Source organism: Trichosurus vulpecula, chromosome 7 (genome assembly GCF_011100635.1).
Source record: "Trichosurus vulpecula isolate mTriVul1 chromosome 7, mTriVul1.pri, whole genome shotgun sequence".
Taxonomy (NCBI): Eukaryota; Metazoa; Chordata; class Mammalia; order Diprotodontia; family Phalangeridae; genus Trichosurus; species Trichosurus vulpecula.
The window spans coordinates 266,300,868-266,437,643 of NC_050579.1; the positions used below are offsets into that span (position 1 = coordinate 266,300,868).

At 45.5% G+C, this 136,776-nt stretch overlaps 11 protein-coding genes across 22 annotated transcripts in view; 5 read left to right on the forward strand and 6 right to left on the reverse strand.

Annotated features, from left to right (window-relative positions):
• ABCF1 (ATP binding cassette subfamily F member 1) overlaps positions 1-6,307 on the forward strand; it is a 13,626-nt gene extending 7,319 nt beyond the window's left edge. For both annotated transcript variants that reach the window (XM_036767803.1, XM_036767804.1), the window contains exons 16-25: positions 1-103; positions 281-393; positions 614-785; positions 1,162-1,236; positions 1,333-1,403; positions 4,540-4,572; positions 4,658-4,826; positions 4,963-5,027; positions 5,130-5,202; positions 5,353-6,307. The exon at positions 1-103 is cut by the window's left edge and continues 22 nt beyond it. In XM_036767803.1, coding sequence (XP_036623698.1) covers positions 1-103; positions 281-393; positions 614-785; positions 1,162-1,236; positions 1,333-1,403; positions 4,540-4,572; positions 4,658-4,826; positions 4,963-5,027; positions 5,130-5,202; positions 5,353-5,519 — 1,041 coding nt within the window. In that variant the 3' untranslated portion in view covers positions 5,520-6,307. The remainder of the gene's footprint in view (positions 104-280; positions 394-613; positions 786-1,161; positions 1,237-1,332; positions 1,404-4,539; positions 4,573-4,657; positions 4,827-4,962; positions 5,028-5,129; positions 5,203-5,352) is intronic.
• An 8,964-nt stretch (positions 6,308-15,271) lies between these two features.
• PPP1R10 (protein phosphatase 1 regulatory subunit 10) lies at positions 15,272-31,886 on the reverse strand. Of its 3 annotated transcripts, none has more exons than XM_036767337.1 (20): positions 31,808-31,886; positions 31,086-31,585; positions 24,248-24,365; positions 23,424-23,510; positions 23,170-23,305; positions 22,933-22,984; positions 21,615-21,692; positions 21,042-21,215; positions 20,673-20,778; positions 20,464-20,576; positions 19,831-19,931; positions 19,498-19,645; positions 19,093-19,203; positions 18,635-18,881; positions 18,456-18,531; positions 18,131-18,325; positions 17,829-17,943; positions 17,367-17,489; positions 16,808-17,260; positions 15,272-16,619 (listed from the first exon to the last, which is right to left on the reverse strand). In XM_036767337.1, exons 3-20 carry the CDS (start codon positions 24,352-24,354, stop codon positions 16,510-16,512), a joined length of 2,532 nt encoding a protein of 843 aa, XP_036623232.1. In that variant the 5' UTR covers positions 24,355-24,365; positions 31,086-31,585; positions 31,808-31,886; the 3' UTR covers positions 15,272-16,509. The 3 variants fall into 3 exon arrangements, with proteins under 3 accessions (XP_036623232.1, XP_036623231.1, XP_036623229.1); XM_036767336.1 differs by having other exon boundaries at positions 17,868-17,943; positions 19,045-19,203; positions 31,808-31,885; XM_036767334.1 differs by having other exon boundaries at positions 19,045-19,203; positions 31,808-31,885.
• Positions 31,887-32,414: 528 nt separating this feature from the next.
• MRPS18B (mitochondrial ribosomal protein S18B) lies at positions 32,415-46,517 on the forward strand. 2 transcript variants are annotated; one of them, XM_036768646.1, is made up of 7 exons: positions 32,415-32,529; positions 34,123-34,225; positions 35,420-35,517; positions 35,648-35,716; positions 44,631-44,697; positions 45,586-45,645; positions 45,959-46,517. In XM_036768646.1, the coding sequence occupies exons 1-7, from the start codon at positions 32,452-32,454 to the stop codon at positions 46,243-46,245; spliced, it is 762 nt and encodes a 253-aa protein (XP_036624541.1). In that variant the 5' UTR covers positions 32,415-32,451; the 3' UTR covers positions 46,246-46,517. The 2 variants fall into 2 exon arrangements, with proteins under 2 accessions (XP_036624541.1, XP_036624540.1); XM_036768645.1 differs by having other exon boundaries at positions 32,427-32,529; positions 34,123-34,266; positions 35,420-35,503.
• Positions 46,518-47,052: 535 nt separating this feature from the next.
• On the forward strand, positions 47,053-55,645 carry ATAT1 (alpha tubulin acetyltransferase 1). Of its 3 annotated transcripts, XM_036767167.1 has the most exons (13): positions 47,053-47,202; positions 47,669-47,729; positions 47,884-47,975; positions 48,143-48,203; positions 48,332-48,445; positions 48,630-48,731; positions 49,662-49,707; positions 49,816-49,884; positions 51,307-51,378; positions 51,562-51,805; positions 54,370-54,449; positions 54,965-55,007; positions 55,268-55,645. In XM_036767167.1, the coding sequence occupies exons 1-13, from the start codon at positions 47,096-47,098 to the stop codon at positions 55,443-55,445; spliced, it is 1,269 nt and encodes a 422-aa protein (XP_036623062.1). In that variant the 5' UTR covers positions 47,053-47,095; the 3' UTR covers positions 55,446-55,645. The 3 variants fall into 3 exon arrangements, with proteins under 3 accessions (XP_036623062.1, XP_036623063.1, XP_036623064.1); XM_036767168.1 differs by lacking the exons at positions 54,370-54,449; positions 54,965-55,007; positions 55,268-55,645 and adding an exon at positions 52,308-53,679 and having other exon boundaries at positions 47,067-47,202; XM_036767169.1 differs by lacking the exons at positions 49,816-49,884; positions 54,370-54,449; positions 54,965-55,007; positions 55,268-55,645 and adding an exon at positions 52,308-53,679 and having other exon boundaries at positions 47,073-47,202.
• Positions 55,646-55,989: 344 nt separating this feature from the next.
• On the forward strand, positions 55,990-69,205 carry C7H6orf136 (chromosome 7 C6orf136 homolog). Its single transcript, XM_036767170.1, has 6 exons — positions 55,990-56,314; positions 66,775-67,179; positions 67,491-67,579; positions 68,230-68,430; positions 68,571-68,640; positions 68,745-69,205. The coding sequence occupies exons 1-6, from the start codon at positions 55,991-55,993 to the stop codon at positions 68,862-68,864; spliced, it is 1,209 nt and encodes a 402-aa protein (XP_036623065.1). The 5' UTR covers position 55,990; the 3' UTR covers positions 68,865-69,205.
• On the reverse strand, positions 69,160-90,444 carry DHX16 (DEAH-box helicase 16). The gene is made up of 20 exons (XM_036767166.1): positions 89,947-90,444; positions 88,960-89,201; positions 88,665-88,830; positions 88,283-88,339; positions 85,112-85,366; positions 84,326-84,529; positions 84,055-84,246; positions 83,513-83,623; positions 83,221-83,336; positions 74,335-74,545; positions 74,108-74,206; positions 73,804-73,956; positions 71,596-71,736; positions 71,294-71,456; positions 71,086-71,204; positions 70,890-70,957; positions 70,387-70,549; positions 70,131-70,292; positions 69,709-69,882; positions 69,160-69,387 (listed from the first exon to the last, which is right to left on the reverse strand). The coding sequence occupies exons 1-20, from the start codon at positions 90,151-90,153 to the stop codon at positions 69,259-69,261; spliced, it is 3,132 nt and encodes a 1,043-aa protein (XP_036623061.1). The 5' UTR covers positions 90,154-90,444; the 3' UTR covers positions 69,160-69,258.
• Positions 90,445-93,968: 3,524 nt separating this feature from the next.
• On the reverse strand, positions 93,969-104,371 carry PPP1R18 (protein phosphatase 1 regulatory subunit 18). 2 transcript variants are annotated; one of them, XM_036769285.1, is made up of 4 exons: positions 104,263-104,371; positions 101,110-102,789; positions 96,139-96,324; positions 93,969-94,829 (listed from the first exon to the last, which is right to left on the reverse strand). In XM_036769285.1, exons 1-3 carry the CDS (start codon positions 104,269-104,271, stop codon positions 96,142-96,144), a joined length of 1,872 nt encoding a protein of 623 aa, XP_036625180.1. In that variant the 5' UTR covers positions 104,272-104,371; the 3' UTR covers positions 93,969-94,829; positions 96,139-96,141. The 2 variants fall into 2 exon arrangements, with proteins under 2 accessions (XP_036625180.1, XP_036625179.1); XM_036769284.1 differs by having other exon boundaries at positions 96,139-96,349.
• A 690-nt stretch (positions 104,372-105,061) lies between these two features.
• Positions 105,062-109,970, reverse strand: NRM (nurim). Its single transcript, XM_036765819.1, has 4 exons — positions 109,793-109,970; positions 108,398-108,594; positions 106,678-106,854; positions 105,062-106,236 (listed from the first exon to the last, which is right to left on the reverse strand). Exons 1-4 carry the CDS (start codon positions 109,920-109,922, stop codon positions 105,955-105,957), a joined length of 786 nt encoding a protein of 261 aa, XP_036621714.1. The 5' UTR covers positions 109,923-109,970; the 3' UTR covers positions 105,062-105,954.
• Positions 109,971-110,288: 318 nt separating this feature from the next.
• Positions 110,289-117,805, reverse strand: MDC1 (mediator of DNA damage checkpoint 1). Of its 5 annotated transcripts, none has more exons than XM_036767422.1 (16): positions 117,613-117,805; positions 117,255-117,393; positions 116,461-116,847; positions 116,309-116,378; positions 115,955-116,091; positions 115,572-115,750; positions 115,148-115,268; positions 114,974-115,039; positions 113,862-114,572; positions 113,738-113,781; positions 111,830-112,618; positions 111,630-111,752; positions 111,297-111,479; positions 110,951-111,076; positions 110,695-110,805; positions 110,289-110,523 (listed from the first exon to the last, which is right to left on the reverse strand). In XM_036767422.1, exons 2-16 carry the CDS (start codon positions 117,388-117,390, stop codon positions 110,365-110,367), a joined length of 3,342 nt encoding a protein of 1,113 aa, XP_036623317.1. In that variant the 5' UTR covers positions 117,391-117,393; positions 117,613-117,805; the 3' UTR covers positions 110,289-110,364. The 5 variants fall into 5 exon arrangements, with proteins under 5 accessions (XP_036623317.1, XP_036623321.1, XP_036623319.1 ...); XM_036767426.1 differs by having other exon boundaries at positions 114,180-114,572; positions 117,613-117,665; XM_036767424.1 differs by having other exon boundaries at positions 110,301-110,523; positions 113,862-114,491; positions 117,613-117,665.
• A 6,979-nt stretch (positions 117,806-124,784) lies between these two features.
• Positions 124,785-129,924, forward strand: TUBB (tubulin beta class I). Its single transcript, XM_036769171.1, has 4 exons — positions 124,785-125,088; positions 126,651-126,759; positions 127,044-127,154; positions 127,858-129,924. Exons 1-4 carry the CDS (start codon positions 125,032-125,034, stop codon positions 128,913-128,915), a joined length of 1,335 nt encoding a protein of 444 aa, XP_036625066.1. The 5' UTR covers positions 124,785-125,031; the 3' UTR covers positions 128,916-129,924.
• The window catches only part of FLOT1 (flotillin 1), a 7,074-nt gene continuing 215 nt past the window's right edge, over positions 129,918-136,776 (reverse strand). The window contains exons 1-13 of the mRNA XM_036769172.1: positions 136,618-136,776; positions 136,176-136,232; positions 135,672-135,747; positions 135,495-135,585; positions 134,987-135,130; positions 134,692-134,811; positions 134,476-134,571; positions 133,784-133,936; positions 132,035-132,216; positions 131,765-131,810; positions 131,521-131,658; positions 131,013-131,177; positions 129,918-130,759 (exon numbers count right to left, since the gene is read on the reverse strand). The exon at positions 136,618-136,776 is cut by the window's right edge and continues 215 nt beyond it. Of these exons, the coding sequence (XP_036625067.1) occupies positions 130,751-130,759; positions 131,013-131,177; positions 131,521-131,658; positions 131,765-131,810; positions 132,035-132,216; positions 133,784-133,936; positions 134,476-134,571; positions 134,692-134,811; positions 134,987-135,130; positions 135,495-135,585; positions 135,672-135,747; positions 136,176-136,218 (1,263 nt within the window). The 5' untranslated portion in view covers positions 136,219-136,232; positions 136,618-136,776 and the 3' untranslated portion in view covers positions 129,918-130,750. The remainder of the gene's footprint in view (positions 130,760-131,012; positions 131,178-131,520; positions 131,659-131,764; positions 131,811-132,034; positions 132,217-133,783; positions 133,937-134,475; positions 134,572-134,691; positions 134,812-134,986; positions 135,131-135,494; positions 135,586-135,671; positions 135,748-136,175; positions 136,233-136,617) is intronic.

Consider the following 136,776-nt stretch of genomic DNA (forward strand, 5'->3'; position numbering starts at 1 on the left):
ACATTGCTGATTGTATCCCATGACCAGGGCTTCTTGGATGATGTTTGTACCGATATTATCCACCTGGATGCCCAGAGGCTCCATTACTATAGAGGCAACTATAGTAAGTGGGGAATGAGGAGGGCGTTCACCCGGGGGCTTATGGCACACTGAAGGGAGTGGAGAAGTGGGCAGGAGGGCATAGTGATGACTTAAACACTGCTAGGACCCGAAGGATCTCTGCCTACCCTCAGGAGGGAAGAGGGCAACTGCTGACTACCGCCTTCCATTTCTGTCTTAGTGACCTTCAAAAAGATGTACCAGCAGAAGCAGAAAGAGCTTTTGAAGCAATATGAGAAGCAGGAAAAGAAGCTGAAAGAGCTCAAGGCTGGGGGCAAGTCCACCAAGCAGGCGGTGAGACATAGTGGCGGGGGCAGGATGGCACAAGGCTTTTGGGACTACCATGCTTTGTTGACCAACCCAACCTTTAAGGAGTCAGGACCCTTGATGATCTATCATACCCTTTCAATTCTACTCTATCTAGGGTGGGGTGAGGAGATAGAGGCCAGAGGTCCCGGGGGTCTGATCCATGCAGATTGCGAGATACCTGGGCCTCCATCCCTTACCTTCCCAGGAGAAGCAAACAAAGGAGGCCCTGACCCGGAAGCAGCAGAAATGCCGGCGGAAGAACCAGGATGAGGAGGCACAAGAGGCACCGGAGCTTTTGAAACGACCAAAGGAATACACTGTGCGATTCACTTTCCCCGACCCCCCACCACTCAGCCCCCCTGTGCTGGGATTGCATGGTTAGTGGACAGCCTGGAGCACGGGGCTTGGATATGTATACACATCCCTAAACCTTCCTGACTGCCTCCACACCCGCCTCCCAGTCCTGTTCCTTTCCCAGTGCCATTTTGCTTCTTGTTTTGTTTTTTTGTTTGTTTTGCTTTATTTGGGCTTTTGTTTTTTTTAAACCACTGTCCCTACCTGTTATTCAGCACTTCCCCCCAAGAAGGTTCTTTCCTTGTAACAAAAAAAACCAGTTAAGCAAAACTCTTCTTAGGTCTTCTTTCCTGCTCCAGAATTTGCCCCAAGACAAGGCTAATTCATTATTTGTGTAGGCCTTGGAAATTGATGAGGAACCCTGGGGCTGACCTGACCATATTACCTTTCTTCTGCTAGGTGTAACGTTTGGCTATGAGGGGCAGAAACCACTCTTCAAGAACCTGGACTTTGGAATCGACATGGACTCAAGGAGTGAGTAGAAGGACATGAGTAGTTAAGGGTTGTGGGGTAACAGAAGTGGGAAGCAAAGGAAGATTACACTAGGAATTTTTTTTTATTCTCCTCCAGTATGCATTGTAGGCCCCAATGGTGTGGGGAAGAGTACACTGCTGCTTCTGCTCACAGGAAAGCTGACTCCAGTAAGTTTGGGAATTCTCATCTCCTATTGGCCTCGTTCTTTCTCTCTACCTCCCATTTTTAGTATTTAAGGGGGAAAACTGAGGGACTTAAGTATGATTTAATGGTATGATTAGTATGTGAAATTCTAGAATTTACTCTTGAAAAAGGTAAATAAGGATGTTGGAATTGAAAAGTGGAGGGGACCTGGCATCCTGACCACCTTTTCCCAGGTGAACAAGATTCTCTGCTCCTGGATGCACAGCTCCCTAAGGGCTAGCTCCAGTCCCATATTCCTGCCCTCACCCAAGGAAGTCGTACCAGTTGTACTAATTATTCCTCTTTCCTAAGAAAATTTTTCTACTAATAGACAATATTGTTTGCTTAGGACTGACTATCCCCCCAGCTGCCACCGTCACTATAACCTCTTTCTTCCCTCCTCTCTCAATTCTCCTTAGTGGGGAGAGATGGCCTTTTTCAGGCAATGGGAAGTGCTTGGCCCTTTAATTTAAAGGCTGATAATCCTGATTTTGATGCTTGTCCCCTCTTCTCATAAAGTTTTATAAAAATGCTTGCTCTCCTCAGAAGTAGCTGCTGTACTACACATAAGCTGTTCCTAGAATATACGGTGTGTTAAACAGTGATGATTTATTCTCCCAGTTCTTGCTTGCCTTGAGCAAGGCTTGTAATAATTCTCAACTCTAGATGTTTGTAATCATCATATTTTCCCTAGAGATAAGATACAAACAAAACAAAAAAGATCATGCTTTACCTTTCTTTAATATAAGTTTTTATTAAGTTTCTTTTACATCTCCACAATGTCCCCGCAGTATCCTTTCCCTGTCCCAGAGAGCCATTCTGTAATAGTATTTTTTAAAGACAAAAAGAAAAGGGGAGAAATTAGTATAACTGAGCAGTACATTGAAAAAATCTGAAAATATGTGTCATATGCAAGACTTGTGGACCTCCCAGTTCAGCAAAGGGATGGGGTGGGAATGTCTTTTCCTGTCCCTTCTTTTTGAGCCATGCTTCTTGTTTATCATTTTGCAGTTTTCACTTTTGACTTTTTTGGGTGGTTTTGTTGGCATTGCTGTTATTGTGTATATTGTTTTCTTGACTCTTCTTCCCTCTGCATTAATTCATATAGAGCTTTCTTTGTATTCATTATATTTATCATTTCTAATAGCACAGTAGTACAGTATTTATAGACCACAATGTGTTTGGCTATTTCACAATCAATTGGCATTTACTTAGTTTCTAATTCTTTGTTTTCACAAAAAGTATTGCTGTAAATATTTTGACATATATGGGAGCTTTCTTATCAGTGACCTCTAGGGTATAAGGCCAGTAATGGAATCTCTGGGTCAAAAGATAGGAACATTTCAGTTACTTTATTTATACAATTCCAAATTACTTTCAAAATATACTGATTCACAACTCCACCAACAATGTACTAGTGTGCCTATTTCCCACAACAGTGACTAACCATAGCTTAAATCATCTTTGCTGATTTGCAGGGTGTGCAAACCTAAGGGTTATTACTGATTCACATTTATTATTAGTGGTTTGATTGTTAGTTAATTGGCGAGTCTTCTTTTTGAGAACTGTTTGTTCATGTTCTTTGACTGCTTAACTATTGAGGAAATCACTAATTTCTTATTTATTGTAGTTTTTCTCATATAACTGTGTATAATGCTGCTGAGCATTATATTCTGCTCTTTTGCCATTAAATGACCAGGTTGTCCCTTTGACCCTAATCCATTTCTCTTATCTGCTGAACCAACAAGTTTTATATCTCCTTCCCCTCTCTCCCAACAACACTTGGGTAAAGAGCTTGGAAATCCACCTGGGCTCTTTTATCACCCTCCTTTTGCTTGTCCTCTTTCCTTTTTATCACTAACTGCACGTGTGTGGCTGCTCTAGACCCCATAGCACATCCCAGTAGTAGAATATGTAACAGGAAACAAATCACAATTTATATAACCCATTACCTTGAATTACACAGGTAAGAAAGTGCAGGGAAGGTTTAGAAACATTTACAGGTGATCATAACAGGCTAATGAGGAGAACTTAGGGATGTTTAGGCAGAAATTTGAGATTAACATTGTAGACTCTGAGAGAGTCAAGAACTTTGATCAAAGCAGTGACCAACCTAATCTCCAGAGGATCCATGATGAAGTACCTCCTGACTAAGAGGGGTGAGGGATTCAAGGTTCAGAAAAAGATATTCAGGTTTGGACATGGCCTCTGTGTAGACGGTTTATTTGTTACAAAGGTTTTTTCCTTCTGTTTTTAATGGGAAGAGGAAAGTTCAGAGAGGGGGAGGAGCTAGCAGTAGTGATGACCAAAAAAAAGTGGTGTTGAAACATTTAACATGAACAGAAGAAAACAGAAGACTGTTTTGAAGGACGTACTGAAGGACTGGTTTTTGAAACTTAATGTGTGGAATTTATTCATTTTTTTGCCTAAAAAGCAAGCGAAATAGATTCATGGTTTCATACAGTCCTCTTTGTATTCTATACAACATGGAGTTGCTCATGGTTTTGTGATGTTTAAATTCATAATTTTAGAAATGTAAAAAGCAATTTTAAAAACTAGTATAGTGGATGGAGCCTGGGCTAGGGCGTAGAGGGTCTGGATTCTTTTCCCCAGCTTTGCAATCCTGGGCTGGTCACCTCACTTTTCCCAAGCCTTAGTTCTCTCTGTAAAATGAAGGGATCAGACTAAATTGTATATAAGGGGCCTTCTAGTTCTAAAATGTTTTGATTCGGTGATATCATGAAGAACAAACACATCCTCCAAATTTTCCTTTTGTGCTTTTATTGGAGAGAGAGAAAACAGAAGACTTGAAAGGTTATACTCTTAAGTCTGAACCTGGTTGGAATTTGTTACCTTCCTGTCATGGAGCCTGTCTCTTCTGACCCCTCCCCTATTGCACTCCCTTTAGCTGATCTCATCTAGCTGTATTGTCTTACTTTTTAGAGTCATCTTTGAGGATGAGTGGACTTTTGTGCTCTTCTCTCCTATCCATTCCCAGTGTGCCTCTGGTATTTGTCTGCTTTGAGGAGTTAGGATATATATATATATCCTATATATATATATATATCTCTTCTCTGTTATCTGCTCCTTCCTAATTACCTCCTCTGCTTTTCTGTGCAGACCCAAGGGGAGATGAGGAAGAACCACCGGCTGGTAAGTTGGCACTGGAGACCCAGGACTAAGAAGTCTGGTGGAGGAAATACTATTCCTTTCTGACTGTATTTTCCTCCTGTGGTAGAAAATTGGCTTCTTCAACCAGCAGTATGCAGAGCAGCTGCGAATGGAAGAGACAGCAACTGAGTACCTACAACGGGGCTTCAACTTACCTTATCAAGATGCCCGAAAGTGTCTGGGTCGATTTGGTTTAGAGAGCCACGCCCATACCATCCAGATCTGCAAGCTCTCAGGTACCTCCTAGGACGAGGGCTGAGGCAAACCTGATTTACATAACCCAGATACTGGGGAGAAACCAGGTTTTTGAGATTTCAGACAATTCTGAGGAAAATGAAGGTGTTATGCTCTCTCCCATTTCTTCTTGCCCAGGTGGACAGAAAGCCCGAGTAGTGTTTGCTGAGCTGGCCTGTCGTGAACCAGATGTCCTCATCTTGGTAAGTGAACTAAAGATGGAAGGGACCTGAGGACAGGAGGAAAAGGAACATATAGAAGTTAGGAGTGCTAAGCCGTGGGATCCTCTCCTGCTTCTCTCACAGGATGAACCAACCAACAACTTGGATATAGAGTCTATTGATGCTTTGGGAGAGGCCATCAATGAATACAAGGGTGGTAAGTCAATTTAGTTCAACCCTACTTTCCCTACTCTAGCAAGTTCCCTTCAAATGTCTTACCTTCCACTTCCTGTTTCCCACAGAGATCTAAATTCCCTTTCCCGAGTTGTCCTGATTATTTTTTTTCTTCTTTCACTTTTTTCAAAAGCTGTGATTGTCGTCAGTCATGATGCCCGGCTAATCACAGAAACCAACTGCCAGCTTTGGGTGGTAGAGGAACAGAGTGTTAGCCAAATTGATGGTGACTTTGAGGACTACAAGAGGGAGGTGCTGGAGGCCCTGGGTGAGGTCATGGTGAATCGACCTCGGGAGTGAGGTTTCCTCCTGGCTAAGTAGCCCATATGGCCTGGATGCTCCTTTCCCTCCCACTCACAGTTTGCAAGATAAGGGCTCATCATCAGCCAGTGCAAGGACCACCGAGACATCTGGAGGTGGGGATTTGCCTGTTGTGCCCAGAAGATCATCACCTTAACTGATGCACTGACCCACTAGGAACCTTCTTCAGATGGAAGTATTGTCTTTATCTTACAGTGTAGATGGAGAAACTTTTGATACCTTATGTCACTGAACTGACAATACAGATAAGGAAATGGAAACCTTTTGTTCACCAGCCTCCACCTCTGACAGATAACTCTGATTCAGATAAGCTTTGCACCACCACTTTACCTGATGGCCTGTGTAGCCCATCTGATGCAGAACAGGGGCTGTGGATTGGGAGCTTTTCTTCTCTGACTGTGTCTCTGATGTTCTGCCATTTCCCCCAGTCCCAACAGGACTTGGTCTAGTTGATACTTAGAATTTACAGGGACCCAAGTTATGGGTATAATAGCTTTGGTTCCAGCTGCCAGCACTACTTCCAGGAGTGATGCGGTTTTATTTTTTTTGGTCTGATTGATACATAGAATTCTGACAGGAGCCTCCAGCTGCACTCTAGAGATGAAGGCAAATATTCACAGGGATCATGGTCTTTAGAGGGGATGGAGCCTATTTGCTGCTGGTGTCTGCATCCTCTTGTATGTGTGGATTTGGGGGGCAGGGAAGGGATGCTGCTAAACTTTGTCCCTCAGTTTGCCGGGGAGGGAATAAAGGAGAGTGAATTGCCATCACCTGTCTTTTTTTATTGGGTTTTGGGTGTTGAGAGTATCGCTAGCCTGTTATCAGGACTGGTCACATGCTGCCCTCCTGCGGCCAGAAGATAGAATAACTCGAGCCTGAAACAAGATCACTTGACAACCAAGAAAACCTGCTCTTCTGAGCCAACAACATTTATTGATCATCTACTATGCTCATAGTAGTGGAAGATGAAAGAAACATACGATTGGTTTTTGGTCTTGTCAGGTTAATGATTCAGCTGGAAAGACAATTCAGCACATGTATACCTGTGCGCTTCACAACATGAGATGAGATGTCAAGAGAACGACAGTGTCAGGTACGGACAGTGAGAGAGAAATCTGGGCTATGCGAGGACCTGACGGGACCTCGGAGATTGGCTAGTCCAAAGCCCCTCATTTTCTCCTTGAGGAAGCAGGCCCACGACAGGTAACTTGGGCAGAGTCACATACCTAGGAAGTAGCAGAGCTGGAATTAGGACCCAGTCTGCTGCTTCCTAACTATGTGACTTCAAATCCAGTGATCTTGCCACTGTGCTGCCCAGTGTGAGGAGGTGGCCTTGGAAGGATGGGAAGAAAAAGGAAGTCGTTCTCTCTAGGAATGACTGAATACAAGGCTTAGGGAGATAACTGAGAAAACTGAATTTCATTAGAGTGAAGAGCTGCCATAAGAAGAATGTGCAGAGAAGGGTGTTCAGTGCCTGACTAAGGAGTTTGGTTTTACTTTTACCTGTAAGGCAGATTAGAGGGATAAGAAATTTGAGTGAGGAATTGGTTAGTCATGAATGTAGTGTTTTAAGGCCCTGAAGCAGGATGGTTGTCAAGGGAATAAAGAGGACATTCTCAATAATAGTAACATTTGTGTAGCTTCTAAAAGTTGAGGAGTGCTTTATGTAATTTCATCGAGCAAGGGGTAAATGAGAGACTTGAAATTAAGAATGAATGGATATAGGGGCAACGTGATGGGGTCAGCAATAGTGCTGTTGATAGGAAGTGCTGGTTTGGGGAGAAATGGGTTCTGTTTTAGACATGATAATTTTGAGGTGATGCCAAACAGCAAAATGGAAATATATCTGAAAAGTAAATGAAGCTGGAGTTACGGGACTGGATGACAACTCTAAATGAATGAGCAAAAGACCTTGGGGTGACCAAATGGGAAACACGATTTCAGAATCAGGAAGCAGTAGAGGAGTAAGGGAAGGGTAAGTGTAGCAAGAATTTGGCTTAAGACCCAACAAGAGCTGCTAGTACAGGTATCAACATCTGGGTTTACAAGCCAGGGGCTCTTAACAATGGCTGCTGAGAGTCTCCACATCAACAGTCCTCCATGAGTGACAGCCCCAGACAAAATGCTAACTTCTGAGTTTTTATGCTCTGTTCAGGTCTAATCAGCAAAAGGGTGTGAGCCTGGGGCTTTACACCTAGTAAGGCTTAATCAAAGGCACTTAATTAACTTAGCATTCTAAAACAGTAAAAAAAAGTCCCACCTTAATCATCAATACACTAAGTTAGAAGCTGGCTGAACTAAAAACACATAGAAGCCAAAGGTAAAAAGTTTTAAAAAGGGAATGGTCATGTTAGATACTGAGAAATAAAAGAATTGGGAAAATGTCATTGACTATTGATTTAGGAGGTCATTAGGTAAAGGCTGAGGAAGGGCATGAGCCAAACTGTAGGGGGAGTCAGGACTGAGTAGGTATGAACGAGTCAACCGGGTGCCAATCATTTGGTCAAGAATTTTTACAATGAAAATGAGAAAATGGATAGTAACTAGAAAAAAACAACACAGCTAAGTGAATTTTTTCAGACTAGAGTAGACCTATTTATGTTTGAAGTGCGATAAGAAAGTCAGGTTAAATGATTTGCCCAGTCTCACAATTAGTAAGTGACTAAGGCTGGATTTGAACCCAAGTCTTCCCGATTGCAGGCCCAGGGCTCTATCCATTTTGGTACCTAGCTACTTCTGGGTAAAGTAGAGACTAGTGATCCCATGAAGAAATAATTAAGGGAGCAAGAGATTCATCCAGTAAAGCTTTACAGTCAGTCTCTGAGAAAAACATAAAAGACTTGATTCAACAGGCAGTTTTGAAGTACCATATATCTGCATCTGGAGCAGATTCAAAGACATTCATAAATTATAGTCCCTGCCGTCAGCAGAGTGAGGGGCATGTACACAAATAAGAGTACAAAAGAACATAAAGAAGCCCAATATTCTCATGTCAAGGGAAAGATTGCTTGGTAGAGATGTGGGGTAAGCTATCCCAGGAAGACAGGAAATGTGTCTCAATTTCCTTGGACAAGGTTTTCACAGATCAGATAAATTATTAATGTATTGGGGAGATACAGGGAGTTAGGGAAGGGTATTGAGAGTTTATAGACACATATGAACTCGTTTTCGACTTATTGCTGGAAGGATGGAGGTCAATGATAGTCCAATGGAGAGATTGCCCTCAGTTCTGCTAAACTCATCTCCTTGTCAGTGTATAAGATGTCTGTGTTGCCTTCACCTCCACAACAAGGTGGTTCATGTCCTATATTCGCACAGAATCATGGAGTAAGGAATTCTCTACTCCATCATTTGGCTTCTCAGAGATTGAGGATCTGGAGGGAAAGGAGAGCCACCACCCCCGAAGGTGACCCATTCCTCAATTGGGCAACTCTAATTCTTAGGCAGTTTTCCTTTATATTACAGCTGAATTTGCCTATTTTCATTTATTGCTCCTGGTCCTGCCCTTTAAGGCAAAACAGAACAAATCTCATCTCTCTTCCACTGACAGACATTTGGAAACAGATCTTATGTGAGACTTTCATTCTCCAGGCTAAACCTACAAATACCTCCTTTCCCTTATACAGTATCATGATAGTGTTGCTTTGGTTCTGAAGAAATAGTTGGAAAAGGGTAGTTGCTCTTAGTTTTCTGTTCGTTTTATTTCCTAGAGTTAGCCATTGCTTTGTAAAGGAGCAATTTTGTGGCAAAGGAACCAACACAGCACTGGGGGAAAAGAAACAGCTTACTCACAGAACTTATATATCCTAATGAGGTTTATCGAATGATGTTCCCAGCACCCAGAGGTCTCAGGAGGGCTAGAGATGTGGGTCTTTGAAGCTATGACTTAAATGTGCAGCCTAGGAGAAGCTTATTAGTCTGAGAGGAGCTCATGGAAAGGATAGGGTGATAACTTCCCAGGTGGCATATTATGGGGGTTGAAACACCACCAAGATGGCTTGTAAGATGGGAAGTGCCCTAGATGGAGTGGCGACACCAAAGATACCTCACCAGCTTTTTTATACAGAAAAGGTCCCATCTCCTATATCAAAAGTTGTTACAGTTTCTCAGTTTTTCCAGGGATTCTAGAGTAGTGATTGGCTAAGTGGGATTATAGATGCAGAATTAGAATTAGGGGCGAAGATCCCTGGAGCAGGCCACCTGTAGCCAAGGTGACATCAAATCATTGACTACTCTTTGAGGCTGGCCATCCAACTGGTCCATTGCTATTGTCAATGCTCCTTCCTGCTCCAATAGAACCCTTACTTGTATCAAGTAATTACAATTAAGCAAAACAAATCAACACATTAGTTACATCTAAGAAGGTATACCTTATTTTGCATGTATTGTCTTTTGAGAGAGAAAGTGCAAGGTTCACCTTCAAGTCCTGTGAAATCAAGTTTTATAGAGATGGGAACTCAAACTTGGCACCTGCCTCAGCTACCATGATTAGAGACACCTGATAAGCACCTGATCCCCATTTCTTCTGAAGCATGGAACAATTTCCAAGAGATTAACAAATTGTTGGTGGGAGTGACATCAGAACATAGCATGTGACTTTGGAAGACATATGACCAAGGAAATGACCAAGAATACTAATCCCACCCCTCAACCCACCTTCCTGACAGGTTTTGAACTCAACCTGCAGAATATGAAGTGTCCATAGCGAATTCCACGGCAGCATGGAATAGTATTCTCCTTCCGTATGAACAGATCTGAGAAGAGAAGGTATATGGCTTGGCAGCCTTACCACAGAACCTGCACTTCCTCACAGCAAGTAGTGCCATGTAGCGGGAGAGCACATGAATAGTATGATAACAAGAAAGGCATATGTTGGGGTCAGGCTGTGGAGGGACTTAGAGGACCAGAGGCCTGCGTAGTCCTAGTTCACTGAGGTTGAAGCTGGTGGAGTGCTTGAGGTACAGAATTCTGAGCTTCAGGAGAGTTATAGCCAATCAGATGTCTGCGCTAAGTCTGCGACCAAAACAGTGAGCCTCCGGGGACCAAGAGAGACACTCAGCTTTCTAAGGATGGGGCAAATTCAGTACTGGCATCAGGCTGTAACCGACCACTGCACTCCAGCCTGAGAGATGGAGTCTCAGTCTCAAAAGAAAAGGGAGGAGGAAGTTAGACTTCCTTCTGTAGCTGAAGGGAAACCATTGAAAGGCTGGGGTTTTTTGTTTTGTTCTCTAGGAGTGTGGAATAAGATGATCAAATCTGTACATAAGGAAGGAGAGTACTCTGGTTCTATTGTGAAGGATAGATAGTGGAAGTTGTTGCAGCAAGCCAGGACAGAGGTAATGTGGGCCTAGATGAGTGGTGGTGACAAGTGGGAGTAAAAAGGATAAGATTGGAAGGGTTTGCCTTGGAAAGAAGGGACCTTCCCTAAAGTGGGGAAGACATGCAGAGATATTTTGAGATCAAGATGATAAAGGACTTTTTAGAAAGAACAAGTGAGGGGGGGCAGAGCCAAGATGGCAGCTGGAAAGCAGGGACTTGCGTGAGCTCCCCCCCAGGTCCCTCCAAAATCCTATAAAAAATGGCTCTGAACAAATTCTAGAGCTGCAGAACCCATGGAATAGCGGAGGGAAGCAAGGCTCCAGCCCAGGACAGCCTGGATGCTCAATGGGTAAGGTCTATCACATGGACCTGGGAGCAGAATGGAGCAGAGCCCAGCATGGGCTTACCTGGACCAACCAGACTGTGAGCTGGGTGGAGCAGGCCCTAGAGCGCTGAATGAGTGGGCTGTGGCAGTTGCCAGACTTCTCAACCCGTAAGCACCAAAGACAAGGAGAAGGTTAGTGGGAAAAGCTGCAGGGAGTAAAAAGAGTTTGGGGTTAGGCCACTGCCCTGGGGCAGCAGAGGTGGTGCAGCTCTGAGGACAGAACTACAGCTGCAGTTGCTTCTGGCAACAGGCCCAGCTGGTGAGAGGAATTAAGTGGTGGATCAGAGCAGCAGTGCAGAGCCTGCTTAAGATCTGAGTCGCGGTCCGGGTTGGCGGTTCTTGGGGGAGGAGAAGCGCTGGTGTGGCAGAGCTTGCTGTGTAGAAATAGCTCTGAAAACAACAGTGCAACCCCTCAAGCTTGGACCAAAGTACTCTCTATAAGCAGTCATACCCCGACAAAAAACTCAAGGGTCAAGTAGTTGGCTGGGAACATGGCCAGGCAGCGAAAATGGACTCAGATTCAGACTCAGACTTTGGAATTTTTCTTTGGTGACAAAGAACACCAAAACATACAGCCAGAGGAAGTCAACAAAGTCAAAGAGCCTACATCAAAAGCCTTCAAGAAAAACATGAACTGGCCTCAGGCCATGGAAGACTTCAAAAAGCATTTGGAAACGCAAGTTAGAGAAGTAGAGGAAAAATTGGGAAGAGAAATGAGAATGATGTGAGAAAACCATGAAAAACAAGTCAATGACTTGCTAAAGGAGACCCAAAAAAATACTGAAGAAAATAACACCTTAAAAAATAGACTAACTGAAATGTCCAAAGAGCTCCAAAAAGCCAATGAGAAGAATGCCTTGAAAGGCAGAATTGGCCTAATGGAAAAGGAGGTCCAAAAGACCACTGAAGCAAATACTACCTTAAAAATTAGACTGGAGCAAGTGGAAGCTAGTGACTATATGAGAAATCACGATATTATAAAACAGAACCAAAGGAATGAAAAAATGGAAGACAATGTGAAATATCTCATTGGAAAAACCACTGACCTGGAAAATAGATCCAGGAGAGATAATTTAAGAATTATTGGACTACCTGAAAGCCATGATCAAAAAAAGAGCCTAGATATTATCTTTCAAGAAATTACCAAGGAGAACTGCCCTGATATTCTAGAGCCAGAGGGTAAAATAGAAATTGAAAGAATCCACTGATCGTCTCCTAAAAAACAATCCCAAAAAGAAAACTCCTAGGAATATTGTTGCCAAATTCCAGAGCTCCCAGGTCAAGGAGAAAATACTGCAAGCAGCCAGAAAGAAACAATTTGAGTATTGTGGAAACACAGTCAGGATAATACAAGATCTAGCAGCTTCTACATTAAGGGATCGAAGGACTTGGAATATGATATGACAGAGGTCAATGGAGCTAGAATTAAAACCAAGAATCACCTACCTAGCAAAACTGAGTATCATGCTCCAAGGCAAAATATGGATTTTCAATAAAATAGAGGACTTTCAAACTTTCTCAGTGAAAAGACCAGAGCTTAATAGAAAATTTGACTTTCAAACACAAGAATCAAGAGAAGCATGAAAAGGTAGTCAAGAAAGAGAAATCATAAGGGACATACTAAAGTGGAGCTGTTTTGTTTACATTCCTACATGGAAAGATGATGTGTATAATTCATGAGACCTCAGTATTGAGGTAGCTGAAAGGAATATACATATATATATATATATATATATATATATATATATATATATATATATATATATATAGATAGATAGATAGATAGATAGACAGAGGGCCCAGGGTGAGTTGAATATGAAGGGATGTTATCTAAAAAAATATAAAATCAAATTAAGGGATGAGAGAGGAATATATTGAGAGAGGAAGAAAGAGATAGAATGGGGTAAATTATCTCACAAAAAAGTGGCAAGAAAAAGCAATTCTGTTGGGAGGGTAGAGAGGGCAGGTGAGGGGGAATGAGTGAATCTTGCTTTCATCAGATTTGACCTGAGGAGGGAATAACATACACACTCAATTGGGTATCTTACCTCACAGGAAAGGAGGAAGGGGATAAAAAAAGGGGGACGACAGAAGAGAGGGCAGATGGGGGAGGAGGTAATCAAAAGCAAACACTTTTGAAAAGGGACAGGGTCAAGGGAGAAAATTGGATAAAGGGGGATAGGCTAGGAGGGACCAAAATACAGTTAGTCTTTCACAACATGAGTATTGTGGAAGGGTTTTGCATAATGATACACATGTGGCCCATGTTGAATTGCTTGCCTTCTTAGGGAGCATGGGTGGAAAGGGAAAAGGGGAGAGAATTTGGAACTCAAAGTTTTAAAAGCAGATGTTAAAAAAAAAAAGTTTTTGCATGCAACTAGGAAATAAGATATACAGGCAATGGGGCATAAAAATCTATCTTGCCCTACAAGAAAGTAAGGGAAAAGGGGATGAAGGGGCAGTGGGGTGACAAAAAGGAGGGTTGACTGGGGAACGGGGCAATCAGAATATATGCCATCTTGGAGTGGGGGGAGGGTAGAAATGGGGAGAAAATTTGTAATTCAAATTCTTGTGAAAATTAATGCTGAAAACTAAAAATATTAAATAAATAACAAGAAAAAAAGAAAATAATTCAAGCATGAAAAAAAAAAGTGAGATTATCTCTTGAGACTGATGAGGTTGGTGGTGGGACCACAACTTCTGTGGGAGACTATACTAAGGAATTAACAAAAAAAAGAGAAATAAAAAGATTGCTGTACATCAGTGAGAGACTAGTTGAAGTTAGCGTTAATTTGAGGTGGACCAGTGCCATGATTTACTCCAGTAACACTGCAGCCTAGGAAGCAGTAACAAGGAGATTGCATAAGGAAGATTGGGCATTATTATGATGGGCATGGCAAAGGCTTGCATTGTCCAGTCTAGGGTCACCCTAGGCCAGACAGTGATCAGAGTCCTACTATGCAGGTAGTCATGTAGGCATAATGAGGCAAATGGCCAGGGTAAAGTGGGAAGGGTCAAAAAGTGGGATAGATCCTGGTGAAAACCAAATATGTGGTCAGTGGGGAAGACCTTTTGGTTTTGGTATAGCAAGCTACATATATACAACCAAAAGTTTCTGAAAACAAAAGATTAAAAATTAAAACAAGGAATATACCACTTCATTTAATAAACATCTTCAAATTTATTATTTAAAATTTATTATAGGGGCTTCTGCAGAGAAGGGATAAAAGGAAAAACACATCAGGAAATTGGTAGAGATACTTTAAAAATACAATACTCTCATTAAAGGAGAAAATGATCTGAATGTACAAAAATGTAATTCTGTGGTGGCAACTGGAAACTAAGGGGGTGCCCATCTATTTGAGAAATGGCTAAACAAGTTATAAGAAATCACTAAAGGGATAGTTTTGGAGAAACTTGTGTGATCTGAGCAGGAGTGAACAGAACCACAACAATTTACATAAAATCATGAAAAATCATAAAATCAACAAACAATTTGGAAAAACTGAAGAACTGTGACTGATGCAGTGACCAACAACCAGCCAGGGAATGCCCCAAAATGCAACCCCACCCCCACCCCCACCCCCACCCTGAGAGGTTTTAGACTCAACCTACAGAATATGAGGTGACCATAACCAATTACATTACAGCTTGGACAAAAGTTTGCTGAGGCCTTCTTTTTCATGGCTGTATTCTGCTTCCTCAGTCCTTTCCAAACTCACGAAGAGTTTAATTAGCTTCGGCCTGTGGCTATGGGAATGTATAGATATAAGAGCTAACGCACCGTTTTCCGGAACCACTCCTATTGGGGTTCCAGCTCTACATACTCCATTTTTTCCTTTACTATCTCATATGGTGCTTTAGTTACCCAAATCTATTACATAAATGCTCGCACTAACTTATCAAATTTGCAGTTTTTCCTATTTTACAATGGGAAAACATGGAAGCCCAGGACCTTCCTAAGTTGTCACCTCCTTTTTTCCTTGTTTGTCCTCCATCCTTACAAAGGAATCAAAGCACGCAAGAGTTTAAATAAGCTTCTCTTTCCACTGTTTATTATTAATGTACAAAATATACAAAACAAAAAGAAAATCATCCTCAATCCATTGTGGCTCTAAAGTGGGGCCCTGCACAAAACCCGATCCACCCACTGCCGTTTTCACAGAAAACAACTGACACCGGGATGGGGCAAAGGAGAAAATTGGGAACGGGCGGCAATACTGTCCAGGATCCGCCCTGCAAAGAGCCGGCGGGGAGTTACAGAAGTGACTGATGGGGTTGGCCTGGAGAGGCCTCACATGGACATGGTTTGGGCTAAGAGGGACTGGAGCTGAAGAACTCTCAAAAGGCAGTGCGTGTAGTGTGACTATGTCAGACTTAGGGTCACTGACATACTGACAGAGTGGTCTTGCTTAAGAGTGTTTCACAGATCTCCCAGTTAGCAGAAAGGTAGGGAGCACTGACACCAGGGATCTCACCTACACCAGCTGAAAAAACATTGGGTTCAAAGAATATGGATGACTCTCATCAAAAGGTATAAAGGACTGATAAAGCTGGTCTGGGTGCTCATACAAGGCTGCAGTGTCATACTGTTAAAAAATATTCAGAGTGCAAAGGACAGGTCCTGATGTATATATTATAGAGGAAAAGAAGGGAGGGAAGGCAGGGCATAGAGTGTGTTGGATAATTCACACCTAGCCTCTCAGTTCCCTACAGGGAACCCTCTTGGTGCAATGAAATAAGAGGGCACTCCTCATCACATCCCCACCCCCACAAGGAATGAATCAACCTGCTTGGTTATAGGACGATTTCACAATAAGTGCAATAGACACCATGTCAGGGGATTGTTCACGTGGGTGACCAAAGATAGAAAAGGTCCACCTTTTCTATCTTGGTCGTAGAGGGGTCTTCCCCTTCCTTCAGGATAACCAGTCATAGGTATATGCAGGGTCCAGGATAATACTGGAAGGAGGTTAGGGCTAAGTAATAGCCCCTCATGGGGCAGAGCCCACTAGGTCTCCTCTTCAGCAGTCCAGGGGTACAAGGCTGTATCAGTCTTTCTCCTCCCCTGACTGGAGGAAAATATGTACAACAATGCGCACCAGTGATTAGAAAATCCCCCAAACCCCAAACCGGGGTGAGGAAGGGAGTCCAGCTCATCAGCTGGGGAAAGGGGGAGGTGGGCCTCACAGAAGCCATAACAGGACAAAAGGGCCAAGAAGGGAGGGAGGCTGTAGTCCATAGGGTACCACAGATGGGTAGCCCCTAGGGCAAAGGCGGCCCATTGACACCTGGGTGGTAGAAGGCACAGTTGTTCTCATAGCGGCAGCTGCCCTTCATCATGAAGTGTCGGCACACAGGGCGGCTTGACATATCTGTTGGAATAGTAGTGTGGTGGTTAGATGGACAGCAGAAAAAAGGAATGACCCTGTACCCTCCCCTGGTCACTACCATTAGACTCAAGCAAGACAATTCAGGGGATAATATGCAGATTATATGACATTCTAAATGATATAAAAGGAGGATAACTGTGTAGCTAAGTAGCTACATAGAAACTACTCACCTCCTCCATGACCATGGGGGTCATGTCCTCTGTGGCCTCCATGACCAGGCCCATCATGGCCACGATGCTCATGTGGGGGTGGGCCCCGGTGGTCATGGCCTCGATGGCCAGGGCCATCATGAGGCCGATGACCATGAGGTCCACCATGACCAGGGCCATCATGGGGACGGTGGCCACCACCTCCACCCATTCCTCCACCAGGGCCTCCTCGTCCATTAGGAGGGCCTCCCCCAGAGCGGCCTCCGCGGCCTCCTCGAAATGGAGGAGGTTCATTCCCGCCTCGACCCCCTCGGCCTCGATGGTATGGCCCAGGACCAGGTCCTGGCCCTCCTCGCATTGGACCACCTCGCATGGGATCTCCTGGACCATCCCAGAAGGGGTCACCCCCACGGGGAGGGGGAGGTGGGCCCAAAAGTCGTGGACCCACTGGACCACCAGGACCTCCATGGGGACCTACAGAGAAAGAAATATTCAGCTATTAGCCAGGCTCATGACCATGTTCTAGTTTACACTTCCTATATTCTCATACTCCTCACCAAGAAGCATCAATCCTATTTACCTGGCATAGGCCCTCCAGGGCCAGGAGGGAAATGCTGCATGCCTTTGGGGCCACTGGGGCCCCCTGGGCCTCCAGGTGGGAAACCATTGGCCATGGGGGCAGGTCCCAAAATCCCATGGGGCACTGAATTATGAGGAAGAAAAAAATGTCAGTAAGATAGATTCTAGGATCAGTATCACCACCCCCACCCCACCCCACGAGGGTCTGCCTCCCATTAACACTCCCAGTTAAAACAGTGAGAACTAGTCTATCCAATTTGATCAAAATTAAAATAAAGCCTATTCTTCCTATTTTAGGGACTGTTCCATTCTCTCTTTACTCCTTTCTTACTGGCTTTTTTCCTGGTTCTTTATAAACTCCCTTCTAAGATCATTCCCCCGTGGTGCCCCTCCTACCCCATTTTAATTGAGGCATATCTACCTGGCTGTGCTTCACCTCTAAACCTAAGGTGGGCTTCCTCACCTCCTCCCCCAGGCCCCTGGGGCTGGCCCTGCAGGTTACCCAGCAACTGCTTGATTTTATCCGAGTAGTCTGGCTGTTTCAGCAGCTCCTCTGAAGGGTGACTATTGGGGCTTCCCTGTGGAAAGGAGTAGAGTGGTTGGAAAAGGCCAATCAGGAGACATAGGGATAGCAGAAGCAAAAAGCATAACTAGAAAAGGGAAGAATGGATGCCAGAGAGAGAAAAATGTTGTAGGAGGGATAAAACAAGAAAAAGTTACAAAGGCGGCAAAGAAGGAGGGCCTGGTGAAAGGTTTGCATCTCACCATTATTGAGGTCAGGATCTCCTGGACGTTGATGCCACCTCCTCCTGGGCCCTGGGGGCTCTTTCCAGCTCCCATACTTCCCATAAGGTTGGCCAAGACAGGAGGCAGCTTGGAGCCACCTGTCCCATCAGGGGAACCACCTGGTCCACCAGTCTCTAATGACTCAGAATATGGGGTCTCATCTAGGGAGCATTCCTAAAAGTTATAAAAAGTCAGAATAATAATGAGTCAAGCATTTATATATGAGAGAGACATGAAGACATTCACCCTTCCCTCCTCCCCCAACAGACACTTAGATAAAAACTGAAAGACAGAGATGCCTTACCTCGTCCAGAGGAATGAGTTTTGGAGGAACAGGTTCGTACGACTCAGGGTCAGGCTCATGGGGACTGTCGGGGACACTGCGCAGGGAGACAAGATTACTTTTCTATTGAGTCCAGATGCCCAACAATCATCTCTCACTTTACCCGCTCCGTCCCACTGCGAGTTTTGTTCCCTACTCACCTCTCCTTGGATAGAAAGAGCTCCTGCAGAATCCCTTTCACACGCTCAGCCTGGACGTAGCGCTCTTGGCTATTGCCCCCCGGGGACACGAGGGGCGAAGGTAAGGCCAGGGGCCGGGGGCACGTCCACGCCACCTTCTCTTCCATGTTGTCATTGCTCAGACGCCGAGCTGTCTCAAAGGCGTGACGGTCCGACAGTATCTCTCTCTTGGCTGCCTCGCCAAAGTCCTTGATCTTGTTCACGTTCACTGGTTTTGTTTGTTTTGTTGGGAGGCAGGGGATGGGAGGAAGGAAGAGAAGGAAAAGAAGAGCACATGGAGGAGTTAGGCCACACGGATCCTTCCCAAGGTCCCATCACCCTCCGTCTTCCATAGCTCCAAGATGCCCCTGTGTATCAATCTACCCTCTTACCTCGCTCAGTCTCATCCAGTTCAAAGTAAAAGTATTCTCTCAGTTTACCTTCTTCAGGCCATGTCACAGTCTTTCTCTTCCGGCCCTTCCTTGTCAACTGGCTTGGATCCCCAGGGCTCTCCACAGGTTTTGCATCCAGCACTCCTGTGTCCAAGGAGGCTGTAAAAGAAACGAGTGTAGGATCATGCAAATATTTTAATGCAAATTTAGTCTAACCACTAATTTTACAGATGAGGAAACTGAGGCCTCAAAAGGTTAAGTGATATGCCTAAGGTCACATGAATAGGAAAACAGCAGAGCCACAAGCTGAACTGAGTCAGCAGAACTAACAGCTGAGCTGGTATGGAGTCCTGGCTTCGAATCAAAGGTTCCCCATGCCCAGTTTTCCAGCTCTAGTCCTTTTTCTCAGGATTCAGACACCTGGAACCCTAGACTTCCAGTCTCTAATCTTACCTGTGTCCATAAGCTCTGGAATTTCAACAGGAGGGACAGGGGTTCCAGGACGCTCTACGTCCATGGCCTCAGCAGGAGCTGCTGGCTCTGGTGAAGAAGGTTTGGCTGTGTTCGGCTCTGTGCTTTGTCTCCCCTCAAAGGGGCTTGGCTACAGGAGAGAAAGAGATCATTAGGATAGGGAAGCCTCAGCCAGCAAAGGGGTCTTTAGGAATCCAGTCCCCCAATGGCTTCTAGAGAGACTGAAGGCTACTTTCTAATCTCACATACATTTCTTCTCTCTACCCAAGGATTTTCTCCTCCATCACCCCATCCTGTACTACCCAGGATACATACCTTGGAAGCTGTGGGTGACAAAACCTTTTTCTTTTTCTTGATTTTGATGCCTGGAACAGGGGCTGAGTTAAGGGCATCTAGGAAACCCAGACCCTCCATAGCTAAAGAGAAGGAAAGAAAAAGTGTTAGTACAGCAGATAGATGGCATACTTCACAGCTACAGAAAAAGTCTTGGCCAAACGGCAGGGTAATGAGATCTCTTTCCAACCAAGATAAGATGATGATAATGTCAGAGAGCACATACGGCATGGGAATTCACGTAAGAAATTCTTAATGTTACTAGGCTTATCTTTCAACAATCTATAGTTTTGGAGACTAAATATAGCCAAATATTGGTGAGCTGACAGTGGGAGAGGGAAAGCATAGGGAAAGTGAAGAAGAAGGAAAGGGTATAACAATGAATGAATCAACAAGGGACTGAAGACTGAAAAAAGAGATAGAAGGGCACACATAAGGAGAGGGAAGGAAAGGCTAGGAATCTGGTAAATTAAAAAGACAAGAAAATTTAGAGACTTCATTAAGAAGACTTAGAAAACTGAAATAGACTAAATGGAAAAACAGAAAAAAAATCAAATTCCATTCCCCTAGCTACAGAGTCTACTGTCCTTGTCCCTTGTCCCTGGCCCTACTCACGCTGTGGGGGTATAATCTTCACTTTAATCTCTTTGGTGGTGTTAGGTGTTGTATTGAGTGGTTTGTATTTCTTTTCAGCTGGGGGAGCCACATCACCAGGTGCAGCTGCAGAGCTGTAAGAAAAAACAAGAGTTAAAAGCATGCAGCAGTCCTCCCCACCAATCCTTTTACAATCTCAGGCAATAACTGCTACCAGTCCTAATACGTACCTCTGACGCTTAAGGGGGATGGGCTTAAGGTTGTACTTGTCAGAAACAACCACAGTACTGGCATTCTTCTTCACAGGCACGAGGGATGGTGTCTCTAGCTCCAAGCCTGAAAAAGGTAGACATCGTATGAATTCTTGACACTGTTTTCTCTTCTGCTTTCCTTTCTCTCAATGCTAAACTGCCAATGTACCTTGTGCCACCATTCCTAGACCGCTTTCCCCTTACCCTTTTAAGTAGATCACAAATCAATACCTTCCACCCCTCCAAGGACAATGTCTGTTCAAATCTAAGATGTATGTATGTTGCATGCATATATAACTCTGTGTACAAGTGTCTGTGTATCCTCCCAAGACCAGGACTCAACCTTACCAGTAGAACGGAACTTGGCATGGCTAGGAGCTGTGGTTCGCAATGATTTAGGTTTCTCCTTTTTCTTCTCTGGTGCCTCCTCAGCTCTTGTTTCTGCCTTCACTTCAGGCAGGGGTCGTTCAAGAGGAGCAGTTCGTCCCTTCCCCTCTTCCTTCTTTTTCTTCTTATCTTTCTCTATAGGAAGACAGCCAAAGGGGAAAAGATTTTATGTAGAGAAGCATGGCATAAGAGACAGAGTGCTGGGCTCGGAGACTATGAGACCTGGGTTCAAAACCTGTCTCTTGACACTAGCTGTGTGACTACAGGCAAATCACTTATCCTCTGCCTCAGTTTTCCCATCTGCAAAATGTGTAGAATGCTATCTGTAGTATTCACCTTACAGGATTGTTTGTGAGGATAAATGATAATGTATGTAAATTGTTTTGCAACCTCTAGACTACTAAACACTGAATAAATGTCAGCTGCTGTTGTACGGTGAGAAGGATAATCTCACCCGGGAAACAGAGTGAGATGAAATTCCTCCCAGAACCTCTGGAGGCTAATTATGCCAGGATGAAGACCGAAGGAACTCACCAGCGGGCTGGGTGCTACTCTGAGATCGTATGACAGCCATCCAGTCGCTGACAAGGACTGAAGCTAGTTTCCGGAGTTCTTGAAGAAAAAGAGAATTAATTTTAGAAACAAGAGAGCAAGAGAGAGCTAAGACAGAGCCGGACACTGTCAAATCATGGGATGGGACCCCTTCCTACTGTTCCACCCTCTACCTATTTCTAGGCCCTATCCTCTTGTCCTCATGACTCCTTTGTAATAACCCTAATAAGCAACTTGAAACAAATACCCCATAAAAGAGTGCTTGAGGTGGGGAAAAAGCTGGAACTGGCTTCCTATCTTTATATAAGGCCATGACCACTGTGGAAGGATGAGCTTCCCTGACCTTATAAACTCAGTATGATCTGTATCCCAAACTGAAGTGCAGCCTCTATGGATCACCAACTTGAAGTCAATTATCCTGAAGATGACTGACTCAATTGCATCATTATCTCTGGGTCCTCTCCCCTTTTCTCCCTTTTCTTTTGTCTTTCCCCTCCCCCCATATGTCTCTGGGTACTCTATTTTACTACAATGTAGTTTTCTTTCTTTGTGAAAATCTTTTAGTTCTTATGGAAATTTGGGCAGTGAAGTAGACAGGAAAGGGTAGAAGATGAGAAGGGGGAACATCAACTTAGGCTGGGGTTTAAGGAAAATCTATTGAATAAAGACAATGGGAGGAGACACGGCTACAAAATAGTATGACAAAGTACTGCACTAATACAAGTGTCCAGAACGAAGGACAGGATGATCCTTGTGCACTTGGTCCTAAGGTGACCACACGTCTGGAAGGACTGTATAAAATTCTGGGTGTATCATATTTTAGAAGCATGGAGTGAGTCAGAAGAAGGAGACCGGGATAATAACAAGACTTGAATTCACGTCATATAACAATTCAATGAAAACTAGAAGAGCTGTCCTAGGGGTCATATGGAAGTTTTCAAAACATTTTAAGATGTTGTATGGATGCAAAGTGAAATGAGCAGAACCAGAAGAAAAATTTATGCAATAATATTACTGTAAATACAAACAACTTTGAAAGTCTTGAGAACTCTGGTCAAATACAATGACCAACCACAATTCCAGAGGACTCATGATAAAACAGGACTAGATTCCACAGACTATTTACAACTGAAGGGGTGAAGTTAGGTATGAGACAGGGGAAACAGAAGACCAAAAAGGGAAGGAGACAAGTAGAAAAGGAAAAGGATAGAAAGATGGGTGTCAGGTGGTGAGAAGGAGGAGAAGGTAAAATCGAAACAAAAGAAAATGCAGACAAGAAGAGAACAAAGAATAAGCCCACCTTCATCCTCACTTGACTTGCTCAGCTGCTTCACAAGTTTGGCTGTGTTGTTCTAAGAGATGGGAAAGAGCAAAGAAGTAAGCATAAGTAGAAAGAACATTCCATCTACACCTCCCTACCACTTACCCATCTACTTTATGGACCCATAAGCCCTAGAAATGTGATTGGTTTACAGATAAAATGCAATTTTCTTAGCAACTATGTGAAATACTCAGCTGAAAAAGCCTAAGGAGATACCTGTTTGAGATGGTCCACAGTAAGGGGTAGGTGCTGTAGGGTGAGCAGAATCTGCTGCAAGAGAGGTACATTGTTGGTTGTCTTTGAGTAAGTCAGCCAGTTATTAAGGAGCTTGTAGCCACCAACTCGGATAAACCTGCAGACAGACAGGAAGGTGTATCAGAATTCAGGAGTTCTATGTTCCCATTCCTTCAATGCCCTGATTCCCTATTCCTCTCCACCTCTACTTCCTGGGTATCTAGTTCCCCACTCACTTGGCCAATACATCTGGTGAACGGGTCTGCAGGAGGATGTTTAGGTATGTACAGCGGCTCACCATCTTTCGAGCTTCCTTCATCAGGCTATAAGGGAAATGGAGTTGAGGTTAGACAGAGCTAGGACTGAGATACACATCTTCCATCCACAGTGGAAGATGGGTCTCTCAGGACTTGGGGCCTCAATCTAGGAAACAAGAAAGGAACAGTACTTTCTAGGAGAATGGATATTTTTAGGACAATACAGGGAACTCAGATAGGAGAAAAATGTACAACTGATCTTGGAGTATTTGGCATTACGAAAGACCACTCTTTCATCTTCCTTCTAAATAACCAGTAGCCACAGCCTCACACACACCATCACTAGTCGTTGTGTTGGTTATTAATATTACCTAGCTGATCTGTTTTTAGTAAGGGCCATAGGTGCTTTCGAATATCCTTTTTTAAAACTAAGGGCAACTATGTCGGTAAAACTGAGGCTGCGAAAAGATACAATACAATAATAAAAAATAGCATCAGACTTCCTATCAGTCAACTAGCTTCTAGGATTTGGGGATCTGGATCACCAGCTGCAGGGAAGAAAGCCTATATATAGATTCCATAAACAGGCCTTGATGGGAAATCAGGAAAGGTAGTTGGAGTTATCTGTCAGGTTACTGCCACTGCTACTGAAACTCCATGTTGATCATAAACTTACCACCTTGTTTTCTAATATTATAGTTCTCGAGACCTCCTACTACCACCTTAGTCATGTGTTACAGATTCATGCTTCTTTTTTTGGTCATCTAATCCTAGAATTCATTCCAATGACAACTTATACATACCTAAAGATTTTGGCAATTCCCTCCGCACTTTTGACCTCTCCATCCCTACCAAGGAAGCTGTCTAGGCCCTTAAGGAGTTCTTTAGGGTCAATGGGGCCTGAGCCCATGATGATAATACCTGGGTGGGGGAGAAGATTGAATAAATGTGTCAAAGATTGTACCAGGATTATTTCCAGTAACACACCATTCTTCTTAATCACTCACATGATAATTAACAAATCACACAACACTTGTAATTCTTTAATTTCTACCAATCGTCAGAGGTTATTTAACCACTACCTCAATGATCCAGAAATGCAGAGACTCAAGATACTACCACTACTAAAAAATAGAAGTGAGGGCAAAAGATAGAACACTTATAAGATGTGAAGACAATATTGTTGGAAAAATCTTTGCTTTTTCTTCCAAATTCATCCCATTAGAAATGTTGAACTCCCTCAGGCTGCAAATAAGGAACCAAGACTCTATTGTAAGAAAATATGCCATAAAAAGGCCAGTTAATTTTAACATGGCAGATAAATCTGATTGTTCCCAAAACATCTTCAGTGTACTAGATATTTGGTTCAATATTCCTAGATCTGAAATAATATGGTTTAATTATTCCTAGACTGTTACCTATACAAACAAGACTTAAGAACTGGGAGCTATCAGTACCAGGCCTGAACACATTTCTGTTCTAAATTGTTCTTCTAAGTTTAGTTTTAGGGGATGGGAAACAAAGTGAAGATCTTAAAAAGCTGTCCTCCAAAGGATTCAGGCACTGTCACAATGGGCAAGTAGAATATGACAGATTATACTGAAGGACCGGTGATACTGGGAAAAGTAAGCAAATGTAAAATTGGGAAAAGAGCACAGGAAAGGGATAGAAACAGAGATAGAGACAACATTGAAGAGGCTATAGAGCGGAGATGTTTGCTCTTTTATGTCCCACATGGAACAAAGGTTTGGGCTGTGTATGGATTTGTTAAAAACTAACTTCAATCATTTTTATTAAAAATTTTTGGTCAGCTTGGAATTTCTTAAGTAATGTTGGTAATCTGACAAAGAATTTCATCAGCTTCGATTCCCAAGAAGGCCTATGTATGATAACTCATGGGCTGAATATAAAATGAGGGAGCCAGGATAGTCAAAAAAAAAAAGTGGCTCCCTTAAATTTCTGAATCACAAGGCAGGATCAGAAAAGGAACCATTGCTATGAGACAAAGATTAGGGTACAAATAGTTTCCACGGAAAATTCTACAAATTACATAGGGCCGGATAGGATATAAGCTTAAGACAGGGTTTTCATGCGGTATTTCTCCAAACACGGGCCCCTTGGAAGCAGAGAAATGTCTGTGCATTGGACCTAAGGCTGACATAAACTTGATTGTTTATAAGGGGTAATTTTTCTATGACTGCCCAGGGCCTACCCCCAACATTTGTAAAGGCAGTGCAGGACATGCATGTCTCTGGAGAAAGCTTGGTGGTTTTCCTTCTTGACCCTTGAGGAAACCTTTTTCCAATTTTAGTAAACTGAGTCAGAGAGGCAAAAAGGCTGCTTCCTTGAAAAAAAGAAATGTGCTTTAAGGGCAGCATCCTTAAGGTTCAGAGTATTAACAGACTCAAAGATCTCTATCTTCCAGTTCTCCCAAGTGCGTAACTGATGAGAGTTAACACTGCAGATGCAGAAGGGGCATGAGAATCAAAGAACAAGATATGGGGAAGACAGTTGTAGAGAACAGTTTCTTAGGCTTAGCAATTTGATGCACTGAATTTAATAAGATACGGAAAGGAGGGGGAAAAATCTTGAAATTGTGTGGGATTTTAAAAGATCCTGTTGAATTACCATATTTGCCTGTTTCTCCGGAGAGGGAAGGGAATAAGCTGGGCCAAAGGTTGGAGGAAAGAAAGCTTTAAATACAATTTTCCTAGTAGAATGAAATCCTGATGAAACGGATGGATTTGCGAGTTCGGCACACTCAGATCTATTAATCTCTATATAAACTTAAATGGACAAAGAGAAAGGGTTTTTTCTCAATTAGTGTGGGCCAGAAGCTTTTTGATGAATCAAGTGTGAAGTTGCAAAAGCAGGAAGTCTGAATACCACAAACACTATCAATAACCAAGAGACAGTTAAGAAAGCAGAATGCATACGCTCCATGCCAGAGCACCTGTCGAGGACACAGAACCTCAGGGAAACAACTCCCAGGCTAGGAATACTGTTTCCATCTTACTCCAATACATACTTGATTCTGACTTATCTACCGAAGAACCAGGTACAGTAACCTGAAAGCCCTTACATTTATTCTTTCCATCCCCAAATCACTGACTCACCAAAAACTAGGCCTACTACCCCACTAGACCCCCGACTCTAATCTTCAAGGACCTGAGGGAAACCCCAAATAGCACCTTTTTACTGAATAGAAAGCAAAGTAAATCATTAGTCTCCTCAAGCCATGAGATTAAGGGTCATCCAGGTCAACTCTTTCAACTGGAACAGAAAATAACCGTCATCCCTCACTCAAGCCAAAAGCTAAACCATGAAGGCAGCAGAAAATAGATGGAGCCATCACAGCCGGAAAGAGGCTACACGATCACCTTCATCGCAGCTTGTCCAACTGCTGAGTAGTTTTAAACAATCAACCACAAAAAGAGCTCTCAAGAGAACCTGTCTAGATACAAGTTACCACTCTGATCTCTGGAGATAGGAGATAACTTCCCAGGAAAACTCTAGCTTTCACCCAGTTAAAGTTCAGGATTCAGTTAACCTACAAACTTCCACCTTCAGGTACTGTAAATGACATGTGATCTCGTGTGGGGAACTAGTGCGTCACCTAACCAGAGACAGCAAGGTAAGAGTTAAGTGTTCCTGTTACAGGGCTATAGCAGAAATGCTAGGCATAATGAAGTGACATGTCTTAATGATAAAAAATCTAGTTATTAAAAATAATAAATGTTCTTGCCTTAGAGCTTGGCATATAAAAATCAGGAGCAAGTAAGTCTGAGGTCAGATTTCTGGAATAAGAAGTAAAGGCCCAAAGATGAAACCATGTGAGCTCATTTCCTTAAAGAATGAGAGAACTTAAAAAAATATGAGGTGGAGATGAGAGGAAAATGGGGAAACGTAAATGCTTTACTCCTCTGGGAGTGAAGCCAGATTCATACAGCCCAGTGACCAGGTCAAGTTTTTGGGGGGAGCAGGAATGGAGTCCCTAACCAAGGATGTAAACAAAGCAAAAGTCCATCAACAAATCCCAACTCTCTCAGGGCCTTTGCTCTCATTTAGCCAGGCTTTTCCTCCAGCTGTTTGCTGCCAGATCCTCATTGTGCTGATCTGGGCGCTTTATCCTCGGCCATAGCTTTGACACAGAAATGAGCAGTTTAGGGGTCCACAAAGGATCCAGGCTAGAAAGCCTTCCCCTACAAGAGTCCTTCTGTGGGCTTCACTAATGAGCGAAAAACCTTGTCAATTAACGGGTTGGAATAAAATGAAATTCTAAATGTCATTATTACTGGGAGTAGAATGAGTGGGTTTAGGGTTAATGTTATATGATATTCAAAGTAATCTCTCTTAAAATTGCCTATCTCAAACATAAAATTATTTCTTCTTTTCAACAAAAGTGGGGAGGGAATGAAGGCATGTTTATCATGAGCCATATTCTGCTACAGCACTTCTGGATGGTTACATTCTGTGACTGGCTTAAAATTCACATTCCTTTCCCTCTTGGGACCTTAAAGGCACCTGTTATTTGGAAGTCAAATCATTTTGAGTTGTGCCTTTCTCTGGCATCAGAGAAACTTAGAATTATATAGGAAAAAAATATGAATTGTGGCCTACTATCATGCAATAAACTTCTGGATTCAGTGTCTCTTTTACATTTGTATCCCTGCCAAGACTCTACATACCAGGTGCACTTGGGTAATGGGGGGATTCCAGCCTGCTTGCCTTTTAAGAGACAAATGCCAGGATCATGAGCTTTATACAGCAGGAAAGGTGCCAAGGTACAACTCGAGCTAATTAGATTGGCACTCCCAAGTTAGTTCCTTAAGATTCCTTTATTCCTCAACTTTCAGACTGCAGAGAGACTCTCATAATTACTTCCCTAGTCTAGTTCAGGAACTCAAGGGGGTATTATGTTCACATCCCCAGGTATATGGCAGAGACACAACAATTTCTCCACCATCTAGAGTGCTGGGGGGTAAACTACAACCTCTGGAAAATTGGTAGTGTAGGTAGATTGAACTTAGGGCACAAATCTCTTGGGACCTCCTCAAACTAGATGCTAAGGAATTCTTTAGCGGTACTACACATCCAGCAGATAATTTGCTGGGGAGGGGAATGATCAAGTTCAGGCCTTTCAATTTTGCATTGAACCTGAGGATCTTAAAACTTGTAAAAGATTTTCGAAAAATATTTGATAATTGAAAAAAAAAAAAAGAGGAAGGAAAGGACAGGACACAAACACCAGCCTTGAGTACTGCCAGGCTTGGACATGCACTGGTTGCTACAGCACTGCATGAGTTGAAAATGGAGAACAGAACATTATGTTTCCATTATTAGCCAGAAGTTTGGGCGGGAGAAAAAAAAAAAGATTAAAAAAATGATTATTTGGAAAACAGAAATGAAGGTTGTGAAATGTAATACCAGAAAGGTTTTGCTTACCAGAAAACGAAGCTTGACTCCCCCTGCCTTGAGTTTACAACTGCCGCCTTTTTCCTAAAGATTCACTCCTCATCCTAGTACCAATGTACAGGAGGCTAAGCAACTGGAGGTGGTACAGCACGGAACACAAAAGAGTTTACCCCAAAAACCAGAAAAGATGGGAAGGAGGAAGATAGGAAATTTAGAGGAAAGCCTTCCAGCACCCACCCTTCAAAAGGTGAAAATGTCCCTAGACTAAAGACTAGCTCCAGTAAGAACCTAACAGTGGAAATTCATATTTAGACCAGAGATTTATTTAATTCTTCCTATTCAAGACTGTTAAACTCAGCCAGATTAATTCTATCCTTTGGGCTCAGAGAATGGGAAAGAAATGGGTAAATTCCATTTATTCTGTTTCCCAGGTTGTGTATATGTGGGAATTCCTAGAACATTGTAATACAGATGAAAAATGGTTGCTAAGCCTCAAACCTACCCACAGGCACCACTGGAGAAGAGAAGCAACCCCTAGAGACCTAATAATTCCTACTGTCTTGTTGGAGCAAATGGGGTGCTTTGTGAAAGAAAAAGAACCGAAACAAACTAAGACCAAATACGTAGAGATAGAAAAAGAAGGTATTCAAATCCCAGGCTCCACTCCCCCCAAGTTTGATCATGGCTCAAAAGGCAAAACTCAGGGGGTGGAGCTTCAGGAGAGTGGAGGGGAGTGAAGGAAAGCCGATTACATCACCTTTTCAGACTGCTCCTCCCCCTTGACTAACCTAAGCCAGCCCCTAAGCTCCGGCTGGCAAGAGGGAACAGGAAGGAGAAAAACAACAAAGCAGGGACGCCATCTTGCAATGGAGAAGAGACTCAAGGAGGAAAAAACATCTACGGTTTGCCTTAAAGGTTACAGTACAAACAGCCCACTAAAACCCGTCCCCGGTTTAAAAAAAAGCAAAAAACAAAAAAAGCCCACCCCAAATTCTGTTTAACTTATTATATTTCACTTGATTTGGCAAAAACAAAGGCAATTAAAAATGTTACTTAAAAGTTGTTTCTCCTGCTTGGGATAGAGGAAGAATTTGCAGTTGGGGGTCAAACTGCTAATACAGCCCACCCCCGAATCTATACTACAAATAAAGGGGGAGGGGAGTTGGGCCCCTCCCAACAAAGGAGGTCAAGGTGGGAAAAGGACAGGAGAAAAATGGGTAAAGACACAACCTGCAACGCCGCTCAGAAGAGAAAAGGACAAGGAAAAGTCGCCATATTGAAGCAGGGAAGAAAAAAAAAATTCCTTTTAACGACACAAATTTTTTAGAAAGCTAGCATTCAATTGCACTAAATGGCCTTTAAAAATTACACGCCTTAATTCCCCACATTGCCCACCTCCCACTTTCCTCCCCTCCCGTAACTGCACCCATTTAAAAAATCAAGTTAAAAGGTTATAACCATTTTTCTTTCTTAAAAACTGCAAACTGCAACAATTACAAGACATTCTTTACCTTCCCAACTAACACTTTGGATGTATTGGCACTATATTTTACTTTGGCTCGTGTCTTGCAATCTTTATTTGTAGATTGCCACCTACGTAAAGCACACAAATATATATACCTCAAGCAAATTACATTAAAATATAACGAGAGGATTTAACCATTAAGTCGTAGCCAGCTACCTGCTAATATTTTTCTGCTCATCTCCTTACCCTGCAATCTTTATGTACAGATTGCTTATTCATCTGGCCAATTGAAAGGCGCCCCTGCTTGTCTCACACACAAAGAAGTGGGACTTTTAGGCCACAAGATCCACGTCTTTTGTATGTGAGCTCATTAACCCTTCCGATAGACTGCTGGCATCCAGAGGAAGGGATCCCATTCCTCTTTATAAAAATATATCGAACTCTTATGGCTTTGGCAGTCTGGAAAATTGGCTGGATTACCAAGGGTTAACCATTAAGAAAATCCTCACTTGTCGGCCCCCCCCACCCTCTCCGTGCCTGCACTAGGGCAGGGAAGAGGGAGGTGGTAGGGGGAGATAGAACAAGACTTTTAAAGACCTAATGTATTTTTTTAATGGAGACTCAAGCGACCGGATTGGTCGTTCTCCAGCTCAATTACTTTTTGTCTACGATCTCATTTCTTCCTCTCATTTTTTTTTTGTTTCACAACGGGAAACGTTGATTTCTTGTTGTAATGCTGGTTTTGAAAATTCGACACTTACTATCCAATTTTTTTGCGACGTCAGCACCTCGGGCTCAGGGGGGGTTAAAATTTGGAGAAAAAAATAAAACCAACCAGGACCCAAAGCTTAATTACTTGGGGGGCCTCATTGGATCAAAAAGTCTTTTCAAAAATAAAGCCAACTCAGGATTCATTACCCCCTCCACTTAAGGAGAGGGTCTTAGAAACAAAAAAAAACTGAGTGGATTCAAAAAGGAGACGCTGGATGGGCAGATTTGACGGGACTTGGGAGTTGGAGGAAGGGTGGTTGATTATTTTTGATAGATTTTGTGGTGATGGTCCTTCAGCCACAGATTTGAGTCCCAAGCAGCTTGGGCTGGGAGAGGGGGCGGGAAACAAGATAGGGCGGTGGGGCAGAGAAGACACAAGTGGTTGGGTTGGTAGCTGCTGCTCCCCCCCCCTCGAAGGATCCTTTAGATGCTGTTACGGCAGCTTCTTTTTTCCTCGTGGCCGGGCTGTTTCCTCCGATTAAATTCGAACCTGGGAAGAGGAAAATAAAGGAGGAAACGAAGATGTCATTATCACTGGCTTTGATACCAATTACGACCTGTTTACAGCCTGATAGGCTCCCCAAGACGCGCCCTCCGGCCTCCAAACCCTAAGAAACGCTAAAATCAACTCCCCTGTCACCCCACCGCCATTTCGCTAGTCTAGCACGATGCCGCCACGCCACATACCAACCGACAAAAACCCCGTACTCACCTCTAAACGAACCCCAGAATGGCGGCTGCGGGCCCGGACGACGCCTTTTATACAAGGGCACCGCCCCGCGCACACTAGCGCGCTCACGAGATACCGACACCTCGCGCCATTGTGCGCGAAGAGCAAGCTAATTGGTCAACCACATCGAGGGACCAGAAGCTGATTGGCTACCGTACCACAACCTACGCTTCACCTATCCCTCAAGTCACTCTTCCGCTCTCCACACCCAACCCTCGACTCGCGACTAGGGTTAAGACGATTGGTTGGGCCCGCCTTCCCTTCCTTCCGTGATCTTCTTCCTTCCCACCCCTTCGCCGTCAAGCCTCGCTCTTGGTTGGCGTAACCGACACCGCGCATGCGCACTAGTAGGACCGGGGCCCAAAATCAACCACCAAATTGTTCAGAAGCGAAAGATTCCATAGCGCGTCTAGGAACCGTAGCGAACTGGCTAGAGCGATTGTAATTTTGAAGGCGGATTCTATTGTGACGCAGTTAAAATTGATCCCCTTCGCCCCTACGCACTGACGCAAGTGCGCACAGGCACGTCCCGGCAGTGCACGTTTCTCACATTAGCCCCACCCCGCTTGCTCACAGACATGCGCAGCTTGTTCTAGTCCCCTCTCCTCCCTTAGCCGTACGCCAAGATGGCAACCTCTCTCCTCACTCTTCCGCTTAGGCGGCTCTCGGGCCTCACACCTGTCAGAGGTGTCCGCTGGGTGCAGGTATCTATGCAGTTTCCCCTCTCCCGCTGTCTTCCCTCTTCGCGGCACGCGGCCCTGGCTTTATTTGGCTCCGGCTGGCTGACTTCCCTTCCCCTCCCGGCCCTGAAAGAGCTTCCTTCCTAGGGTCGGGGAGAAGGGAGAAAGCCCAGCGCCTTCCTGTCTCGATTGTTTCGACTACGGCATTCCCCCTGCTCAATCTCCTGCGTCTTGCCCCTGGCCTTGGGGCGCATGCCGAGGGATGCCACGTACACAGCTCATAAGAGTTGCCTGTATTTGCCGAGGACCTTTAAATGTTCCCATGGCAACAGGCAGCTAGGCGGCATGGGGGTGGCCCGGGAGGAGCTCTTCTCCCTCCACGTTGCTGTAGCAGCCCCCTTTCTCTTCCCAAGCGCCGTGTGCACATGACAGATAGGGGAGGGCGAGGAAAAAGAGCTTTGACCTGGGCACTCCATCCCCGCCCCACCGAGCTCTTGAGAACCCCTCAAGGTCTTAACTAGCTAATCACGGGCTCTTAGCTCTTTGTATATCCGGTATGTGAACCGTTGGATACAAGGGGTGGTCCTTGATGCTTCTGACATCTTGAGTGGTGCTTATGGTCCTCAGGGTACACCGCTGTGTTTATCTCTCCATCCCTGTGGATGTAGGGAGGATCTGAAGAGCTTAACGTACCGCTCCCTTTTGTCCTCAGGTTCTCTCGCCTGTCAGACTACTATTCAAAACTCCCCTAGATATTCCTTTCCCCATGCCCAGATCTCTTGAACCCCTGGCTTACTACTCACCACCTTGAAGGTCCTTAGTTGGGGTAAAAAGGGGAGGGCTGCTTCCCACAGTTGCTATTCCCTGAAATGGGGCAAGTTAGCGTCAAGGGTGTGGAGATTAAGGTCACTGTGGAGTTAATGACAGGGCTGAGGGCTTTGATTCCAGCTTTGGGACTCAGATGGCTCACTCTTATGGAATGGGAGGGAGGCTCCGATTTTTATAAAGCAGGGTAAGACCAGTGATTCAGAGGAAGAGTTGAGATGGGCATCATACCTGTATCACAGGATTGTGACCCTAACATAACCTCTTCCTGGATAGTTTATCCATTTCTTAGGAGCTTAGGTATCCCTTCCTTTCATCACCTGAAACACCTACCCAGTTCACTTTATTTTTCCTTTGACATCAGTTTTTTTTTTCCCCAGGAATACAGATTTCTCAAATCCTTAATCTTTCTCTTAATGCCAATTCCCTTAATTTATCTTAATCTTATAATTTAATTAATCGTAATTAAATCCTGCGGGTGGAGCCTAAAGGCAAGAATGGACAGAATCGGAATGCTCCTCTCCTCTCCTTTAACAGCTTAAAACTATACTAAGACTTTTGGTATACAACTGTATACAGTTGCTGTCCCCAAAATCTAACTACCCTGTGTGCCAGCTCCCATTACTTCATCGCTTTTGGATCAAGTGTAGTTTCTGTACACGTTCTTGCTATACATCACTGCACCAGTTTTGACGCCTTTACAGAACCTCAAGAATTCTTGAGAGAGAGTTGTGGAATGAAGAGCAAGATATCTAATTTCCCTCCTAAACCTTCCCCTTTTCTTTTTCATAGGCTACTCCCCGGACCCTATGCACCAAAGCTCCTCCTGAAGAAGAATCTTCCATTCCTGTCTCCCTCTATCAAGATGCTCCCTGGGAATACCTGGAGACAGAAGGTACCACCATAAGGAAGGTGTGGCAAGAGGAAAGGGAAAAGGTAGAGAATAAGGGGAGGCAGAGAATTCAGTTCAGAACCTGAAAGGAAGAAGGGACAATATAGGAACACTTTTTCCTTAATTGTCCTTCAGTGAACACTGAATCAAATGCAAAGCACCGAGGTTTATACAATCTAAGTACTCTCAAGCCTTATCTATTATTTCTCTTCTCAACTTTTACATACTGTATTCTCTACTTTTCACCTGCTGTTCCCTGACACTAATGCCCAGAACATGTTGAATTTCTATATATCCTCCCCTTTCTGGACTCTCCCCTTGGTAATGCTCTTCCTCATACTGATATACTTGTTATATGTCATTGTGTATTATAGTTATTAGTCTTTGTGTCTCATAGAACGTAAGTTACATGAGGGCAAGAAAACCTTTTTTTTTCTTTTTGTCAAACTTTTTTTTGTTAAACATTTATGTCCAGAATCTACCAAAGTGCTTTACCAAACAGATGTTTATTAAATATTTAGTGAAGGAATGCAAAGATGAATAGGGGATGATCTCTAGGAAAAATACAGTAGGGGAGGTGATAAGTCTTTGGAAATTACTAAAACAGAACAAAAAATCGAAAATGATTAGTATAGAAGAGAGGTGTGAAAAAAAATAACTTTTTAAGTTCTGTGGTGAGAAAGGAGGAAAAGATCACTCCTAAGTTGGATATAAGAAATGTTTTTAAAGGTGCGGCAGTTTAGCTGGGTCGTGAAGGGTGGGGCAGGATTTCAACAGGTGTTGGGGGGCAATAAGGCATTCCAGGCATAGGGAGTAGTGTAAGCACAGGCATAGATATCCAGGGCAATTTTGTGGGATGGATTAGGTCGCACTGAAAGCAGGGGCGGGAAACCTTTGGCCTTGAGGCTGCGTGTGGCCCTCTAGGCCCTCAAAAGCAGCCTTTTGACTAAATCCAAACTTCACAGAACAGATCCTTTTATGAAGGGGATTTAGGTCCCAAAGGGAACTAGTATATGTGAACTAAGGCTGCAGAGGTAGAGTGGGGCCCTAAAAGTAGTTTCTAGTAATTATTACAGATCAGATGAGATATTCACAAAGTGTTTAGCATAGTTTTGGGCACATAGTAAGTGTTTAATAAATCCCTAATTCTCTCTCCTCCTCTCCCCTCTCCTTCATATCTTTTCCTTTCCTTTCTAGAATACCTGGCTCGATATGGTTCCCGTCCGGTCTGGGCTGACTATCGACGAAACCACAAAGGTGGCATCCCACCGCAGCAAACCCGTAAGACGTGCGTTGTGAGTAGTAAGGAAGAGGAGTTGGGTCTCTGGCACAGATTCAGGGGTAACAGGGTGGGATTGGAGGGACCTTGACAAAAGGCGTGTGCTAATTCCTGAAGTTTCTACCCATGTCCTTTATCTCCTACAGCGAGGGAACAAAGTTGCTGGGAACCCTTGCCCTATCTGTCGGGATCAGAAGCTCCATGTGGACTTTAGAGTAAGGCATCTCCAAATTTCATTGTACTCAACTTTGCCTGCCTCAGGGACTAGGGTATACACACTACTTAAATGATGATATTTTTGCCATCCCCTTCCTTATCCACCACTCTTTCGTCCTTTGCTCCAGTTTCAAAAAGGAGGTAGCTTTCAAGGCCACCCTCCCTACTCCCTTAACCTCATAATTGCAGGCAGCTAGGTGGCACAGTGCATAAAGCATAGGTACAGGGGTGGGGAATCTTTGGTCTCAAGCCCTCGATCATGTGGCCTTCTAGGTCCTTGGGTTCGGCATTTTGACCAAGTCCAAGTTTTACGGAACAAATCCTCTTATTAAGGGGATTTGTTCTGTGAAATTTGGATTCAGTCAAAGGGCTGGGGACTTAGAGGGCCACGTGTGGCCTTAAGGCTGAAGGTTCCCCACCCCGTCATAGGACTTCAGAGTCAGAAAAACCTCAGATCAGATTTTCCTCAGACACTTGTGCTGTGTTGTGTAGCCCCGGATAAGTCATTTAACCTCTGTCTCAATTTCTTTGTTTATAAGATGGAGAAATAGGACCTACTTCACTGGGCTGTTGGAAGGACCTAATGAATTAACATATGTAAAGCACTCTTTAGCTATTACTGTTTTCACCTCTTCTCCTCTAGAGCTTGCCACCTTGATCATCCCTTTCATGATCTTCCACTTCCTAACAGCTGTTTACAAACATGCCCAGTCTTTCTTATCTTTGAAAACTTTCACTTAACCCCATCATCTCCTCAAGCTATTATCTTTCCTTTTCACAGAGACCTTGAAAATTGGAAAAGCCACCTGCAGTAATTACGTCTGCTTCCCCATTTCCTAGTCACTTCTGAAACCTTGGCAGTTTGGCTTCTGACCCCACCAGTAGGCTTAAACTGTCTTCTTCAAAATCACCATTGATGTCTTAATGGCTCAATCTGATGGCTTTTTACAGCCTTTATTCTATGTCTTGGCAACTTTTTCTTGGCTTTGAGTCTGCTCTCTCTTAATTTCTTCATACCTCTCTGGTTAGTCTTGATTCTTTTCTGCTTCTTGGTCATCCATCTCTCTCTATAACCAATGGTATTCCCCATACTTAGTACTGAGCTCTCTTCTCTTTGTATGCAGGTAACTCCCAAATTTATATCTAGTCCTATATTCTCTCCCAAGCTCTAGTTCCAGTCACTGCTGAACTTCTGTATGTAGACGACTCATAGACATATCAAGTTAACATGTCCAAACTAGAATCTGTTATTTCTACTACTAAACCTGAGTTTTATCCAAATTTCCTTTTTCTTTCCTTTTTTTTGGAGGGCACTTTTTAGTCACTCAGGTTTGTAACATCAGCAGTATTTATTCTCAACTCTTTCTTTTCCTTCACACCCCCCTCCCCCAATATCTAGTCAGTTACCAAGTCTTGCTGATTTTATCTCCACAACATCTCTTGTATCCACCCTCTTCTTGGCACCCCACGTAGACCCCCAGCCTAGTTCTGGTTGTTACTGACTTCTTGACAGGATTGTTGCAAGAGTGCCTCCCTTGCAGTCTCCCTGCTTCTGTCTTTACCCTCTGATCCATCCTTTATACAAGTAGTGGCTGTTGCCTCTCTGATATAATAGAAAATCCTCATAGCGCTATTTAAAGTCCAGCCTGCCTTTGGATGTGTTGTGAATCGCTCCCTTTCATTTACCTGTAATTACCCCATGTTCCAACAAGTGTCCTACCTGCTGTCGTCTATATCCGAAATATGCTTCCCTCTTCACTTCTACCTCATAGAATCTTTAGCTTCCTTCGTGTCTCATGCTGCCTTCTGTGGAAATCCTTTCCTCATTCTCCTAGTTGTTACAGGTATCTTCATTATTCAAATTAGATTGTATTCACATCTCTGTTTGCATTGTATGTAAGGCTAGTGAGATATAAATTCCTTGTGGGTAGGAACTTCTTTATTTTCTTTACATGTTCCCAGTGCCTAGCACAGTGACTTTAGGTATTTAATAAATATTTGTTAAGTTGAATCTCCACATTTTCTGACTTTTAATTGAGAGCAGTTATAAGGGAGTCACTTTGACATCTTTTCTCTGTTCTATCCAGCAGCCACTTCAGATGTTCCCCTTCTAAAATACTACATTTCAATCAATAAGGGCTAATTAATACACTTATCATGTTGTAGGAACTGGGCATACAAGATAATTATGGGGACCCCAGCACCTGAGGAAGGGAGTAGAGAATCAGGAAAAGCTTTAAGTGGGAGGTGGTATTTGAACTGAACTTGGAAGGAAGCTAGAGATTCTGTAATTTGGAGGGGACTGTACCCCAGACATGGAGAGGCAGCCTGTGTAGAGGCCTGGAGTTAGTCTTCTGTAGGAAAAACAGCAAGTGAGCCAGCTTGGCTAGACTGAAGAGTTTGTGAAGGGGAGTAATGGGAGCCTTGGCTAGATAAGTAGGGTGGAGCCAGATCACGAAGGATTTTGAATACCAAATAGAGTAGTTGTAACAAGGTGTAGTAGAAAGAGCAGTGACTGGAGCCAGAAGATCTGACACTATGACACTATATGTGTTATCATGGGCAAATCTTTTTAATCTTTCTGTGTCTTAGTTTTCTCATCTTTAAATGAGTTGGGCTCTGGCCTTTAAAGTTCTTCCAGCTGTAGATTTATGATTTTATCATGCTAGAGGTAATACGTAGCCACTGAAATTTATTGAGCAGAGAAGTGACATAACCAGACATTTAGGACTATTTGGCTGTTTTGGTAGCTCTGAAGAAAATAAATTGGAGAGGGGAGAGACTTGAGGCAGGGAGACCAATTGGGAGGCTATTGTGAGAGGTGATGGGGGAGCCTAAACTTAGATTGTGGCTATGTGAGTGGAGAAATGCAAAAGAGATTGTACAGTTAGAATCAGGAAGGCTTGTCAAGTGATTGTAGACATGAGGGGGTAAAAGAGAGGAGAGAGGAGTCAGAGGACACTGAGGTGTTGAACCTGTTTGACTAGAAGGATTTGTGGTGCCCTTAACAGAAATTGGAAATTTTGTAAGGTGAGTGAGGTCCAGATGATATACAGGGTGTCTCAAAAGTCTTAGTACAATCTCAAGTTAGCTTATATCTTATAATGTGGTCTTTTGGGGACATTTTGAGTTTGAAAAGTCTGTGGCATATCTAGTAGCAAATATCAGAGAATTGATGATATGGGATTAGACTTCACAAGAGAGACTTAGAGTAGCATATATGGGACTAGAAGTCATCTTCATAGAGATATTGAACCCATGGGAGCTGATGAAGTTGCCCAGAGTAAGAAAAGTGTGGAGATGATGAGCACCCATGACTGAGCTTGGGGTACACTCATAGTTAAGGAATGTGATTGTGGTGTACTGTAGCTGTGTAAGGCCAATAACACCAGCACACAGGAGGGCTGCTAACACAGGTTCTTTGATCTGCTTTTCTAAGGAAACCAACTTTAATTAAACATACATATATCATTGTCTTAGTTCAGGGGGAAAAGCTAGCACCTTGAACTTCAGAGCAAATACAAACAGAAATTACAAACAGAGAAAATATAAACAGAGCAAATAACACAAATCAACAGACAGGCTTTTAGCTGTCTGACCAAAGCTATACATGCATAGTTACCAGAGAGAGAAGCACCAACTTTTGGATTTTCAAAGCTGAGTCTCCTTAACTGCTACCCAGAGTCTCCACGCCAATACTCTTCCAATGAGTGAGCCTCATACAAAATGCTAACCTCAGAATATATACTTCTTAGGGTCAGAGGGCTTCACACCTCTCATGAGGGTGTGGACCTTCATACAAACAAACGCAAGACTCAATCAAAGGCACGGGATTGCCTTAGTGCTGAGAAGTACTCCAAAACAAAAGACAACAAAAAGTCCCACTTTGCTTGTGTTACGTATGGATGATGATCCATCAAAGGCAATTAAAAAGGCTGGGTCAGACCAGAGAAAAGGGAAAAGAGATTAGTCTCCTGAAAATCCAGGGAGGAAAGAATGCCCAAGAAGAGAGGGTGGTAAAGTGTTAAATGCTTCTGAGAGGTCAAGCATTTAAGGATTGAGAAAAGTTCATCAGATTTTTCATTTAAAAGATTATTGGTGGGGCAGCTAGGTGGCACAGTGAGTAGAGCACCAGCCCTGGATTCAGGAGGACCTGAGTTCACATCAGATACTTGATACACATACTAGCGTTGTGACCTTGGGCAAATCACTTAACCCCAATTGCCCCGCCTTCCCCCCTCAACAATAACAACAAACAAAAATAAAAGACCATGGGTAATTTTGGAGAGAGCCACTTGTTAGGAATTGTGTCAGGAACCAGATTGCAAAGGGTTGAGAAGGTTCTGAGGAAGTGAAGGTAGGAAGTATCAACAGCTTCTAGGAGTTTGGCTATGAAAAGGATGATCTGTTAAGTGAGGGGCTGTCTTAAGGATAGGGAAACGTGGGGTTGTATGGAGAGAGATTGAAGATTATTACAACAGCGTTGATTGTGAGGACAGTCTGCTAGGTCTAAAAGGAGTTGGGGCATCTAGTGAGAGAGAAAACGATGGGAAGTTAAGGTCAGGTGAAGGAATTTCAGAATTCTTCATCATGCAAACTTAAACAACCTTGAGTGATAGCAAGATCAACTAGATGATGGTTGTTCTGTGTAGCTGAAGTAACACACAGGTATATAAAAGATGAGAATTCACTTATGTGGCAAGGATGGTGCTAGGTGCTCAGAATAAAAAGATGAAACTCCCTGCTCTCAAGGAACTTACATTCTATTAGGAGAAAAAAGTATGTACAAAATAAATACAAGACAGCTTTTACGGGGAGGCACCAGGGGCATCAGGACTGTCCTCAAGTAGAAGATAGTACTTGAGCTAAGCTTTGAGGAAAAATAGATTCTAAAAGGTGAAAGTGAGAATTGGGTGACATATCTGGTTATCTTGAACCTCAAAAAAGGAGGGGTTTTTACTGATTGATGGTAGCAGAATAAGGGAGGGGTCTGGAGACTATGCTTATATTTGTAATTTTAAGTAGATTATTACTAAAAAGCTTCAATCTGTGCCCCCAAGAATTTATAATAAAAAGTGGTGATCAAAACAGATGAATCTTTGTTATAGATATCCAGGTGTTAGAATGTTCATATTGCCCTTTCACACACACACACACACACACACACACACACACACACACACACACACACCCCTCCCAAACTGTATATATTGAACTGCTTAAGGAAGATGAATCTAGAAGTTCTGTGAAGAATTAGGAAAAATGTGGAGTTGGGGAGGTCATTGTCACTGAATCGCAGAGTTTGTGGAGATAACTAAGTATTCCTTCTAGACGACTGGAAAGAGATAGAAACAAACCAGGTAATGAAGGACTTTGTACACCAAAGAGAGGATTTTATATTTAATCCTGGAGGAAATAGGGATCCACTGGAGTTAATTGGGGAGGGGTGGGGCTTCCATGGTCAGGTCTGTACTTTAGGAAGGTCACTTTGACAGCTGAGTGGAGAATGGACTGGAGTGGATAGAGATTTGGGGCAAGAAGACTATATTGCAGTAGTTCAGGCATGAAGTGACAGTGTGAGAGAAGAGTGCATATATTAGGAAGACAGAATTGAAGAAAGGCCTTGGTGGCAAATTGGAGTGAGGAAGGAGGAGGAGTTAGGGATCACACTTCGGTTATGAGCCTGGGGGACTAGAGGCTGGTGGTGCTCTCTACAGTAATAGGGAAGTTAGGAAGAGGGGAGGATTTGGGGGGACAGGACATGATGACTTTAAGAGAGTTTTTGGATATCCAGTTTGAGTTGTCCTGTAGGCAATTGGAGATGCCAGACTGGAGATCGGGATAGGAGTTAGATCTGGATCTGCATCGAGATGATCATTGAATCCATGGGAAAGGGGACCCAGGACAGAGCCTTGGAGGGACATCCAAGTTTAGCAGGTACAGCCTGGATGAATATCCAGCAAAGACGACTAAGAAATCATAGTCAGAAGAAAGCAGTGTCATGGAAATCTAAAGAGAAGAGAGTATCAAGATCATTTCTCACCCAGCTGCCCGTTTCAGACTTCTCTCACTGACTTCTGGGGGGAGTGGGGGGGGGCAGTGGATAGAGCACCGGGCCCAGAAGTCAAGAAGACTCATCTTTGTGAGTTCAAATCTGGCCTCAGACATTTACTAGCCGTGTGACCCTGGTTGTTGTTGAGAGTCCTTTCAGTCACGTCCAACTCTTCTTGGCAAGGATGCTAGAGTGGATTGCTATTTGCTTCTCCAGCTAACTACAGATTACAAGATTAAGACTTGCCCAAGGTCACACAGCTAATAAGTGTCTGAGGCCAGATTCAAACTCCAGGTCCAGTGGTATATTCACCTTGCCAATTAGTTGCCCCCATGTGACTCTGGGCAGGTTACTTAAGCCTGTTTGCCTCAGTTTCCCCATCTGCCCCAGGAAGCTCATTACTGTGATAATCTCATCATCCTGCAACATCTCATCAGTGTAGAGATTTACAGCCCTCCTGCCGCAGAGCGCTCACTAAAATGGCAAATCAAAATATATTGTCAGTTGTTTCCATAAAAACCTTAGGTTGGACACCCTTGATCTGCCCTGCCACTGGTCTGGGCTTCTGTGATGGAAGGGTGGGTCTGTGAACTCCAAGCCTCCCTTTCAGGAGAAACCTTAGCATTAGCTCACACATCTCATTTCTCACTCGGCTGCACTGCTTGGGATGTCCCTGACTGCTTCATCATCCCTGCCCTTGCTTTCTGAGAGAGAGAACTAGTTTTTGTTTTGTTTTTATCCCTAGTACTTAGCACCCAGTATAGATGCTCAATATTTATTGACTGTTGATTAATAGTATCAGAGGCTGCAAAGGTCAAGAAGGATGAGGATTAAGAAAGGGCTATTTGATTTTGGCAATTAAGAGATTATTAATAACTTCAGAGGGCAATTTCAGTTGAACGACGAGGTTGAAAGCCAGACTGTAGAGAGTTAAGAAGAGAATGAGAGGAAAGGAAATGGAGGTGACCACAGCCTTCTCTAGGAGTTTAGCCACAAGAGGGAGCAGAGACACAGGGTGAGAGCTATCAGGGATGGATGGATGAAGGGGGGGTTTTGAAGATGGGGGAGACATGGGCGTGTCTTGTAGGCAGCAGGAAAACAGCCAATAGACAAGGAGATATTCAAAGTTAGAGAGAAAGTAGGTACTAATAAAGAAACACGCTGCTAGAGAAGATGGAATAGACAGATCATTTGTGCAGGTCGAGGGGTTTGCCTTGGCAAAAAGAGGCCACCTCTTCTAGTGAAGAGATGAAGGAAGAGATTGTGGGGGAAGGCATTCTTAGTGATAGGAGGATGTGGAGAGAACAAGGAACTCCTGGCTAATGGCTTTAATTTTTTCAATGAGATGGACAAAGGTTCTCAACTGAAAGGATGAAGATGGGGGAATAGAGAAAAGAAGCCATAGTACGTGTGAAGAAATGTTTGGGAAAGGCCAGTGTGGTAACTGGGATAGTGAATTGATCAGGAAGTTGTAAAAGGATTGCTGTCTTGCAGTGAGGGCCAAGTGGATACTATTTAACATAAGATTGTAGTGGACCCAAGTCAGCATGGTTTTGTGGTTTTTCTCTTACTTCATTTAGATGCACTTGAATAAGTGTGAAGGCTTGAGTAATATGAGTAATTCAAGACTGGGGCAATAGAAAGGCAGGGGCAGTAGGATAAGGTAAGGATAAAAGAGAAACTGCCTTGGGAGTATTGTCTTTTAAGAACTAGGAAGACGTGCCAGATTATCAGCATTGCAGAATCACAGAATTTTAGTGACTCCAGAGGTCATTTAATCCCTCCCTTCCTGAGATGTGAATTCAGTCTTCCAAAATCCCCTTAGAAGGGTTCATCTCGCCTCTATTCACTTGTCCAATGACAAAGACTCTGACGTAGCTAAGGTAAGAATTCAGTATGAGGTTTCTTCTGGTCCCCAGAAATGGGTGTTTCAAGGTTGTAAGATTTCCAGATTTGGTATTTTGTCAGCATAGAGAGAGAGATGGAAACAAAACTTAAGTCAAAGCATTCCTCTCTTCCCTCCAACTGTCCAGTGTTATTAAGGCAGAAAGATGGGTATTTGGGACATTATCGCCTCATTTCTTAGGATTTCACAACGTCCTCCTCACTAACACTGGATGTTTTTATATGCTCTAGGGCATTAGCTAACCTTCATTGTTCCCTGGGCAAGATGAGGGACCTATGTGAAGAGATAAGTATGGGGGCTTGAACTTCCAGGTCTTTGAGGTCTAAGCATGGCTACCCTTCTTGCTGGGAGCACCCCAATTCTAGGAGGCCTGGGCCTGGACACTTCCACTGGGTAGACATCACAGCCATTGGAGAGAGAGAAGTCATACCGCAGCCCTATACAAAGCAGATATACTGTGAATTTCATTTTCTATGAAGTGGGTATAAGTGACTTACTCAAGGTCACATGGCTAGCAAGTGGCAGAATCTGGACTAGAATTCAAGTCTTCTAGAACTTACAATCCCTTCCTTATCTGAGGTCAAGGACAGTTTTTTGTCTTTGTCTTTGCCTTGCACATAGTAGGCACTTAATATTTCTTGATTAATTAATCATGTCTCATCTCTCCAGCCCACAGGAAGAGATAAAAGTATTATATGGTAGTATATAGAAAAGAGCTAAATTTGGTATAATGGTATTTGGTATAGGCTTTGGGTACTAGCTGTACTCAAGAGAAGTTAGAGTACTGTTTTAGAATCAGGGGAGATGTCATAGACGAGTTGAGGCTTGAATTTGGGGGGAGATTGGGAAATTTGGAATAGGCTATGGAAAAACATGCTATGCTAGGAGGAGGAAGCACTACTTGCTGCCTTTTCTGATATTACTGCAACCTCCATTTCTGTTTCTTTCTCTCCAGAATGTGAAGCTCTTGGAGCAGTTTGTCTGTGCTCACACAGGTGTCATCTTCCATGCCCCATACACAGGTTAGATCTCAACCCCTTAGAGTATGGTTTTCCCCTTGTAGTCTCTTCCACTGAAAACAATGGCCTTCCTCATTTAGGCTTTTTTAGAGACTTAGAGAAAGCAAAGAGGATGTAGGTTCCAGCCTTTGGAAAACTTTCAGTCTAAAAGCAAAGAGACAAAGGATACACATAAATGTGTGTCAAGACTTGCATATGAACAGGGGCAAAATGTTATGTCTTCCCTATTTTGAGTAAATCCAACTTTGGAAAAGAGAGCTATATCTAAAAGGTAAATGAAGAGATGATTGATTTCCAAAGGGACAGACATTTCACTTTGAATCATAGAATTTCTCTCAATTGTACGGTTCTTTGAACATTTAAATGGGATTCACATCCAAAAGTTTGACCCACCGTATCTGTTACAGAAGACATGGTATTTAATGCTTGAATTGAATTGTACAAATAAGCCCACAAATGCCAAGGTGTTGCAATGATGATTATTGTGGAGTGTGGTTAATCAGATAATGCTCCTCAAAGGAGGGAAGGAGCAAGTGTTGGCCTCTTGCAATATTCAGCTCTACAGCTCCCTTTCCTTTGAACAGTTTTCCCCTAGACCTTTCTTTTCCTGGGGCCTCCCTAACCTTCACTTCCAAGAATTTTCCATTGGTTGTTTCCACAAGTCCTCATTCCAGTTAGATGTGAGACTTGGATCCACCCTTGCCACTGGTTACCTTCTCTGGGCCTTAAATTCCTAATTTGTACAGTGGGAAGAATCTTCCTTCCTGAAGTCCTAGCCCGCCACCACCCTATATCATCCCCAGAGGCAACATTAGGGCAGTTGATATTATGGCAATATAAGGTGACTGTGTTCTCTCCCTTTTTCCCTCCCTCATTCCCTCCTTTTACAAGGTGTTTGTATGAAGCAGCATAAGAAGCTGACAGAGGCTATCCTGAAGGCCAGAGACCATGGTGAGAGTCAGAAAGAGGACAACATGTTTTAGAAGTGGGAAGAGGACCAGGGCCTGGAAGGAGTGGGTGGGGGTGGTGAGGGTTAAGGAAATTCAAATTCTGAAAGCCTAAGAAGCCATATAGACTTTTCCTTTCCTGTTGTCCTTTCTCTATACATTAGCATTTCAGTGTCTCATTAATGCCTTATCTCTTATCCCTAAACTTCAGCAGTCAACCTTACTTCCTCCTCACTTTTCATTTCCTAACTTTTCCTTGCCTCGTGGCACCCTTTTTTTTCCTCCACACCCCCCCCCCATCTTTTTCCTCTCCCTAGGTTTTCTCAGTTACCACATTCCACTGGTACAGCCACGGGATACTGATTTCAGCAACTCCCATGGAGCCGTCGGCCGTACCCCAAAGGCTCCTGCCCTAGCTGCAGGTACCTCCTGGTATTCATGGTACAATTGGCAGCAGCCACCTGAGAGAGAGCTGGCCCGTCTTCGACGTCTGTACCGAGACCACCTTAAGGAAGAGAGTGGACCCCCACCTGACATGATGCCCATAGTTCCATCTCAAACTAAAATTCTCACTGAGGAAGAGGAATCCACGAATGTTCACTAGAAAGGAAGTGATTAATGTACTCTGTAGTGCTTCAGAGCTTAAGGGGTGGATGTAAGTCCTGATGCCTAAACTTCTTATCCATACCCTTTTTAGAAATGGGTAGGATAATGGCAAGCTCTGACCTAGAGGAAAAGAGAACAGGGAGAAGGCAAAATGAAACATGTTTTTGGTCGATACCTTTTAAGGGCACCCCCCCTCCATATTTTTAAGTCGCAGGGGTAGGGGAGCCTAACTTGTCAAGTCCGCCCTTTATAATAAAAATTCTTTTATTACCCATGTGTCTCAGTTTTTAGATTGTAGGAGTTAGAACTTGTACACTTGCCATTTGCCTAAAAATGGGCAGAGTGGGAGGGCTGGGGAATGCTTGGAGCTTCACTCTCCACCCACGTCATTTCAGAGGGAGCTGTGTATCAGTGGCTCTGCCTTGGGGGTTCTCGGCGTGGGGGACATCACACGTGCAGATCAAATGTCGTTCTGAGACTGATTTCTCCAGTTAGGGCAGATGTGTAAGAAAATCGGGCTGGCGGAGGGTGGTGGAGGGCGGAACGGGGCGCGATGGGGCCGTCGGATGACTTGGTTACTAGGATCCGGAGCGGAAAGGAAGACTGCCGTGGGAGGGAGAGGGGAGAAAGGGTCACTCGGCCGCACCGCCGGCGTTGTGGAAGGACAGGATGTCCGTCGGGGCTGGGATCGGCCGGTCCGTTGCTATGACGCTGGAGGAAGGAAGAAGCAGAAGGTGTAGCTAGCGCTACCCAACCCGGCTGCCGCTAGTGGGTAGAGAGCCGGAAGGGGCGGGGCTCCGGGTCGGAAATGCCATGTAGGGGGCGTGTCCAGGAGCGCACAATGGGCCATGGAGTTCCCGTTCGATGTGGACGCCCTGTTCCCGGAGCCGATTACTATACTGGACCAACACCTCCGTGCTCCGGCCCGTCGAACCGGAACCACAACCTCGGCTCGGTGACCTCTCACCCCTCATCCGCCGACCACGCCCCTCCTTGCCTCACCCACATTCGCCCCAACCTCTCCCCATGACCCTGCACCCCAAGTCAAAGGGTAGAGGCAGGGCGATGCATGGTTCCGTGACCCTTCATCCCATGTAGTCCACTGTTTGGTCCCAACTACAGAGTGGAGCGTGCTGCTTGATACACGATGGGGATGCCCCCTGATCCCCGCCCAGTCCACCACCCCGGGCTGGCAGAGGGCTTTGGACCCTTTGGTGTCTGTCCACCTCATCCCCACAAGTTCCACCAAGGTAGGATGCGGAGTTACTCAGATCCACAAGGAGGTGAAAAATCAGGAGTGAAAGAGCCTTAAGGCGGAGGTGCTTGAAGGGGAAAACCTGGATCTGGAATTAAAGTTAGCTCCCCCTTCCCCAGAACCGTTCCCCGGCTGGTCCAGTGACCTGTTTCTCCTCTCTCTGCAGTGTTGATCTCCAGCAGCAAATCATGACTGTTGTCGATGAACTGGGAAAGGCGTCAGCCAAGGTACTGGGAAGAGATCTCCTTATGGGGACCAAGAAGGGTGACAGGAAGAGGGCCGGTAGACCCCATCCCCCAGTGACCAGAGAGGCTTTGAAGGGGCCAGAGGGATGAAGGGAGGTCTTAAGAAGGACGTACTTAAACTCTTTCACCTTATCAGGCGCAGCATCTTCCTGGTCCCATCACCAGTGCTTCCAGAATGCAGAGTAACCGACATGTTATGTATGTGCTCAAGGATGCCTCAGCCCGTCCGTGAGTGCTGGACTCCAGTGTGCTATCCTGTTATGTCTCTCTATTCTTTCTCTTTATTAATGCCTTCTAGCTCCATAATCTTCCTTTTCCTTCTTTCCCCATCTTTTCCCTCTTCTTCCCTCTCCATGATAAGCTATGAGTTCTCCCGCTCTCTCCCCTTCCCACAGGGCTGGAAAAGGAGCTATTATTGGCTTTCTCAAAGTTGGATATAAGAAACTCTTTGTACTGGTGAGTTGCAGGATTGCATGGTTGGGTTTCTGAGTCTGGTGGGGGTGGGGTGAAGCAGAGATGCCTTTGCCCTGTAAGTCATCTAGTCCTCCTCACTTCTCTCACCTCATATCCATCTCTCCCATCAGGATGATCGTGGGGCTCATAATGAGGTAGAGCCACTTTGCATACTGGACTTTTATATCCATGAATCACTGCAACGTCATGGCCATGGGCTGAAACTTTTCCAGTATATGTTAGAGGTATGACTACCAGCTTTAATTTTAAAGTGCTTTCAGGTTGCAGATTTAAGTCCCCTGTGCCATTGTCCCCGTCTTCTAGACCACTTGCCTCCTCCTGAACTCCCAAACGCTTCTGTGAACCCTCTGCCCCTTGAAATTTATTCTCCAGTCTGGTACCACCCTCTGAAGTTCTTTTATCTTGCAGAAGGAACGAGTTGAACCACACCAACTAGCTATTGACCGGCCCTCAGAGAAGTTGCTGCGGTTCTTGAATAAACACTACAATCTGGAGTCCACAGTGCCACAGGTTAGAAGCCCTGGGAAATGTGACCCTAGAACAGATGAGAGTGAAGAACCCACCAATTATATTTATTCTTTGCTGGGGACTATCAGGCATTTCCTCATCTCTATTATGTGCAATCTATACTCTGCTCCAAGGCTTTTCCAGTCAGTCATTAAACATTTATTAAGCTCCCTACTATGTGCTGGACACTGTGCTAAGCTTCCAGCTTCTCTATCCATCTTGCCCTCATGCATATCAGCTCCTCATCTTGACTCCCGTGCTGCAGCCAGATTTGTCTTCCCTGTTACCCAGACACAACTTCATCATTTCAGTCTTGCCTTTGCACGAGCTGTCCCCCGCAATTGGAACGTCTTCCTACAGTACACAGTCCTTTTTTCCAAGTGCTGTTTGAAGGCTCTTTCCTAGCATGCCTATCCACTTCATTCCAATAACGAGTGTCCTAATTGTCTCTTTTTGGCATATCTCTAATGCTGCACAACCTGCACTTGAGCTTGTGTTTTGTAACTTGTCTTCAATCTATCATGTATGTGTACGTATCCTTTCTCATCATGATAATGATTACCCCAAGAATAAGAATTATGTCTTTAACGCTTTTTGGATAGTGCAAGGACTTTGTCTCCTAGACCTGAATTCAAATCTGGCGTCAGACACTTCCTAGCTGTGTGACCCTGGGCCAGTCACTTCACCCCTGTTTTTGCCTTAGTTTCCTCAGCTGTAAGTGAGGGCAGTAATGGCACCTACCTCCCGAGATGGTTGTAAAGACTGGAGATAATATTTGTAAAATGCCTGGAGACGGCCTCACACGTGGTGCTCTGCGAATGCTAGCTAGGATTATTTTTTCCCCTCCCAAGTTTCTAGTACGATAGGGTGTACTCCCTTTATGTTTTTGAATGACTGAATAAGTGACTTAATTTTTCTCATTCCAACATGCAGGTGAACAACTTTGTGATCTTTGAAGGCTTTTTCGCCCACCAGCACCGTGAGTCTCCCTCTCCCTCCTCAGTCCTAGAATTGGGGGTAGAGGGTACGTCCATTAGTCCCATTGCCCCTCCCTTGACTAAGGGAGCCCCCACTTCCTTTCTCACAGGGTTCCCTGCTTCCTCTCTGAGGGCGACTCGCCGCTCTCGCGCTGCCTCGGTTGATAACACACCCAATGGTAAACTTGATCTGTAGTTTAGAGGTCGAACATCATTTTAGAGGCAGCTGTGATGGGATGGCTGTCGAGAATGGGAAAGAAAGCCATTCAAAGTTCCAAGAGTCATTTAGACGATTACTTTTGATATCTGGGAATATGACAAGTTGTTTCAGGCATGATTTTTAATTAAACATTCTGGTTTTATTATTGATGAAATATAGTACTTGAAGGCAGTATTCTTTGAGCAGATTTCTCAGAAGCCCTTAGGTTATGAGGCATCAACAGTGCCACTTTGCCATCTTCAGTTGGAATACACTTTTGTATCATGGGATGATTTAAGGTGCCCTCATAATTTGTGAAAGTTAAAACAACTCTTACAATGAAGCCACTCAGCAGAAACTATCCAGAAACCTTTCCACTCTAGCGTACAGAATCCTAATCCCCCTAGATGTCACACACACGGAATGCCGACACTCTCAGAGTCGCACAGTCGCAGCCTGATGGATTAGTTTTCAGTTTGCTTTTTGATCATCTCACACTTTTCCTTAGTGGATACAAGGAAGTGACTGGTTTCTAAGGCTTTCCCTTCTAGCTCTTTCAGGGCTTGTAGGCTGCAGACTGTGTAAGAGAGAGAAAGTCAGCAGAGCTGGTGACCGCATCAACATCAAAAGCCAGTAATATTCAGAGGCTTAAATTGTCAGCTGAAGAGGCAGTAAAGTCAATAAAAGATTGAAAGTGATTTGCCGCAAATAATGTGAGTTAACTGTTTCTTCAGATGAGAGGGACAGAAGGGAGCAAGTGGAGAGGTGAGGTCATTCTGTGGTCATCTGATTGTCACTTTTCTCTCATGCTCCTTTTTTTATATGCTCCTCGTCCTTTGTAGTCTTTGCTTCACATTCCTCTTTCTCCTTAAATGGAACTTAAATCTCTTCCTCACCTGTGGCCGAAACAGAGAGGTTGTTCTCTGACCTTCCCAGCCCCTTCAGACTAACTCCTGATTAACCACGGACTTTGTCCATCTCATCTAGAGGGACCCAGGGTCCTTACTGCCCAGGCCGGAACCATACTACTGCCCCAGATTCTCGAGGGTGCCTGACACCACCCTCTGACCAGTAAGAAGTTCCACCCCTCTGCTTCAGTGGCTATGTCCTTCCTGCATCTCCCAGAATTCTCCTTTCTTATTTCTCTCCCCTGACTCCTTGCTTGGAATACTCCTTTTGTTTGCCTCCCAACTGTTCCAGCATCCTTGGGTATCCCTGTCAATTTGTAGACACGTCATGAAGCTGATTCTAGGGGTGGAGGTTGACTCAACATCCTAACAGCAAATAGAAGAACCATGACATCAGGGAGTGGCATTTTTTTTTCACAGTGAAGGGAAGAGGGGAGCTGTCGAAAAGGTTTGTTCCCTGGTGCTCATTCTGCCCATATGCCCTCTCCTTCCAGCTCCAGCCAGAAAGCTGCCCCCCAAGAAGGCAGAAGGAGAGATTAAACCATATTCTTCTAGTGACCGAGAATGTAAGAGGGGCTGGGGTGAGGGCAGGGGCTGGAAGGAGGGGTTAAAAAAAAAGGAGGAATGTCAGTCCTCATGTAGGGTCTGACATCTCTCTGTCTCTTCTCTATAGCATTGTATACACTCTCTTTTCTCTCTTTGGCTCTCTTCCTATCTTTTCTTTTTCCTTGTCTCTTTCTTTTCCTTAGTTCTGAAGGTGGCTGTAGAGCCTCCATGGCCCTTGAACAGAGCCCCTCGACGTGCTACACCTCCAGCCCGACCACCCCCACGGTCCAGCAGCCTGGGCAATTCTCCAGACCGGGGTCCCCTCCGCCCTTTTCTGCCAGAGCAAGAGCTACTACGATCTCTTCGCCTCTGCCCCCCACACCCTACTGCCCGCCTGCTGCTTGCAACTGACCCTGGAGGCAGCCCAGCCCAACGCAGGCGTACCAGGTAATAAGACCTTGGCATGGGGGTAGAGTTGGGAAGAGATTTGAAACTGTCAAAAGAGATGTTACAAGTGTTAGAATCAAAAGGGGCCAGCCTGCAAACTGACAGAATGGGGTGGAGAGTGTTGGATATGTCTTGTGGGAAGGGAAGAAGTGGCAAAGATTTGATGGATCCCAAGGATAGTTTGCTTTGGCAGGGAAGGGGAGGAGAAAGTATGTAAGCACAGTTTTAAAATCATAAGAATGAAGAGAGGTAAATAATACCTGGGATTTCTTTTGGTAGAAAGTTAATAAGCAGTAAGTTTTTTGAATCTTGATTTATGACATTGATGAGAAAATGGTACCCATTTTACTTACTTCTCCCTTGCATACTGATGGTACTTGTCTGCAGGTAGGGGAGGGGGTCTCTCTTTAATTTCTATCCTTGGCTGTCTTATTTCTGATTCTCTGTTTCTCTCTTTTCTCATTTCCTCTCCCTTCATCCTGTCCCTCCATATCTTCCACAGTTCCCTCACCCGCCCTGAAAATAACAGATATTGATAGTTATCCCTCCCCACTTAACCACCTAATTTTGAAAGGATCCATTTTCCCCTTTAATCTTCCAGAATGCAGTGGAGCCCTAACACCTAGAATCCAGTCTCCTAACCCCTCATTAGGTTAATCCAGCAGTAGAACAACAAATACCCTATTCCCGTCCCTATTTTATTATCCCAAGAGTAACGCCTTCTTATTCTCTAATCGGGTTCTGAACACTTTTCCTAACCAATAGGTGGAAGCTCTGTTGGATGAACACTGATACACTGAAACCTACCCAGGATCCTGCCAGCCTCTAGAACAGGGGTTCTTAACCTTTTTTATGTCATGGAACCCTCTGGCAGTCTGGTGACACCTGCGGACCCCTTCTCAGAATAATTTTTTTAAATACACAAAATAATAGGATTACAATGGAAAAGATAATAAAATACAGTTATCAAGATAGATTTTAAAACCTACCTTACAGATTCCAGGTCTGTATTCTAGAATAAACAGTAGACTTAGCCCCCCTCTACCACTTCCTTCAAGGATCCTTGTCCCAGAAACAGGTATAGGTGGCCTAGTTCTCCTATTTCCTGTTCCTGTTTCCATTCATTGGAGCTGGATTTCCCCTTAGATTAGTATTATTACACTCCTTTGGCCTCTAAACTCCCTTCTCCACAACCCCTCCCCAAGGAGTCATGCTTCCTTGTGGCCCATTTTTAGGCAACAGATCCTTCAGAAATTAACCTGATTCCCAAAGGGAACCACTCAACATTGCAAAGCTCTTAAATTCCAAAAGTTAGTGTATTGAGAGCCGACTGGGGCTGTATCTGGGCTCCTCAGTGCTTATCTCTGTACAGGACCTGTTCTAAAACCTGGATTAGGCCCTGTTGGGATTTCCACAGGGAAGTCACCACTACCACCACTTTAACAGCATCCTCTGAGAGGATCTTTCTTGGGGTTACCTCTAGTCATATACAAAGAAATAAACCTGGGTCTCAAGGATCTACTAGATCTTAGTATCCCATCATCCATTTTTCCCACACAACTAGTTAGATGATGGTGTATGCTTGTTCTCTCAGATTGTCTTGAGATGAGTGTGTATCATTCCTTTCCCAACCTGTGGCCCTTCCTTACCCAACCTACTACTTATCCTCTAGCTTTCCTTTCTTCCCTTCTACTGACCTAGGAATCTCCTCCCTCTGTTTCCAGGCCCTCAGGGTATAATCATATATCCTGGAAGGGTGTATAACCCTCCCCTCTCTCACATCCTCTGTGCCGTAGATCACTATGTGTCCCTAATCCCTGGGGAGCAGGATTCTCCCCGATCCCAGTGTTGTCTCAATAAAGTGTGCATCCTTTTGTGTGTTTTCTAATGGACATTTTTCAATGGGAAAAACAAAACAAAGCCTCATTTATCCAGCCGTCTCTTGCTGTGGGAATTTGAGGATCTCTCCCCGAGATCCTGTTGTCACTGCCTCTGCTTCTTCCACCTTTGGGATCTGTAGATCTTTCACTGGTCGAATCACCAGAGTTTCAGTATCTAGGATTCCTTTCCCTTCCCTCCATTTTCTGGATACTCTTGTATCTGCATATAATCACTAGATGTCTAGATACTCATCTCCACATGTGGACTACCCTCTGATTTCTATCCGCAACCCTCCTCCCTCCCCATCCTTAGTTATTCCCATATCCAGACTTGTCACCACTCTTTTACACATCCCTGATTTGAGAATCTCCTAGTCTTCAGTCCATAATCCTGTGATGCTTTCTATATCCCATAGACCTTTTCCCCTCTTGATTTAGCCTTATCTACCCACTTGCCTTCCTGCATTCCAAGGTATCCTATACTCCAGGCCCTTTTCATTTCAGTGTTCCCATTTACTCTCTAAAGAGTAACAACCTAAATCTGCCACAAGCTTAGAAGTGATCATTACTAGCATGCCTTCTCTTCCTTTCCACACCTCCACAGCTTTCTGTTGCTACCCACGCCATCTTTCCATTCTCCAGCCCCTTTCCTGTTACCTCCCCCATAGCCCATTTCTTCTGCAGGGGATCATCCCCAGGACTGGTGGCCCAGAACTGCAACTACAGTCGATATGGGGAGCCAGACGACTCACCCCCCAAAACAGGTAAGTGCAAGGTCTTGTGGGAAATCTTGGTCTAGGAATTGAGAGACCTGTATTCTAGACTTAGTCATGATTTTCTGAAAGTCATTTTACTTTGTGGCTTTCCTTATGGTACGTTGGACAGAGACTAGATTTGAAGTCAGAGGACCTGACTTGAACCCTACCTCTGTCACTGTGTGACTGTCACTGGATCACTTCCCTAATAAATTTCCTTTAGGTGGGTCTCTTCCCTAGGCCCAAATTTCCTCACCTGTAAAATGAGAGGGGCAGCAGTCCAGAGTCTGCCCACCTTTGGGATCTGTAGATCTTCTACTGGCTACATCCCTAGAATTTCCTAGCAGCTACCTTATATAAGTTATAAGGCCCCTTTCAGCTCTAACATTCTTTTTCATTCCCACCCCCCCTCAATCTCAAGCCATATACATTACGCCCACTCCCTTTCTCTTGCAACACATAAATATACACGAGTGTGAGCACACACACTCACACACACACACACACACACCCTGTTTCCACAGGCAACCAAGAACAGAGGAAGAGAGAACAAGAAACAGAGAGTAGGTGAGGTCTGACTTGTACCTTCACACCATCCCTGCCTCTAACTCTCCTTTTCCCATCTTCTGACTTGCTAAGCTCTTTCTCCTGATCACATAACATTATCAGTTGCTCTCTTCCCACTTAACATCTTAGAAACTTCCTCTTAATTTTTGTCTTCTAAATAACTCCTTAATTCCTCTTAACACTTAGAAGGATTCCCCCCCAAATCCCCCACATGAGCATCCGTATAATACTTTCATCTCCTCTCCATCCCACCTTAACAGGTGTACCAACAGGGGGCAGCAGGTTGTGTCAGGGGAGCAAGATGGGGAGGGAACCAGGCCCTTCGCCCCTCCACAGGCCCTGCAGCCCCCAGCCCCGTTATGGAAGCTGGGGGAGTCCATGGTCAACGCAAGGTTCATTGGCTACCTCCAGGAGCACCGAAGTACCAGGCCCTGGTGACCTGGACCCTCATCTCCTCCCCGAGCCTGCGGTCTTTGGCTCCACCCTCTGGAGAAATCATGAGCCCCGCCCTCGGGGACATCTGTTGGTGGGTCAGAGTCGGGCATCTTTCCCCTTCTCATCCAGTTGGCTTATCTGCCCACGTCATGTTTTATTTTTAGGCAGAGGACTTTTTTTCATATTAAAGGCCGGTGGTCCGGAGCCCGGATTTCAGTGTGGTGTGTTGGCCAGCTTCGCTTGGGGGTCTGTTACCCTTTGCCCAGGTGACTTGGCGGGTCACTTCCACTTCCTCAACGTTGTTCTCACTGTAAAATCAGTGGGAAATACAATGAGTCCTAGGCCCCTGCTACTCTCCCGAGTCGGGCGTCTCCGTTCCCAGACCTGCCTGATGCCACGTCTCGTTACTTCCTCTTTATTTGACATTTTTGCCCCGGTTCTCAGGCTGCGCCCGGGAATGTGTGCCTTTACCAAGCACGCATGTGCACTTCCCCCCGAGGCGCGGGCACGCCCCCTCCCCCGCCCCGTTTGCTTTTCGCGCAAGCGCGATGCGGCGCACCCTTTCTAGTACCACTTTTTTTGTCCCCCTCGAGCACAGGCGCTCTTCCCGTAGCCTCGGTGCCCGCTACCTCTGGAGGCTGTCTATAGTGCGCAGGCGCGTGGTCTCTGTTTCCTTCCCTCTCCTCGTCTTCCCCCCTCCCCCCTTCCCCTTCACGAAGCCGGCTTCGCGGCCAGCTCACTCCTGTGCGGAGGAAACAGAACGCCGGGTTCGGGAGACGCCTTCCTCACTCCCGAAAATCATGTACCAGCCAAGCCGAGGAGCGGCCCGGAGGCTCCGCCGCTGCCTCCGCGCCTACCAGGCCAGGCCTCAGGTGAGGGGCAGGAAGGGGAGGGGAAGGAGAAGGGGGCAGCGCGAGACCCTCGGGCGTCGCGTTGCGGGGCGCGCGCCCCTGAGAAGAGGGAGCAGGCGCAGTGGTGACCCACTCCCCTCACCCTTCCTCCCCCCCTCCCCCACGCGCCGGCTTCCCCGCGCAGAGGACCCCTCAAGGCTCCAGGCCCAGGGCCCGAGGCGGCGTGGGGCGCGGGCTCCCCCGACCAGCCACCTGACGGAGGAAGGCAGGGCTTGTCCTCGAGTGGTTTAGGAGCACCGTGCTGGTGTTTCAGGCCCGCTTTCTCCCTCCGCATCCGGGAGGTTACCTGGGGCTTGGAGGTGATTTGAAGGGCGGAGGGACGGCGGAGCCGGAGGCGAGGGTGGAGGGTCTAGCTGCTCGGCCCGGTTTGGCCCACCAACCCCCGGCAGACGGGTGAGGCATTCTCCGCAAGCCGTGCATCCCGGCATTTTGATGCATAAAGGGGACCCTTCTCCCCACCCGGTCAGCCGCCTGTTACTAGAACTGAGCCCTCCGGGCTTTGCCAGAGGGTGTCGGTAGTGCCTTCTGACGACTGCTGCAGCCGTAGTCTAGCCGCTAGTTAATGAGAATTGATTAAAATGGAAAAGTGGCGAATTGTTTCCTCCGGGTGAGCGACTCCCAGCCCCGGTGCCGTGTCCTCTCTCGCTCTCTCCTCCCCCACCCCACGCACGAATCCGCGCGTGCTTTTTTTCCGTGTCCATACTCGCCCACTGGAGGAGATTTAAAAAGCCGATTTGAGGGTTAGTGTCTCACTTTCCGAAATCGGTGGTCAAGGCTCCAGCCCTCGGGAAGCCCCTTTCCATCGGGCTGTCACTGTGACTGACAGGACGCCTCCGAAACAAGACGATTCAATGGAGAGATGGTCAGGGAAAGGTATTTGTGCTCCGAGGACATTCCTACCTGGATATCCCACAGGCGTCTCAAACTCAACATGGTCAAAGCAGATGAAGCACGTCCATCTTCTCATATCTCCAAGGGCCCACTATTCTTCAGTCACCTTGGTTCACGAGCTCTGAGTCATCCTTGACTCTTTCTTACCATCGCCAGCCCGTCCTTCCCTTCCATCCCCCACCCCACCCCTGTATCCAATCATTTACCAAGTCTTGTTGATTCTACTCCCCCAGCCAGTTTTATGTGCACCCCCTTCCCTCCACTCTCCCTTGCGGGCCTTCATCACTTCTCACCCGCATCGTTACAGGCTCAATATCCCTGAAGCACCACATCACTCCTCTCTGCTCCAGACGCCTCAGGGGCCCGTAAGATAAAATACAAACCTCTCTGTTTGGCATTTAAATCCCTCCTTCCAAACTTAATTCACCTTCTTTACATTTTCAGCTAAACTGGCCTAACTCCCTGTTTCCCATACACAATAGTAATCTAGCTCCTGTCTCCATGCTTCTTTCTAGGCCGTCCCCTTTAGTCGCAGTGTGCTTTCCTCATTTCTACCTTTTGGAATCTGAAGTTCCCCTTCCTGGTTTAATGCAAGAACCACTTTCTTTACAGGCTTCTTTTGACACCCAGGGGACCTCCCCCCTGCCTGGGTAGTGCTGTCTACCTCTAAATTATTACAAATACTTTGTATTTACTTGTAGGGGTAGGAGTGAAACCTGTGATTTCATTGGCATAGGGAGGTCCAGGAAAGGAAACTTCCTCTACCAATACAGGTCAGCCATTTCTCTGCCACTTTAGGTCTAAGAGGGTTGCCTAGAACAGAGGTAGGACTTAGGACCTTGTCTCCCTGGCTGTGCATGTAGGAGGCCATGCTTCCTTCATTGTATTTACCTGTATTTTCTTTCAGTGAAATCTAAGAGTCTTAACCTCAGCGGCCTTTTTTGTTTGTTTTCATTCCATCTATTTATTTATGCCTTTAAATGCCCCATTTGGATTAGTGGTTTGTGGCACAACAGGTGTTTAGTGACTGTTGAATTTAATAGTCTAATGACAAAACATGATCTGCTGGAAAGAGTGGTGGACTTCAGGCAGGTTGGGCTGTTAGCTTTATTCTGTGGCCATCTCCTCACCACCTGTATGACTGCCCGTATGCAAGGTGGCTGGTTCTTCATTTAGGAAGATTAATGTATTTCCCGGAAACCTCATAATGTTAGGACAAAATAAAGGGCCCGGGAACCTCTATAGTGTTGATTTGTGTGTAGGGTGGAAGAGGAAGAAAGAAAAGAAAAACACATCAATTAATTTCCTCTAGGGTGTGTAATATATGTGTATATGTATATATGCATGTATATATACATATAGAAAGATGTTATAGTTCAGTTTTACTTTACAGTATGTGAAAATGCATTTTAAAATGATTAAAATGCTGGAGGGGCTTATTAACGAGGATAGCTGCCTGATAATGAATTTGTTCAGACACAACAGTTCTCACAGGTCATTCCGCTAAGTCATGTAGAGTTTGCAGTCTTCTTTCCATGGAGGGAGTCCTTACACTGACAAAATGACAAATATTTAGAGCATTGGAACTCCTTGAAGCCTAACCCTATTTCAACAGCAAAAACAATACCTTCTGTTGTGCAGTGTACTGTGTCAGGTTGGATAGGAGGTGATACAAAGTTTAAATAGAATAGGTGGCCTCTAGCGCCACAGAGCCTATGATATATTAGGAGAATAGGATACATATAAAAGTAAATGTAACACAAAATAACCCATGCATAAAATAGACAGAAAGGGGGTGTATTATTACCCCTTGGGGGCAACGAAGGGAACCTTCCTGAGCATTTAAAGCATTTGCTTTAAAGCATGTATGAACTGAGGCAGAGTAAAGTATGGCAGAAAGGTTTAACAAACATTCTAGGCATAAACAGATGGCTTATTGGCTTCCTGTTTTATTCTCTGCATTAGATAATACAAACCTCTTTTTCTCCTAGCCCACATCTCTATTCTCAGCTGATAACTTGACCTCCTATTAATTGAGAAGATGGAGGCCATGTGATATAAGCTCTCTTAGTCCTTTTCTTTCAGTACCTAAAACTCAGCATCATTATCTTTTTCCTTGTCTTCATAGGAAAAGAAATATTCCTAATCAATAAAGCTAATCCTACTTAAGACATCATGGCGTGTTGGATAGAACGTTGGGAGTTGAGTCGCATGGGTGAATTTTAATCCTCTTTGTGACATTTATGAGCTGTGTAACTATGGGCAGTTATTTAAATTCTCTTAGCCTCAGTTTTTCCTTTGTAATTTGGGAGTGGTAATGCCTCTAGGCTTACTGTAGGGATCAAATGAGATAATATGTGCAAAACACTTTGTAATCCTTGGAATATCACATATGTAGTACATGTGGCCTTGATCCCATTTCTTCTACCTTTGCCAGGACCTTGCACTCACTAGGAGCCAACTCTTTTTTTTCTCATGCATCTTCAGTCTCTCCCTCTCAAATGGTTTCTTTCTGTCTACAAACATACTTATCTCCCTGAGTCAAATTGCCACATTAGGCCATGTAAATTTTCCATCTTGAGTTCACCACTCTTTCAAAAGGTGGGTAACATTCTTAAGTATCAATCTTCTAGAATTGTGATTCTTAAGTCTTTCATAGTTGTTTGAGAGAGAAAGAAAACCAATCACTATTAAATACCTATTATGTGCCAGGCACTGTGCTAAGCTCTGAGGATACAATTATAAATAAAAACAAAGACAGTCCTTGCCCTCAAGATGCTTTCAGTCTAATTGGGAAAGAAACAAAACAAAAGGAAACTGAAAGAGAGGTGCGTGTGGAGTTACCTGGTGATAGGGCATGCTATAGGGTTCTAAGAAGTCTAAAATCAGTGTGGTAGGTGGGAAATGAGGAGAAAAACTTTGCTGAGCCTCTGATTTAAATAGAGGCCCTGGAATTCATGGTCCTGCCCTCCAATCAAAGAGTGCATTCAGGGGGTTCGAGGGTACTGATGAAATGTGAGTACCAGGCAGATTTAATCTTGCAGCATAAAGAAAACCCCTGCTACAGACTTATATAGTGAAGCAAAACAAATTTCCAAATTGGCATTATCAAAAAAACCCAGTCATTTTGTACTCTTGAGTCCTTAACCTCTGTATCAAGAGGTTGGTACCATGTTTCATCATAAGTCCTCTGGAATTATGGTTGGTCATGCTGCTCAGAGTTCCTAAGTCTTTCAGAGTTGTTTGTGTTCATAGTATTGTTGTCATCATATAAATTGTCCTACTGGTTCTGGTCACTTCATTCTGCCTCAGTTCATATACATCTTCCCAGGTGAAATCTCTCCCTTCATCATTTCTTGCAGAACAGTAATAGTACATCACATTTATGTACTTGTTCAGACTTTTTCCAATTGATGAGCACCCCTTCAGTTTCCAATTGTTTGTCACCACAAAAAGATCTATCTTAACTATTCCAGCTAGGTGGTGAAGTGATTAGAGTGCCTGGCCTGGAGTCAGGAAGACTCCTCTTTGTGAGTTCAAATCCAGCCTCAGACTATGTGACTTACTAGCTATGTGACTCTGGGCAAGTCATTTAACCTTGTTTGCCTTAGTTCCTCATCTGTAAAATGAGGTGGAGAAGGAAATGGCAAACACTTGTGCCATATCTTTGCCAAGAAAACCCCAAATGGGTTCATGAAGAGTCAGACATGACTGAACAACTGAAATGAATTTTTTTTTGCTGAGGACAAATCCCTTCCTTAGTCTACCTTCCCCTTTATTCTTCTCTCCCTTCTATCCTTTCCCACCTGTTTTCCTCTTTGATAAAATATATTTCTTTTTTATTTTCAATTCACAGCACAAAACAAGCATTTCCATAACATAGTATGATAAAAAAGCTGACTGCACATGAAATTGCAAAGCTACTATGTACAACTTGCTATTCCCTCCAGATATACAACAAAGTTATTGTGTAAATTTCTTTTCTTTTTTTCCTCTCTCCCCCTTCCCCCCATATATATATTTCTTTACTCAGCTATGTGGCTGTGTGTAGGTGTTCTTTCCTTTGACCTCCCCACCCCTCATCCCCCAGCTCCTTTCCCTTCTTTGTATAGCCTTCTACTTAGGTACCCTGATGATGTGAGATGGTTTTCCCTAATCTTCCTCACCTTTCCCTCCCTTCCCATTCTTGTTTTAAGGTCATTAAGGCGTCATGAAGTCACTCCCAAGCCCTCTTGTCTTTCTGTGACCCCTGATGATGATAGAGTTCTGAGGGGATACATATCATGATCCATATTAGAATGTAAACAATATATCTTGTTTAATTCTTTATGATTGTTCGTGTTTGCCTTTTTATTTTTGTCATAACTCCTGTGTTTTGCACTTCAGAGTATCTGCGAAGTTCTGGTCTTTTCATCAGGAATGATTGGAAGTCCTCTATTTCATTAAAGATCCATTTTTCCTTTGTAGGATTATCCTTGGCTTTGCTAGGTAAGTTATTCTTGGTTGTAAGCCTATATATTCTTTGCCTTCTGGAATATTGCATTCCAAGGTCTTCTCTTCTTTATGGTAGTGACTGCTAAATCTAGTGTGATCCTGACTATGGCTTCTTGGTACTTGAATTCTTTCTTTCTGGCTGTTTGCCATATTTTTCCTTTGATCTGGAAACTCTGGATTTAGCTATGGTGCTCCTGAGAGTTTTCATTTTGGGGTTTCTTTCAGGGGATGATTGGTGGATTCTTTGTATTTTTACTTAATCCTCTGATTCTAAGAGATCTGGTCAGTGTTCTTGTATAATTTCTTGAAATAGAATATCTTGGCTTTTTTGTTGGTAATGACTTATCAGTATTCCAGTGATTCTTAAATGGTCTCTCCTTGATTTGTTTTCCAGATCAGTTTTTTATGATACCTTACATTTTTCTTCTGTTTTCATTCTTTTAACTTTGTTCAGTGTTTCTTGTCTCATGGATTCATTCTAACATTCTAATTTTCAGGGAGTCCTTTACTTGGTTAAAGTTTATACCTCTTATGCAAAGTGGTTAATTCTCTTTCCTATTCTGGCTTCCATAGTTCTCAGTTCTCCAATTTTTTGCCCTAGAACTCATTTTTTCTGATTGTTTTGTCTGGCCTTGTTGTTTCATTTATAAAATCATTTTAGTTGAACTTGTGTCCAGGTTGTGTTTTTCTTTGAGCCTTTGCTGGTAGGTGTTTGGGGAATCATTTTCTTCTTCTGGATTTGTGTCTTGAGACTACTGGTTACCAAAATAGCTCTTGATGGGTTTCATCTCTTTCTCCTTGAGTCCTTTACTTCATTCATCCTATCTCTTCTTCTTTTCACATCCAGACTTCTAGGAAAAAAAAGCTATTTCTGCTCTCCTTGTCTCTACTTCCTTTTCTGTCACTCACCTGTCAATCCTTTCATTCTGGCTTCCTACCTCATCATACAGTTCAACTACTCCCTCCAAAGTTACCCATGATTTCTTAACTGCCAGATCTGATGGCCTTTATTCACTCTTCATCCTTCTCGACTTCTCTGCAACATTTGATATTGTTGATTGCCTTCCTCCTGGATACTTTATCTTTGAGTTTTTTGTGGCTCTTGGTTCTACTCCTGCCTCTCTGATTGTTTCCTTCTCAGTTTTCTTCGCTGGATCATCATCAGTATCACATCCCCTTCCTGCAGATATACTCCGTAGCTATATCTGCTTCCATCTCTGCATTCTCTCTAGTGGTGACTTCATCAAGTTTTATGGCTCTAGTTAATCTTTACAGCTATATATCCAGCCTTATTCTCGCTTTTGAGCTTCGACTGCCTTGTGGGCATTTCTGTCTAGATATATGGAATGTATCTCCAAAGCAGGACTAATTATCTTCTTCTCCCTTGCCCCAAACGATCCAGCTTGTGAACTTCCCTGTCTCTGTCAATGGCACCAGCATCCTTCCAGTTTGTCAGGTTGCAACCTCAGTTTCTTCCGTGACTTCTTATTCCCGTTATCCCCACGTCTAATCAGTTGCCAAGTCTTTTGAAGTCTGCTTTCAAAACATCTCTTATATCCTTCCCTTTCTCTCTACTTACGTGGCCGCCACTCTAGTTCAGGACCTCATCATCTCCCACCTGGACTGGTGCAGTTAATTTCTTAATTCCTTCTCCTTCAAGTGTCTCCTGTTAATAGGAACTTGCCAGAGTGATTTTCCTAAAGCATTAGCTTGACTGTGTCATTCCTCTTTTCAATAAACTCCAGTGGTTTTCTGTTCACCTTTAGGATAAAATACATCGTTATCTGGCAATTAATTTCCATCATAACCTGGTCCCAGCCAACCTTTCTCATCTTGTTATACGTCACTCTCCTTTATGAATTTTGGTCCGGCACTGTTCCTCACATATAACACTGTCTCTCTGCTCTGTGTCTTTGCATAGGGTGTTTATCTTCCATGTGTGGAATAGACTGTCACTTCATCTCTTCCTCTTAAAATTCCTAGTTTTCTTCAAAGTTCAGCTCAAGAACTACCTTCTACATGAAGTCTTTTCTCATTCTCCCTCCCAATTGCTTATGTCTTTCCTCAAACAATTACCCTGTATTTATTTTGTATGTACTTCTGTGTGTAAATGTTGTCTCTCACCGATAGAATATAAGCCCCTTGAAGGCAAGGATTGTTTCATTTTGTCTGTTTCACCAGTGCTTAACACGTGACAATTCTGGCAAATAAATGCTTAATAAATGCTCACTGAAAAATCTCTCTCATCCTCTTTACTGCCAAATTTGAAAAAATGTATACCTATTTCCAGCATTTTGCTCACTGTTCTTTACACTCTGGTTTCAGCCTCTACCACTTTACTGAAACTGCTTTCTCTGAGGTTAACAAGGAACTTTTTATTTTTAAAAAATTGTTAAACCTTTTGTTTTGATATAACACCTTCATTTCCAAATATATCCTTCCAACTACCCCTACCCATGAAACTATCCTTAGTAACAAAGAATAAAAAATGAGGAGGAAAAAAAAATCTGTTCAGCAAAATTAACTAAAACAGCAAGCAAGTCTGATAATATGTGGAGTGTCCCACATCTGTGCCACTCCCCACCTTTGCAAGGAAGTGTAAAGAAGACACATTTGTTTTCTCTCCTCTGGGCCATGTTGTTGTTACAAGTTTACAGCATTAAGTTACTTTTTTGTTCTTTCCGTGTATATTGCTGGAGGCATTGTTTTCTTGATACTTCATTCCACGTCAGTTCATATGTTTTCTCATGTTCCTGTGTATTCTAAATATTCGGTTTTTATGGCATTGTAATAACCCACTACATTCACATAATTTATTTAGCTACTCCCCCAGCCAATGTGCATCTATGATGTTTCTAGTTCTTTGCTCCCAAAAAAGAGCTGGTGTGAATATTTTGGCATATATGGGAGATTTATTTCTGTCTTTAACTTCCTTGAGGTATATGCCTAGCAGTGGGAATCTCCAAGTCAAAGGATATGGACTTTTTCTTTACTTTTTAAAAAAAGCTTAATTCCAAATTACTTTGTAAAATGACAGTTTACAATATGTAGTGTGCCTCTCTTTCTGACCCCCCTCCCCTTCCCGGCCTAATCATCAAATTCGTCCCCCCACCCGCCACACACTTTAAAAGTAAATTCCTTCACCTTTCTCTGCTCTTGAGACAATTGTCTCGTTTCTGCTGCTTAGTCTCCCTGACTTTGGCTTCAAAGATGCCACGCTCTTTTTTCTCCTAGCTCTTGTTTCCTTCCTGATTTTTTTGTTCTCTTTCTTCCTTCCCTAATGTCAGTGTTTTCCTGGGTCTGTTTTTGGGTTCTTTGTTTTTCTTTATACATGTTTTTCCTTAGCTATCTCTGTTACTCCCACAGCTTCTGTTACCATCTCTATGCAGATAAAAGACAAATGAAATAATATATGTCAAACAGTTTGCAAGTCTTAAAGCATTACATAAATGTTTGCCATTATTATGCAGTTGACTTCCCAGGGCTATGTCTCCCTTCTCCCTGTGCCCATCCCTTCTGAGTGCTAGGCCTGCATCTCCAGCTGCCTTTAGGACATTTCCACTGGAATGTCCCATCAGAACTTCAAACTCAGAATATCCTAAATCAAACTAAACCTTACCTTCATTACCACCCAGCCACTTGAACTTTTGCAGTAGTCTTAACAGGTCTTTCTCTCTTTAACGCCCAGCCCCTGTTGTGGTCACACTGCTGTCAGAATATTCTTAGGAATGTAATTTGGTTCAAAAATCTTTAGCCATTCTTCATTGCCTCCTGACTAAAGTTAGAATTGTTTTCTTAAGACTTCAAGACCTTCCACACTGGTGCCATCCTACCTTTCCAGCCATCTGATCCCATCATTTTAAGATGAGGAATCCAGGGCCCAGAGAAGTTCTGTAACTTGCCAAGGTTCCACAAGTGGCAGAGCCATTATTCAAACCCAGGTCCTTTATGGATTTAGCACTGTTTTCTACTATACCACACTGTTCAACCCTAGTTGCTCCATTCTCTGGTCTTTTGGTTTAAACCAGTGGGGTCAGAATCAAATAGAAAGGGATCCCTTTGGGCTGAAGAGCTGCATATTGATTTATAACATTATGTATTATATTTGTATTTATTTTGTTAAACATTTCCTAATTACATTTCAGTGTGGTTCTGCATGAATAGTTTGACACTTCTGCCTTACACTATTCCTTATGCCTAGAATACTGCCCCCTTCCCATCATCACTTGAATTCATATCCTCCTTTAAATGCTACCTTCTCCATGAAAATTTTCCCTGATCCCCTCAGTCAGTAATGACCAGTACTCCCCCATCTCCCCCCTCCATCTGCATCTCTCTGATGCATTTACATGTAATGTGTATTAAAGTTATGTTTGTCTTCTCATAGACTTACAAGGTCTATGAGGGTTGAGACGTTTGGTCTTTTTTAAATGTTCTATCTCCCTAGCACCTAGCACCTACACACAGAGCTTAATGTTAGTTGGATAGGTCAAAGCATAGGGTATGTTCAGTGTGAGCGGAGTTGCTAATGGCCTTATGTGGAGGGCTGTTATGTGAGAGGAAGTCAGAAAGCTAGGAGACAGCATTGGAGTTGGGAGATCAGAGTTTCAACTTCATTTGGGAAACTGAAAGGCACTTGACCAAACTTGTACATAAGGAAAATATATTTGGCAAGTAGTGTGACAGTTTGGAGGGCAGAAAGTGGGAGCTCAGCCAGAAGAGGCTGCTGCAATAGGCTAGGCAGGTGATAAGAGTATCTACTAGAGTGGCAGCGGGAATTAAAAAGAGAGATGAAAGAAGTACGGCCTGGTTAGAATCAGTGCGACAGTCTTTCAGTCTGTTATAGCTTCCATCCTGTTCTCAACAATTCTGCCCCTTGTATCGCTGGGACCCTGGCCTTTGGGTCCACCTTCTGGGGTCAGTTGAGGGAGCTGAGTGGAGCCTTGTATAATGGCTCAATTGAAGAAAACAGCTTCTTTATCCTTCCAATCAACTTCCTCTGTATCTAATCACTGTTTCTTTTCTTTTCCTTATAGGACCAAAAACCTCCTCAGGCCCCACCATTCCTACCCTTGTGGCTTAGCTCACCAATGGTCACCCCTCCCTCAGTGTCTCCATATCTCCGGCTCCCTCCTCTCTCACTCCCTTCCAGCCAACTCTTCCCCCAAGTTCCCCAACAGCCGCTTCCTCAGGCCCAGGTCTTCATATCTCCCTGGGTGGGTCTTCCCTCTGGGAAGGGGGAGGATGGACCAGGGCCAGGGTTGCATGGGGGCTGCCTAGATGGGCTTAGAAGCCTCTTTGAAGAATTGCCTTGCCCCCACCCTGGAGCTCTGATCCCATTCCGGGCACCTGGAAGTCCTCATCCTGCTCCTACCACTCCATCAGGGAACCCTAGCATGGAGGAACATCTAGCTGTCATGCATGAAAAACTGAGGCACGAGGTGAGTCAGGGAAGGGGTTATTGTATGTATAGGGGGTGGTGGGACTTAGATTTTAAGATGTCCAGACTTTTTTTGAGTCATGAAACAGGGAGACTCATCAAAGAATTTCCTTTTCTAGTATACATTTTAAAATAGATAAATTCTTATCAGATTGGGGAAGACGTAGGTTGAATGGTAGAAAGGACAATTTCAGAAAGCACCCAGGGAGCAAGGACAGAGAAATAGAAAAACAGGTAGGTTTTGGGAGAGATACAGGGTGGCTAGGAGAAGCCTGACCTTGAGAACTAAATTGACCTGGTTCCTTCTTGTAGCTCCCCAACCTGTTTCTTCGCTCCCATGATTACAACCTCTACTCATCTGATGTGGAATTCATCAATGAGGTCCTGAACATTCGAACCAAGTGAGACCCTGGATGCTGGTGGGAGGGATGGCGGCTCCTTGTGTATGGAGTCCCTTAAAGCCGCTTTACTGTCTGATCCCTTCTGTTTCTTTGGGCCCAGTGCAGTTTCTCCCTTTTCTGATCCTCTTCCCCTGGGAGACGATTTCCTTCCTAACCCCAGGCTGTAATTGGTGGTGCCAGGATTTCATTCTTTTTCTCTTCCACCAACTAGATGTCAAATATCCCACAAAATCTAGCCAAATGTAGTAGAGGTGCTGGACGTGGGAGTCAGAAGACCTAGCTTCTGCTTATTGCCTAGTAGTGTGGTAATTTGGGGGCAAGTCCCTTAACTTCTCAGAGCCCATTTCCTCCTATGTAAAATGTTGATCTTTGGACTAACCTACCTCTTGGGTTTATGCACTCTGTAAAATGACACCACATATAAGGGAGTATTTTCATCCTGTCCCTGCCAAATATTGTTCATCCATGGTTCTTTCCTTTGTGCTTCCCCTCAATGTATGTATTATATATTCGCCATCCATTCTCTTCCTCTGAGGGCTAATCCACATACTTTCCTATCCTAACCCCATTTATTTCTAGGGGAGCTATCCCTGTCATTTATACCTTCTCAGTGACTGTCCCAGTCCCTGATTTACTCTTTCTTTCTCTAGAGGCCGTACGTGGTACATCCTATCACTGACCCTCTGCCGATTCTTGGCCTGGAATTATTTTGCTCAGCTGCAGCTGGAGGTCCTGAAGTTGAGCCAACACCCTGAAGACTGGACGCTGCAGGCACGTTGGCGGCTCGTGGGTTTGCCTACCCATCTCCTCTTCTTGCGGTTCTACCGCAGGGATAAGGAAGAGCTTTACCGGTGAGGGAGATGGGAAACCTAAGTAACTAAGCATTTAGTTTTAGTTATCTCAGCTATCCCAGGCTCTTACTCCTTCAGGAATCTATACATTTTAGCTTTCCTTCTGAACCTTTCATTTTGCTGCTTCTTCTAATCCCCAGGACGTATGATGCCTATTCTACTTTTTACCTAAACTCCGAAGGCCTCATTTATCGTCATCGCCTGGATAAAGTAAGTTTGTACTTATGGTGGGGTACCTTGCACACACTCTAATGTCCCCATTCCCCCCCACCCCCCAGCAACATTAATCTTTCCTCCTCTTCCCCTCTTTGCAGCTGATGCCCTCACATTCACCTCCAATGCCTGTCAAGAAGCTGCTGCTGGGAGCCCTGGGAGCCCTGGGCTTGGTAGAGCCAGAGGCAGAAGCTAGCTTACATCTGTGTCCTAAGCCCTGAATAAGGATGAGGGGAACTTGGGCATAGGTCTGTGTTTGCTCTGGGGGAGTTAACAGGCTGCACTGAGCACATTATTACGCACAGGGGGATGGGATTGAAGGGAGTGGGGAAGCCATAGCAGGCCTAATCTCCTCATCCTTCATGCCTCCCCATCTTTTCTTTCCTACCCAATTTCCATCTCATGCTGTGTAATTTAACTTGTACATATTAAAACAAATGAGGATGTAAGAACCTTTAATTCCTCTGCATGTGTGAACCATGTTATCTACTGGCCCCCCACATCAAAATTCTCAACTTCTTCCCAAAATATCTTTAATAAATAGGAATCATTTTAAAAACAACAAAAATCTGTACAAAAGAAATGAGAGGGGTTAAGGGAAAGATAGTCATTCCCTTAACCTAGTTCCTCCCGGGTCTTGCCGACTTTCTTGGGCATTTTCTTGGCATTAGGATCTTCTAGCTCTCGGGCCTTGTAGTAGTGGGGAGCCACCTCTAGGAGCCAACCACTCTCAATTTCAAGCACCTGGAAAGAAAAGGAAGATGAATACGATAACACATTTCCAATTTCCTCTCTGTGTCTATCAAGGAAACTGTTAGATATTCTCACTTAATCAGAAAGGGAGAGAGGGCTGGGGCCGCTGCCATCAGTCTTCAAGGGCTAGAGCCTAGAAGATCGTTTTTCCTGTGATTCAGTATCTTAGGGGAATTGCTCTTAAGAAGGTAAGGGATGAGGGTTAACCCACAAGGGTCTCCTTTCCAAATAAGCTACAAGGATACCAACTGTGAGGATGGGCCCCTGCCAAGTGCCTACTTCAGGGAGAACAACCATGGGAAAAGGCTTTACCTGTCTCATAAACTCCTTGGTTGTCAAGACAAGTTCATGGTAGAGTAGCCAACGTGGCTGCTCCTCAAAAAGAGAGGAGTTTGGGTGAATGAAGACAGTTTGTTGCTGCTTCACTGTGCGGTACCCACTTCGAGTCAGCCGTGCTGTGTGGTAGAAGTAGCCAGCAGTGATGGCCTGGGAGAGAAAGCACAAGAGAAACCTAACCATTTGGTCCCTTCATCTCCTCCAGCCACCCCAATAAAGAGGAAAGTAAGTTAGTGCACGGGTAGAGAGAGAAACCCTGGCCACAAAAATGTTGTAGGACATAGAGGAAACCCTATACACAACCACCTCTCAGAATACCCTGGGAAAACTAAGACTATAGGAAGGGAAATGTGGAAGAAAGAATTAGTAGTTGTATATTATCAATGGAAAGTGCTGACCTTACGGACACGAACATAGTCCCCCTGGCAGGAGCTGAGCCCAACTTCCACACGTTCCAGGAGCCCCTCTAGCTGTTCTCGTACATCTCGGGCTCGACGCAATGAGCGCAACTGCACAAAGTTCTCGTAGCACCACTGGGAAGAATAACCACTCTCAACCCACTAGAGGAGACAAAGAAAGGAGGGTCTGGGGACATGCCATGACCAAGTGTCTTCATAGCTGTCACTTGCCCCCTTATCTCCAAATTCCACTAACCTGTGTATAAACATTTAGTAGCACCAAGTGGTCCCCACCAGGCAGGAAGAAATTAACACGGGCATTATCAGCATGGACAACTTTGTCCTTGGGACGGTAAAAGATGGAGTTATTGACGGATAGCATGGCAGCCACTGTAAGGATCTCCTCTGAACAGCCATATCTGAGGTAAATAGAGAAGAGAGTGAGAGTAAATGAGAAAAAAAGCAAGACACATATGAATCCCATCCCTCCCACACACCCCCAAAAAGATGATCGTGTGCTGGGAACGCCACTTCAGGGCCCTTGCCCCCAGAATGGGGGCAATTCTAGTAAACCCAAGTGTAGAGGACAAAGAAGAAATACAAGTTCAACATGAATTACAGAAGGGGACAATGTGAAAATCTGAAGGTGTGTAATACAGGATTGGGGAAAGTCTGCCCCTCACTTTCAATGAGTCTGAGAACAAATATAGAGGAGGACATAAACACACTTCATGGGGGGGCGGGGAAGGTGTCACTCACTTCTCAGATGCCAGAATCATCTTAGATAACATAGGGTCCACAGGCAATTCTGCCATCTTTCGGCCCGACTAAGGGAAAAGAGGAAATACGTAATTCAGGTCCATCTTTCCCAACCCTCAGACTCACCCATAAACTGCCATGTTTCTACTCTCATCCCATACTCTTCCATTCGTCCAACATTCCCATCCTTGCTGACCGTGGTGAGCTCCCCTAGGTGGTTGAGCGCTCCCAGAGCATACAACTGTTCCAGAGCCAGTAGCAGGGTCTCATAGGGTGGAGGATCCAGAAAGTCAAAGTGCATTAAATCATGGATTCCTGAAGAACAAGGGAACAGCTAAGATTCTGGCCATAACTTCGGCTCTCCCCTTCTCACCCACCCTGTCTGAGACTGCTGTCTCACTCACCCAGACTCTTAAGCAACAGGACAACATTGCCTAAGCTGGTCCTCTGGATCTCTGGCACTGTGGTCTCCTCTAGCTCATGCTGATAAGCCCAGGCTGTGTAGAGGCGGAAGCACTTCCCTGCAGCCACCCGACCTGCACGGCCAGCTCGCTGATTAGCTGAGGCCTAGAGAAGGAACAATTTAAATACCTCTAAGGGGTGAATGATTCCTTACCTCTTTCACTCAGAGGCCCTCTCCCTCAAGTTGAGTTTTTCTGGGGCCAAGTGTCCCTTTCCCCATGTGCTCCTGCCTCAAAGTCCTGACCTTGCTACAGGGTGTGACAGTAAGGGATTCCATGCCAGTTCTGGGGTTGTAGCTCTTTTGTTTGCAGAAACCGGGGTCCAGAACATAAATAATGCCCTCGATGGTCAGTGATGTCTCTGCAATGTTTGTTGCCACCACCACCTGTGAAAAAAGACAGGAGTCAATCCACTCATTCAACTATACCTCATGCAGAGAGACACTGTACTACTTAACTTCAGCCACCTGATTCTTTCTACTAGATTGTAAGCTCCCCGAGAGCAGTGATTGTTTAATCTACCTTTGTATCTCTCTTTCCACCTACCATCATGCTGTTCACAAAGGACCTTAATAAAGTTTTGGGAAATTTTAATTCTAAGCTGCCTACCTAAAATATCCAGAGTAAAGTAGGTTGGAAGGAGAATTATAGAATAAAAGATAGTCCATGGTATTTAGGGAAATGGGCTGCAAGGTAGGGGTGGGTTGAGGAGCATTCAGGCAGACCCTGAAAGCCTAGTTTGGGGGTCAAGGGGAGAAAAGATATGGGTATTAGCGTGGTATATCAGGCTGGGGTCACAGTTAAGTGTTGTTGGTAGACTGGTGAAAGATCAGATGTGGGAATGAGGGTGAATGTGACCTCAGGATATGGGGAAGGGTATTTTAACTTGAGAAGAAAAGGGGAACTTGTAGACATTCCCCATGCCAATCTATTCTGTACTGCTGGCAGACTAATCTCTGGAAAATACCATTTTCATTAAGTTTCTCTTCTGGTCAAAAATTTTCATGACTCCTCATTGCCTACAACAATAAAATCTAAAGAGCCTAAATCAAGGCCTTCCACAATCTGACCCAATCTAATTTTTCCATCTCATTTCTCCATCACTCACACTTATTCACTCCAGCTACACTGGACTACTCTTCTGTTGCTCACTTTGCCTTTCCTCATTTTCATGCTTTGGCTCATACTGTCTATCCTACCTGGGACACTTTTCCTCTTCTCTTGCCCTTTCCAATCCCATTTCTCACATACTCAGCCCAGTGATCTCTCCTCTCTGACCTTCTGCAGAAGTTGGCTGGGTCACTGAATTGGTACTTATTTAAAAATCTGACATTTTGTTGATAATCTTTTCGTGTGTGCATGCTAGGCGATAAGCTTTTTTAAGGCAGCTGCTGCACCATCTATTTCCTTAGATTTCCCTCAATGCCTAGTTTGCATACATACACACTCCTAGATTAAGTAGTCCCTTTACATACAAATCACTCCTTCTGAACCAAGCCACAGAGAAAGATCTCTCTCTCCCTTGTCCCCTCTCCTAGTCCCCAACCCGTGTTCTCACCACAAAGTCCCAACACCACCCTTCCAGACACCAAGTCCTCTTCACTCTAAAGCCCCTCTCTTCCTTCTATGATGAAGTGCCCAGGACCATTCATCTGTTTTCTTTTTGAAATAGAAACTTTCCTTGTTCTGCTTCTTATCTCAAAAGCCTCTTTCCATAACTCATTTTGTCCCTGTCCCAGATTAAGGGACCACCACCAGTGACTGTGAAGCTGTAGGTCCCTGTGCTTACTGACCGGGGATGGGGGTGGGGGGAAATGGTCTTTATCCCACTGCAACAGGAAGAGATGTCTTCTGGGATTTATAAGGTGAAACGCAGTGTTATCTTCCCATAGAAACATGAAATGGTTAAATGCTACTGCTGGTAAGTAAGACTACTCTCCAGCTATGTAATAGGTCGAACATAGTTGTTTAGGTCATCTCATAGTGATCTACAGCAAAGGTATCAAACATGACCAATGGCTCCCAAGCAGAAGAATAAAATGTAAATGGGAAATATTTAACAAAATAAATAAAAATACAATAAAACACAGCCCCAAATGTTAAAACTAAGTCAACAGGCAGTCCGCAGAGATCCTTCTACATGGATCAGCGGGCCCCATTTCTACGTGAATCTGAGAAGACTGATTTACATTATGGGTCGTGAGAAAATTTATTTGACATACTTTCAGAACAAAATCCCAAGGTAGGCACTTCCTAATGAGTGAAAAATAGTGCGACAGTATATGAAAAGAACACTGAATTTCTAATCTGGGTTGAAATCACAGCTTTAGGCCTCATCTTCAGTAATAGGAGAGGCACCTTCCAGCTTTCAATCCTATGATTCCTATGACTTACGATCTGTAAACTTCCAGGAAGAGAGGCAGGGCAGGAGGAAGAACGTCTCTTAGGCTAACCTTGCGTGCCCCAGGGGGAGTTGGCTGGAAGATTCGAGCTTGCATGTCAGAAGGCAGATTCGCATAAATGGGCAGCACCAGTAGCTCCCGGATCTTGGAGCCCAAGCGACGGCAGCGATCCTGTAGCATCTCACAAGCTGCTTCAATTTCTTCCTATAGTGTACAGAATGAGGGGAAAGCAGGGGCATGAGGAATGTGTGAGGGGGAAGGAATGTCACTGGAGGTCAAAGAAAGCCATCTTATCTTTGTGCCCTTCTTTTCCCCAGGGCACAAAGGCCTTATCCCCTGTCCTGCCATGGCTCACCTGTCCAGTCAGAAATACCAGGATGTCCCCAGGCGGCTGAGTGACATGGATCTGCAGCACAGATACCACACAGGCTTCTAAGTAATCTGCCTCTGGAGCCTGGGGATCACAAGAAGGTCAAGGGGTAAAAATAAAAAAATCAGGGTCTTGACAGATTCTGTCCTCAATCTTGCCCCATCGATCTTTCTATTCCACTCCCCTCCAGACTTTCCTTCCCCAGGAAGCACCTTGGTATAGAAGATGTCAACAGGAAACCTGCGGCCAGGGATCCGGAAAACGGGGGCATCATCGAAGAAGGCTGAGAATCGAGCGGTATCCAGTGTAGCAGAAGCCACCAGAACCTTGAGTTCGGGACGGAATCTAGCAACATCCTTGATCAACCCAAACAGTATGTCTGTGTGTAGAGTACGTTCGTGAGCTTCATCTACCATCACCACACTGCAGTAAGAAGAAGGGATAAATAGCTAGAGGCTGGACATTGGGGACACCTGAGAGAGCAAGAAGCTTGAAACAAAGGGCTAAGGGCTGGGAGTCTGGGTCCCTAGGGGAAGCTGTTGGGGAAATGGTTGGAACCAGGGGAAGAGATCTTGTACAAAGTAGCTGCTTGAAAAATGTTTGTTGAAAAGAACTATCAACAAATTAAGCGTGAGGTTAGGCAGTGTTAAGGTGCCTGCAGAGAGGACCCCCAGCCAGGCCTTGGCAGGAAGAAGGGCAGAAGGCCCTTGGAAGTACCTAAGAAAGTGCTCCCTAAGTCTCCAAATACGATGTAATGTAATTATCATACTTCAGGGGTTTTCCTGTGCCCAGAGTTGACAGTGAGGGAAGCCTCGTCAGAAATTGTTCAGCTTTGAGAGTTAAAAGGGGCCTCAGAGGTCACCTAGCATAATTCATCATTTTACAGATGAATATAAGGTCTAGAGAAGTTACCTGACTTGGCCAAGGACACAAAGGCAGTAAATAGGAAAGCCTAGGTTTGGACCCAGGCCCTCTGACTTCCAAATGTTGAATGCTTTCCACTACACCAACTCCTTTTAAATTCTGAGGCTGAACAAACTTAAAAGATAGTAGAGGATATTTGGAAACAAAGTGTTGTGCAGAGTAGGGGCTAAGGACTATATTTGAGAACAAAGAAACACATTGGCTGGGGGGACTTGTGGATGGCAGCAACATCTGCCAACTCCACTATTTCAAAGAAGGCCGGGTGCATCATCTTCCTGCCTAAAGGTGGTATGTCTGTGGAGATCTTAAAATTTAAGTCTATTCTGTTAAAAGAGGTGGCAGGCCAAGAAGAATGGGCACTGGATTTGGAGACAGTCAAAGCCTGGCTTTCCTGCTCACTTCCTATGTGACTTTAGATAAACATCACCTCTCTGGGCCTTGGTTTTCTCATCTATAAAATGAAAGGGAAGGGTGAGAGTGATACTGACCTCCCTGGCCCCTTCAGGTCTAATTCATCATGCTATCAGCAAGGAGTGGTGGCCTCGTTGCCACCATCCCAGGCTCCAGTAAATTCTGCCATGAACCCTCTGACTGTATGGTTCACTTCTTCACCTCCCAGATTTGTACACTTGGTTCCTTGTTTTTTTTTCTGGTGTGCTTAATTCCTCATGACCTAGACAACTGGTGCAAGGCCTTCTAACCCTTAGTAAGTATGGTTCTGAATAATAATAAGCTTTCATAGCACTTCAAGATTTCTTTCCTCATAACTCTGTGAGAAAGTAGTTGGTTTAAGTATTACCATCTCCCATCTCAGAGATGAGAAAAGTGAAGCTGAGGTTAAAATATTAGCTGCTGGTCACAAAACCAGTTAAGTATCATAGGCAGGACTTAAACCTAAGTCCTTCTGACCCTAAATCCATACTATCTTGCTCCTCCCCAAGTAAAGTTCACCAGCAAGCAGTAGAGAAACTCTGATTGGCAAAAACAACTCAAACAGCCTTCAAGAAATAGCACCTGGCTAAAGGCACAGATCCAGACCACCCAGGAGCCTTCTAGAGGATCTGTCTTTCCCAACATTCAGATGATCTCAGAAAATGAGATGGGATCTGTATCGACTACTAACGGTAGCCTGAAAGATCCAAATTTAAGCCCTGGCTCTGACATTTAATAGCTTTGGGGCCCTGGGCTAAGTCACTTAAACTGAGCCTGTGTTTTCTCACCTGTAAAATAAGAACACTTAACACGGCTTACACCAAAGTATTGTTTTAAGCACTGTGGGCAAAGTGATTATTAAATCTTAAAGTGTCATATATGGGTGAGTAGCTGTTAAAGCGTAAAGGTGAATTATTATTATGTAGGACAATCCAAGGATTTCCCATCAACAGTATGGATTTGATTTTTTCAGCTTGGCCACCCAGTAGAAATCACTGTATCCTTTAGAAGCTAGTTTAGAAGCTGGTTCCTTGGGGCCGGAGCCAAGATGGCAGCTGGAAAACAGGGGACTTCCTAGGGCTCTCCCCCAGGACCCTCCAAACACCCATAAAAATGGCTCTGAACAAATTCTAGAACTGCAGAATCCACGAAATAGTGGAGGAAAGCCGGGCTCCAGCCCAGGACAGCCTGGATGGCCACTGGGTAAGGTCTATCCCATGGAACTGGGAACAGAGCGGAGCAGAGCCCAGTGTGGGCTGCACCCAGACCAACCAGACTGGGAGCCTGGCAGAACAGGCCTCTAGCTCCCTGAATCAGTGAGCTGTGGCAGTTACCAGACTTCTCAACCCACAAATACCAAAGACAACAGAGAAGGTTAGTGGGAAAAAATTTTCGGGGAAAGAGTGAAAGGAGTTTGCAGTTCGGCCACCACCTGGGGGGCAGCAGAGGTGGTGCAGTTCTGAGGACAGAACTACAGCTGCAGTTGCTTCTAGCCCCAGACCCACCTGGTGGGAGGAATTAAGTGGTGGATCAGAGCAGGAGTGCACAGCCTGCTTAAGATCTGAGTCACGGTCCAGGTTGGTGCTTCTTGGGGGAGGAGGAGCGTTGGCGTGGCAGAGCTTGCTTTGCAGAAATAGCTCTGAAAACAACTGCGCAGCCCCTCAAGCTTGGAACAAAGTAGTCTCTACTCTACAAGTAGTCATACCCCTACAAAAAACACAAGGGTCAAGTAGTTGGTTGGGAACATGGCCAGGAAGTGAAAACACACTCAGATTCAGTCTCAGATTTTGGAATATTTCTTTGGTGACAAAAAAGACCAAAACATACAGCCAGCAGAAGTCAACAAAGTCAAAGAGCCTACATCAAAAGCCTCCAAGAAAAACATGAACTGGTCTCAGGCCATGAAAGCTCAAAAAGGATTTGGAAAAGCAAGTTAGAGAAATAGAGGAAAAATTGGGAAGAGAAATGAGAGTGATGCAAGAAAACCATGAAAAACAAGTCAATGACTTGCTAAAGGAGACCAAGAAAAATATTGAAGAAAATAACACCTTAAAAAATATATTAACTCAAATGGCAAAAGAGCTCCAAAAAGCCAATGAGGAGAAGAATGCCTTGAAAGGCAGAATTAGCCAAATGGAAAAGGAGGTCCAAAAGACCACTAAAGAAAATACTACCTTAAAAATTAGATTGGAGCAAGTGGAAGCTAGTGACTTTATGGGAAATCAAGATATTATAAAACAGAACCAAAGGAATGAAACAATGGAAGACAATGTGAAATATCTCATTGGAAAAACCACTGACCTGGAAAATAGATCCAGAAGAGACAAATTAAAAATTATTGGACTACCTGAAAGCCATGATCAAAAAAAGAGCCTAGATATCATCTTTCAAGGAATTATCAAGGAGAACTGCCCTGATATTCTAGATCCAGAGGGTAAAACAGAAATTGAAAGAATCCACCGATTGTCTCCTAAAAAAAGATCCCCCCCAAAACTAGGAATATCGTTGCCAAATTCCAGAGCTCCCAGGTCAAGGAGAAAATACTACAAGCAGCCAGAAAGAAACAATTTGAGTATTGTGGAAACACAATCAGGATAACACAAGATCTAGCAGCTTCTACATTAAGGGATCAAAGGGCTTGGAATATGATACTCTGGAGGTCAATGGAGCTAGGATTAAAACCAAGAATCACCTACCCAGCAAAACTGAGTATCATGCTCCAAGGCAAAATATGGACTTTCAATAAAATAGAGGACTTTCAAGCTTTCTCAGTGAAAAGACCAGAGCTGAATAGAAAATTTGACTTTCAAACACAAAAATCAAGAGAGGCATGAAAAGGTAAGCAAGAAAGAGAAATCACACGGCACTTACTAAAGTTGAACTGTTTTGTTTACACTCCTACATGGAAAGATGATGTGTATAATTCGTGAAACCTCAGTATTAGGGTGGCTGAAGGGAATACACACACACACGTATGTATACGTAAATATATAAATGTATATATACGCATATATGTATGTAGATGTATATATATGTATGTATATATGTATGTGTGTGTGTGTATATATATATATATATATATATATATATATATATACACACATATACACACATATAGAGAGAGAGAGACGGAGGGCACAGGGTGAGTTGAATATGAAGGAATGATACTAAAAAAAAAAATCAAATTAAGGGATGAGAGAGGAATATATTGAGAGATGGAGAAAAGGAGAGATAGAATGCGGTAAATTACCTCGCATAAAAGTGGCAAGAAAAAGCAGTTCTATAGGAAGGGAAGAGGGGACAGGTGAAGGGGAATGAGTGAATCTTGCTCTCATCAGATTTGACCTGAGGAGGGAATAACATACACACTCAATTGGGTATCTTACCCCACAGGAAAGGAGGAGGAAGGAAATAAAAAAGGGGGAACACTAGAAGGGAGGGCAGATGGGGGAGGAGGTAATCAAAAGCAAACACTTTTGAAAAGGGACAGGGTCAAGGGAGAAAACTGAATAAAGGGGGATAGGTTAGGAAGGAGCAAAATATAGTCTTTCACAACATGAGTATTGTGGAAGGGTTTTGCATAATGATACACATGTGGCCCATGTTGAATTGCTTGTCTTCTTAGGGAGGATGGGTGGAAAGGGAAAAGGGGAGAGAATTTGGAACCCAAAGCTTTAAAAGCAGATGTTAAAAAAAAGTTTTTGCATGCAACTAGAAAATAAGATATACAAGCAATGGGGCACAGAAATCTATCTTGCCCTACAAGAAGGTAAGGGAAAAGGGGATGGGGGGAGTGGGGTTGACAGAAGGGAGGGCTGACTAGGGAACGGGGCAATCAGAATATATGCCATCCTGGAGTGTGGAGGAGGGTAGAAATGGGGAGAAAATTTGCAATTCAAACTCTTGTGAAAATCAATGCTGAAAACTAAAAATATTAAATAAATAAATGAAAACTAAAAAAAAAATCAAGAAGCTAGTCTAGTTCCTTGCCAAAGGATCATCAGGGCTTCCTCAAGGGTTTTAATCTGAAGAGGAAACTGGCCACAAATCAAGGATCCAGAAGCTGCAGATTCAAGATACCACCTCGAGTTAAGAAGGAGGCTGTTTCCAGAAAGGTCTTAAGGAGCCTATACATGATGAATTGATTCAAAGTATACGATACTTAATGGCAAGGACACTGACTGACACTGGAGTTAGGCAGTCTTAAGTATTCTCTTCATTTTAAAGGTAAGGAAAATGAAGCTGGTATTAAATTACTTGCATTCAAAGCTTATAAGTGTGCTGTCTGAATCAGGACTTAGTCTAGCACACTCCCGCTTAACTATTCATACAGTTTCATTACAGGGCATATACCCAAGGAGGTAAGAAGCAAAGGTACAAGTCCCATTTATACACATATCCTCAACAATACTTTATGAGGTATCAAAAAACAATGAGTTTGCCCACTGACTGGGGAATGACAATCACCTGGGATACATTAATGTAATGGCATAATATTTTACAGAAAGAAATAGTGACTGAGGAACACAGAAATTTGAGAAGATTTGTGCGAAATGATAAAATGACGAAAACAGAACCAAAAGACTATACGGCAACTACAGTAAAGAAAAATAATACTAAAGTACATAAAAACTCAGATTAATATAATAACCAATCCTGATTCTAGGAGATCAATGACAGAACGTACTCCTCATACTTTGTGGTAGAAAGGTGGTGGGCTATGGGTATAGAATGTTGCTACGTGCTAACAGATATAGTACATATTTTGGTTTGTTTTGCTTAATTGTTTCCTTCCTTTGTTAAAGGGGAATGTTCTTTTGTGGGGCATGGTAAAAGCAAGTGATAGGGATATTTAAAAAAAAGCATCAAGAAAGCATTTTTTAAAATATTCTACGTTAAGTACTTGCTTCATTAAGTATTAAAACTATGTAGTTCCTTATTAAGTACAATACTTGCTTAAGTATTAACATTATGGAGTTCCCTCTCTACTGCTTAAAGAGACAGGCATCACAGTATCTAAGTCAAATGCCCTTATTTTATGGATAGGGAATCTGAGGCCAAGTTAAGTGATTTGACCAAGGTCACAAAGATAGAGCACAACCAGGATTTTAAACCCAGTTTTTACATTCGAAATCAGTGCCCCTTCTACTGTTCCAACCCTCTTCCTCCCCTTCTTGTAATACAACAGCCTTAATGATCCCTCTTCAGTTTTATCCACACAGTAGCCTTTCATCCCCCTGGACCAAGGTAGAATTAGTGTACAAAGCATCTCCCCAGCAGGTGTGGTTCTCTGTGAACCCAAGGGATAATCTTTCAAAGCTGTTTACTCCATTGACAGGAGCTGATCCTAGCCCCAGTTCCTCATATGCCTTCACACCATACTCAGCCATGCAAAATGAGTGAAGCCTGGAAACGGTGACTAGAGAAGATCCTTTAAACAAGTCGTCAAGTCTACCACGATCCACTGAACTGAGAAGCGGTAAGCGGCTCAGCTAGGTGGAACAATGACACAGCACCAGCCTGGAGTCAGGAAGACTGAGTTTATATCCAACCTCAGACACTTACTAGCTGTGCGACCTTATCATTTAACCTCTGCCTCAGTGTGTTGGTAACCAAAAATGGGCTCCTTAGCATTTAGTCAACAAGTGCCCTTGACTAGTTTGGCTTTTTCCCCTGAACTGAATGCTGTTTGTATGTTGGATTGGAGTAAGCTTGTCGGCCCCTTCACCTTGCTTCCCTTGCTTAAGCTGATCGAAGGAACCTGTGCTTTCCCCAGCGTACCTTACACTCCCGCAGAAGCCGGGTGGTTAAAAACAGCTTCCGTTGGAGCCAGAGGCTGCTACAGCTACAGCCACAGCCGAAGCTGAAGCAGGAGCTGCTGGTAGCAGAGCTGACCTAGGGGAGGAAGCTGAACAAGGATTTGAGGCCAGTGGGTATCTTTTTACCATAGAGGGGAAGCATGTATATGATTTTGCTTTACACCACCATGCTTCTCTGTGGCCTCCTGGTTACTCTTGTGAGGCGTACTTATTGGGCCTGGAAGCTTTTGATCAATATATCAAAATGGGGATGCTGGTTTGTGGATCTGTTACTCTGGAGCCTAAATATATGCTTTGATTCTTCTGCCTCTTATCTTGAGAATTTCTTACATCTGGCGGTTCCGAACCTTTCAGACATATATATGATCCTCTTTGAAATTATGAACTCTGCCCTCCTAATACACTCAGTCTCCTCATTCTAAAAATGAGATGATAACAGCAGCACCTACCCCTCAGGGGTGTTATGAGAATCAAATGAAATATCCCTGAAGTCGTTATTAGCACAGTGCCTGTCGCACAGTAGGTATTATATAAATGCTAGCTGTTACTATCAACTGGTCACTCAAGTGAATGATTGCTATACGCTATCCAACCCTACAGGACTCCTTAGGGCAGCTAGCTAGATGGTGCAGTGGATAGAACTGAGCTTGGAATGAGGAAGACTTATCTTAATGAGTTCAAATTCAGCCTCAGACACTTTCCTAGCTGCTCGACCCAGAGGAAGTCACTTAACGCTGTTTGCCATAGTCTCTCATGTGTAAAACTAACTGGAGAACGAAATAGCAAACCACTCCAGTATCTCTGCCAAGAAAACCCCAAAGAGGGTCATGATGAGTATGACACTGAAAAATGACTTAACAATGGGACTCTTTGTTTTGCCATTTACTCCTCCAACTTACTGCGTTATGACCCCCCCAAATCCAAATGCACGCCAAAACCTTAATTATCACAGGTGGTAGAATTAAAAGTTTAAGAAATTTTAACTCTTTGCCTCTTGCTTAAAACTCCTCCATTTGCCAGAAAGGCTCTATCATGGGACCCTGACAGTTAAGTAACCACAGGCTAGCCAAGCCAAGTTTCTAATGCCAACAAACAAAGGAGATGTGTACCTACCCAGAAGTGGGGGTGGTAAGGGATATAGGAGGTATAATGCTGTGACCCCTGTAGGCTAAGTATCAGGTTCTTTTTAATTCCCTTCTAGGCCCCACTCTGTTCCTGAAGGAGAAAAAAGGCTTCATCAGAATGGGCTAGCAAAGATGGGTTGACCCTATCCTAGGTTAAATGACAACAAAGGCTATTGTCAAACTAACATCTGTCAACATCTTCCTGGTTGCAAACACCTCAGAAATCCAAAAGTATTCTGCAATGGGAAGGCTTTGATACCAAATTTAAAGACTTAGCAGTGTCTACTCCTGACCACTGGCACAGATGTCTCTTTGCTTTCAATTCTACTTCCTTGGTTTAAAAGGTAAACAACCCAGCCCATCTTGCCTCATCTCTTCGTTTGTACTCCTTCATGGATCTGAATTGGCACATTTGTCTAGCTGGTCCTAAAAGCAACTTGCAGGGTCCTCTCTGGTTGCTGATTCTTTGTGTAAATTTTTCAGGAAAATCTCTTAAAGGATGTGGAACACTTTCAAAATAGATATCTAACTCTATAATCCTCCTGTCTTTAGAAAGGATGAGATTTTGGGGAAGGGAGGGAGAGGACTTCTGTCCACATACAACCTCTTGTCTTATCTACATGATATATTTAGACATGGAATTTAGAGGTACTGTGGAAAAAAAGGGCAGTTCTAGGACACCTTGAAACAGATTGAGAAGATACTGAAGCACTAAAGACTGGGTTAGCAAGGAGGGAAAAACAGTGGGTGTGACTCTAAAGAGAAAGCTTTTGTTAAATAGGAGATAGAAATTTAATACCTGTAACTTCCAAGGTCAGGCTCAGAAAGGAACTCTCGAAGAAGCATCCCATCTGTCATGTATCTGAGAACAGTTCGTTCAGAAGTACAGTCCTCAAAACGTATACTATAGCCAACCTGGGGGCAGCAGGTGAGAAAGGAAGATTGGGAAAGTTTCTGGATATTTGAGAACAGGAAGCTGGAGAAAAGAGAAGCTATGATACATGGGTTCCTGAGAAAGAGGAGGCCAGAGAAGCAGACCCTACCCCCGACTCCTTAATTCCTTATTTTTCTCTTGTCATAATGGAGCTCACCTCATTTCCCAGCTTCACCCCCATTTCCCGGGCCACTCTAGCTGCCACACTCATGGCTGCCACTCTCCGAGGCTGCGTACAGGCAATCTTCATTCCCTTCTGTGTGTAACCCTGAGATAAATATAAGGAAGAACAGGAGGTTGGGGGAAGTGGAAAATGTCCAGGCTTCCTCCCATTGCCTTATCTCCCAAAAGGAATTAAAGAAGGCTTTGGAAGTTTCGAGATATAGATAACATAGGCAAGTTGGGCCTAGGGTGCTCTGATGAGATCCTTACACGGCCATGGTGAGCCCCAGTCTCTAACTCTCAAATGGTTCTAAGGAAGAAGAGTACAACTACGACAAATACAGAACAGAAGCAGAGAGGAGAGAAAAAAGGACACAGGAAAAGGGAACAAAGAATAATGAAGAAAGAAAAAGAAAAAGGCAGAGAATAAAACACTGTGCCCCTAGTTCTTCAACAACACTTAGTGAGGGGAAGTATCTTCCATAAAGGACTCAGAATAATAAACAAGCCAAGTGGTGGGAGTGAGTAATGTCCTACCTCCTCAAAGAGGTACTGGGGGATCTGTGTGGTCTTTCCTGACCCTGTTTCACCCTCAATGATGAGGACCTGATGGTTGGCAATGGCATCAAGGAGATCATTTCGAAATGGAAAAACAGGAAGGCTACGTCGGACAGCCCGGATTGACTCCTTCTGTTGGTCCCCAGATGAAGGGGGTGGAGCTGATGGTTCCTAAGAAAAGGGAGAGATGAGAGTTCTAGGCCCCATCTTCCCTCTCCTTCCAGATTCCACCCGTATAACCTCTTCTGACCTCATCACCCTGGAGCCGGGTGGCTCGAACAAATTCAATAGTCTCCTCTTCTTCTAGCACCAGCTGATACTTGGGTTCTGAGGGTGCAGCATCCTTGGCTCCAAACCGAAGGGCAGCTGCTCCTAAACGGGCCTCCTCCCAGCGCCTCTGCTCCTCTCCAGGGGCTCCTGACTCTTCTTCCACCAGCTCTACCCCACGGGTTGGCTAAGGGATGAGAAAGACAGAGATGGTGGGCATACATACATGTCAAAGTGTAGGCAGCAGCATCACGCATCACGGATCACTCACACACACCCCATTCAGATTTAATATAATAACTAACTGCAGTCCTAGAGGACAGATGAGGAATCACACTGGGGGTGGGAGTTGGGGGGAACCTGGGCACGCCGGCACGCCCACACACCCCTGCTCGAAGGATAACACACTACAAGCAGTGATTACAGGTTGAACAGACTATTAGACCAGGTCACTGTTAATCATTTTTCTTTGTTACAAGGGAGGTTTCTATGGAGGTGGGACTTGTAAAAAACTGACAGTATCAATAAATGTTTAATAAAAAAAAAGATCCAGGCATCCACATTTATCACAACCTCTCCTCAAAATCATCACCCTGTTCTCCTTACCCATCCTCATCAAACTCTAAACTTCAATAAGGTCAGCAAGAAAAAGAAAATAAGTGATGCAGACATTTGGCCCCTGACCACAGTTTCTACCCTTAAACAGTCCCTATGCAAGCTTTCCTTTTCCCGAGGCCCAGGATGGCCAACCCTTTCCCTTCTCCCTCACCTGTCCACGAGTCTCTTCTGGCATGTGATATCGAGTTGTTGCCTCCAACTTTTCCTGCTCCCCAGCTGCCCGGTACTCCCGGGCCAGATCCCGTACTTTCTTCTTATATTTGAGTTCCTGCCGTTCAGTATGGCTCAGCTCCACATCTCCAAACAGAAATTCCTCATCTGCCAGTTCTGCCTCCAGATCCTCCAGTTTCTCACGTTCCCGCTTTGCAAGGTACTCTCTCCTGGATTTCTTTCGGAGCTCAGGTACCTGTTGTGGAACATTTTATGCCATTTTATATCATTTTTGTAATTTCAATAAGACTCAGGGCCTGAACTAATTAACCAGAAGAAAAGCCTGACCCTAACTGTCTCTTCATTCTCTGAGTAAGCTCAGAGATGTCTCTATCTTATGTCAACAAACCCAGATGGAGCATCCCTTGCTCTGTCCATGGCCATTAAGGGTGAAAACCTTGACCCCAGACACTATCTTGAATTATGTGACTTTTCCTTATTTTAATATTTTATGGGCATATACTATGTTATGGAATGTTAATGACAAACTAAACACAGAGATCCTGGGTTGTAATTTCAATTGACACTTTGTCAACTACCTGATTTGTTGTATTTACAATCTAGGCAGGCTGCTGTGTTGGGACTAAAAAAATGTATTTAAGCTTACTGATTTCTTTGTTCGGTGAATCAGACTTAGTCTGGCCCCCATGTATGCATATATCCGTTAAGTTTAAAGGAAATGAATGAATAAAAAAATAGGCAATATGAATTTTTCTATCACCTAGCTTGTTTATTTCCTTCAACCAACTTTCAGGTTTAATACTGTTAGGAAGAAGTTATCTTGATCTCTCTGCTTAAGGGCGCGCGCGCGCGCGCGCACACACACACACACACACACACACACACAAAACCTCTCCAGATATCATATCTTAAACAGATAAGGCAGACCTCAGTCCTTTTCCAATTCAGAATAAAATCTGAAAGGCCCCCAATGTCTCTTACTATCTATATCCTTTCTAGGTCTAATTGGGGTTTCCTGCAAAAAAAAAGGGTCTTTCTTGCAATTTGACCATAATCCCTCCCACTGTAATACATATGTAAGTATAATTATCTTTCTCTGCACTGTAAGAAATCTTCCATTCTATAGCTGACCCATCCTCCCTCCTATAATGAGGTATATTTTTTCCTATAAGTAACAAGAAGAAGCAAGGCTCTGATTCAGCTCAAATGGTGGGCATTTCACACAGTGCATGTCCTTGTCCTACAATCACCTCCAGTGAAGCTGGCTGAATGATCATATTTGCAACACTACTTTCGAGACAGACCTTTTGATTGCTGGATATCAGATGGGATTTCCCTTTTCCCAAACTACAAAAACAGAATGGAACAGAGCAAAGCCCAAATTCTGGGGAGAATGTAGTGAAATGAGAGTGGGTGGCAATATCAGCTTCTCCTAGTTTCACAGCCTAAAGCTGATGCCTGGACATTGTCAGAGATTGTGCAGCCGCCACCCAGACACATACTGGCTATATAACCCCAGGCAAGTCACTTAATTCTTGGAGCCTCAGGCAATTCTGTAAGGCCACAAATTGCAGAAGAGTAGCCAATTGGCATTGATAAAGGGAGTTTTCTCACCTAGTGTTAACTATGGTAATAAAACAGGTTTGGATAAGTATATATGAACATATGAGTTATTATTAGCTATCTTAAATCAAAATGGAGGTAAATAGAAGTTTTCAAATTGATGGATCCTTTTTTATTTCACACAGGGATGACAACAGTTCATAGAACTCCTTTCTCATGCAGATAGATGTTGGTTTTAGATTGATAAAAACCTCAAGACTGGTAAGGTATGTCTGTCTTCTCTCTGTCTCTGGCTAGCACTCCTCCTTGAAATCTCTCAAAACTCCAATTAAATTAAACAGACATGTATCAAATGTCTACTCTGTATAAAGCACTGTGTAAGGCACTCAAATCTTTTTATCAAGGGTGGGAAAAACTTTTTTTCAAGGAGAAAGTTGTCTCCCATTTTTGTCTGGAGTTGCTAGTTAGCTTACTAAAGGGCGATCAAGGCTTGGGAAAGCTTATCATACTATCATACTACGCAAATTCAGATAATGGAGCAGGTCCATTTCTAACAGAAGGATTATTTAGGATTGAGATAAGATCAGACCAGAACTTAATGAATACAATAAAATAACAGAAGTAGCAGCAGACATTTTATTTTTTTTTTGAGGGGAAAAGGCAGGGCAATTGGGGTTAAGTGACTCACCCAAGGTCACACAGCTATTAAGTGTGTCAAGTGTCTGAAGCTGAATTTGAACTCAGGTCCTCCTGACTCCAGGGCTGGTGCTCTACTCACTGCGCCACCTAGCTGCCTCCACAGCAGACATTTTAAAGGCACTTTATGGTTACGAATCCCTGTTCCATCAATTATCTTACCCAACAAGTCCATGATATGAGTAACACAATAGTAGCATCCTCATTTTAGAGATAAATAATGAGGTTAGAGAGACTTGCCCAGGGTCACACAGCTGGTGGAGCGACAATTCCAATCCAGGACTTCCAACTCAGAATCCAGTGCCTCACAAGAACTAGAACCATCAGCTTGCCCCAGTTGGATGACCAGGCAGAGGACCCCACAGCAGTATGCTCTGACATCCTCCAGCCATTCCTTTTCCTTCTGAGCTAACTCTCAACATCGGATCCATCAATGACATAAGGAAACAATCTCAAGAAGAAGTGTATCTCCCTTGTTAGTACAATGTACAACTTGGTCCTTGAAGAAACCAGCCGTGGAAGGTTTGCAGCAAGCTTGAACATGCTTCCTCCCTGTGCCAGCAGTCTTTCCCATGGTTACCCTTGGACCTCTTGCTATACTGTCTACAGCCCAACTGCAATGTGTCTCAAGACCTGACACCTGACAGGACATAGGAGGCAGGGGGAGGAGGGTCCATGTAGATCATCTAGTTCACCCACCTCATTTTACAGAAGAGTTACATGAGGCCCAGAATGGCTGAGTCACCTGCCCAAGGTCACACAGACAGAAGCAGTGGAGAATGGAGTTTAATCAAAGGCAGGTACTCACTACAAACTCTTTCCATTATACCACACAGGGGATCTTTTCCAGGTGTCTAATCTTGGCTCACTATGCCCTGGGGATATGACTCACCATGGCTTTCTGGTCTTCTTCAGCCATTTTAAGGCGCTTCTGGGCCTCCTCATATGCCTTTGAGGAGAAAAAAAGAGGCAGTTAAGGTACAGGCTCCCACCCCCACCCCTATAGAATCACAAGGACCGCAGAGACAGATTAGGGGTTCGAGTATCTTATGGGGAGAATTGTCCATGAATACGGATGCTAAAATGATGCTCAAGAGACCCTGTACTCCCCACAACTATACTTGCCAGAATAACAACACAGGGCTATCAAGAACCAGTTCCCTTCCTAAGGACTATCATGGAGAGTACCAAACTGTAGGGGGGCCTTTGTTGGCTGCCGCTTCTCTTTTGACCGCCTACATAAACTGTTACAAGATACACCAAAAATGAGGCACCTTCTTGTCTGACCGCTCCAAAATATTGCGTGTTCGCTCCTTGTCCCGCTTTCGCACACGTTCGGCAAAAGCATCCCGTTCTTCCAGGTCCTGAAGCCGCTCCCTCTCAGTTCGTTCCCACTCGTCTTCTGACTCTGGCTTCTGCTCTTTGTTGATCTCATTCACCCTGCAGACCAGCCCCAGGTTAGGTAAAATAAGACAGAAACAGAGTCTAGTTGTGCCCTGGGTCACAAATCTTGGCTCTCCTGCCCAAATTCCACTCCCCTTGGGGAGTTTTTGTTTCCAAGATACTCACTTTGTCTTCTTCTTGTCCCCCTCAGAGTCCTGCTCTTCCTCCTCCTCTTCCTGGGTCTTCTTCCTAAGATGTTTCCGTTTCTTGGTCTTTTTTTGGGACCCACCTCCGCCTCGGCCCTGGATCTCCCCATCACTCTCTTCGCTTTCCTCCAGAAGCTGGTACGAACGGTTCTTCTCCAGGAGAGCCAAAGCCTCACGCTCTGCCACCCGGGCTGGTCTTTCCACAACCGCCTTCCGTGGGACCTGGGAAAGGAAGGGATGGCAAAGGGTTACAGCACCCTACAGCACTTGCCTCAAGTCTTTCACCGTACACCCCTCCCCTGTAACTCCCCTCCTTCCACAAATCCATTTAATTTGCCTTCATCATCTCCACAGACCAGCTCTCTCCTCCGTTAGACTGAGCTCCCTGAGAGTAGGGGCTGTCTTTCGCCTCTCTGAATCCTGACAGTTCAGCACAGTGCCTGACGCACACAGCAGGCACTAAATAAATGCCTGTGGACTGACTGCTTCCTACATCTATTCCTATGACCGGAGCTACCACTAGGCTATGGTCAATGAACACAACGGCTTCCCCAGCTGTGGGTGTCGGGGTGGCGGTGCAGTGCGGGGGGGGGGGGGGGGGATGACAGCGAGAGATCGAAGCGCTTCCTCCTTTCTGATCTCTTCACGTGACATTCTGTTTCGCTCCTCTCTCATAATTCAACAACACCGCTCCCTACACGCAAATCTAGCGGTGTCTCATCCCACGAGGCCGAACTCCTTGAGCACAGGGAGAGGGGCTCACGTCGCTGGCATCCACCCCGCTGATGCCAAACCGCCGTTCGCCGTGCTTTTGCGGCCCTCCGTGCTCCCTTGAACCCGCCTGATCGCACGAGCACAGCCCCCTCGCAGCCCTTCCCGTGGGCGCCGCCCCGCTGGCATTTACAACTCAGGCTCCCCACGACCGAGAGGAGATCCCATCCCGACCCAGGGCGCCTCCCACAGGCACCTTGGCCCAGAGCCTCAGCGCGAAGTCCCGGGCCGGCCCGCTGAGGTCCAAGGTGCCGGTGTCCCGCAGCCGCTCCACGAACTCGTCGGCCGTGCCGCAGCGCTTCGCGGTGCCGATGAGGAACTGCGCGACGTGGCGCTCGCTCAGGCCCAGCACGGAGTGCAGCTCGTCCTGCACCCAGCGCTCCAACCTGGCCGGGGTCACCATGGTGACTTCCGAACGTCAGCCCGCCCCGACTTCCGGCGCTCGGCCCCCGCCGGTCCGCCCCTGGCGCGTGCGCTCCGGGGGGAGGCAGGACGGAGCGAGGCGGGAGGGGGCGGGACCCGTCAGGGCCCCGAGGCGCGGAGCCCGGAGCCCCCGGCACCCGCCATTTCCGGGCCGCACCTCTAGCGAAGCGGGCAGGAAAATGGCGCTACGGAAAGGGACCCGTCGTGAGGCTGCGGACAAGCAAAACTTCCGGTTTTAGTTCCCGCCGCGCTTCTTTTTTTGGCTTCCCCCTACAGGAGTGGAGGTATTATAGCATGCGTAGGGGCGTTACTGACTTCGCGGGGCGGAGCGTGAAGGATAGAAGTTAGATGTGTAGGAGGACTTCCCAGCAAGGCAAGGCAGTTGAGAACCAGGACCTGGGGAGAGGTGGAAGTGTTAAGCGACTGCCTCCTCTGTCTGTGCTAGGGGAAGCGCCTCCTGGGTGGAGTTTGAAGGAAGGATGGAATTTTCTTTAAATATATAGGGCTTTGGAAATAATACAGTGGACATTTGTGAAAGCTATATAGAGATGGCCAAGAACTGGAAAATCCCCTAAACACTCACTGTTGTGTAAGCGGACTTGTCCACTGGTAGAGGGGAAATCTCCCAATTAGAGACCAGGCTGTAAGGTCTTAAAGGAGAGTAGCGCTACAAACATTATCTTACCGAATTGATCGCTGGAGTAGGCGTGTGTGCCTGAATTTTAGAAATAAGTGAATCGGTGGTTTCTTGCGTTCCGGGTCAAGAAGCTGGTGTGCAGCCTTGGGGATGTTGCCACTTGTCTGGACTTCAGTTCCAACAGCTTTCCCAACCGTTTCATCCCTCCTCCAAATTCTCCTGACTCCCTCCCTCCGTCATCCATTCAACTGAGAATCTTGACATGTGTTTCACTGAAAAAAATTGAGGCCGCTCACAGAGTTCCTTCTGTTGTCTTCATCCAAGATCGTTCAGACAGCCGCTGTCGCTCCCTCCTTCCCCTGCCTCACGCAGATCGCCCTTCTTGCGGTTCTCCAGCAGATTGCTTCTATCGACCCTACTCTCTTGATAATCTTTACTCCCTCTTTGTCTACTCCCTGCTTCCCTACATACTACAAATATACCCACGTGGACCCCATCCTCATTTGATCCATCAGTCCTGATAGCTCTTCTTCATCTTTCCCCCCTTTTCTGTGGCTACATTGCTTGAGAAAGTTGTCTGCAATGGGTGCCTCCACCTCCTTTCCTCTCACTCTTAACCCTGTATGGTCTAGCTCCCATCTTCATCACTGAACCAAAACTACTCTCTCCAAAATTACCAACAGTCTCCTACTTGCCAAATGCAGTGGCCTTTTGTCAGTCCTCATACTTCTTGACTTCTCTGTAGCCTTTAACACTGTTGATCACCCTCTTTTAAAAAAAAATACTCTTTAAGTTTTTTTATGACAGTATTCTTTCCTGGTTCTTCTTCTACCAGTGTGCCTGCTCCTTCTCAGTCTCCTTTTCTGGATCCATTGAGGAGAGGAATCATTGTGGAGAAGAAGCCCACCTTCCTCATCACCGACAGTTATTACTTGACCAACTGCCACCAATAGTCAGATGGGCCCTAGGAGTGGCAGTAGGTCACTGGTCCTGTTTCAGGCCCGGCCCTTACAGCCATCATCTGTGGTGAAAGAGCCAGCCACCCCCAGAAACTGCCGACTGACTGCCACACACGAGATACCTAGAGAGAGAGCCAGAAGGCAACATGTGTCTGGCAAGTCAGACTACCATCATTACAATCTTGACTGCTATCGCCTTTCAGAACCTGATGGGCACAACCCAAGATCCTGAACTTCAAGAGTCTTGGGAATAGTAATGCTTCCACACTTGTGGCCTCAGTCATCAGCCTGGGAAGCAACCCCTGTGTAGATGCAGCCTGACAGCTGCTCTTCGGCCTCAGCTAACTGGACCTAGGCCTGGAAGACCCAGGATTCTTGCCCTTGACGCTATAAAATGATTCACCATTAGAAACCAATATGATTTTATCAAAATGACATAATCTGCTTTGCCTCTGCACCCTGAGGATTATGAAACCTTCCCTATATGTTATCTCCATTATACTGTGAGTTCCTTGACTAAGAGCAGGGACTGTCTTACCTTTCTCTGTGTATCCCCAGTGCTTGGCACAGTACTTTGAACATAGCAGGTGCTTAATAAATATTTTATTCATTCATTTGAGTGATGCCCACTAACCTTGGGTGTCCCCAAAGTGTGCCCTCTTCTCCTTTTTCTTTGTACTGTTTCACTTGGTGATTCCATCAGCTTCCATGGATTCAGTGATTCTCTCTCTACTGATGACTCTTAACTCTACTTACCTAGCTCCTCACCTCTCTCCTGACCTCTAATCTCCCATCTCCAGATGGATGTTCTCTAGACATCTTAACCCCAGCATGTCCAAAACTGAACTCATTTTTCCCTCCAAGGCTTTCCTGCCTGACTTTCCTATTATTGCCCACCACCATCCTCTTACTTACCCAGGCTTGGAGCCTAGGTGTCATCCTTAACCCCTCACTCTCACCCGCCCCTCACCCAATCTGTTGCCAAATCCTGTTGTTTCTACTTTTTGTAACAACTATACCATCCATCCTCCCACTCTCTACCCTGACACTGCCACCATCCTGATGCAAGCCCTCCTCACCTCACATCGGAACTATTGCAGCAACCTCCTGATTGGTCTCTCTGCCTCAAGTCTCTCCCCACTCCACTCAGCTGTCAAAACGATCTTCCCTAATGCACAGGTCTGACCAGGTAACCCTCCTCTCCCATTCAACAAACTCCAATGGCTCCCTATCACCTCTAGGATCAAATATGAAATTCTTTGGTCTACAAAGCCCTTAATCATATGGCCTCCTTTCTGGTCTTTTTGTACCTTACATATATGCCTTTATACCTTTTTATACTTTATTCTGCAATCCAGCAATACTGGCTTCCTTGCTGTTCCTCAAACAATGTACTCCGTCTCTCCTTTCTGGGCATTTTCAGTGGCTGCCCTTAGTCCTAGAATTCTCTCCCTCATCTCTATGTCTCCTGGTCACCCTGGCTTCCTCCAAGTTCCAGATAAAATGTCACCTTCTATGAGAAGTCTTTCCCAATCCTCCTTAATTCTAGCACTTTCCCTTAGCTCCAACAAATCTCTAATTTATCCTCTGTTGTATTGTTTGTACATAGTTATTTACCTGTTGTCTTTGGATCTCATTAGACTGTGAGCTCCTTGAGAGCAGGAACTGGCTTCTTATTTTCTTAGTATCTCCAGTGCCTAGCACAGTACCTGGCACAAAGTAGGTGCTTCATATGAGCTTGTTGATTTTCTTTGTTCATAAAATGAAGAAGATTGAGGGCCCTTCCAGGTCTGCAGTCTATTCCTTTTGGAGGCGGCTACAACAGAACTCCCTATCTCCCTTCTATGTGCTACTCACCCTAAGGAGGGAGTTTTCCTTAGCTTTTTGTGTAGGGTATCAGGTCCACTTCTCCATCTTTTCAGTTCTTCTTGCTTGATTTTTTCCCCCCAAAGCTGTTTCCTCTGCACTGAAGTCTCTTCCTCTGCTTACAACCAATAAAGCTAAAGAAGAGAGTTCAGTCTGTTCCCTAGAACAGGGAATGCCCTTCCCTTCCTCCAGAGCATGAAAATCTGGTCAGTTCCATGCTTCCCACCCCATAGACTCCTCACTAGAAGAATGAAAGAGGTAGCCAGAGAGGCTTCCATTTTATTATGGAAAATTAAACAAGGCAAAAAAAAAAAGACCACAGACAAGGAGATGTAAGGTAGGACCTCATTAGGACCCTCGAGTCCTCTTCAGTTTAATTCCAGGTCACTGGAAGAAACATAAGAATTAACTACAAGGGAGGAAAAGATTGAGGTCACCCCTCCTCCTTTTGGAAGACCAAAATAATACTGAACAAGGCAGGGTTAGGGAAGGTAGACATTCAAGAAGAAAGCCAAGCTCCAAACAGTCAAAGGCAAGGGAGAGGACCACCCACTGGCTGAGTTGTGGTAATATAACCATGGCAGGTGTGGTTTGTAAACCTGGGACTTTGGCTGAGTGAGGCTTGGGACAGTGGAAGCTGTAAACATAAGTGGGTGGAGACCCAGGCAGAGAAAAAGTACATCTTTAACCCCCAGAAGGGATGGATGCACCTGTAAACAAACAGAGGGAATGAGGGCAGGACTTCTCAAGGCAGGGTGGCCTGCACTTACCAACCTTGGGGTAGGGTGGGGTGTTGGCACGGTGGGGTTAGCAATGGACAGAGTGCTATTCAGTCAGAAGGAAAGTTCTACCTTCTCATGACTCAGTAGGCTTTGCCCCCTTCCCTAGGGGGTTTGGGTTCTTTGACTCCCAGGAGACACTGAGCCAAAGACTCTCTCCTTTCACTGAAAATGTCTACGACACCGTCTGAACCTAAGATCATGAGTTAGAGGGCAGAGATGGGCTCCCCCCCACCACAGCACAAGAAAGGTGAGGTGGAGAAGTGCATGGGATTTCTCCTTCCTGACAACTCATTTTATGGGGTCTGTCAGCACAGCAGCTGCGAGGAAGGATGGAAGATTGATCTTCAGCACTCAGGAGTGGGAAGGAGTTCTTGCCCTCCCAGTTGGAAAGGTCACCGGCGGCAGGACTCATCTGTGGGGGTGCAAGAATAAGCAAAAACAGAATGATTTTTGTGTCTTGCCCCACCTCCTCTCCCACCAGCCTCTTAGCCACTTTCTGGGGGGGAGGGAATGGCACTGAACTGGAAAGCAAGAAAGCAAAATTCTAATCTTGACTTTGCCACTAACTAGCTGTGTGACTACGGATGAGTCACAAAACAAAAGACTTAAATTAAAATGACCTCTGAATTCTCTTTTCAGCTCTGACATTCTGTCTCTATCAGTCAACAAGCATTTATCAAGGTACCTGCTATGTGCTAATCACTGTACTAGACAAAGGTTCTTAGCATTTTTTGTACCATCATAGTAGATGCTTAATAATGTTTCTTGATTGATTTATTATAGACTGAGGGACTTCTTTGTCAATCGGACCCCTTTTCATCATAATGTTAACAACATACATAACTGAATAAAATGCTAATGCCATTTGGGAGATACCTGTTTTTCAGAGCTAAGACCTAGCAAGCAGTCTGTGCCCTGAGTTTGGCATAACAATAATCCTTTGCACCCTGGAATGATCTCACCCTCTGGCAAAATGTACTGTGGAACAGCACCAGGTGTTCACTGAGGGATTTAGCTCCCCCTATTTCCCAGGGTCATCAATCATGTATTCACAATCCCTGTTCCTTTGCAGGCACAGCACTCCTGTTCCCATCACAGAATTCTGGTTCTGTGCTCCACAGAGTGGGCACAATGCCCCAAACTTGAGACAATACTGTTCCTACAGGGCCCATGGGAACAGTAACTCAAGAGCTAGAAATGATTATGTCATGGTCTGGCCCACGATGTGTATAAGCCTTGCCTTTAGTCTAGCACGTAAGCCCTGCTTCTTAGGAAAGGGGGCTTCTGCCTACAGGTGTTGTTTTCCTCACTCTGAAACTAATTAAACTTCTGTTTGTGTCCTGACTCTCCTGACTCTCCTGTCTCTAGCCTTCTCTGTCTGATTCTGCTCCAGCCCCCACCAGGTTAGAGGCCATGATTTTTTTCCCCATCCAGATTCAAGGCCTGAAATCTGTTTATAGATCCCAGGTTAAGAACCCTAGGCATTTACTAAAACAGTCCCTGCCTCAGGGAACTCCCACCACTCTATTGCATTTTACTTCTAGGTCCCAGCCTAGCTCTAAAAATGCCAGGTTTGCCCCAGGACTCCAGGCATCAATCACTCTTCCTCCCAACCTCCCCCACCTAAAATCCCCTGACATTCTGAGCAGCCTTTCTCACAACAGACACCAGATGGCAGCCTAGACAAGCTTGATAATAGTCACCGGGTAGGGGCAACTTACCCACTAGCAGGGCCTTGGTCTGCAGTCCTCCCCGAAGCTCCCTTTGTAGTAGCAGCAACTCCTCCTCATCCTCCTCTTCATCTGGCAGGGATGGGGAGGGACCAGGAGCACTTGGGGCCTCAGGCTCAGGGCCCATCTCCTCCAGCACAGAACTTTCAGAAGGGTACTGATAGGTGGTCTCCAGGGCTGACTCATTAAAAGAAATTTTGAGCTAAGAAGGCAGAAGGAAAGGGAGAGAAGAAAGTAAAGCTAGGAGACCCAGTATAAATAAACAGGGGGGGAGATGGGAGAGGCCGGCATAGGACAGATGATGGATTTAGTTGGCTGGGCCTGGACCTCACCACATCAAATTTCTCTCCCTTCACCCCTACCCCTTAATACAACCATGTGCCTTTCCCCTTCCCAGGAAGAACCTTGGTTTTTGGCCTTCCGGTCCCATATTTTCCCTTCTTTTGGTGTCCAGGCCCTTTCCAAACACATTGGGATTGTGTTACAAATTCTGTATTTGGAGTCTGGGCATACTGGTTCTTCCATTTACAATCTGTTATAACCTTGGGCAAGTTGCTTAAAAGACCTCACTTTCCTTATCTACAAAATGAAGCAGTTGGACTAGATCACCCTTGAGTTCCCTTCCAGTACCAAATACATGAACCTGTGACCAAAGTCACTCGTTCCACTAGCCTATAATGGTTCTCCCTACAAGCTACAGGACTTAAGGGAGTCAGGTATTGGGTTCTCCTTTCCTAGGTGAAGAGCGAAGGATCAATGATAGGTTGTGGAGAGGTAGGATGTCCTGAGTTTTGAGAAGAACATAGGAGGGAGAGACCTTCCCTAAACATAAAGGGGCAAAGATTAAAAAACAGGCCAGTAACCTTAGGTTGCTCCAAGAGGACCCGTGACTAACACAGGGGTCAGAGAACACCAGACTGGAGAGCCTACAGGTGGGGGGTGGGGGAAGAGGTTTGGACAAGCAGAGTGGGTAGATGAGCAGACCCAGAGATAGAAAACGTCACTAAACAAACCAGCACATGTGCAAACTAAATCCCAGTTATTAAAGGCTGAGCTTCCCAACTCTACCCCTCCCCCTCCCACCATAAGAAGCTCTGAGCCAGGGAGAGGGAGGGATTTATGCTGAAGGCCATAGAGATTAAGGGGGCAAAACAGGGGAAACCATCTCTAGTCTCCCCAAGGAATCAATTTGGGAAAACAGTGAGGCCTGGCAACTTAGACATCTTAGGTGTTCTTGAGAAGAGGGGGACCTATAAAGAGGAATATTGTTGGGGACTACATATTAGGGGCTGAGGATGGGGGGAATTTGGAAGAGCACTAGATTAAGAGTCAGAGGGCCTGGGTTTGAATCCTGACTCTGCCACTTACTACTTCTGTGACCCTGGGCAAGTCACTTCCTTTTTTTGGGCTTCAGTTTCCTCATATGCAAAAGAGGGGAATCAGACCAGATGATTACTAAGGACCCTTTCAACTGTAAATCTTATGAACAGGGTCTTAGAAGCAAACAGGGAGATCAGATCCTGTCTATTAAATCATACCCACGGTCTAATGGCCATGCTGTGGGAGGCCACAATCATCCCCCCTCAAGGCAAACCATAAGTATATTCTTGCTTCCTTTGCTGGACAATTATGGATCTGTCCATCGAAAGGTTGTCCAAACTCCATTTAAATCCATTTATATTTTCTGACTATATCATCTTTAGGGTTAGGCATTCTGTATGTAAATTTGTTATCCTCTTTGTGAAGTCAAACATCCTTTTATTTATCCAAAATTCATAACTCTTCCCTTCTCGAATTAGTTCTCCCCCAGCCCCCATCGTCTCTGACTGGGTTGCTCAGGAATGCACAGTGGCTCTGGGGGTGACTCACTCTCTCCTCTCCCACCAGCTATATAAGGTCACAAGGGGGCCTGGTGAGGGGATAGGCGGGGCGTCTTCACTGAGCCAAGGGTACTCTGGGAAGAGGGGATGGGGTTTCCAGTCCCTGGGAGTGGACTGGATTGTTGAGGCTGAGATTTATATCTGGATGATGGGGAGGATGAATTTGTTAGAATCAGCTGGAGGTCAGTGGGAGTTGTTTAGGGAAAGCATGGGGGGAGGGGGGAGACTTGGAGGTTGGAGTCCATCCTTTAGTTACTATGGGGGCTGGGAGACAGGATTATTCAGTCTTTGAAGACAGCAGGATCTTCTGGGGGGAAGGGGTGGTGAAGAGGAAGGGATCCAGAGAACAAGAGGGCTAAGGAGCTAGATGTCTGAGTTCCACCCTTTGTAAGAAAGCTTCTTTCTCCCTTCCCCCCACTCCTCTTAGACCCTGCTTCCTTCTTCTCTCACCACATCCTGAGTAGCGGCAGAGCAGGGCCTGGGCATGCAGCCCAGCCCCCCATGTCCATACACCCCCACCACACTCGGCCCCACTAGACTTCCGGTTCCCGCCCTAGCCTTCCTGTTTGGATGATATATTCACTGCTCCCCTACACCAGGACCTAGGCATGTGTCCCCCCCACTACCTCCATCAGCTTTTTTGCCCCTCCCATCCACTTGCCAGTTCCCCTCAGGAACCCAAGCTCTGCTGTTCCAACCAGCTGTGGAAACCTAGTAGGAAGAACACTAGATTTGGACTTAAAAAACCTGGGTTCTAGTTTTGGGTCTGCCATTTCCTCTCTGACCTTGCGGGCAAATCACTTAATGGCAGAGGCTCTGTGAACCTCAGTTTACTTATCTCTAAACTTAGACTTGGACCGTCTACCTCCCATGATTGCTATGAGGAAAAAGCTCTGTGGATTGTAAAATTCTATATAAAATGTTAGCTTTCCCCAACACCACCTACGTCTAAGCTGGAACAATGTTAGCTACAACAGGACAAAGGACTTCTGTAAAGAAACACCCTAGTCAGAAGAGGAGCGCCACTTGGAGCTGAGCTCCTTGAGGTTTTGCTTAGTCTCTGATATGCCCAGAATTGTGAGGGCAGCAGTCTCTTTCTTCACCGCTGTTACCATTCCTTGTCTAGACACCAATTCCCTACTCTTATCTGCACCCTCAAAATCTTGGCAGGTGATATTTCTTCATAACTTCACCTGAAAACTTTATGTGAAGTTATTTCTTCCACTTAGCAGAGCATTTCCTCCCCTTCCAGCACCCAAAGAGCTCATCCCCCAATCTATCTCCTAGCTCAACAACCAACGAAAGGACCTCCATAGTCAGAAGAGCTGAGACTGAACTTCCTAAGGGAGTTGTGGTGTTGGAAAGATGATCTGAACCCAATCAGATGATCTTCCTCTTTCCAAAGGGATATTTCTCATTGCCATTGAGAGACTGTTTTCCCATTTAGTAACTGTAATCTTAGGCAAGCCATTTAACCTTTTAAAATTTCAGATTTAAATCTTTAAATCTGTTAAATGGGGAATAATGCTTTACTTCCTCATAGTGTTGTGGAGAAAGGAGTTTATAAATCAAAGAGCAACATGTAAATGGGAGATTATTATAACAAGAAAAAACAAGGGTCATAGCAGGAGAGATCATGATACTACGAAGGACAAAACTGGGAAATTAAAAAAAAAACTGGTGGAAATCGCTGATTCTGGAACATTTCTTATCCTAGAGATATTCAGTTGTATCATCTGTGAGAGATGTTTTCTAAAGTATCTTTCAGCTTTAACATTCTATGATTCTGTGACTGTCTCTTAGGAAAGAAATTGGTTGGTCTGGGTTGAGGAAGTGACCTTCCATGTTGGGCTGGGGGGAGAGGAGAGAAGGGGTACGATGGAAGGATAACTCTTACCAAGAAGGAAAGAGGTGCTTCTGCTGACCCTACTCCCCCAATTCCGACCTAGTTTTTCTCCACTCTCTGAAAGTCTTTACTGAAGTCCTTTCTGCTGGAGCCAAACTATTTTTACCTCCCACCCCAGGGCATGCCCTTCAGTGAAAGAGGGTGGGAAAGGGAAGGCAGGGCTCCCAAAACTCTCTGGTGATGACTATGGCATCCTCCAACCAGTCTCCACTCCCCAACCCCTGTCTTCTCAGCTTCACTCTTTGGCTTACTTCTGATATTTTCCACCCTAGAGGGAGGGAGAGGCCAGAGTGAAAAGCCACAGAAAGGAAAACCAGCTCCTGAGCCAGATCTGGGAAGAAAGGGAAACCCCAGGGAAGGAGGGAGGGGAGAGTAAGGGGAGTATTTTGGAGAAGGCTCTTCTTGTCCTCAAGAGAAAAGAGAACTACTGTCTGTGGCTGGGGCACAGCTGGCATGTACAACCCAAGGGTCATCGGCTTCAAGCAGCCACTGTGTCTCTGTCTCACCCCGGGGGCAGATTTAGGGTTCAAGGGCATTCTCTGAAACATTCTCTTTCCTCTGCTTTCACTGTGCTCTTTTTGCTCTTCTCCATAACACTGGCCTCTATCCCCAACCCAAACAATTCCTTTTCCTCTTCTACTTTTCTCTCCAGGAGTAAGAAGACCTCAATCAAGACCTCAATCAGTCTCCCTTCTCTTCTAGGATACTAATTTCCCATTCCTGGGAAAATTATCCCCCAAACTTCTTTCTATTACTTTCTTTCCCTAAAATGTAATTTTCTTTTACTGTTTCCCATCTGGATTAAAGGCGTAATTTAGCCCACCTTTTCCTGTCTGGTGAGGTCAGCAGCTCCTCTCTTCCCCCTGAGTGGAGAGAAATGAGCAGAAGCCCATACATAGGTACCCTACCAAACAGAGGAAAAGAGGCCAGGAAGAATCCAGTGCCTAAGGGAAGGGAGAGAAAAAGAGACACACCCAGAGACAGAGACAGACTAAAGGAGAGAGACCATGAGAGCATTTTCCCTAGGGAAAGATGACTGGAAAAGGGGATAAAAGAGGAAGTGGGTCCAGACAGTGAAATGTAAGGAGAGAGGACATAGAGAAAAAGACACAAAGTAAGGGGCCCAGAGAAAGCTGGTGAACTGGAGCTCAAAGGGGCCAGGCTAGACTTCCCTACCTGTTTATGGTGTCTCTCAGGGGACCCCTTGGCGAGGCAGCTTCGGCTGAGACGGAGGTAGCCCCCAAGCACCAGTATCTCCTCAGCAGTGGGGTACCGCTTCTTCCCAGGGCCAGGGACCTGGGGTTCAGGTGGGGCAGGGGCTGCAGGGGGCCCAGAACGCCTAGGGTTAACTGTGAAGGTGTGTCCACTACGGCGGGGGGCCCCTACCCCAGGCCCAGGTTTCACCCCATAGAACAAGCGACTCATCAGCGGGTCCCCTGGGGGCTGAGGAGTTGGTGGGGCAGGGGGTAGGGGAGATACTGAGGGTGGTGGTGGGGGCTGAGGTTCTGCTGCTTCCTCTTCCTGAGGCCCTGAGCCTTTGGTCCCAACTTCCTCAGGTGGTGGGGGGGAGGTTACAGGGTAGTGGCTTCTAAGGGAGCTCACCATCCTGCCTCCATCCCCAGCTTCCTCTACAGCAGCCCCTGTCCTCCCTTCTTCAGCCTTTGGTCCAGGCAACAGCAACTTCTGATCTCCAGAATCTGAATGCACTGTCTTCTGCTCGCGAGCCTCTGATCTCCCAGGGCTCCATTCTCGAGCCTTCCCAGAGTTCAGTCTCCATTTCCGTACTTCCATCTGTCTAGAACTCTTGTCTGCATCCTCTCCTGGATTCAGCCTCATTTCTGTTGCCTCCATTACCCCTGGGCTTCGTTCTCGAAACTCACCAGGACTTAACCTACATCTTTGTGTCTCTAAAAGTCCTGAGTTCTCCCTGGTTTGTCTCTGCATTAGTCTCTGTTCCGTCCTCAATTCCCCTGATCTCCCTTTGCTTTCTTCTCCTGGGTTTAACCTCCACTCTCGAGCCTCCAATAGCTCTGGACTCTGTTCGAAGACTTCTCTGGAATTCATCCTCCATTTATGTATCTCTGTCAACCCCAGCCTCTGTTCTCCATGCTCTCCATGGTCTGCTGAGCTCAGTCTACATTCTCCTGTTTCAGATCCCCCAGAAGTCTGTTCTCGAGGTTCTATTGCATTCACATTTCGTTCTCGATCTTCCCCGGGGCTTTTCTTCCATTTCCGTGATTCTGATAGTCCAGAGCTCCTCTCCTCAGTCTCCCTGGGGCTTAATCTCCATTCCAAGGCCTCTGCAGGCCTAAGGCTCTGCTCTTGAACTTCTGCTAGCCCCAGCTTCCTATCTACAGACTCCCCCAGGCTCAGCCTCTGCTCTCTTGACTCTCTTCCCACCAGACTCTGTTCCTGAGCCTCTGCTGCGCTGACTCTCTGCTCTCGGGCTTCCACTCTCCCTGAAACATGTCCTCGACCCTCAGGTGGCCTCCGATCAGTGAGCTGCTCTTCGGCACTTTGCTGCTGCTGCTGCTGCTGCTTCAGCTCTTGGCGCTCTTGGCGGATGAAGCGATTCTGGTGGACAGGTCCGATGGCCTCCAGAAGGACAACAGGCTCCTCAGGTTCAGGAGGTGCTGCATCTGGAGCCTCATTCCCAGGACCTGGTTCCCCCACTGGCACTCCTAGCTTGGCACGGCGTCTCTCCAATAGCCCCCGTTTCCAGGCTGGCATCTGGGCCAGTCGATCCTTCTCAGCCTGCTCCCGGCCTCGAACGGCAGCCTCCTCTTGTCTTCGCCTGGCTAGTAGTTGTAGCTTCCAATCTGGGACAGTAGCCATGGTCCCAGTGGGGCAAGAGAACTGGAGGGGAGGAGATGGAGCAGTGAGGGAGTGTTGTCAAGGGGAAGAAAGAAGCGGGAGAGCTGGAGAACGACAGTACCGGTGGGGCAGAGAGGGAGAGGAAACGTGGTGTAGAGTTTGTGTGGGAATAGAAGCAAGAAGAAAGGAAGAGATAACCCCTGGGGAGGAGGGAAAGATGGGGAGCCTAGGAAAGGGGAGAAAACTGCTAGGGAAGAATGGAAAGAAAGGGAGAGATTGGAGGAAAGACTGAGGAACTGAACATAAGAAATGTAGGGGGAGGGAAGAGACTGAGATATAGTGGAGGGGAAGACTGCTGGGAGGAAGCGAGAAAAAACCCAAGAGAGAATATTGGGGTATGGTGGAGGGTGACAGAATATTTCAGATGAGAGAAGAGAAAAAAGAAGACAGCTTGGAGAAGAACCAGGGGAAGGAACCAAGTGGGGTGGCTAAAGGGGGAGGTAGGGAGGTTAGGGGAACTCCTGGCGTGTGGGGTGAAAAGGCAAAGCCATGGTGTTGGGGGAGGGGGAATGGATACGGAAAAGGGGAGAGGTAAGGGTGTACCAAAGGGGTAGGGAAAAGGGTAGGAAGGGGATAAGGAGAGAGGGGAGGAGGGAACTGTGTAGCAGACCTGCCAGTCACAGCGTGGCCCCTAGCGGACTCTTGCTTCCCCTCCAACCTCTCACCAGCCACGCCCCTCCTGTCCCGGACCACCCCCACCCCCCGGCCCACGCACCCCGCCTCTTGGGGCGGGTCTGGGAAAAGACAGCACCCGGGGACTTTCGGAAACCGGGAGTCCAGGCACCCAACCCCTTCTCAGAACCCAGATGTCCACTCCTCCCCCTCTCCTATAATCCTCATGCCAGTCCTGGGACCCAGATGTCCAGCTCCGCTCTCCAGCCCTCTTCCCCTCAGTCAGGGACCTAGGCGTCCTCCCCACCCCTCACCCTCAGATCCCGCTGTCGCTCTAACCCTGGAACCGAGATGTTGCGGTCCCTAGTCACTCTGGCACCCTACTCCTACGGCCAGTCGCTACACAAAGAAAATCGCCCAGTCTGAGGAAGGAGTGGAGGGAGAAAGGGTGGAGGCCGGAGGTGATGAGGCAGGGGACACCTTTACTCTAAGTCTGAACCCCCCCTCCCTCCCAACTCACGTACGGCGGGGTCCCTCGGGGGGAGGGAGGGGGTGCGAGGTCGAGAAAGCGTCTGGAGAGGGGAAGAAGGAAGAGGAAGAGGGAGCGAGGGAGAGTTGGAGATGGGAGGGAGAAGGGAGGAAGGAGGGAACGAGGGAGGAGGAGAGACAGACCCAAACCAAGGGGGGCCGGGCTGGGGGCGGCGACCGCTTTGTCTGAGGACAATGGGGAGAGAGAAGGGGGCGAGAGGCGGAACTCCCTGCAAGGGGCGGGGCCTCCCTCTCCCAGGACCCCTAGCTAGCTATTCTTTGGGAAGCGCTCTCGACGCGCAGCCCCTAGCTCACCGCTCTCATTCTTCTCTGGGACCCAAGAATCCCGGTCCTCAGCCTCCAGCTGCCTCGCCCTCCTTCGGCCGTTCTGCCCGGCGGGACCCAGGTGTCCTTTCCACCCAACTTGTCCAGTGATTCTCCACCCCCACCCCAATCTTTCCGCCCTCCTCTTTCCCCCTCCCAAAGCCCCGGTCCTGGGCGGTGGCCCGTGACTCAGGCCCCTGGGGGGACCCAGGGAGGAAGCTGCAGCTGCTGAGAGCCGTCCTGCCCAGCCCGTCTCCTGCCCCTCCTCCCTTCCCAGCTCTCGGAGCTGAATCGTTGTAGGGTCGCTGGTCTTTAAGGCCGGGCTGGGAGTGGCGGTTCAAAGTGATTGGGGGATGGAGCGGATCTGGGATCCGAGTCGGCGGGATCGGTGGAGATTGCTTCGTGGATGCTTGGCTTTGATTTGGTTAGGGACTGGGCAGCAGTCCACCCGGCTCTGGGATAGTCCAGGTGTTGGCAGGCCGGACCGCTAGTGGCAAAGGAACTATGTCCCGTTCCTGAAGCTTGGAGGTTGAGGTATCCTCAAGAAGGTAGAGGGCGGGACCTTGGGGGATGGCTACAGCATAGTGGCCGCTGGAGTTGCTGCAAGCATTTGCTTTCTTTTCACCCTTCGTCCCCACCACCTACTCGGTAGCTGCTGAGACAGTTGGTCTTCGGCCTACCACTCTACTCTCCCCCCTCCCTATTCCAGTTCTGCCTTCCATTCTTTAAGGACCCAGAACCAACTAACAGTCCAAATCAGAGATAAATACTTGTGGGCGTAAGGGGCGTATGAAGAAAAGACATGGTATTTGGATTTATTTGCCAGCTTCTTACATGTTCTCTGGGAAACATGAAGGCACTGGGGTGGGGAGTGAAGATGTTCCTGCCCCATCCTCCCAACATCTGCTCTGAGGACATAGGGCCTAAGTGGTGAGGAAGAAATCCTAAAAAGAACCTCAAGGATACTAAGGGAGGGCCTGGAGGAATGGGAGAGAGGGAGCTAAGGAAAGGTACTTCCATCTGGAGGCTGAGAAACACCTCAGTTCCAGTCTAACTCTGGGGTGGGTAAAGATATAAATGAAAAGGAGAGGTCCCTGAGAATGGGTTTGGGGATCAGTGGTAGTGGACTGATCAGGGCCAACCTCTTTCCCCTGGGATTTGGAGAGGAAAACAGGCGGAAAGAGGCCTACCTATCATTGGGGGATGGGCACAAAATCCTCACTCCTCCCCAAGTCTCATCTCTCTTTCTAGATTGAATTGAGGGATCCTTAGGTAGGGGAGTGGGATCCTGGATTAAGAGATACTAAATCTGGAATCTGAGTGTGGGCTCCAAGTCAGAGAGCTAGCTCCATACCATATCCAGAGAACCGTGCCTGAAGTCCACAGGGAGAGAAATTTGGAGTCTAGGAGGTAGAGCTGGGAATTCAGGAGAGATAGAGTTTTGGGGTGGGGGAGGCATCTAAGGACCCAGAAGCATGCAGCCTCAAGTTTCAAGGGGTGGCCTCTCAAGTTAGAGTAGGGGTGGAAACCTCAAATTCAGGAGTGGAACCTGGAATCCAGAAGACAGATTATCTAGGATAGCTCTTGGATTTTGGGGAACAGAACTTTGAATGGGGAGTAGGGGTGGGGGACAATCAGGGCTTTAGAGCCTAGGGACAACAGTTTCATCCTAAGGGCTAGATTTCACTCAGCATCTACATCATTAGGCCCAGCAAGTAACTGAAGCTTTCTTTGAAGCTGGGCACGGAGGTAGCGCAAATCTTGCTGGTCTAGCCCATGTGCCAGGCCCAGGTAGAGGGTGAGCAGTGCAGCCAAGAGGATTCTGTCAAGGCCCAGTCGGGGCACAGCCCATAGCACTGTCAGGAGCTCCACACACACAGGATGTCTCAAGTGCTCAAAGAGTCTCAGTGCCCTAGGGGACTTCAGAGCCAATGGCTCCCCTAGCCCCAGCACATGGTAATATACCTATGGGATAGAAAGACATTAGAGATCAGAAATTGAGTCACCATATTCTTTTGCCTCTAATTCTACTCCCTCCCTTAATTCCTTATGAAAAGCTGATTCTGTTCATCTTCCAAGGTTGTCTCTTCCATATCTCCAAGGATATAAGTCTAATCCTCCTCCAATTCTTGGGACTAAGGTCTCCTCTCTGATCCTAATTCTTGGCTCTTGACTCTGCTACAAATTTATGGGAGCCACCATCATTTCTGGACTTTGGGGGAGGGGTTTAGTATCATGGCCCCATTAGGGGAGGGAAAAGAAAGGTAACTGGTAGACTAAGGTTAGGGTGGAGCAAAAACCCAGTGAGGATTGGTTAGGGCACGGGGAGATCGAAGGTGATTCAAGTCTTGGAAGAAGTAAGGAATGAAGTCCAAAGGCTGGAGGCCCAGGGACTGGAAATATTACCTGTTTGAGGCCCATGAGCTCAGGATAGTCAAAAACTAAGAGGATACTAAAAATGAGAAGCCAAGCTATGATGTGCATCACGAAGCAGAGAAGGGGTACCCAGGTTACCCAGGGCTCTGATTGTGCTTCCCAGAGGACTGGGCCCTCTGGCACTGGCTCCCAATAACGCATCACCACCTGGAAGGAACAGATGGGGGGGGGTGGCTAGATTCAACTCCCCTTAGAATCCTATTCATCCAATATGTTAAGGAAGGCTCCCCCCTCACAGTTCTCTCTCTCTCTCTCTCTCTCTCTCTCTCTCACACACACACACACACACACACACACATCTCCAGCTTCCTGATGGTTTTCACTCCTAATAATTCATGCAGGGTGCTCCAAGACAGGTTTCCAACCCGCTATTAACAAACAAATTTTTTTGACATCCACTATATGTAGGATACTGTGTTAGGTGATGGAATTACAAACAAGTACTAGATCATGCTTTATTTATTTTTCTTGGGCCTTAGAAGTAGGGAGCAGAGGATGGGAAGATAGTACTGCTACTCTAAAATCCTCTCTGGATCCCAGACCTTGCAATCAATCAACAGCATTTATTATATGTCTGCTATGTGCCAGGCACTGTCCTAGGCACTGGGGATAAACAGGCAAAAATGAAAGTCCCTGCTCTCATGTAGGAGATGGTGTTTGAGTTGGGCTTTGAAGTAAAGAAGAGATTCTAAGAGGCATAGGGGAGAATGCATGGAGGTGGGGATGGATGGGAAGGGAAAATTTGTGCAAAAGTCCAGAGATAGAAGGTAGAATAGTGTGTGTGTGTGTGTGTGTGTGTGTGTGTGTGTGTATGCGTGTGTATATGAGAGAGAGAGAGTGAGAGAGGGACCGCGAGAGACCGAGAGAGAGAGAGCGAGAGCGAGAGCGGGAGAGAGAGGGAGGGAGAGCGAGCGAGCGTGTGCTAGCCTGGACAAACATGAACGTATGAAAGACAGCAATATAAAATAAGAGTTGGAAAGGTGGATTGGAACCAGACTGAGAGGGGCTCTAAATGTTAAACGGGGAAGTTTCTATTTGATCCTAAAGGTAGTAGGGAACCACTGAAATATATTAAGTGGGCCAATCCTCTACAAATATCACTGGCACAGTGTGGAAGCACACAGGAGATAATAAATGTTTGGTGAATTTATAAGATGTGTGATCACTGCCCTAGAGGAGCTTACCATTTGGTTAGGAGAACAAATATGTATCTAGAGATAAATAATAAAGCAACATATAATCATCAGGCATCTCTCTCATATATGACAAATGTCTATGACAACGTCATAGTAGACAAAGGAGTTCAAAAGAGGGAGGGGATCAACACTGAAACTATGGCCATTGGTAAAGACTTCTTAGAGGAACTGGGGGATGAAAATCAGGCCTTAAAGTATGTGTAGGTTTTGGAAAAGAGAGGAGGAGGTAGGCATTCCAAGCAGGGGGGATTGGGAAGTAAAAAAAGAAGGGGGTATGTTTGGAAAACAATGGGTCTAGTCTGTCTACAGTAGGGAAGTAGTGGGAGCTGAGGTTGGAGAATTTAGTGATTAGAATGTGCAGGAGTCTGAATGCTCCCAGTTCACTCTCTTAATTCTGTTTACTCAGGAACCCAGGCATCTGGCACCCTCATCCCCAGGCTTTCCTTTCCCCAGACCCTACTTGTCTTGGGGACCTAGCTGTCTAGCCCCCATACCTGCAGGGCCAGGGCAGTGCAGGCCACATAGAGCGACCTCTGCAGGACCCCGAAGTGCTGGGTCATCCATGTCTTCACAGGTTCTGCTGCCATAAGACTGTGCTGCCCCATGAACAGCAGCACCAGCCCCAGGTCCTGCGCTAGAGCTGCCAAGATGCCAGGGTCCTGTAGGGCAGTCAGCCATTCCTGTCGACTATCTTAGGATGGAGAGAGATAGGATGTCAAAAGGACAGGGAAAGAGCATTATTATTCTAAATATCTCCTCCGAGTCTCAGGCCATTTCCCTCTGGAGGCTGACCAGGCTTCCCTGATTCCTGATGTCTCTCAGAGAACCTGTCTAGACCGTGCCCCTCTTATTCTCCATTTTCCATGAAGTGGCTTTGAAATTTCCCATCTCCCGCAATTCAATTAGGGCCATATACAGGGTGTCCCTAAAGTCTGGACACAGGAAAAATTTTTCAGTAACATTTTATTTAATTGGAATATTAACAGACCTTAGCCCCCTTGACTTCTTTTTCTGGGGTGTGCTAAAGGAGGTGTACTCAATGAAAATCACAGATGCAACACACGTGACTGAATGCATAATAGTGAATGTGCTAAAAGGTGCAACACACTTGATCGAACGCATAGAGTGAAGGTGCTAAAATTGGCGGTAATGTGGGGTTACTGCATCGAGTTCACATGAATCTTGCAAAGCACATCAACTTTTGCATCACAAATGATGGAAATTATATTGAAGATGTTATCTGTTAATATTCCAACTAAATAAAATGTTGCTGAAAATTTCATTCATTTCATTTCTTGAGAACATGCATTTTTGCCCATGTGTCCAGACTTTGGGAGCACCCTGTATAGAAAAGGAGCTTCAAGAGATGTTGGCTGAACCTTTCTGAAAGAAATTTTGGGAGAAGAGGATTTGGGGGCTTCTGAGAAGTTTTTTAGATCAAGAGGGTGTTTGTGCCCAGAGGCCTGAAAAACCCTAATCCAAATCTATTTGCTTTTGCTCCGCCTGTGGAAAAAAAAGTCAAATTTAGGCATTAGGAGAGACTTGAGTTCAAATTCTGTCTCTGGTGCTTGCCAGCTTTGTGACCACGTAGGGGCAAACCATCTAGCCTGAGCCTTCCGTCAATGTGATCACATCCTGCCCCCTAAGTATTTGCCTATATCACTTTTGAATACTTTTTCTCGCTCCAAAGTATTCTTCCCCACATAAATGTCCATCCAAATCTTCATCCTCCGCCTTCAGGAACTCCCCAGAATTAACCTCAGATTTTTCTGTTTTCTCCCCACCTCCTCCCTTTACACTTCCTCCTTCCCTCCCTTCAGTCCCACGTCGGCTCCACCCCCTCCTCCACCCGCACCCTCCTCCGAGGCTCCCGCTCCAGAGCCCCCTACCTGGCCGCAGCTTCGGGGAGCCCCCGAGCAGCGGGTGCAAGGACGTGAAGCACACGAACTCCACCCCGGTGCCAAAGGCCAGAACGAAGGAGGCCAAGGCCGCAGGGACCAGGAGCAGCGCAGGGGCCATGGCCGGGGGAGCGGTACCGGGCCCGGGGAGGAGCCTGCGAATTCCCGCTACACTAGCCCCGCCCCGGGCCCAGCCCACAGCCCACAGCCCACAGCCTGTGTTATTAATTCGGTTGTTACGGATACTTCAGCGCGCCGAGGTAATTAGGGACGGTTTAATGAGACCAGAGCTTAGGCTCAGGGAGCGTTTCAAACAAAAACATCACAGGACTTTGGTTGGGTACCCATATTCCTGCAAATCTCGTCTGGTTCTCCGTATTTCTCCAGGTCTTCTGAAAAGGTTCTCTTGTTCCTTCATCCCCCAAGAACCCTCCTAAGCCCTTATGTCACCTTCCCCATTTGAAAAGTTCTTTATATCACACCAGTCTTTCATGAAACATTTCTTCTAAATAGTTTATTTTATGTGTATTAAACAGTGTGGGCTGCATGGCGGGGTAGGAGGGCTAAGATTCGGAGGTGCAGAGGAGGAATGCTTCTGGCTGGGCTTCCTGCCTCAGCACACCAGTGAGCAGGAACTCTGGCGAAAGGAGGGGCAGCTTAGCCCGAATGGCTGCAGAGCATCTTGAGAGGTCCTGAGGACACGCAATGACGAATCTCTGGGGCTAAAGACAGAGATAAGGAGAGCAGAGGAACAAAGAGGGAAAGTAATTGATTCAGAGTACAAGTGCATGTTATGACCAGTATAAAACTTCTCCCTGCATCCTCCCACCCTTTGACCCCTTCAAGTTCTCCCATTTGCCTCCCCCTACCAACATCCTAGTTTCAATCCATACCTTATAGGCCCGAGGTATGCTAGAAAGTGCAGTGCCCCCACAGCATGTGATGATCTCTCCCATTTGGGGGGGTGGGGGCTGCACTCCAGGAGTCACATAGATCTCGTAGCCCTGAGGGAAAGAGGCCAGCTGAGGATTGGTGATGGGAAATGAGACCTCTAGAGAGAATGAAGACAAACCTTAGGGGAAGGCAGTGGGGTGGGGGTGGGAGATGGGCATACCTATGAGGAAAGTGTGTGACCAGGGTCCCACTCACCTCTAGCAGGCCCCGATCCTGAGCACGGCTCAGTGCCTCTCGAAGGCTGAAACCAAAGTTCTTCTCCTGCTCGGGATCATTCACCAAAAAGTCATCAGATGGCAGGAATCGGCCAGCCTTTCGGGACTGGAGGCAGGGAGGAGGAGTCAGTTCGACTCCTCTACAGGACTCTTCTGCCCATCTATCCCTTAGCCCTTACCCCCAAATCCTTCCTTTATCTTCCTGGAACCATACCTCCTTCCCATTTTTTCTTTCAATTTATATCTATGTGTACGTAAATTTGTTAGTGATTTTATCTTCAGCCATTTGTATTTGTTACCGTTCTGGATCCCTCCTACTCTCTCACCTGGTGCAACCATTCCAGAGACAAAATGGGTATCCCCCGGCCCAGGGCACATAGGAATTTGACTGTACGTCTAACTCGATCCGTCACCAGGTGGGAGGCTTCTGCCACCGAAGTGGCCAGACTTCCACCCAGTGCCAGCACAGCCTGCTCTCCTGGTGCATCTACCACACCTGTGAAGAGCACCTGTAGGAAAAGAAGTCATTCAATGAAACCCAGCAAGCCTATACCTCCCTACTGACTTCTCTTAAGGTCCTGTATCTTCCACCTTTCTAAAGGATCTTTTACTACCACTTTCCAAAACCCTACGCCTTTCCTTCCAATTCCTCTCCATACCTTGGGAACTCTTGATTCTCGACTGAGTCTAGCTCTCCGTAAGCTCCGGCTAGGCGTTCCCTTGACTTCCTCCTTTGCCTGAACTGCTAGTTCTGCAACCCCCACAGGGGTCCTCATGGTAGTCTGGGAGTAAGAAAGATCCCAATGAGTTCTTAGTGCAGCCTTACCCTCCTGAGCTAATCCCTGTCTCACTTCCTTACCTCAACTTCCACTGGCTTCTCATCTTCTTCCTTGCTGGATTCTTGTCTCTGGGACCTACCTCTCCGGGGTTTCTTGGGGCATGGAGATGGCTCCTTGGTAGCCAGAGGCCGCTTTTGGCCTGAGAGTTTGGGCTTGGCCTCTGGGGTGGAGACAGGCGTACCTACGGCCCCTACCCTCTGGTTCCTGGTAGCTCTAGGGGCAGATGCCTCAGGTGTGGAGGGCTCTGGGGTAGCTGTGAGTGACTCAGAATGTTCTCCCACTCTTGCTCTCTGACTTCGGAGAGCCTTGGGTGGGGGCACAGGGTTTTCAGATAACTCTGTTGGAATGGAAGTGGGGGGCTCAGGGAGATCTGGTACAACTGTGGTAGACCCACAAGTTCTGGTGGCCCCCCGTTTCCGGCTTTGACGAATCTGAAGGCAGGGTTTAGGGATTACAGGCAAGTCTTTAGGGATGGGAGGGCGGAGCTCAGGGGCCCCAGGGGCAATTGGTGCAGAGGAGGGACTAAAAGGCTTCTGTGTCTGGCTCTGAAAAGAAGACTCTGATTTGTCTCTAGAATCCTGAGGGAGGAGAGGCTCAATATTTGGGGCCAGGAGAGTCCCCTGCCTCCTGCTTCGTCTTGTCCTCAAGATAGGTGATTCCTGAGAAGTTGGAGAGGAAGAAGAATGGAGTGGTTTTGATGTTCTTCGATTTCGGCTCCGGGTGATTCTAGGACTTGAGGAAGGGGCTGGGGCTTCAGGGACTGGAACTTTAGATGCTACAAGAGGTATATCTGAGGAATCCTGGTCACCCTGCACATAAATCGGATAGTGATCAAAGGAAACATAAGATTAATATATTCAAGTTTACACTATATTAACTTGCATTTGCCCCTTTGTATTCTTTTCCCCATCAAACTGGCAATTCTTCAAAGGAGAGAACTATCAAAAATTCTTATACAGAAGGGCTCCACCTTCCTTATTACTATCAGCAACTACTACTGACCATCTGTGTGGCAGCACCCCCCAAATCACTGGTTCAGCTTGTGGTCTAGCCCTCATAGCCACTGTCTAGGATAAGGCTAGACATTGCCACCAACTACAAACTACCACCACCCACAGGACAGGCAAGCCAGCCTAGCTGAGGTAACAAGGCACTCCTTGAGGGAGTTGGGAGGCAGCATGTGCTAGGCAAGTCAAACCATTACCGCTACTTTGTCATCTACCCTCAGACTCCAATGGTAACTGCCCAGAGCCTAGAACCCAAGAGCTTTAGGAACAGCAATGCTTCCAGTCTGGTGTCCAATGGTTTGAAGTCAAAAACCAGTATTTTGTCAGTGGAAATGGCATTGAAGAAGAGATACTCCTTTTTTTTTTTTTGCCTTTTTGCCTCTGCACCCTGATTTGCAGCTGAAACCTTCCATATATGCTATCTTCCCCCACCAGAATGGAAGTTCCTTGAGAGCAGAACCTGTCCTTTTTCTTTATAGCCTGAGCTCAGCTGAGCACTTTACATGTAGTAAGCACTTAATGCTTTGTTCATTCATTCCTTCTTCTGGACTTTCCTGTGTCCCACCCCCACAGTGGCCAGCAACAGGCTCTACAAAAAGAAGCAGGACTGAGGATGAGGAAAGGCAAGAAGGAAAATAAAAATAGGAAGAAAGCCCCTGACTGAGACAGATTTAGATCAATAGAAAGCTATAAATAATGACACTCTGAAAATGAGACAGCTAACTGGAAATTAGATAATGGGGCAGCACAGGAGGTAGAAGAATGTGAATGTCAGAAATGACAGTGAACAGTAGTTTGGCATGAGGGAAAGGACTATGCAGAGCATCAGCATCAGGAACTCAGGGTGGGCAGAATAAAAGATTTTGTAGAAATGAGTAGCAGTTAAAGCAGATGTAGGGAGAAAAGAGGAATAGCTCTTACCGTTGGTACTTCCTCAACAGGCAAACTTTTGCTATCATCGAGGCCTAGGCAAGAAGAGAAAGTGAGTTTGGCTGGATTCTTGTGAACTTTATAGGGGCTGAAATATAGATTTCCTGTCACTCACCTCTCTGAGATCTACTATCACCGAGGATTTGGGGGTTTGAGGCCAATTCCTGCAGGTCAACTTCCTCAACTTTAGATTTTGGTACTGGAGCTGGATTCTGGACCTCCTGGTCATAATCTTCTAATGTCTGTCCCCCTGCCTCTCCTCCCAGCCTTTTTCTGGGCACCTTCCCTTCTACCATCAGACTCTTGGTTTTTCTTTCTGGTGCTTGTCTTTCAAATATGTCTTTCTCAGAGGTTTGCCTCTCCATTTCCTTCTCTAGTGCCTTTGTTTCTCTACAACTTTTGACATCTTTCTGTGTCATAACATTCTGCTCACCTGTACTTGATGCACATCTCTGGCCTCTTTCTGGTATCTCTGTTTGTACTACTGGACTCACTTTTTTTCTCTTGGATCTCTTTGCCTTACTTGCCAATGTCTTTTTTTTAAAGGTTTTCTTTTCCATTTTTCTCTCCGGTGTTATTCTAGATGTCTCTATCACCTGGTTCTCCATGTCACTCTTCATAGTTTGTCCCTGGTTCTCTGTGTTTGGATTCTCTGTGCCTTGACTCCTTGAGGGCTCTGTTTTTTCTGGGCTACCAGGCTGTAGGTCTGAGGCTGTCTTAGGTGGAGAGGGGCAAGCTCCATGAGCTGCAATGCAAGAGTTGATGGGCTGAGTTCCTGATGGCTCTGAGCAGAATGGCTGTGTGGCCAACATTTCCCATGGCTCATCTGGACCATGTTGGGGAAGTCAAGGGAGAGAAACAGACTGAGAGGTGTTATAGAATCAATATATAAACCAGTTTTGTAGACTTTTGAGTAAAACAAGAGACAAAGTGGAGTAGGGAAATGGTTGCAGATTTGGGGGGTCCCAGATACACAAGAACTAGAAGTTATGAGTGTAGACGTAATCCTGGGGTGAACAAGACAGCTCCTCTTTCAAATGCTTACTACTCATTGTACAACGAAAGAGAGCATTAACATCTAGTCTGGATTTAGGCTTCTGCCTCAACAGCCCTATCCCCAACCCTGAGGCACTTCTCATTCCAAATCTTATTCCTCCTTAGGGACAGTATAACAGAGCTCTTATTCCCATTAGAAACCCAAGTATTTGATTCCAGGGTGGGTCTCACCTCCATGATTCTGATTCATTCCTTTTACAAAGCACTGAGTATCTGGTAAATCCAGGTCTGAAGTACCTGTGAAGGAGTCAAAAAAGATATTGGGCTCAGGACCGGCCACTTAATTTTGCTTTATTGTTTGCTATAGAAAGTTGGGTATTGAGGGAAGGAGACATTAAAACTCACCATCACTCTTGTTCTGAAAATCTTCAGTACCTTCCACAACTGGATCACTACCCCGTTCTATAGAATTCTGGATTCCTTCCTGGGCTGACTTCTCTAGAGTACTTGCTTCTACTGTGCTCACCTTTGGGAAGGGAGATAGGTGCTGCTCCAGTTTTGTTATAGGGATGATCCTACCCTGGATCTCACCTTTCTTAGTGGTCATTTTCAATTCATCACTAGCTGGAGCCCACTCTACCCCACTGTCCTCTTCAGCTGGAAGTTGGCTCTTCTTCATATATGTCAAAGAACCATTGTCATCCACATCAGTATCACTGTCCCCATCTCCACCAATAGGGTACTGGCCCTTCTCAAGATGTACTGTGCAGAGTTCTGTTGGGATCCCCTCCTTTTTTATATCTGTATTGCTTGTCCCACCTATGGGTACCTGATCTTTCCTCAGATGGACAACAGGTGGCGCTGCTGGGATAGCATCCTCTTCTATATCTGTATCACTGTTCTCCATATCAGGCTGGCACATTTCCAAGTGTGCATTAGCTGGTCTCACTGAAAGACCCTCCTCTTCCAAGTCTGTACTGCTATCTTCCAAGGAAGAATGTTGAGTCCCTATCAAAGGAGCCACAACTGAGGTTCTTTTGAGACTGCCCTCATCAACATCTGTATCACTGTTCCCGTCAGTGGGCAAGTTCTCCTTCAGGTGTGCCTCAGATAGAACTGCCATGATGCCTTCATTTTTTTCCACATCTGTATCACTGTCCTTCCCCACAACTGAGGGATGGTTCTCTCCACCACTCCCACTCCAGTCCTTACCTACAGTAGACCCTCTCCTGGCAGCTAAAGAGGGCTCTATTGGGGGAGGGGCTTCCTCTTCATCTGTGTCACTATCCAGAATGAAAGTAAGAGGCAGTGCAGAGCCCTTGGTGCCTGGTGAAGCTCCCTCCACATCACTAATGGGAAAAGAGGAAAGATGAGAGAACTTGAATTCAGATCCCAAGAAAGGACTCAGGCATCCCAAAACTGTAGTTTCCAGTTCTCTTCCCCTCCCACCCCAAATGACAGTTATTATTAAGGGCTAGCTATTACGCCCTGGGTTCTCCCTCCCTGAAGCATCCCTCAGGTAAACTTCCCTTTACAAAGTCAGTTGTCTGGCCCCTCAGTACTCACCTCTCTGATACTACAGTTTCTGAGGGGGAATATGTGACGGATACCTTGACACTCCTGTCCAAAGGAGAATCTGGGGAGAAGAATGGACTTCATAATTTCATATTCCCCAGGCTCTTCTACCTACCCACCACTTCCTGACACTTCAAATTTACCTCCTTCCTCCTCTGAATCTTCAGCCAATAAGGTCCCCTGGAATCGGGGTCCCCCCATCTCCGGAACTCTGGGTGTCTCTTCCACACTTAGAGCCCCCCGGGGGCCAGGAAGTGGGGGATCACCCAGACGGTGATATTGGCAAGGCAGGTCAGCAAAGAGTACTAAGTCTTGGTCCCTCAACTGGTGGCCCACCCCAGGGCTTAGGAGCTTGGGGGGTCTCAGAAGGCGGGTATGATTGAGGCTCCCACAATCTCGAAGGATAGGTGCCCTGCCTTGGGCTGGAATCTCAATTACTGCATGCTGTTTGGAGATGGATGGAAAAGGCAGAGCCACCGTACAGCCAGGTATGCGGCCAACCACATTCTCCCCAGGGTACAGCAGGAAATCTGGGGGCAAAAATTCAACGAGGTATTATTCTAAAGCCAGAGATCTGCCGCATTCCCGGTCTTCAGTGAGTTTTCTCTTTGGCTTCCCTCATCATGCATTTATATTTTTCTTCAGGAAAAAAAAGAAGAGGACGATCTATAGGAAAGATCCAGAATTCACAATGTATTGGGGGGGAGGGCAGGGCCAGAAACATCGGAAAAGCACGGGCCATTGAGGTCATTAATTTACCGCCTCTTACTGATCTTAGCCCGATTCCCCAAATTTATCCTGTGAGGGATCAGATTAAACCTGGAGGAATTTCCCTTCCACATCTCCCCTTCTCTCTGCCCCTCTATGGATCACAAAAGTCAAGGCTGCCACGCGCCCCTCCCCTCCCCGGGCGCCCTAGCACCCAATCCCCTCTGACCTTTCTCAGGGCCTCGAACACTGCTGAACAGGTGCAGCCGCCCTACAGGCTCCAGCCCGAAACGCGGAAGGGAGCCATTAGAACCCTCGGGCTCCTCCTCCTGGTTCTCCCACTCCACCAATTGTGTGTCCTCCATTATCTGCGATGGGGGAGGGGGAAGGGAGAACACGCCGCCACCAGCAGCGGGTCAGACGTCGAGGAATCCAGCAGGAGGGACGCCCGGGGTGGGGTGGGGGGAGGGGCCAGGGTGGCAACGAGCATTCGGGAAAACGCATCAAACAAGGCCAAGGTGGCGGAGGAGACACACGTGGGGGGTTGGGGTGGGGGAAGGGAATCCAATTCTGGCTCTGCTACTTACAACCTGTGTGACCTTGATCAAGTCACTAAAGTTCTCTGGGTCCTAAATTTCCTCATCTGTAAAAAACACGAGGGGCTTGAGCTGAGATCCATCTTTAACACCCCTTGCACCTCTAAAAAAAAGAAGGGGGGGCGCCAACCCAAATCCTGAGATGCGCAGTTGACCCCTACCCTCAGTCAGGGAGGACCAGGGTGGAAGGATGGGGGGCGGGGTGGGGGTGGAACCTGGGACTGTCGCCCGCCCACCTGGGCCACACCCTCTCCCTGGACGGCGTCGGGGCGACGAGCGACTCGAAGTAAATTAAGGTTCCCCCCCCCCCGCCCCCGGTCCTCAAGTCCACCAGGCTGCTTATCACCCAGACCCCCAATGCACCGGGTGCCCAGCGAGGGCCCCAAACCATCGCATTCCCCGAGATCCTACAGCGAGGCCCGGGACCCTCGGACCTATAACCGTTAGATTGGGGCGCCAGGAATCCCAGGAAGCAAACCTCCGAATAGCTCCCGCCCAGGCTTTCCCACCCGAACGGCCTCTTTGCCTCCCTCAAAAGAGGGGATCCAAAATGGCGCCCAGTTAAGACGGGAGTTGGAGAGCCCCGAACTCACAGGATTCGGGTCCGCGCGCGCGCGCCATGCTAACACGCAAAGAGTGAGGCGACCAAGGGCGCTGACGCTCTGATTGGCTCCCTCTACCGTCTCTCAAGGACGATTCGCACAACGATTGGCCGAGCCTTCCAACGATTGGCCGGCGCTGGGACAAGTCCGGGCAAAGCGCCTCTCGCCTTCGCTCGGGAAAGAGCCCGCTGCGGCGTCTCGTCTTCTCATTGGCTCCGGTTGACGGCAGGGGCGGGGCCGCCTCGCGCGCCTCCAACGGCACTCCCAGATTAGTCCCGAGCAGGGGTAACCTCGGGCTGCTGCGGCCGCTCCCGCGCAGCACCCAAATTGTAACCATGGAGTGTGACGCCGGCTGACTGCGGCAGCCTAGAACGGATGGAAAACGCCTCTCACCGCTTCAGAAGGGACCAGAGCAGCCCATTCTTGGTCCTCCCAGACATGGCCCCTGCTGACTCATGAGAAATAGGCTGGCTGAGATGACTGTTGTTAGGGGTTCCTTAATGCAGAGCCAGAGTGTGAGATTACAAAATGCAAAATAAATAATCTCGATACATAAAATGAAATAGTTTCAGCACGAACAAAATTAGTGCAGCTGATGTGAGAAGCTACAGGTTTGGGGGAAAAAACCCTTAAGACAAGTAGGGCAAGTTTTATGTACACAGCATGATGTACGGCATTATCACAAATATGTCAAACAGTATTACCATTAATAATATCTAAAAATTTTGAAGAGGTTGTTCACCTCGGACTCAGCAAATTGGATGAGTCAGCGCTAGAAGGACAGTGAGATGTCAAGCGCAGTAAAAACACTCTTTTGTCGTTTTAGCTCCAAGGACATCAGAGGCAGGACTCATATGGGCAAAAAAAGAAACCTGAGCACTTTTGGGGAAGGAAGTAAAAACTGAAAGCAAAATGGGTGCTAAGAATGAATGCAGATTGGGCAAAGTTACAGGTTGTAAAATAAATCCACAAAAGTATTTCTGTATAGCCCATTCTAAAACTACAGAAAAAAATACAGATACTGTATGAATATAACACACTTTATGAAAAGACATCGAAATAATTGGAGAAATGTTATTTATAGATAGGCAAAGCCAGTATAATAAAAACGACAATGATCAGAATTGTCAAGCTGCCAGATAATTACTTTATAGAGAGAGAAAAAAAATGAGAAAATTTATCTAGAGAAACAAAGATTCAAGAATCTTGGGAGAAATAGTGAAAAAGTGGGAAGGAAGGGAGCCGAATAGTACCAGATCTCAAGCTATACCACAAAATAATAATCATGGAGCTGACTTAGTACTTGTTAAAAAAAAAATAGGACAGATTAGGTATACAACATATAAAAGCAAACAATATAGTAGCTTATTAATGTTCCATAAACCCAAAGTCAGTCAACTGGCATTTATTTATTCATTTTTAACAATTAATTATATCTTGTCAAATATCTCCCAATTTCATGTAAAAACTTTTTTAACAATCATTTTTAAAAATTTTGAGTTCTAAATCCCCTCTCTTCCTCCCACCCCTCCCCCATCCTTGAGAAGCAGAGCAATTTAATATTGATTATATATATGTGAAGTCATGTAAAACATTTCCATAATAGTTGTGTTGCAAAAGAAAACAAACAAAACAAAAATAAAGTCTTTTTTTAAAAGTATGCTTCAATCTGTGTTCAGAATTAATTAGTTCTCTCTCTGGAGGTGGATAGCATTTTTTTTATCTGGGTCCTTTGGAATTGTCTTGATCAGAATAACCCTCTTTCACAGTGGATCATCCTTACAATATTGCTGTTACTGTGTACCATGTTCTCCTGGTTCTGCTCATTTCATTTTGTATCAATTCATGTAAGTTCTCCAGGTTTTTGTGAAACCATCCCCTTCATCATTTCTTATAGCACAATAGTATTCCATTACAATCATATACCACAACTTGTTCAGCCATTTCTCAATTGATGGGTACCCCTTTGATTTCCAATTCTTTGCCACCACAAAAAGAGCCGCTATAAATAGGTCCTTTTGCTTTTTCTTTCACCTCTTTCCTATACAGACCTAGTAGTGATATTGCTGGGTCAAAGGGTACATAGAGTTTTATAGAACTTCGGATGTAGTTCCAAATTGTTCTCCAGAACTGTTGGACTAGTTCAGTGCATTAGTGTCCCAATTTTTCCACATCCCCTCCAGCATTTGTCATTTTCCTTTTTTGTCATGTTAGCCAATCTGACAGGTATGAGGTAGTATCTTAGAGTTGTTTTAATTTGCATTTCTCTAATTAATAATGCTTTAGAGACTTTTTTTTATTTGACTATTGATAGCTTTGATTTCTTCTGAAAACTGCCTGTTCATGTTCTTTAACCATTTTTCAACCAGGGAATGGTTCTTATTTTTATAAATTTGGTTCAGTTCCCTACATATTTGGGAAGTAGGGCCTTTATCGGAGAAACTTGCTGTAAATTTTTTTCCCATCAATTAGTATTTATTAATTGTGTGTTTACTATATTCCAGGCATTGTGCTAAGCCCTGGGGATCCAAAAAAGGCAACAAACAAAACTAGGCCCTGCCCTTAAGAAGCTCACAAATTAATGGTGGAAATAACATGCATATAAACATGATATATACCTAATAAGTTGGGCACAGCCTCCAAGGGAAGACGCGAAGAGAATGGAGGACTGGGAAAGAGTTATTGCAGAAGGTGGGACTTTAACTGAAATTGGAAAGAAGCCAGGGAAGCTGGAGGGAGAGCATTCGAGGCATGGGAAAGAGGCAATGAAAATGTCTGGTCAGGAGATGGAATATCTTGGAAGAACAGCAAGGAGGCCAATGTCACAGGATTGCAGAGTATGTGGAAAGGAACAAGGTGTAAGAAAACCAAAAAGGTAGGAAGAGGCCAAGTTACAAAGGGTTTGATCTGGAAGGTATTAGGGAGCTAGCAGAGTTTATTGAATACGGAGGTGAAATGGTCAGACCTGCCCTTTAGGAATATCAGCTGACCGCTGAATGAAGGATAGATTGGAGTGGGAAAAGGCAGGGAGTACAACCAGCAGGCTATAGAAATAGTCCAGTGAGGAGGGACTTCATCAGGGTGGTTATATTGTCAAATGACCCCAGCTACTGAGGTAAAGACTCACTGTTTGACAAAAACTGCTGGGAAAACTGGAAAGCAGTCTGGTTTAGACCAACACCTCACATCATTTACCAAGATAAGATCCACATGGTTATGTGACTTAGATTTAAAAGGTCACATAAAAATGAAGAAAGAAGAAATTACCTTTCTTATCTGGATAGGGAAAGAGTCTGTCACCAAAAGGATCACATAAGATAAAATGGACAATTTTGATTACATAAAATTAAAAGTTTTGCACAAACAAAACCGATGTAGCCAAGCTTAATAGAGAAATAGTTAACTGGGGAAAAAATCTTTGCAGCAAGTTTCTCTAATAATGGTCTCATTTTCCAGATATATAAGGAATTGATTGGAAGAATTAGAGTCATTCCCCAAATGATAAATAATCAAAGGATATAAACAGGGAATTCTCACAGGAAGAAATCCAAGTTATCAACAGCCGTATTAAAAAATGTTCTAAATCACCAATAATTAGAGAAATGTAAATTAAAGCAACTTTGAGGTTCTACCCCATAACCATCAGATTGTCAAAGCTGACAGAAAAGGAAAATGGCAAATGTTGTAGGAGCTCAGGCAAAAGGGATACATGCATGGTTTGTGGAGTTTTTAATTATTCCAGCCACTCTGAAAAGCAATTTGGAAGTATGCCCCCAAAAGTTACAAAATTGTGCACACAATTTGATCCAGCTATACAACTTACTATGCCTATGCCTCAGAGAGACCAAAGAAAGAGGGAAAGAACCCATATGAGCAAAAACATTTATAACAGATCTTTTTGTGGTAGCAAAAAATGGGAAAGTAAGGGGGTACCTATCAACTAGGGGAATGGCTAAACAAACTTTGGTATGCAAATATAATGGAACACTATTGTACTGTAAGAAATGATAAAATGGACAGTTCCCGAGAAGACTTTTATCAACTGATGTTAAATGAAATGAGCAGAACCAGGAGAACAATTTGTACCATAACAACAGTGTAAAAATAAACACATAAAAAAAACATAAATACATAAGAATTCTGATCAACAGAATGACCAGTTATGATTCCAGAAGACTGTTGATGAAGAATGTTATCCAGAATGGACCAAATATGCAGAATAAGACATACATATTAAAACATTGCCACTGTAGGAATTTGTTTTATTTGACTATTCATATTTGTTATAAGGATTTTTTCTTCCTTTTTTTCGGTTGTGGCGGTGGGGAATGGGAGCAATAGAAAATAAATGCTTGTAATTTTAATAGTAATTTATTAATTGGAGAGTTGCTGAACAAACTGTGGCATACAAATGTAATGGAATAATATTACACTGAGAAGAATTATTGGGAAGTGATAAAGCATAAAAAACAAAATATGATAAAACATTTTTTTAAAATACGATAGGGAATGAAGACCTTATAGACTATTATAAAGTCATTTAACTCAGGCCTGCACAACCTGCAGTAAGGATTTCTTCTACATATACAGGATGTTTTCCTCTACATTTTTTGTGGGTTCCCCTCTAAAATCCTCTGGCATGCGGCAAGCGGCCTAAGGGCCATCAGTGTCCCAGGGCAGGCTGTGCAGGCCTGACTTAACTTCTCAGTGCCCTAGGCAGTTCTCTTAAAACTATAAGTTACAGAGAAATATAGATTTTTACTGGTGGAGGAAATTCACCATATAAATGAAACCACAGGTCCAATCCCAGTCCCCTAAATGGCATAAAACCTGAATTACCTACCTTCGAAATAATTTATGTACATATAAATACATACATATATACACAAACATATGACTTACTGTTCTTTCTGTTATAATTATTATTCAAAGATAAAATATTATACTAAATGAAGCAGTGGCATATGTAACCAGAATTCTCAGTTCACTGATTTCCAGTAAGGAAATGATGACATCACTTGCTCCTGGGACAAATCTCATCACTGATAACATGATAGAACATTCTCCTGCTAGGACAATAGGATAATGGGTAGAGTGCTGGCCTCAGAGGTAGGAAGATCTGAGTTGGAATGCTAAGTCATTTAACTTCTACTGTCTGTAAAATGAGAATAAATATATGTTGTGAGAATCAAATGGAATGACATATATATGTATGCGTGCGTATATTATACATATATACATATATTGCTATGAAAGCCTTAAAGCATTTTATAAATCCTAGTTATTATTTTATGACATCACTCTAAAACAGAATTATATCTCTCCACGCCTCTATCTATGTTCCATGTCAAAGTGACGGTGATATTAGAGTCCCTAAGAGAAATATCCCAATTGGAACTAACCTTCTTGCTTGTCCCTCTGTCCCCAAGCCCAATTTTTCTTCCTTTTGATGGTCCTCATCTCCAGCTCAGGTGCCTAGAAGGGGTTACCATGGTGATCTACTTGACCATGTTGCTATGACATCCACCATACATTAGGGACATTGATTTGAATGGGGTGTGGAAACATCTACCTCCCATAAATCCATTGGTATTACCTAAGGGTCCTATGTCTGAGGAGGCAGGAGAGAAGCGCCATGAAAAAGTACCATTTATCGAACCCCGCAGCCATTTACTCTCCTTATCTCAGCTCAGACTTCCCTGGACCAATTCCCACAGTTCTATTGAAAGGAATACACCTCAGGGACTCAGTTATCAGACTTCCCAAGACTCAGGTTTTCTTTCACAAATTCATTATGAATGTCCCTTCCAGTCATTTTTTTTTTTAGACAGCAGCATCTGTGTCTTGAAATGTCGCTAGTGTAATTTTCTCTTTGGGTATTTTAAAATACCCTTATCCAAAAATGCCCAAGGAAATCACACACTGAGCAAAAACCACCACTCCCTCCACTGTGACTATCCGGCGAGAGGAAAAAGGGGTTGGATTGCTGAGATGTGTGGGATATGTAGATCGCTGAGACAAATAAGGATGGGGTTGAAGAGCACTGAAGAGTTGGAACTTCGGGGTAGGGCAGGCTAGACACCTGAGTCCTGGGAAGACCAATGGATCCTGTAACTGTCTATCCCAAGCTCACACTTGGCTCTCTCTACATTTCTTTGAGCTTGGCAGGCCAGTCCTAGGAATGCCGCAGTAGAAGTCTCAGGAAATTCCAACCCTGAAACCACATCACTACCTTGCATCTCTAGACTTTCTAATTACTATCGACCTAAATCCTAATCTCTTCTAATGTCTAATTAAAAAAAAAAAACAAAACTCAAGAGAGTGGAAGGCCATGCCTAATTTTTTTAATTCGTTATACAAAAATCCCACACCCACCCCACTCCTCCCTTTTTCATCTTGCAGCGTGGACAACAATAGAGAACTACATTTCCCAGTGAAGATTGCGTTTGGTCCCCGGAGGAGCGGCCAATGGGTACCAGACACTTGCCTGGTATGGACCAATCAGTGCTCCATTACCCGGGCTTTGTCTGCTATGTAGCTGGCGCCTACCTCTTCATCCTTCCCTCCTCTCAGACCACGCAGCGCAAGCGCGCCCCGCCCTACTTCTCCTCCCTCGCTTCCCCTCCCCCTTCCTTCTTTCTCCCTCTCAGAACGTTTGTGTAGCTGTGTTCTGAACTAGCAGCTCCAACCTTCCGGGGAATCTTCTATTAATAAAGAGCTCGTTCAGCGAAAAGGAGAAAATATATATTTATATATCATTGTCTCCTCGCTGCACATCACTTGAGACAAGCAAAAATAAATTCTAACCATGAGGGAAATCGTACATATCCAGGCTGGCCAGTGTGGCAATCAGATCGGTGCAAAGGTAAGGATTTTGATTTTACATATTCTCTTCACCTCCATTGATTATTTTTTAAAGGAAAGAAAATTAAAAAGATTTCCTGGGGGGGGGGGAAAGTAGTGGCGGGACTGTCGCTAGCTCCCCCTCCCTGCCCAAAGCAGCACGAACCAATAAATAAATAAATAATCTAAGCATTTTTTTTTTTTTTTGCGGCGGGAATTTTCATTAGTGAAATTTGTAGGGTTTTTTTTTCTTATTCTCTTACCTGGGTTAGTTTTGTTGGCGTGTCGCAACCTGGTCCTTTCTATCAGTTAAAAAGGGACTTCTTAATCCATGGAGTGGGTTAATTGGAAGGTGTGTCTCTTTCCCCTTGGGGTTTTGGGGCTCGGGTTGAAGGAATGTGTAAAACGGATCTCAAAGCGACTTTTGTGTCGGAGATGGATGAACGGAAACGCGCGAGACAAAGCGAGGCCAGTGGTGTCCCATGTGCATCTCAGCCTCTCTCCCTTTCCCCCCGCCCAAAACTGTGACTCTTGCCCGAATCCTAATGAGAAGGTGAAAAACTGCATTGTGCACCGAACTGGAGAAAAAGGGAAAGGAGTAGGCAAGTGGGGTGTGAGGGGAACTCGTAGTCGACCCCCCCCCCCAAATATATATGAAATGTGGGATTTTCCTAAGTTCTCTCGTTTTCTTTTGTGAGAAGGAGGAAGGGTGGGGGGACTTTTTCCCCCTTCGCTGTCTGAAAGCCCTCCCTTTAAGGGCGGGAGCGGGAGCGGGGGTGGGGTGGGGTGTGAGTTCCCGCGCGTTGTCTGGTGTTCCGCGTGGATAGTTCCACGAGGACAAAGCTTTAAAAAATGGGTGACAAAGAAAGCAATTCCAATACATAAGGAGAAGAAAATGGAAACTATAGCAAAGAAACAACATTTTAGGGCAAAAGGGTTCCTTCTCCCTGCCCCCAGTGCGAAGATACTGTGTAACGGATGGGGGTGGAAAGGAAGTGGGAAGGAGAGTTTGCAACGTTGTGGCAAAAGGGCGGAGCCCGCTTGGGGCGGGACAATGAACTCCCTCGCGCTCTAGGGCCATGCTGGATAGAGGAAAGGAGCCCCACCCTTGGCTCCCATTGTCCATCATTTCCCCCTTGCCTTCTCGCACCTCCCACAGGCTCGCTCCACAGTGAGTTCTGCGGGATGGGTGGGTAGCAGCTGCAGAGCCTTTTTCTTTGTGCGCATCGGAGGGGCGTTGCCTGAGGGGGGGGAGAAAGGGAGGGCGGTAGTGACATTTATCTTTCCTATGCAGCGACCCAGGCATCTGGCCTCTACCCTCCTCCTGGATTACCTGGAATGAGTCGGTCTCCTTCAACCCTATTATCTCATGCATTTATAGGGCAGGATAATCCTGTAACAAGCTTCCTGTGCTGTCCCATCTGTTCCAGGAAGGGGCGGGGGAGGGAATCCCCTGGGTTTTTTAGGGGAAAAAATATGACTCCTGGATTGAGCAGAGTTTTGGGATTGAGAGTCTACCATAGGAGTGAGGGAGCATAATTTTTAGTCTATTCTGACTACTTCTTTACTCGTCTGTCTGCCTAGTTCTGGGAGGTCATCAGTGATGAACATGGCATCGACCCGACCGGCACCTACCATGGGGACAGCGACCTGCAGTTGGACCGGATTTCTGTCTACTACAATGAAGCCACTGGTGAGGGGCAGGAAGGGCACCCTTCCCACTATTCTGCCTTCTGAAATAGGGGAAACCATTTGTCCTTGGGAGACCCTTTCTCCACTTCCCAAAGGCTCTGGTCATCTTCCCCTTCCCCTTTACAGGCACACACACCCCTTTTCTCCACTGGGTAATCCCAGACTAGTTCTCCACTGCCACCTGGTGGTAAAAACTAGAATGGCAGCGGGAGGGCCACGTATTAAGGGACCCCGGGGACCCTCCCTTTCTCCGGCTGACACTTATTCTGCACTTTCTCCTAAAAGGTGGCAAATATGTTCCCCGGGCCATATTGGTTGATCTTGAGCCTGGAACCATGGACTCTGTTCGTTCTGGACCTTTTGGCCAGATATTCAGGCCAGACAACTTTGTCTTTGGTGAGTCGAAGTGAATTTTTTTAAAAGGTAACAAAAAAGGTTAGAGAGGTAATAACCTTGCCACTGGGAGAGTGGGTGGGGAAGAGACTCATTACTGGCTGTTGCCCCAGGTAAACTCCCAAATAATCATCACTCTTGGATTTGAAGTTTCTTCGTTAAGAATGGGTGTTGGTTGAATCCTCTGGATAGGTTAGGGTCTTGTTGAAGGGAACTTGAAATAGAGGCAAATTAACATACAGGTATTTTCAGATAATTGAGGGGTCTTTAGGGGGAGTTTATTATCAATGTAGAATGATGGCAGGGAGGGAATTAGGAACTTCAAAACTGGGAAATGGGCTCAGTGTGTAGGTTGTGGCCAGAAGAGTTCCAGAAAAGTAGGGGTGACTTGGAGGTAGAATAAGGGGAATGATTGAGAGGATCTTCTAAGACAGTGGTGTCAAACTTGGAAAGAGGGGCCACTAAATTAAGAATCCTTGCTGGCATATTAACTTAGAAAACCACACATTAACGTTATCTGTACTATTGTGAATTTTTATTTAGTTAAATATTTCTCAATTACATTTTAATCTGGGCATGTCTGACACCTCTGTTGTAAGGTAGAAATGGATAAAAGATCTTTAGGTGATAGGGGAAAGGGTTGGTGGTAGTGTGGGATATCACAGCATCCCACCTGATCTACCCTGCCTCCCACCCTCAATTCTAGGCCAGTCCGGGGCAGGCAACAATTGGGCCAAAGGCCACTATACCGAGGGGGCAGAGCTGGTGGATTCAGTCTTGGATGTGGTTCGAAAGGAGGCAGAGAGCTGTGATTGCCTGCAAGGCTTCCAGCTGACCCACTCACTTGGTGGAGGCACAGGCTCAGGGATGGGCACCCTGCTCATCAGCAAGATCCGAGAAGAGTACCCTGACCGAATCATGAATACGTTTAGTGTGGTTCCATCACCCAAGGTCTCAGATACCGTGGTTGAGCCCTACAATGCCACACTCTCTGTCCACCAGTTAGTAGAAAACACAGATGAAACCTACTGCATCGATAATGAAGCACTCTATGACATCTGCTTCCGTACCCTCAAGCTGACCACGCCAACCTATGGTGACCTCAACCATCTAGTTTCTGCCACCATGAGTGGTGTCACCACCTGCCTTCGCTTCCCTGGCCAGCTTAATGCTGACCTCCGCAAATTGGCTGTCAACATGGTCCCCTTCCCTCGACTCCACTTCTTCATGCCTGGCTTTGCCCCCCTCACCAGCCGTGGGAGCCAGCAGTACCGTGCCCTAACTGTGCCTGAGCTCACCCAGCAAGTCTTTGATGCCAAGAACATGATGGCAGCGTGTGACCCTCGCCATGGGCGGTATCTCACCGTCGCCGCTGTTTTCCGTGGTCGGATGTCCATGAAGGAGGTGGATGAACAAATGCTCAACGTGCAAAACAAAAACAGTAGCTACTTCGTCGAGTGGATCCCCAACAATGTCAAGACTGCTGTCTGTGACATCCCACCCCGTGGGCTCAAGATGGCCGTCACCTTCATTGGCAACAGCACTGCCATCCAGGAGCTCTTCAAGCGCATCTCCGAGCAGTTCACTGCCATGTTCCGCCGGAAGGCCTTCCTCCACTGGTACACAGGGGAAGGGATGGACGAGATGGAGTTCACCGAGGCTGAGAGCAACATGAATGATCTCGTTTCTGAGTACCAACAGTACCAGGATGCCACTGCTGAAGAGGAGGAGGATTTCGGTGAGGAGGCGGAGGAGGAGGCCTAAGGGAGATGCCCTGCCACCTCCAGTCTTCTCAATTCTCCCAACATTCTTTCCCCATAACTCTTTTCCTCTAAGGTTTGCATTTTTGGCCTCCATCCTCTTTTTCTCTCCTTTCTGGGTGCTGAGCTCTCTGCCCTCTGTTTTTCCTTCCTTATGACCTGTCACCTCAGTCATATAATCTTTCTTCCCCACTCCCAGATTTCTCTCTAAGAAGAAGAATGTCTCCAACCCAGAGCCTCAATTTAGGGGACTTTGTGCCCACTCAGTGCCCTGAACTAAAATGGTGACCAAGAGGAAAGGCCCAGGACTCTTTGGCTTCCATTGATGAAGAAGGGGACCAAAATGTCATATTCCTAGTGGAGAGAGTTCTCTTGGTGGGTGTTTGGGGGGAAGGGAGGAAATGGAGTGTTCCATTCCATAAAAGTCTGTTAGGGGAGCCAGGCTTTCTAGTATAACTACCATCTCCAGATACTCCCCAGCTTGTCATATTCCTCTCTTCAGGTGCCCCTTTCCTTTATCTTTCTCTGCCCCAGCTCTGGGGGAAGTGTTGACAGTATTATTCCTCCCAGTTTTGGTTTCTCTCCCAAGTGTTTGTTTTTCTTTAGAGGGGTCTGTGCCTCACTCTGCCAGGTGGGCTTCCCCCTCAGCTCTTTTTCTTCCCCTCATTTTGGGACCCACCCACCCTTCCCCAGTCTGAGAAGTGAGAACTACTTCAACTTCTAAAATTCCAGATAAGCTCCTCATTTGGGGAGGATTTGCTTTCTTTCACTCCCCCCAAAAATGAATTCTCTCCAAAAGAAGGGAGTAGGGGCAACAGGACACTTCCCTTCCCATCATCAAACCTTTCCTTCATTTTCTCATCCTTTCCACTTCTGCAATTTCTGTCTTGGGCTCTTCCCCCTCCTACTTCCTAGGTTTCTGTTTTATGTTGAACTTGCTGCTTTTTTTCATATTGAAAAGACGACGCTCCCAAACCCAAAAATAAACAGGAAATGAGGAAAAAAATCCAAAAGCTCAAATGTCTGCTTGATTCTTGGTGGTGAGGAGATGGGAGGTGGGGATACAAGGTTTGGGGTGGGACTTGGGAGTTTTCCTTTCACTGCCCTTCAGATCAGCAGTTGTACAATCAGGTTGGATTATAAATTGGAGTGGGAATGGGACAAATCTGATAGAACATTGAAACAGTTTGCCAGAAGCAGACTTTCAGTGGCTACTCAGCAAAGATAAAAATGCCATATCAATACCAAGGTCTCTTTCTTGAAAGAGGCACCATGGTACGGTTTTCCATTATGCCACTTAAAAGTTCCAAGCAGTCCCTCTCTTTAAGAGTCTTCTATATTTTCATTCTCAAGTTTCTGGAATAGAATTTCTCATTCATTCTAAAGCTATTTCTCAGCCTAAGGAGAACCAAGTATCCTGGGATTTGATGAAGCCTGTGTTCACCTTTATCTCCTTTCCATAACTAAACTAAATATATGCTAGGCTTTTCATTAAAGAAAAAGTGGGGGGAAAAGGCCAGAACTCAGGCAGACAATCATTTAATTAGATGGCTAAATAAGTGTGTATTGGGGGTAAGTGGTCACCAGCTTGGGAAAGGACAGCTTATGCCAGTGTGGGGTCAGGAATAGGGAGCAGCACCCCACAACAAGGCACAGGCAAATGAGCAGGAAGGTCCTTCCACCCCAATGTGGAAGGAAGTAGGGCCATTCCGACTGGGGCAGAACAAGGAAGCCAGGGCTCAGTTCAGGAAAATTTCACATAAGTGTTGACTGGTGCGTGAGGGAATAGGAACTTAATCCATACCCTCCTTTTGTTGTTGCTCCAAAAACTGGCTTGTTCTAATTTACCTGAAAGAAGAGAAAAAGGAAGTATGAGCCAAGGACCCAGGCTTGTTGATCCATAAAAAAACCCAGATATTGAGTCCCAACTTAAGAGTATAGAGACTCTGTTATTGCTGAAAGACACCCTGGAGACTCAACTCCTTTAGGGAAGAAACAACATTACACAATTAATTACAGGGGTTAGACTAGAACCCAGAGTTCTTGACAATCAGACTGTCTATGGATAGGTACCCATACAGTCCCACTGCAGGCTTCTCACCTGGGAAATGCTGACACCTGTGAGCTTCTCCACACAATCTGGCAGGTGGCTTAGGATGTCCAATACTTCCCCGGTTACTTTGGCAGCACCCAGTGTACCTCCCCCACTAGATATCAGTGTGATCTTTTTGGCAGAACTCAGAGGACCACTGATCTCCTCTGCCACCTACATGGAAGAAGAACCTGTTCAGTAGTCCTTATTCCCTGATGCCTTTACTCTCCAAGAATTCAGTCTCTAACCTGAGTCCTCAATCTAAGCCCTTTCCCACCCCAACTCATTCTTACTAGCTCTCACCAACTCTATTAAACCCTGGTCCTGTACACAATAAGCACTTAATAAAACCTGCTTCTTGATCCAATTTCTCCATTTTCTGGTTTTATACTTCGTTTTGGCCAATCTTGCTCACCTTACCATTCCAATCCCTTGCCTTGAGCTCCCAGCATCCACTCATTACTTTCCCTTCTATTTTCCCCTAAACTACTAGGAATCACTCTGCCCAAACCCAAACCTGGGGCAGTTTCTCTAGCAACATGTCCAGTTGGGCAGCCTCCTGGTACAACTGAAAGGCCTCTGCCTTCTTTGCCATCTGCTCAGCCTCTGCCCGGGCCCGGACCCCTATAGCATATGCTTCTGCTTCCCCACGGATCTGTGGAGACATGAGATTTTGTTTGGGGACAAAAGGGAAGACTGGTGCTGGGGACATGACTCTCCCAGTCGATCCATTCTTTCCCTATCCCTATCCCTTGACTGACCCGAATGGACTCAGCTTCAGCCTCTGCTTGCATAATCAGCTGGGACCTGAGAAAGAAAAGGGGAAAAAGCTGTGGGGGAGAGGGTGTTTGCTTCTGCCCTAGGGAGAGAGGAAGAGTTCATGGAGAAGGCGCTCTATTGCTAGAAATGAGCAGGATTTTATTAACAAGGCAAGCCAGGGCAGAAGAGAACAAAAGTCTCCCCCTGGGAAAACAAGGTTGTGGAGGAGCTAGTTGCCAGGCCTCACAGTGAGGATGCGGCGGCTGCCTTACCTCTCTGCCTCAGCTAGTCTTTCTAAGCGGTATCGCTCGGCCTCTGAGGGCTTCTTCACTCGAGCTTCCAGCTCCTTCTCTCGACGAGTTATTTCCTGTTCTTGCAATGCCACCTGCTGGGTCCGCTCTATCACCTGCACTTGCACCCGCTGCTCTTCTATATGCTGCTTTGTCTTTGCTACCTGTGTGAATTAGGGACCAGAAGTCGGAAAACAGTGAGCCTGACAGTGTTCAGATACCGAGAATAAGAGTATGACAGGTGGAATTGAATGTAACAATAGCCACATAGGACATTAAAGACGTGTTGTGTAGAGAGGGCCTTATCATCCTTGCCTAGGTCAGCCTCAAAGGTTTGGGACTTCTTTTAAAAACATTCCTAACCCACTTAATACTCCATTTGGACTATTATCCATGAACACTGGCCCATATCACCACTACAGTATACTAGTGCTACTTTCTATTCTCCACACTCCAAATTATCCTTCAGGTTGGCTTTTCCTTTTACAGACTCAATCATATCACTAAGCTAAGTAGGCCCCTAATAAATAAAGTTGAAACTTATTTGTCTGGCATTCAAGGCTCCCTACGTCTGGTGCCAAACTTATTTTGTACATTATGTTCCATTTAAAGTTGATTGCCTTTTGCACACACACCTCCCACCTCCCCCCGCCATTCTGATAAACATACTGCACTACCTTGTCTCCTTGTTCACACCCCCATTTTTGCCTAGCCAGCCCCAAGTCTTCCCTGATACCTTACTAATAATGACAACCCTCAGACCTCATGAAGCCTTTTGTTCTGCAACTCTCGAATGATAATATACAATATTACCTGTTTGTGTCTTAGCCTTCCCCCTTGCAACTAAGTTCCACTAAGCCAGAAACTGTATCTTTCTAAAACTTGTGTCACCTCCCACAGCATGCTGGTTTGTACACGATAAGCATTTCGAAGGGGCCGCTAGGTGGCGCAGTGAGCAGAGCGCCGGCCCTGGAGTTCAAATGTGGCCTCTGACACTTCACACTTACTAGCTGTGTGACCTTGGGCAAGTCACTTAACCCCAACTGCCCTGCCTTCCCCCCTGCAAAAAAAAAAAAAAAGAAAAAAAGAAGCATTTAAAAATGTTGATCGTTAAATGAGAGAACATATCCGAACTTTTTAGAAATGGTCTGTTTTCAGCCCATACTACCTGTTGGCCTCTCGCATTTCATAAGGTTACTAATTCACTGCCATCCTGTCAAGTTCTTTTTTTGATGGGCTCTAAACTTCCCTTTTCCAAGCTTCAAGAGTTAACTATGTGCACAATGCCAGAATTGGGTATAGTTTGAAATCTTGTATCATCAGCCACAATCACTATATTAAAGGTTTTGTTTAACTGTTTTGGGAAGGTGGATTTCATGGAGGGGAGGGGGGAATGCCTTATTATCAATGCCAAATTATCAATTAAAAATTATGTTAAAAAACTCCAACAAAACAAAAAAACCCAAATACCTGTCTCTTTTCCCCTCCCCCATATCCTTCTAAGTTATGGCCTTTGTTTATGCCCCCCTCTTAACTTTTGTCTTTCTGATACTTTTAGTATTATGGAAAAGATAGGGAAAGCAGGTCAGACTTGGGAGATCAGAAATAGTGTTAAAAATAAAGATATCCAAACACGGAAAGCTAGCCAAAGAAAATGGGAGAGTAAGAATCAGAATGAGGGAGTCAGGGGTTAGAGGTCAAGCACTGAAGTCCGGTACGGGTGCCTCTGACCTGCAGCTGGTAGGCCAGGTCGGCCTGTGCACGTCGAGTGTTGACCTCAATGTCATAGACAGCCTTCTTCAGCTCATAGTCCCTCTGGGCCTTGGCCATCTCTATCTCACTCACGTACTGAGCAGACACTTTCTGCTGTTTTGCCTTCGCCTCCTGTTGGGGCAGAAGTCGATGTCAAGATAAGAGTGGTAGTGGAATGACATTTCCTGTATGGCCTAGACTAAGTCACAACCTCCTTGAGTCTCGATTTCCTCATCTGGAAAATCTCTTAGGTCATTTCCAGGTCTAGATCCTTTGACTGAAAAGTGAGGACACCTTAGAAGCATATTTGATTGAAAAGTGAGGCCACCTCCAGAAACATATCCCCACCTCCCCCAGGTCTTCACTCTGGCTTCCTACCAGCCTCTTCCCCTTCAAACAACTTCTACCCACTTACCTCCATTCCCTGAACTAAGCACAAAATATACTATTCGAGGTCATATAGTCTAAACTTCCACCACCACTTTACAGATGAGGACACTGAGGTCCAGAAAAATAAAGTAATTTGTCTAAGTTCACTATTAAGTATTGAAGCCAAGGACTAATTTAGATTTTCTGCTTTCAAGCCCAGTGCTTCTTCTATGACATTATGCTAGCTCACATATGGCAAATATTTACTAACTGAACCCAATCTCTTTCCCTGTCCCTCTCACCTGGATCCCAGCATCTCTTTTGGCCTCAGCTTCCCCAATACGTGCATCTTTCTGGACCTGAGCTGTTCGAGCCTTCCCCAGGGAGTGCAAATAATCCTGTGGGAAAAAGGAAACATAGGGTTATAGATATTGGATGCCTAAATCCTTTTGGATTGAAGGGGGGAAATATGAGCTAGGTAAAAAGGGAGGGAAGTGATAGCTGGACTTCTGGTTCACCTGGTCATCATGAATATCCTTGAGAGTATAGCTAACAACACTGATGCCCATGTTGACAAGGTCAGATGAAGCTACTTTGAATACTTGCTCTGAAAATTTCTGGCGATCCTTATAGATCTCCTAGAGGAGACATGGGACAAAGAAGGTGATGTAAAATTTCTGTCCCACCACCCTTTTCTCCCCAGGCCCCATTTCTTTTCTACCGAGTCTCACCTCCTCATTGCTTCACAACCCACCCACATATAGCTTTCCCAGACCCCTCTCTTCAGTTTCTAAGTCCTCTCTACTAATCCACCTCTACTGTCATGTGGGCCATGATTGCCCTCTGGTGGCCCTCCAAAGTCTCCAGTGCAATATGGGCAATTTCACCCTCAGTCTTCCCTAGGAACATCTGACAGGCAGCAGCCAACATCTCCTTATTCTGGCCTTGGATCTTCACCTGAGGAAAAAAAGGTGTGTTGGGTAGTTTGGGGGAGTAGAACTTTCCTCTCCAGGGAGAGATATCAAGAAAAGGAAGGAACAGTTTCTTATAAATCTTTTATGTCCAGGGAGAAAAGAGAAAGTCTGTAACATCCTTTTAAGAAAACAGGGTGGAGCAACGGCTGCTTTTGGGAGAAAGTTCTTATTTTCCAGGAAGAAGGGTGGGGCAAGTAACAATACTGGGGGGGTGTGGGGAAGGGGGGGGAGGGAGGGAGAGGGGGAGAGAGAGAGGGAGGGAGGGAGGAAGAGAGAGAGAGAGAGAGAGGCAGAGAGAAACAAAGATGGATGGGATAATGAGCTTCAAAGTAGGCTCACACCCTCACCTGGGCAATGCCAGTAACTGATATGGGAACCCCATGACGAGTATAGACCTTCTCACTCTTGACGTTGAGGGTCAGTGTGTTGAGAGAGATTCTGGGGAAAGAAAGTAGGGCTATGAGGAACAGAAGAAAGGAAAGAGAATTTAATGCCCCTCTTTCTTCAATCCCCTTCTCACCTACCTCCTGATCTGTTGGATACAGGGCACGACAAAGACCCGGCCTCCTGCCACCATGACAGGGGGGCTTCTGCAGAAACCTGCAAGAATTGAGGACAATGAATCTAGCTGGGAAGGGACTATGGCATTCCTAGGATTTAGGACAAAGGAAATTAGAGAAGATCGAATGTGAAAGGCATAGCTAATGTATAAGAGCCTGAGGAGTAGGTGGAAGGAAGGATGGTCTATCAGAGGGAAAACAGACCTATGTAAGGGTAGGGCAGTCAAGAGTTGTGGGAGAGGAGCTAGATAGGAAAAAAATAAAATTTGCTGAGACAGGGGCAAGCAACCCCAGATGCTTTGTGCACCTTAAAGGGTTCACTTATATAGATAAGTTATTATTAGCGGAGGGAATTGAGCTAGGCATTTTGTGTGTGTGTGTGTGTACAGCGTAATAACCTTGGGGAGTGGTCGAGTTTATGGTTGCTTTGGAGGATCTGGAGGGGGAGGGGAGGGTGATAACACTTACCCGAGACCACCATAGCCTCATTTGGGCCACAAGTGAAAAACATGCTTCAGGGAGGGGCTAGAATGGGAGGGGAAATACATGATTTTTAGGGGTCAGCTGGGAAAATGATGGAGCTGACACACCCCAGCCCCGCCCCCCACCCCCCCACCCCCACCCCTTCTTCACTGCCACCTTTTCCCAGTCTGCATACCTCACTTCACTGCCGTTAGCACCGCTCTGGATCCCTAGGTTTTAACCAGACCCCCCCCCCATCTTTCGACCCCAGCCCCATTATTGCACTCCCCCCAACACGCGCACACACGAATGCACACACATACCTACACACGCTCACACACGAACAGCAACACGCGAGCGCACACACACTCGCGGACCGGACGCCAGACGTATCCCTACGGCAACCCCCCCCCCCCACAACCTGGGTCCCCGGCTTCCTAGCCCTCACCTCCTCTAGGCCGCGGGGGCGGAGGGGAGGCGGCTCGAGGAACTGAGGCCCGCGTCTGCTCCAGCCCAGGGGCAACAAGACAGGTTGTGGCTCCCGCGGTGCCAGTGCTCCCCTCCCCCGTCGTTTCCCCGAGGCCAACCGCGCCCTGTTGCTGCCGCA

Excerpts from the sequence above, each read along its gene's own strand:
- PPP1R10 (XM_036767334.1), bottom strand. The coding sequence starts at position 24,354 with ATGGGCTCAGGCCCCATTGACCCTAAAGAACTCCTTAAGGGCCTAGAC. Across the intron at positions 18,882-19,044 it reads ACTGGATGAGACTGAGCGAG|TGAACGTGAACAAGATCAAG; the intron begins GTAAGAGGGTAG and ends AAACAAAACCAG. Across the intron at positions 17,490-17,828 it reads CCAGGGGCCTGGGGGAGGAG|TGCCCCATGGGATTTTGGGA; the intron begins GTGAGGAAGCCC and ends CTCATAATTCAG.
- MRPS18B (XM_036768645.1), top strand. The coding sequence starts at position 32,452 with ATGGCAACCTCTCTCCTCACTCTTCCGCTTAGGCGGCTCTCGGGCCTC. Across the intron at positions 34,267-35,419 it reads GGCAAGAGGAAAGGGAAAAG|AATACCTGGCTCGATATGGT; the intron begins GTAGAGAATAAG and ends TTTCCTTTCTAG. Across the intron at positions 45,646-45,958 it reads CCTGAAGGCCAGAGACCATG|GTTTTCTCAGTTACCACATT; the intron begins GTGAGAGTCAGA and ends TCCTCTCCCTAG.
- ATAT1 (XM_036767167.1), top strand. The coding sequence starts at position 47,096 with ATGGAGTTCCCGTTCGATGTGGACGCCCTGTTCCCGGAGCCGATTACT. Across the intron at positions 47,976-48,142 it reads AAGGATGCCTCAGCCCGTCC|GGCTGGAAAAGGAGCTATTA; the intron begins GTGAGTGCTGGA and ends CCCTTCCCACAG. Across the intron at positions 48,446-48,629 it reads TTTTCCAGTATATGTTAGAG|AAGGAACGAGTTGAACCACA; the intron begins GTATGACTACCA and ends TTTATCTTGCAG.
- C7H6orf136 (XM_036767170.1), top strand. The coding sequence starts at position 55,991 with ATGCGGCGCACCCTTTCTAGTACCACTTTTTTTGTCCCCCTCGAGCAC. Across the intron at positions 56,315-66,774 it reads CCTACCAGGCCAGGCCTCAG|GACCAAAAACCTCCTCAGGC; the intron begins GTGAGGGGCAGG and ends TTTTCCTTATAG. Across the intron at positions 67,580-68,229 it reads GTCCTGAACATTCGAACCAA|AGGCCGTACGTGGTACATCC; the intron begins GTGAGACCCTGG and ends TTCTTTCTCTAG.
- DHX16 (XM_036767166.1), bottom strand. The coding sequence starts at position 90,153 with ATGGTGACCCCGGCCAGGTTGGAGCGCTGGGTGCAGGACGAGCTGCAC. Across the intron at positions 84,247-84,325 it reads CCCGGCTCCAGGGTGATGAG|GAACCATCAGCTCCACCCCC; the intron begins GTCAGAAGAGGT and ends CCCTTTTCTTAG. Across the intron at positions 83,624-84,054 it reads CCCAGTACCTCTTTGAGGAG|GGTTACACACAGAAGGGAAT; the intron begins GTAGGACATTAC and ends TATTTATCTCAG.
- PPP1R18 (XM_036769284.1), bottom strand. Across the intron at positions 96,350-101,109 it reads CTGAGAGACACCATAAACAG|CTCAAAATTTCTTTTAATGA; the intron begins GTAGGGAAGTCT and ends CTGCCTTCTTAG. Across the intron at positions 94,830-96,138 it reads GACCAAGGCCCTGCTAGTGG|ATGAGTCCTGCCGCCGGTGA; the intron begins GTAAGTTGCCCC and ends GCACCCCCACAG.
- NRM (XM_036765819.1), bottom strand. The coding sequence starts at position 109,922 with ATGGCCCCTGCGCTGCTCCTGGTCCCTGCGGCCTTGGCCTCCTTCGTT. Across the intron at positions 108,595-109,792 it reads CTCCCCGAAGCTGCGGCCAG|ATAGTCGACAGGAATGGCTG; the intron begins GTAGGGGGCTCT and ends CTCCATCCTAAG. Across the intron at positions 106,855-108,397 it reads GCACTGCCCTGGCCCTGCAG|GTGGTGATGCGTTATTGGGA; the intron begins GTATGGGGGCTA and ends TGTTCCTTCCAG.
- MDC1 (XM_036767422.1), bottom strand. The coding sequence starts at position 117,390 with ATGGAGGACACACAATTGGTGGAGTGGGAGAACCAGGAGGAGGAGCCC. Across the intron at positions 116,379-116,460 it reads AGATTCAGAGGAGGAAGGAG|ATTCTCCTTTGGACAGGAGT; the intron begins GTAAATTTGAAG and ends TCTTCTCCCCAG. Across the intron at positions 111,480-111,629 it reads GAGAATCAAGAGTTCCCAAG|GTGCTCTTCACAGGTGTGGT; the intron begins GTATGGAGAGGA and ends CTTTTCCTACAG.
- TUBB (XM_036769171.1), top strand. The coding sequence starts at position 125,032 with ATGAGGGAAATCGTACATATCCAGGCTGGCCAGTGTGGCAATCAGATC. Across the intron at positions 125,089-126,650 it reads GCAATCAGATCGGTGCAAAG|TTCTGGGAGGTCATCAGTGA; the intron begins GTAAGGATTTTG and ends CTGTCTGCCTAG. Across the intron at positions 126,760-127,043 it reads CTACTACAATGAAGCCACTG|GTGGCAAATATGTTCCCCGG; the intron begins GTGAGGGGCAGG and ends TTCTCCTAAAAG.